Raw genomic sequence first — 144,179 nt, 5'->3', positions numbered from 1 at the left:
TTGAATCTTTGACACTTGGAATACATGGCTTTCATAATATGAGGTTCACTGCCTACCTGTAAGTTTAAGTGGTTTTAACATAGGAAATTTATTGTTCTGTTTTATTTTTGCTATAAAAGACGGTTTAAGGGAAAGCTGAAATCTAGTGAACGTTTGAAGCATGAGCACTTCTGTCGTGGTGAGTAATGTTCCTACAGTGTGGGGCTGTAGCACTGCTCTGTAGAGAGATGTCATGAGGCAGGTGTTAGAGTCTGGAGATCTCTCATCCAATGTGCTTGGAACTAGATGTGTTTTGAATTTTGGATTTGTATGGATTTTTAAATATTTGCATTATACTTACTAGTTCAAAACCCCTTACACTGACAATCTGGATTCTGAAATGCTCCTTTGAGCATGATCTTTGAGCACCATACTGTTACTAAAATATTTTGAATTATAGAACATTTCAGATTTTGATATTTTAGATTAGAGATATTCAATCTATGTCATTCTAAAAGTTGAATTTCTGCTTTCACTTTTCCCAGAGATAATATAATGTTAATAATACACCATGAAATAGGACTGGCCAAAAGTTCTGAGTAATTAAATTCTGCTTTTTAATTTTTTTAATGACTTTATTATGAAAAGCAAAATAATAAGGTCTTTTGAAGTAAGAGCCACATTGGCAAAATGGTTTTCAAGTCCCACATCAATTCTGAAAGGACAAATCAGGTGGGCATGTAGGGTAAATACATTTACAATGCTAAGTGCAAAAAATATCAATAATTCCTGAAAATGCTTATTAGAAACATATGCTTTTACATTTAGTATGAATGTGTGCTTTACAAATAATCATTTTTGTGACTACATTATCACAAAGTTGTATAAAACTATTTACAAGTATATTCATAAAGTGTCAGAAAACAGACTTTATAAACTCGTGAGATTTTAAATATACATATATGTCCCCACATTCTGAAAAATAATATTCTCAGATACAACTCCACAGAAAATATACTTAGTTACTATTGAAGATAATTTATGAAATGAAAAAATTAGATTTAAATGGTATATTTTAAAAGACAGAACTACATAATTATGGATGTCAGATAGGTAAACCACAAAATAGGATGAAAACTTTGGGCTACAGTATTCCTTACAGAGTTTTACATGTGTAGTTTTTTAAAATTGTTCAGACAAAAAGTGTCAAATGCTTTAGAATTAAGTATGAAATAGATGGCCGATTTCAAAGACATGATAGTAGAGCAGTGTTTTTAGAAATTAAAGCTTAAAAGGTAGTTAGAAATGAATTAATGCAAAAAGGATAATAAAGACTCAAACATTCTTAGAACAAAATTAATCTAAATATTAAAAAATACAAAAAAATACAAAAAAACCCCACTTTAAAGAGTATGTGTCCCGGGGGTCTCTGTGCTATCTTTTCTCTTCTCTCTGTCCCAGGATGTCTCTGTGCTGTGTGTTTTCTTCTCTCTGTCCCGGGAGTTTGCTGTGCTGTGTGTTCTCATCTCTCTGTCCCGGGATGTCACTGTGCTGTATCTTTTCTCTTCTCTCTGTCCCGGATGTCTCTGTGCTGTGTGTTCTCATCTCTCTGTCCTGGGAGTTCTCTGTGCTGATTTTCTCTTCTCTCTGTCCTGGGAGGTCTCTGTGCTGATTTTCTCATCTCTCTGTCCCGGGATGTCTCTGTGCTGTGTGTTTTCTTCTCTCTGTCCCGGGAGTTCTCTGTGCTGTGTCTTTTCTCTTCTCTCTGTCCCAGATGTCTCTGTGCTGTGTGTTTTCTTCTCTCTGTCCTGGGAGTTCTCTGTGCTGTGTGTTCTCATCTCTCTGTCCCGGGATGTCTCTGTGCTGTGTGTTCCCATCTCTCTGTCCCAGGAGTTCTCTGTGCTGTGTTCTCATCTCTCTGTCCTGGGAGTTCTCTGTGCTGTGTGTTCCCATCTCTCTGTCTCAGGAGTTCTCTGTGCTGTGTGTTCTCATCTCTCTGTCCCGGGATGTCTCTGTGCTGTGTGTTCCCATCTCTCTGTCCCAGGAGTTCTCTGTGCTGTGTGTTCTCATCTCTCTGTCCCAGGAGTTCTCTGTGCTGTGTGTTCTCATCTCTCTGTCCCGGGATGTCTCTGTGCTGTGTGTTCCCATCTCTCTGTCCCGGGAGTTCTCTGTGCTGTGTGTTCCCATCTCTCTGTCCCAGGAGTTCTCTGTGCTGTGTGTTCTCATCTCTCTGTCTCGGGATGTCTCTGTGCTGTGTGTTCCCATCTCTCTGTCCCAGGAGTTCTCTGTGCTGTGTGTTCTCATCTCTCTGTCCCAGGAGTTCTCTGTGCTGTGTGTTCTCATCTCTCTGTCCCGGGATGTCTCTGTGCTGTGTGTTCTCATCTCTCTGTCCCGGGAGTTCTCTGTGCTGTGTGTTCTCATCTCTCTGTCCCCGGAGTTCTCTGTGCTGTGTGTTCTCATCTCTCTGTCCCGGGATGTCTCTGTGCTGTGTGTTCTCTTTTCTCTGTCCTGAGAGTTCTCTGTGCTGTCTTTTCTCTTTTCTCTGTCCCGGGAGTTCTCTATGCTGTCTTTTCTCTTCTCTCTGTCCCGGGATGTCTCTGTGCTGTGTGTTCTCATCTCTCTGTCCCAGCAGGTCTCTGTGCTGTGTGTTCTCATCTCTCTGTCCCGGGATGTCTCTGTGCTGTGTGTTCTCTTTTCTCTGTCCCGAGAGTTCTCTGTGCTGTCTTTTCTCTTTTCTCTGTCCCGGGAGTTCTCTATGCTGTCTTTTCTCTTCTCTCTGTCCCGGGATGTCTCTGTGCTGTGTGTTCTCATCTCTCTGTCCCGGGATGTCTCTGTGCTGTGTGTTTTCTCTTCTCTCTGTCCAGGATGTCACTGTGCTGTGTGTTTTCTTCTCTCTGTCCCAGGAGTTCTCTGTGCTGTGTGTTCTCATCTCTCTGTCCCAGGATGTCTCTGTGCTGTGTGTTCTCATCTCTCTGTCACAGGAGTTCTCTGTGCTGTGTGTTCTCATCTCTCTGTCCCAGGATGTCTCTGTGCTGTGTGTTCTCATCTCTCTGTCCCAGGATGTCTCTGTGCTGTCTTTTCTCTTCTCTCTGTCCCGGGATGTCTCTGTGCTGTGTGTTTTCTTCTCTCTGTCCCAGCAGGTCTCTGTGCTGTGTGTTCTCATCTCTCTGTCCCGGGATGTCTCTGTGCTGTGTGTTCTCTTTTCTCTGTCCCGAGAGTTCTCTGTGCTGTCTTTTCTCTTTTCTCTGTCCCGGGAGTTCTCTATGCTGTCTTTTCTCTTCTCTCTGTCCCGGGATGTCTCTGTGCTGTGTGTTCTCATCTCTCTGTCCCAGCAGGTCTCTGTGCTGTGTGTTCTCATCTCTCTGTCCCGGGATGTCTCTGTGCTGTGTGTTCTCTTTTCTCTGTCCCGAGAGTTCTCTGTGCTGTCTTTTCTCTTCTCTCTGTCCCGGGATGTCTCTGTGCTGTGTGTTCTCATCTCTCTGTCCCAGGATGTCTCTGTGCTGTGTGTTTTCTCTTCTCTCTGTCCAGGATGTCACTGTGCTGTGTGTTTTCTTCTCTCTGTCCCAGGAGTTCTCTGTGCTGTGTGTTCTCATCTCTCTGTCCCAGGATGTCTCTGTGCTGTGTGTTCTCATCTCTCTGTCACAGGAGTTCTCTGTGCTGTGTGTTCTCATCTCTCTGTCCCAGGATGTCTCTGTGCTGTGTGTTCTCATCTCTCTGTCACAGGAGTTCTCTGTGCTGTGTGTTCTCATCTCTCTGTCCCAGGATGTCTCTGTGCTGTGTGTTCTCATCTCTCTGTCCCAGGATGTCTCTGTGCTGTTTTTCTCTTCTCTCTGTCCCGGGATGTCTCTGTGCTGTGTGTTTTCTTCTCTCTGTCCCAGGAGTTCTCTGTGCTGTGTGTTCTCATCTCTCTGTCCCAGGATGTCTCTGTGCTGTTTTTCTCTTCTCTCTGTCCCGGGATGTCTCTGTGCTGTGTGTTTTCTCTTCTCTCTGTCCAGGATGTCACTGTGCTGTGTGTTTTCTTCTCTCTGTCCCAGGAGTTCTCTGTGCTGTGTGTTCTCATCTCTCTGTCCCAGGATGTCTCTGTGCTGTGTGTTCTCATCTCTCTGTCACAGGAGTTCTCTGTGCTGTGTGTTCTCATCTCTCTGTCCCAGGATGTCTCTGTGCTGTGTGTTCTCATCTCTCTGTCCCAGGATGTCTCTGTGCTGTCTTTTCTCTTCTCTCTGTCCCGGGATGTCTCTGTGCTGTGTGTTTTCTTCTCTCTGTCCCAGCAGGTCTCTGTGCTGTGTGTTCTCATCTCTCTGTCCCGGGATGTCTCTGTGCTGTGTGTTCTCTTTTCTCTGTCCCGAGAGTTCTCTGTGCTGTCTTTTCTCTTTTCTCTGTCCCGGGAGTTCTCTATGCTGTCTTTTCTCTTCTCTCTGTCCCGGGATGTCTCTGTGCTGTGTGTTCTCATCTCTCTGTCCCAGCAGGTCTCTGTGCTGTGTGTTCTCATCTCTCTGTCCCGGGATGTCTCTGTGCTGTGTGTTCTCTTTTCTCTGTCCCGAGAGTTCTCTGTGCTGTCTTTTCTCTTCTCTCTGTCCCGGGATGTCTCTGTGCTGTGTGTTCTCATCTCTCTGTCCCAGGATGTCTCTGTGCTGTGTGTTTTCTCTTCTCTCTGTCCAGGATGTCACTGTGCTGTGTGTTTTCTTCTCTCTGTCCCAGGAGTTCTCTGTGCTGTGTGTTCTCATCTCTCTGTCCCAGGATGTCTCTGTGCTGTGTGTTCTCATCTCTCTGTCACAGGAGTTCTCTGTGCTGTGTGTTCTCATCTCTCTGTCCCAGGATGTCTCTGTGCTGTGTGTTCTCATCTCTCTGTCACAGGAGTTCTCTGTGCTGTGTGTTCTCATCTCTCTGTCCCAGGATGTCTCTGTGCTGTGTGTTCTCATCTCTCTGTCCCAGGATGTCTCTGTGCTGTTTTTCTCTTCTCTCTGTCCCGGGATGTCTCTGTGCTGTGTGTTTTCTTCTCTCTGTCCCAGGAGTTCTCTGTGCTGTGTGTTCTCATCTCTCTGTCCCAGGATGTCTCTGTGCTGTTTTTCTCTTCTCTCTGTCCCGGGATGTCTCTGTGCTGTGTGTTTTCTCTTCTCTCTGTCCAGGATGTCACTGTGCTGTGTGTTTTCTTCTCTCTGTCCCAGGAGTTCTCTGTGCTGTGTGTTCTCATCTCTCTGTCCCAGGATGTCTCTGTGCTGTGTGTTCTCATCTCTCTGTCACAGGAGTTCTCTGTGCTGTGTGTTCTCATCTCTCTGTCCCAGGATGTCTCTGTGCTGTGTGTTCTCATCTCTCTGTCCCAGGATGTCTCTGTGCTGTCTTTTCTCTTCTCTCTGTCCCGGGATGTCTCTGTGCTGTGTGTTTTCTTCTCTCTGTCCCAGCAGGTCTCTGTGCTGTGTGTTCTCATCTCTCTGTCCCGGGATGTCTCTGTGCTGTGTGTTCTCTTTTCTCTGTCCCGAGAGTTCTCTGTGCTGTCTTTTCTCTTTTCTCTGTCCCGGGAGTTCTCTATGCTGTCTTTTCTCTTCTCTCTGTCCCGGGATGTCTCTGTGCTGTGTGTTCTCATCTCTCTGTCCCAGCAGGTCTCTGTGCTGTGTGTTCTCATCTCTCTGTCCCGGGATGTCTCTGTGCTGTGTGTTCTCTTTTCTCTGTCCCGAGAGTTCTCTGTGCTGTCTTTTCTCTTCTCTCTGTCCCGGGATGTCTCTGTGCTGTGTGTTCTCATCTCTCTGTCCCAGGATGTCTCTGTGCTGTGTGTTTTCTCTTCTCTCTGTCCAGGATGTCACTGTGCTGTGTGTTTTCTTCTCTCTGTCCCAGGAGTTCTCTGTGCTGTGTGTTCTCATCTCTCTGTCCCAGGATGTCTCTGTGCTGTGTGTTCTCATCTCTCTGTCACAGGAGTTCTCTGTGCTGTGTGTTCTCATCTCTCTGTCCCAGGATGTCTCTGTGCTGTGTGTTCTCATCTCTCTGTCACAGGAGTTCTCTGTGCTGTGTGTTCTCATCTCTCTGTCCCAGGATGTCTCTGTGCTGTGTGTTCTCATCTCTCTGTCCCAGGATGTCTCTGTGCTGTTTTTCTCTTCTCTCTGTCCCGGGATGTCTCTGTGCTGTGTGTTTTCTTCTCTCTGTCCCAGGAGTTCTCTGTGCTGTGTGTTCTCATCTCTCTGTCCCAGGATGTCTCTGTGCTGTTTTTCTCTTCTCTCTGTCCCGGGATGTCTCTGTGCTGTGTGTTTTCTCTTCTCTCTGTCCAGGATGTCACTGTGCTGTGTGTTTTCTTCTCTCTGTCCCAGGAGTTCTCTGTGCTGTGTGTTCTCATCTCTCTGTCCCAGGATGTCTCTGTGCTGTGTGTTCTCATCTCTCTGTCACAGGAGTTCTCTGTGCTGTGTGTTCTCATCTCTCTGTCCCAGGATGTCTCTGTGCTGTGTGTTCTCATCTCTCTGTCCCAGGATGTCTCTGTGCTGTCTTTTCTCTTCTCTCTGTCCCGGGATGTCTCTGTGCTGTGTGTTTTCTTCTCTCTGTCCCAGCAGGTCTCTGTGCTGTGTGTTCTCATCTCTCTGTCCCGGGATGTCTCTGTGCTGTGTGTTCTCTTTTCTCTGTCCCGAGAGTTCTCTGTGCTGTCTTTTCTCTTTTCTCTGTCCCGGGAGTTCTCTATGCTGTCTTTTCTCTTCTCTCTGTCCCGGGATGTCTCTGTGCTGTGTGTTCTCATCTCTCTGTCCCAGCAGGTCTCTGTGCTGTGTGTTCTCATCTCTCTGTCCCGGGATGTCTCTGTGCTGTGTGTTCTCTTTTCTCTGTCCCGAGATTTCTCTGTGCTGTCTTTTCTCTTCTCTCTGTCCCGGGATGTCTCTGTGCTGTGTGTTCTCATCTCTCTGTCCCAGGATGTCTCTGTGCTGTGTGTTTTCTCTTCTCTCTGTCCAGGATGTCACTGTGCTGTGTGTTTTCTTCTCTCTGTCCCAGGAGTTCTCTGTGCTGTGTGTTCTCATCTCTCTGTCCCAGGATGTCTCTGTGCTGTGTGTTCTCATCTCTCTGTCACAGGAGTTCTCTGTGCTGTGTGTTCTCATCTCTCTGTCCCAGGATGTCTCTGTGCTGTGTGTTCTCATCTCTCTGTCACAGGAGTTCTCTGTGCTGTGTGTTCTCATCTCTCTGTCCCAGGATGTCTCTGTGCTGTGTGTTCTCATCTCTCTGTCCCAGGATGTCTCTGTGCTGTTTTTCTCTTCTCTCTGTCCCGGGATGTCTCTGTGCTGTGTGTTTTCTTCTCTCTGTCCCAGGAGTTCTCTGTGCTGTGTGTTCTCATCTCTCTGTCCCAGGATGTCTCTGTGCTGTTTTTCTCTTCTCTCTGTCCCGGGATGTCTCTGTGCTGTGTGTTTTCTCTTCTCTCTGTCCAGGATGTCACTGTGCTGTGTGTTTTCTTCTCTCTGTCCCAGGAGTTCTCTGTGCTGTGTGTTCTCATCTCTCTGTCCCAGGATGTCTCTGTGCTGTGTGTTCTCATCTCTCTGTCACAGGAGTTCTCTGTGCTGTGTGTTCTCATCTCTCTGTCCCAGGATGTCTCTGTGCTGTGTGTTCTCATCTCTCTGTCCCAGGATGTCTCTGTGCTGTCTTTTCTCTTCTCTCTGTCCCGGGATGTCTCTGTGCTGTGTGTTTTCTTCTCTCTGTCCCAGCAGGTCTCTGTGCTGTGTGTTCTCATCTCTCTGTCCCGGGATGTCTCTGTGCTGTGTGTTCTCTTTTCTCTGTCCCGAGAGTTCTCTGTGCTGTCTTTTCTCTTTTCTCTGTCCCGGGAGTTCTCTATGCTGTCTTTTCTCTTCTCTCTGTCCCGGGATGTCTCTGTGCTGTGTGTTCTCATCTCTCTGTCCCAGCAGGTCTCTGTGCTGTGTGTTCTCATCTCTCTGTCCCGGGATGTCTCTGTGCTGTGTGTTCTCTTTTCTCTGTCCCGAGAGTTCTCTGTGCTGTCTTTTCTCTTCTCTCTGTCCCGGGATGTCTCTGTGCTGTGTGTTCTCATCTCTCTGTCCCAGGATGTCTCTGTGCTGTGTGTTTTCTCTTCTCTCTGTCCAGGATGTCACTGTGCTGTGTGTTTTCTTCTCTCTGTCCCAGGAGTTCTCTGTGCTGTGTGTTCTCATCTCTCTGTCCCAGGATGTCTCTGTGCTGTGTGTTCTCATCTCTCTGTCACAGGAGTTCTCTGTGCTGTGTGTTCTCATCTCTCTGTCCCAGGATGTCTCTGTGCTGTGTGTTCTCATCTCTCTGTCACAGGAGTTCTCTGTGCTGTGTGTTCTCATCTCTCTGTCCCAGGATGTCTCTGTGCTGTGTGTTCTCATCTCTCTGTCCCAGGATGTCTCTGTGCTGTTTTTCTCTTCTCTCTGTCCCGGGATGTCTCTGTGCTGTGTGTTTTCTTCTCTCTGTCCCAGGAGTTCTCTGTGCTGTGTGTTCTCATCTCTCTGTCCCAGGATGTCTCTGTGCTGTGTGTTCTCATCTCTCTGTCACAGGAGTTCTCTGTGCTGTGTGTTCTCATCTCTCTGTCCCAGGATGTCTCTGTGCTGTGTGTTCTCATCTCTCTGTCCCAGGATGTCTCTGTGCTGTCTTTTCTCTTCTCTCTGTCCCGGGATGTCTCTGTGCTGTGTGTTTTCTTCTCTCTGTCCCAGCAGGTCTCTGTGCTGTGTGTTCTCATCTCTCTGTCCCGGGATGTCTCTGTGCTGTGTGTTCTCTTTTCTCTGTCCCGAGAGTTCTCTGTGCTGTCTTTTCTCTTTTCTCTGTCCCGGGAGTTCTCTATGCTGTCTTTTCTCTTCTCTCTGTCCCGGGATGTCTCTGTGCTGTGTGTTCTCATCTCTCTGTCCCAGCAGGTCTCTGTGCTGTGTGTTCTCATCTCTCTGTCCCGGGATGTCTCTGTGCTGTGTGTTCTCTTTTCTCTGTCCCGAGAGTTCTCTGTGCTGTCTTTTCTCTTTTCTCTGTCCCGGGAGTTCTCTATGCTGTCTTTTCTCTTCTCTCTGTCCCGGGATGTCTCTGTGCTGTGTGTTCTCATCTCTCTGTCCCAGGATGTCTCTGTGCTGTGTGTTTTCTCTTCTCTCTGTCCAGGATGTCACTGTGCTGTGTGTTTTCTTCTCTCTGTCCCAGGAGTTCTCTGTGCTGTGTGTTCTCATCTCTCTGTCCCAGGATGTCTCTGTGCTGTGTGTTCTCATCTCTCTGTCACAGGAGTTCTCTGTGCTGTGTGTTCTCATCTCTCTGTCCCAGGATGTCTCTGTGCTGTGTGTTCTCATCTCTCTGTCACAGGAGTTCTCTGTGCTGTGTGTTCTCATCTCTCTGTCCCAGGATGTCTCTGTGCTGTGTGTTCTCATCTCTCTGTCCCAGGATGTCTCTGTGCTGTTTTTCTCTTCTCTCTGTCCCGGGATGTCTCTGTGCTGTGTGTTTTCTTCTCTCTGTCCCAGGAGTTCTCTGTGCTGTGTGTTCTCATCTCTCTGTCCCAGGATGTCTCTGTGCTGTGTGTTCTCATCTCTCTGTCACAGGAGTTCTCTGTGCTGTGTGTTCTCATCTCTCTGTCCCAGGATGTCTCTGTGCTGTGTGTTCTCATCTCTCTGTCACAGGAGTTCTCTGTGCTGTGTGTTCTCATCTCTCTGTCCCAGGATGTCTCTGTGCTGTGTGTTCTCATCTCTCTGTCCCAGGATGTCTCTGTGCTGTCTTTTCTCTTCTCTCTGTCCCGGGATGTCTCTGTGCTGTGTGTTTTCTTCTCTCTGTCCCAGCAAGTCTCTGTGCTGTGTGTTCTCATCTCTCTGTCCCGGGAGTTCTCTGTGCTGTGTGTTCTCATCTCTCTGTCCTGGGAGTTCTCTGTGCTGTCTTTTCTCTGTCCCGGGAGTTCTCTATGCTGTCTTTTCTCTTCTCTCTGTCCCGGGATGTCTCTGTGCTGTGTGTTCTCATCTCTCTGTCCCAGGAGGTCTCTGTGCTGTGTGTTCTCATCTCTCTGACTCTCTGTCCTGAGCTCAGGCGGCAGGACCTCAGTCTAACCAGTGTCTACTTGGACAGCTCTGCTTTTTGCCTCTTCTTCTTGTCATCTTATATTCCCTCTCCAATTCTTCTTTTCTTTATATTATAATATCTTCTCACCTGCTAGGTATATTTCACTCCAATATTTCTATGGCTCTGGAGATTATGTACTTACTCTGGAGAGACCCACCTACCCTTTTTTTTTTTTGCATTTTTTGGCTGGGGCTGGTTTGAAACCACCACCTCCAGTATATGGGGCCGGCACCCTAATCCTTTGAGCCACATGCGCCACTGATACCCACCCCTTTTACAGGCATTCAGCATCACAGAGATTCTCTTGGAAATGTCCCTTGCCCCATACATTGCAAACTTTTTTTTAAAAAAAGGAAAAAACTTTTACTATAAATACTTAACTTCCTTCAAAACGAATATTTTCTACTGATATTGTTTCCTGCTGTCCCCAGGCCTCATTTTTCTTCTAAACATAAAAATAAAAGAGTTGCAATGGTGTTTTGAGTTTGCAAGATTGTTTCTGACATTCCATACTAAGCCTTGGAAATAGGTTTCCAGTATCATCTGTTATATCTATTTAAAATTAGTCTTGAATGTCTCTTTAAAATTAGTATGCAGTTAACGTGGTAATTGGCAAAGTCCACTTGTAGCTTTTAAAATATAGTTTATATACAGTTAATACCTTTTACTTTTGCATAGATTTATATGAAATTATAGGTGTTATATTTGCATTTGTCTCCAAAACCAATTAAAACTTCTTGAAGGAGGACTAATTCTTTAATTAAAACAAATTAGTGTAGTAAAAATCAGCTAACTTGCAGATTCTATAAAAAAATGATAATGAAAACAGTGCATGGAAACTGGAGGTGTATTTTAGGTTAGTTCTTTAATGTCAATTGACAAGAAAAAGTTGAATATCCAGAGTCTGCTTGTTTGTGTCAGATTGGCATGTATCAGGCCATGTCAAGCTGTAAAATAATGAATACGTTTCAAGGAAATATATAAATAATACAGGTTCGCTGCCACTGCACAGAGTTTTTTTTTTAAATCTGTTTCTTCATCATTTTGCAATTAAGAAAAATGTTTCTCAAGCAGGAGAAAGCTCAGTGAAAACAAAAAGTGTTAGAATTGCAATTAATATTTTTTAAATTTGCTCCACTTTTTTAATTAGTAAGGCCAAATAATCACCGATAATATGTGTAGAGCTCTGACATCAAAGTAAATGAGCTTTTTCTTTTTAGATCTGGGATTTAATACCAACCATGTCATTTACTGTCTGGTCCTTGGAGAGTCAAGTACATTCCTTAGCTTATTCTCCTATCTTTAAAAATAAAACAATGATATCTACCTCGCAAAAAGACTGTAAGAATTACACTTAATATAAGAAAAAATATGAGACAGAATAGCCATTTCTAGCAACTCTTGGTGTCATTGTTGTCATTAGGTTAGATTGACAACAGCAAAGAGAACCATTCAGGGCAAGAGCTGGAGGGTACCACCTAGCACTAGGAATGAAGTCACCAGCAGAGTCAGGATGCCAAGTCAGGATGCTCTGGACGCGAGCTCCAACCTCACTCTGCATTAGTGTTATTGATCTAGTTTGACGAAGATTCACTATTACTAGTGTGAACCAGAGTGTGTTCCTATTTTTTCCCAAAGTACATTTCTACTATCAGACTATCAGGAGCACATCCATTTTTGCAAACTGCTATTTGTATACATACAACTATTTTCTAAGTTTTCACCACATTTTTGAAGCATTGTGAATGACAAGGATTTGAAAGTGGTAGTCAATATACATCATCTGAGAACACAGCTGTTAGTTTCATCCCCCAAGGAACTTTGCAAATGGTTGAGTTGTGGCTCTTTCCTAGACAAATGCTAATTTCTTCTTCAGTGAAATCAAGGCGCATACTGATGCTATTCAATAATTTTATCAACCACTAGTCTCCTACCCTCTTGGCGGGTTTAAATGAAACAAATGCATCATAGAGTGAAATTTTTTGGACAGATGTCAGAGTAACCTAAAGGAAAAGCCCTGGCCCACTGTGAAGAAACCCTCAGTTACCAAAGGAGTGCTCAGGAGGTGTGCAGATAAATCCTATTACAGGGTAATGGGATTGCTTCCCATGTCCAGACACCAGTTTGAAAATGTGATTCTGCTCAACACATAAGCAAAAGAGTTCTTATATGGGACAAAATTCTATCTTCGGGAAAGATAGAATATATTTCACTAAAATCAATCTGATTCTCCCTTTAATAAATTGCTTGAAGAAAAAGTCAGTCTTTGCTGACACAGAAAATGCTGAAGCCTCCTGAGCATAGTCCTTTGAAGTACGGTCTACAGCAGGGTGTAGGCACAAGAATAATAGACTCTTGTGAGAGGCCGGCTATGAAACACCAGGGATTTCTGGCTAAGTGGCTCCCCTTATTCTTCCTAAGCAAGGCCTAGAATCTGAATAGTAGAGTATTTTAAAACATATTCTGTTATATACAGATAGTACAATATTTATAAGAAGCAAGGCCAAAATCTATTCATCCTAAGGAAAAGAAAAAGCTACAGTTGAGCATTGACATATTTTTGTCATTACTCAACTGTTTGTCAATAATTGTTTATCTAAAATTGTATTAGCTAGACTTATACTGTATAAGAAAAGGGATTTGCAATTTTTTTTCTGTGAAGAAACAATAAATATTTCAGACTTTGTTGACCATATAATAATCCCTCTCATTACTAGTCTACGTCGCTATGGTTGTGTAAAAGTAAAAATAGCCATCAACAATTCATGAGTGATTGGTCTTTGTTGCATTTGGCCAGAGGCATGTGGTTCACTGATCCCTGACACTAGCCAATCAGCATCTTCATTCCTGGGGCTTGAACATCTATTTACGGTTCCTGGAATGTGTATAGGTTAACAAATACATAAAATATTAAAAAGCCACTTCTATTCCTGGTAGTTTATCCTTTCTATAGAATTGTCTTTTCTACACTACTTCTACAATTCCAGTTGATTCATTCTGAGACCATCTAAACATTCCAGAAAAGCCTAACTTCAAAATATGTAATAGACAATTTTCCCTGGCCTTACTGCCAAAACAAGTCATAACCTGAATCTAATCATGAAGGAGCATCAGAATAGCCCCAAATGTAGGCTTTTCTAGAAAAACATGATGGTCAAGAAAGACAAAGGAGGGCTGAGTTAATGTTCCCAAATAAAAGAAATTAGAGAAAAATAACAAATAATTACAATGAGTAGCTCTGGAGTCAATCTTAGGCAAGGAGGAAAAATAGCTCTAGATGGCATTTCTTGGACAAGTGACAAAAATGGGTATGCTGTGTGGATTAAATAATAGAACTGAATCATTAAATGTCCGTAATGGAGTGATGAAAATGAATGAGCTTGTTCTTAGGTAATACACTATGGAGTAACTTGAGATGGGGGCTGGGAAGTAATGTATCTCTCTTACTCTCAAATGGTTCAGACGAAGTTATATATATCCAGGTAAATTGACAGACAATGATACAGCAAACATGGCAAGCCAGGCTAAATATTACAAAAGAATTCCTTGTAAAAAAGTTATTTAAAAGTACTGCTATCTGATCTCTCCTTTCCCCTAGATTCTTATAGACATAAATATGAAACATTGGTGTTTTTATAAATGAGTTTTAGTTTTTACTAATATCTTCTGCTTTAAACAAATGAATGGATAAAATGGTAGTCACTTGTCAAAGTAAAAGAATGGACTCAGTATTGGGGGGCATTTCTAAAAATGGCTGCATGTCAGGTATTTTTGCTAAGGAATTAATCCTTAAATTCCAATAACTGAAACTATTGTAACTTTTAAACCTTGAAAGACTCAACCAAGGAAATTCTAAATAATTCTCAAAGTACCCAATCAGCAGAAAATACTTAAAATACTTTCTTCAGCTCTTTTTTAATTAGATTATGTTTTGCCTGTAAACAGGATTAACAAGAACAAGAGCAGGAGGTGTTTGAGCTGATGCTGAGTAAGAATGCAACAAAATAATTTAGTTAACCCAGGAATGAAGTTTTCAAATTGAGTTGAAAGGGAGGAGTCTGAAGGAGATGGAGCTTGAAAGAATGAAGAAACAATGGGGCTTTCAAAATTCCTGAGGGGTCCAGGTAAAAGTTGGCTAGAAAGGCAAATGTTTTTCTGGATGGATAATTTGCTGGCTCATAATATCTCTGTGTTATTTTAGAAGAGATTTTAAATGAGCCTTGATTTTAGACAGGTTTAACTTGCCTACTTCTATTTATAATTTGTAAATTATTATAGGACAACAGAAGAAATTTTTAATACTGTTTCATAGGAAGCTCTTCTAATTTAGAACACTGGACAAATATGGAAAGTCTTGAATTATTTTAAGCTGCTTTTTTTTTTTAAAGATTAAGTGTAAGTTTAGGCCACTGAACCGTGTGTGGCGATGGTTCAATCACTGAAACCATGGGTGCCATGTCTGACTCTGCAAAATAGGAAAAATGGAATGAAACTTGAACTACGTCACCCAAGTTTAATAGCAAAATTCGGTAATCTAGAAGAAATAATTTGTGTATGTGTTTAGAACACATTCATGATTATTATTTCTATATTCTCAATGAGGGTCTGACCTGAGACTTAAAATTCATTATGTAATGTTCTGTAAGCAAACCCGAACAGATGGATCCCTCTAGTTATATTTTTAAGGAATCAATACATTGTATTGCTTTGAACATATCTGAAAACAACAAGTAGTAAAGTTATAAGATTAGCTGTATAGATCAAGCAAATCCAAAGTGACTGGCAAAACAATTCCTTAAAAATTAAAGTATCCTCTAAGTTTGATTTTCCAGAAATTGTCTGGATATATTTACTGCTTTGTAGCAGTATTAACTATTTTGATCTGAAATTGGCCAGCTGACTTCCACAAATTGCCATTTATCTTACTCTAGACCTTGCAACATTTCTTCCTCTACAAATTCTTTTCAAATTATAGATATTGTTATCACAGTAGAAGGTCATTTTAAATCTGTTTGTTGGTTCAAATAATGCTTAAAATCAATAGTATTTCCTGCATATCTCCACTCTCTACTTGATTCGATGGGTAAAGTGGCCTCATTCTACAGCACATAGAATTTTTGCAGCTGAAAGTCACCTTCATCAAAAGAAACAGCATTAGGGCCTTGTTCACTTTTGTTTTGAAGCTTTATTTTGATTTATATCATACCAATATCTATTTCTGACTGATGTTTCTTGAATATGAAACATACTAATATAATTATGGATTATAATCTAGTGTAAAGAAGAAAGGATTTTTTGCAGATCTTATTGGACCTTTGAAGTACTTTTTTTTTTTTTTTGAAACAAAGGAAGTAGCTTGAGGAAATTAGAAATGGTCATCTATTTAATGTCAATCATAGATACAGTTTTGTACACATACCCACACACTGTATAAGTGTTTGTAGGAGCCCTATTTTCAATGATTCCTGCTCTCTTTCCCAGCTCCAAAGGCATTTTGATCCTGCCCATGTGAAGTATGCTATTTAGAGCTCCTGTAGTTTAAACCGCTGATTTGTCCTTCTTCACCTGGAGTAGCAGGTATAGAATTACAATGATTATTCTACCTTCATATATCATATCAAATTATTTGTTTTAACCTTTATGTATATTTTCTCTTAAGTCAGAAAGACACATAAATAAATAACATTTCATCATTATAATAATTTCCATGAATTTGTGCTAAAGAATCGATGTGTATTTCTTACCTTTTTTGATCACATCTACTTCTCATCTCAAAAACTTAACAATTTACTTGGATTTACCTTTCAAAATCTTATTGTTTTAAAGAAAAATATTAACAATCATTGAATTTTATAATTACAGATTCCAAATTACATTTCATTTTTGTATAATGAACACAAAACATTTATACAGAAATATTTTTACATTCACCAGAACTATGTGTAGACCTTATATAGTCTTAGGTATAATATTATAATATCCACCATTTGCATCACAATACAAAGTGCATTCTAGTCAGAGTAAAACTGTACTCTTCAAATGAAATCTGCAAATATGCACAGTCCTCTACATCCCTCAGTGCCGACAGCTATGGGGATTTTTTTGCATATGCTTTTTAGTTATCGGAGGAGATGATTTAATCCTACAATTTCCAGTCTGGTAGCTGGGTGGTCCTAGAGTCTGTCTGTGAAGATAAGCCTTTGGGGGCAGGTTGAGATCTTCAAACTCTTCAATTAGCTAGTCTCAGGAGAGCAGTGCAGACGATCAAGATCAAATACCTAATCTAAGGTCTATCAGGTCAAGGAAAAATTCTATGAGATCAGAAATCTATCACCTCTGACACAGACATGAGTTACCCAATAAAGCAGCCAAAAATAAATAAATATATAACATTCAATATGAAGCTGCAAAGTGAATAATTAGGGTCAATTTCTTAATTTAATCATAAACATTTATGAAAAAATTTAGAAAGAAAAATATTCATTCACATCACTGAAAATCCTTGCTACTCCACTTGTCTCTCTCTTTAAAATCTGTGTTTAAGCATGCTTTTGTGCACACCAGACTATGCTGGCATGTGGAAATCAGGTCAGTATTAAGGTGTATTGAAATGCATGAAGACTAAAGACTTAAATGTTTAAACATAAATTTGCTGAAAAAGAAAAACATACATTTGTACAACTACCTCTTCCTTTAAAAATGATATAAAGTGCCTTGCTAGGTTTCATTAACTTTTTTTAAATTAAAATTGCATTATTGTAAGTTGAGAATATTGCATCTTTGCTGATAGTCCCGCTATTACTAAAGAGTCACATCAAATGTTAGTAAATGAGTATAATTTAAAACAAATGGAATAACAAATATTAACATTAAGCAAAACTCTAATAAAGCATGCAATATTTATGTTTCCTATAATGCCTTACACATAAAATGAATTAAGGCTTTGCCTCAAAACTAAATTATCATAAGTTATGTACTCATTTTAAAATAATTCATTTTGTGATTTTATACATTGTATTGATAATGAGCAATGAGTAGTATATAGTTATTTTAGAATATACTGAAAATGCCAGGACCATCTGGAAAAAATAAAAAGTAAACATTTGATTAAATAAAAGGAGTTGTTATTTTCTTACCATATACTTTCATATGAAATTAATTTGAACCCAATAAACAAATGTTTGTTTTATTTAAAAAAAATCCTTTCAAAGTTGTTTTTCCTGCTTTGTTATAGGTAAAGTTGAATGTATTTTAAGATAAGATATATTAAATATTTAAATGGACCATAAAACATATTCAAATAATTGCTTCTGTCCTCTAAATTTAACTTTAAAATCCACTTATTGGATACCATGTGTAAAACTATGAAAGTTATGTTTAACTGCTTCTCTGAATCTTTTTAAACATTGTTGTTTCTTTTTGTTACTATTGGGTACATTAGCTGTAGTTAAAAATACACATAGAAAACTTAGCTAGTTTTAAAATTGAGTAAAAAAATAATTCAGGAAAAAAACATTCAGTTTCGGTTGATCATTTAAACTTCCGAATATATAATGTATCTTTAGGATTAGCATAACAATATTAGCTAAGGGCAATGCAACATAGGAGTTTTCCTTTTAAGTCATTTATTTGAATTTAAATCAGATCACCACTGAGGTATCACTCAGCATTACCAGTAAACTATTACTGGACACAGAAAACAAAATAAAAACTGAGTCCTTTTTCTTTGCTAGCAGTCTCATTAAAATCAGCACAAATAATGCCAGTTGGGATTGAAATCATGACAGTTACAAATTCAAGTAGCAATAGTAGTATAGATGCTATTTACTATTTATTTTATATTAGAAGGATTTAAAATATTTATCTGGTTAAGAATAATTTATTTAGTCTTACCCATAAATCTTCTGGTTCTGGGGGAATACAGTGAGGGAAACAAAGTGCCTCTTCTCAAGGAGACCTCACTCCAGTGAGTGAGGCAACATTCTCCTGTTCACATGGACATTCTCCCTGTGCTGTTAAAGTCGTCTCATTGTGCTCTTAGGATGTATGAGTATAATTAAAACATGACAACATTTGGCTACTCTTAATCAAATAACTTGTTTGATTACAATTAGTTAAGACCAATGAGCTAGGAATAATAAAATCTACTAGAGGGGAAGCAAGAATGAATCTTAAATATAGTGTTTTTTTTTTTTTTTCTTTATTCCTGGAACTTTGGGGAAATGGTATTTGGAGAGTAGGGTCATGCCATAAGGGAAATGGTTACTGAACATCAAAAGACAGAAAACAGAAAACAAACTAAATCAAGCAAAACTATGCTTATTGAGTAATATTCAGAGAAATGGCCTCATATGTTGCTAAGAATAGGAGAGTTCTATCTGTTCATTTGTTTTAAACCAAATGTACTTACATTGACTTCAGTTTTTGTGATTGGTTATTTTTTCTTAAACAAGAACACAATAATTCATTCATTTAATAAGCAATTATTATTTTTTGTCAAGCACATTTCTTTCCTAGATTTAGAAAGCAAAGATAAGACATAATCCCTGCTTTTAAATATACATTGCTTAAAAGTGGCACGGGCAGTAACATTTATTTCATGACCTACTTCTCATGAATGACGAGTAAACACATTTATAGACTACTTTATTCATGAAACACATAACAAAATAACTACATAACCAGGCAGTGACAGAGTTATACCGGAGAAACCAGATAACATTCAATGTTAAAAATAGATCGCAGGAGGTGACCTTAGCTATGTGACAGAACAGGAAGCTCCTGACTCACTCTATCCATGGACATAGTGAATAAAACTCCCATATAAATTTCCCCTGAGAAAAAGTTAGAGACCAGTTAAGAGACTCCTTCCCACTAGGCAAGGATACCTGCGGAGAAACTCCTTCCCACACTTGCACTAGGATACCTGCCTAGTGGGAAGGATTCTCTCAATAAAAACATAAACATCAAGTGAGTTGGAAGAACTAAGTCACACTCAACAGAGACCCCACATAATTAGGAAACAAATTCTCAACACTCAACTTCTCCCTGTGGAGAAACGGGCTTGGACCTCACTTCTATAATTCTAATGTAAGGCTCCCCTAACTGTAAGGCTATTAGTTCACCAACTCTGTGAGCAGAAGTAATTAGAACCACATCAGGCTCTCTAGATCACAGGAAGAAAGTGATGGTTTTATATGGGAACAAGAGGACTTTCAGGGGCTTTCTCTCTCAGTAGTAGTGCAGAGAAAGGACTCACAGCAGTCACCTGCTTCTCCCTGGCACACTTCCAGGTTGAACTGACTTTTTACCAAATTCGCCTTAAGGAGCTAATAGGGAAAACAAACAGTAGCCTTCTAACAGCCTGAACTGGATATTAACACTGCACAAGCCTTCTCTCCATCTCATCCCAGTGATAAATCCAGGTCTACCCATCTTCCTTGAAGGAGTTTGGCCATGAGCTGAGTATCACAAATTCTATAGCTCCCGCCTAAGGGACCATCTCCTTTACAACTTAGCTTTGGGAGATGATGGGGCTTTGTATTTCTGAGTGGCCAGAGACAACAGCAAACAAAGATCTGGACATTTGATGACACCAATTCTAGCAGCTATCTCCCCAGGGTCAGAGGGTGCAGTCTGAATGTAAGTACAGGTATTTGCCACAGATCCTCTCCATAGCTTAGTGCAGAGAGAGTGAGACTTTTATACTGGTGTTCAGCTTCACCATGGGGATCCATATAAAACCTTAACCTTTTCACTTTACATCTAGGGAAACTACCTCTTACCCTACTGGTCTTAGGCCTGACAAGTCATGGCACTTCTTTACCTCCAAGAAGGCATCAAAACTAGAGAAAGCAGTCTGGTCAAAAACAAAGTTATGAGAAGCACCTCAGAATCTTTGGCTTAGTAGACTTCTGAGATCCTTCTTTTAGAGCAGACCAGTCTGACAATCCTGTGAGAGATAATTTTCTTATCTAATGTTAAGACAAAAACATGAAGAAACTAACATGAAGAACAGAAAGAAATGAATAAATAGGAAATTATATTCCAAATAAAATGATAGGATAAATCGTAGACCCAAGTGAAGTGCAGATATGTGATTTATTAGACAGGGGACTCAAAATAATGATCAAAAAGATGTTCACTGAAATCAGATGAGCAATGCATTGAGAATTTCAAGATAAAAATAGAAAGTACAATTTCCCTCCCTAATCATGGGTTCCACATCCATAGATTCAATCAGTTATGTTTCTAAAATATTAAAAATATAATTAAAATAACAGTACAATAACAAAAAATACAAATAAAAATTACGACACTATTATTTCCATAATATTTGCACAATATTATTGTAAGGAATCCAGAGATTATATAAATCTCTGGATAATTTACATAATGTGTGTGTAGGTTATAGGCAAATATTACACCATTTTACATGAAGGCTTAGACCAACTATAAATTTTTGTATTTGCAGATGTTCTTGGAACAAATCCCCTGTTGATGTCAAAGAACAGCTGTGTGAAAAGGTACCAAACAGATATCATAAAGTTGGAGACTACTACAACTGAATAGAAAAATTCAATAGAAAGGTTCAACAATACACTGTATTAAGCAGAAGAATCAGTAAACTTGAAGGGAGTATTGGAAATCATATGAAAAGAAAAATAACAATAAAATATAAGGATAATTTAAAAGACTTAAAGGACACCATCAAAATAACAACTACATTATCAATACACCAGAAAAAAATAAAATTTAACAGATGAATAAAAGATATTCAGAGAAATAATGGTAGAACACTTCCCAAGCTTTGAGAAGGAAATAAAAATTCAGGTCTAGGAAGGCAAAGAGTCACCAAAAAATAAATGCAAAAAGACTCACACCAAGACACAGCATAATCAAATTGACAAAAGTTAAAAAGAAAGTTTTGAAAGCAGCATGGGAAAAGGAAATTGTTATGTACAAGAGAACCTCCAGAATATTATCAGTAGAAACCTTGCCAGAGAGAAGGGAGTTGTACAATATGTTCAAAATTCTAAAAGAAAAAGTCAACCAATAATATTATACCCAGAAAGTCCTGTCTTTGTAATTAAAGGGGTGATAGAAACTTTTAAAGACACTTTAAAAAGCTTACAGACTTTATCCCCACTACACAAAATGATCTGCCTTACAAAAAATATAAAGAAAGTTCTTCAAGCTGGAGGAAGAGGACAGTAATTAGCAACATGAAAACATAAGAAAGTATGAAACTCATGGTTAAAGGAAGTCTTTATCAAATCGAAACACTAATACTATAATGGCAATGGGTAAATTAATTATATGTCTAGTATAAAAGTTAAAAAGAAAAACAATAAAAAACTAAAGCTCCAATAACTTGCTAAGAGACAGAAATTTTTTTAAATGTAAATTATAACATCGAAACCATAAAAATGTATAGTAAAAATTGTAGGGTTTGCATATGTAATCAAAATTAAATTATTATTAGCTTAAAATAGCTCACTATTACCATAGATGCTTTACATAAATGACTAGAATAATCACAAAGCAAACCCCTATAATAAATACAGAAAAAAAAATACAAAGCATACCATTACAGAAAGTCATTGAACCACAAAAAAAGCAACAGAGAAAGAAAGAAAAATAATCTGCTAAATAAGAAAACAATGAAAAAAATAGCAGTAGTAAGTTCTTACCTACCATATATTACTTACAATATAAATGGATTATATTCTCCAGTTAGAGGCACAGAGTGGCTGAATAGATAAAATAAATAAGACCAAACTATATGCTGCCTACAAGAGACTCACATCACCTAAAAAGACAGTCGCAGACTGAAATATAGAAAAAGATATTCCATGCAAAGAGAAACCAAAAGACAGCAGAGGTAGCTATATTTATTTCTGACTAAACAGAATTTAAATGAAAAATTATTAAAACAGTCAAAGAAGGTCACTATAGTGATAAAGTGGTCAATTCATTAAGAGGCTATAACAACGTAAATATATATGCCCCTAACATCAGGGCAAATCCTTGCAGATTTCTTAATGTTTGCTTTATATACTTAAATGCCCTGATGTTAGGGGCATATATATTTATATTGTTATAACCTCTTAATGAATTGAAATCTGAAAGGAGGGCAGTGCCTGTGGCTCAGTGAGTAGGGCACCAGCCCCATATACCAAGGGTGGCGGGTTCAAACCCGGCCCTGGCCAAACTGCAACAAAAAAATAAAGCCAGGCGTTGTGAGCTGCACCTGTAGTCTCAGCTACTCAGGAGGCTGAGGCAACAGAATCGCCTAAGCCCAGGAGTTGGAGATTGCTGTGAGTTGTGTGATGCCACAGCACTCTACCCAGGGCGATAAAGTGAGACTCTGTCTCTACAAAAAAAAAAAAGAAATCTGAAAGATGTAGTCTATAATACAATAGTAGTAGGTAATTTTAATACTCATTTTTAACTACAGACATATCATCCAGACAGAAAATCAAGAAAGAAATATTAGGTTTTGACTATAATTTAGACCAAATGGACCCAACAAACCTATAGAGAATATTTCACCCAATATCAACAGGATAAACTCTTCTCAAGTGCACATGAAACATTCTCCAAAATAAATCATATGTTAGACTACAGAACAAGTCTTTTTTTTTTTTTTCTTCATTCAGAAAACATTTATTGAGTTCAAATAGTCTATACCAGGCCCTGGGGATCCAACATGAGATGAGGCAGGCAGCTTTGTTCTTTCCCTATAGGGCTCCCTGTCTAGTGGGGAAGGCAGTACAAATGTCAGTTCTCAAAGTGTCTGTGGTAGTTATAAAACATAGCCATGGACCTTATGCTACTTTTTCCATTGAGAGGTGGGGTCTGCAACCAACCTTCCATTCCTGCAAGTGACATGACTGTGCGGGGTGTTCCATTGGCTTCTGCCTTGTTTCTAGAATACTCTTCCTTGTAGCCCTGGGCCACTTCCCTGAGGCTGCCATGCTGGAGAAGGCCACGGGTAGCTTCTATGGTTAACAGATGAGCCTAGACTTTGGCCATCACCACCACCACCCAGGCACAGGACATGTGAGTGAGGCCATCTCAGTCCCTCTGGATGAGCTCATCTGCCTTTCCTGATACAGAGAAGAATCATTCAACTGAGCCCCACTCCCATTTCTGCCCACAAAGTAATGACATATTACTTTAGAGTTGTTGTTTAAAGTCTCTAAGAACATTCTCATCTGTTTTTTAGCAGCAACAGATTCTTGACGCTGAAACAGTGTACCTCCTGCGGTTGGACCACCTCTCTGAGCTGTTATCCAGGAGAACGAGGAAGTCTCAAGCATCCCCTGTCATATTCCCAGTGCCTAGGCAGCGGCAGTGGAACACCGCCCGGGCCTCCTGCACCGTTCCCCGCGGGGCCTCCAGCACCGGATGCCAGTAGCCCTTGGGGAAGCAGTGCTTGACCATGGCCGCGGAACACGCGCGCCTCAGCACCCTGCTTCACTAGCTCCAGGCCACTCAAGAAGTGGCTGCTCCGCTCCCGGGACGCGGCCAGAGCCTCCGTTTCTGGCGCGGGGTCCTCGCCTTCCCCAAGAGCAGCAGCAACAGCCACCATGGTGGCACCCTGTGCTGAGAATCGAGCAGATCAGCAATCTCCAGAAGCTGTCCTGAAACTTCCGTTAGCTCCGGAAATCCTTGGCCTTCCTCTGTCACTTGAAAGCTTCCAGCTCCGACACTTCCCGCCTGTGGGAGGAGTTCCGCCCACAAAACAAGTCTTAACAAATTTGAGAAGATTGGACTCATATCAAGTAATATTTTTCTCACCACAGTGGTATGAATCTAGAAATTCAAAACAGGAAGAATCATGAAAAATTAACAAATTTTGAATATGAAACAATTTGCTCCTGAGCAACTACTGAATCAAAGAAGAAATTATTGGCAAAATTAAAAAATATCTTGTGATCTTGTGACAAATAAAAATAGAAATACAGCATATCAAAAGTTATGTAATGCAATAAGAGCAATTCTAAGGAAGATTATAGCAATACATGCCTAAGCCAAAAAAGAAGATCTCAAATAAACAACCTAAGTTATTCCCCAAGGAGCTAGAAAAAAGAATAAACTACTAAACTCATAGTTAGAAGGAAAAAGGAAATAATGAAGATAAGAGAGGCAATAAGTAAAAACTGATGAGAAAAAATGATGGAGAAGATCAATGAAATTCAGAGATGATTTTGAGAAAAAATAAATAAACTTTACCAACCCTTAGCAAGACTAGAGCTTCATGACATTGGTCTTGGCAATGATTTTTCTGGATAACATTTTATAAGCACAGACTAAAAAAGTAAGAACAGTCAAATGAGATTGCATCAAAGTAAAAAGCTGTTTAGTAAAGGAAACAAGCAAGTGAAGACACAACCCAAAGACCAGAAGAAAATATTTGCAAATAATATATCAGACAAAGGACTACTATACAAAATATTCAAGAAACTTAAACTACTCAATAACAAGAAAACAAATACCTTATTGAAAATGGGGAAAAGAACAGACATTTCTCGAACGAAGATAAAAAAATAGTCAAGAAATATGTGAAAATGTCAGTATTTCTAATTATTAGAGAAATTCAAAGTAAAACTACAATGAGTTATCATTTCATACCCATTGGATTGACTATTATCCAAAAGATGAAGTATAACAAGTATTGGAGAGGATATGGAGAAAAGGCAACCCTTGTACACTACTGGTGGTATTGTAAATTAGTACAACCATTTTGGAAAACACTATGAAGTTTCTTCAAAATCTGAAAATATAATTCCCACATAACTCTTCTGCTGGATATATACTCAAAGGAACTGACATCTGTATGTCAAAAAGATGTCTGCACTCCCATGTGCACTGCAGTATCGTTCTCAACATCTATGACATGAAAACAACCTAAGTGTCCAGCAACAGATGAATAGCTGCACCTGTGGCTCAAAGGAGTAGGGTGCTGGCCCTATATGCCAGAAGTAGTGGGTTCAAACCCAGCCCCGGCCAAAAAACTGAAAATAAATAAATAAATAAATAATAAATGTGAAATAGGTACACAATGGAATTCTATTGAAACTCATCATTTGTGACAACATGGATCAACCTTGAGGTCATTAAGCTAAGTGAAATAAGCCAGGCACAGAGAGAAAAATACAGGATTATCTCATACATGGATTATAAAAAAGTGAAACTCATAGGAGTAGAGTAGAATGGTGTTAACAAGGTGCTGGGGGAGGTTAGGGGATAAAGAAAAGGGAGACATTGGACAATTGGTAAAAAGTTTCATTTAAAAATGAGGAATAAATAAAAAGTTTCATTTAAAAATGAGGAATAAATTTGTACAATATGGTGATGACTATAGATAATAATAATGTATTTGTCATTTCAAAATAGCAAAAAGAAAAAAAATTTTAAAGGCACTTGGTACAAAGAAATGAGAAATATTTGAGGTGTTGGATGTGCTAACCTGATTTGATCGTTCCACAATGTATACCCCATAAATGTATGCAATTATTATTTGTCAATGAAACAAAATAAAAACTTATAAAAAGAACATAATCTCTTTTGCTTATCTTCAAATTTCAGGATACTAATGACTAGTTTTAATTGTAATTTATCAAAGATTTATGTTAAAAGTTAACATTGTTTATAGCTGTGAAGAATACTCTTTTAGCCATTTCTGTAGAGGTGACCAGCCCCCACACAGCTTGTGGTATCCCCAGTGCTTGGAGAAGAGAGAATGAAGGAAATAGAGACAAAGTCACAGAGTAGGAGTTAAAAGAGTGGGCCCAGGGGACCTTCGCCACCTTATGAGAGGAACAGGGAGAACCCTTTGCTCTGTTAGCCCAGTATTTATTACACACATTATCACCAAATTAGCAAGTCAATGAGCAAAGCACAAACTGCAGTACACCTCAGCATCCCTGCAGTGTTCCCGATTTTAACTAAGCTACTCTGTAACTAACTTTTGTAACTGCTTACATCCCACTCTTTGTTATCTATAAACTTGAGGAATGAGATGCCATTTAAAGAACAAGGCACTGGACTTAGATGCAGGATACCAGAGCAAACAGGTATGAGCACAGACACAGCAACCAAAAAACAATTAAGTCTCAAGGTCTCTGCAGGCAGATAGGCTGAGGCCATAGCTATATCGGGAGCAGGGAAGGGGATTGCCAAGTTCTCGCCTAATGGGCACACTTAGGAGTATATGGCACACCTCCTGGGTGAAGGGCTCAACTACAACTTGGACTTTACCTAACAAATGCAAACTATGTAACCTAATTGTCTGCACCGTCATATTAATCTGAAATTTAAAAAAAAACAAACAATCTAGTTATCAGCCCTCTGCTGATAACGTCCCCCTTTATGAAGGCTGTCTGTTTGCTTTAGTTGCAGTACTCTTAGCTGTGCAGAAGGTTTGTAGCTTCACCATGTCCCATTTATTTATTTTTGAAGCACTTGACTACAACTTGAACTTTACCTCAGAAATGCAAACAACATAACCTAAACATTTGTACCCTCCTATCAATCTGAAATTTTTTTTTTTTTTTTTTTTTGGCCGGGGCTGGGCTTGAACCTGCCCCTCCGGCATATGGGACCGGCGCCCTACCCGTTGAGCCACAGGAGAAGCTTTCCCTCTAATTAGGTGAAGACACTATTCTCTACCCCGAGTTCCTGCCAGAAGCATGTATTATCAAAAGTAAAGTTTTGGAAAATTAAAATTTGGAAACTTTGGAGATGATTATAAAAGTGTATTTTAAAATGTATCATCCATTTATGGAAGAAAAGTAATTACTCAGGTGGGATTATAAATTCTTTATCTGTGTCAGCTTCACAAATACAAACACATGAATGTAAACTAAATACATATAATTATAACATATACATGTATTTTATATCTATGTTATAATCAAAACATACACATATAATACATATATATGCATATATAGTATATATAATAATATACAACCTTTTATATGTACCCCATTTCCTCGAAAATAAGACATCCTCCGAAAATAAGACCTACTTATAGGAAAGATAAGACGTCCCCTGAAAATAAGACCTAGCACATCTTTGGGAGCACACCTTAAAATAAGACACTGTCTTATTTTCAGGGAAACTGTCTCCTTATTTTATATACAAGGAGAGCTGTGTTATCTCACCATCCATGACAAACCTTACAGTTTATGCATTACCTCATTTAACAGTTATAATGCACTATGAGTTATATAATAATATAATCCTTATTCTACAGATGATATTTGAAAATGAAAATGAGGGACAGAGAAGTTAAATCATTTGCCCATAAATACATAGTTAAAAAGATTAAGAATCAGGATTCTGTTCCATTAGAGCTTATATGTTTACCTTATGCTAAAATGTTTTCTCTATTTATCATCTTTTTTCTATTCAACTAGCGATATAAAATACACATGCAAGGTGTGATGGAGTAGGAGATTTTGCTAAGAAATTATAATATATATTTACACATTAGACAGAAAGATGCATGACTTCCACATTATCACCTATCATGCAAGGAGCACTACCACTGAAAATTATAAATCACTTTATAAATGTTTAAGTGTCTTCAAAAACTCTTTTTTCCCCATAAACACATTGCAGTTTCCTTCCTTCTCTATTTTTGCTTAGTGGTCCCTTAGTGGCCCATTCACCATGGAAACACTGTCTACCTTGGCATTCACAGAAGCGTTAAAGATCCTTCAGTCTCTCTCCTTCACCAGTTCATGCCTTGAACTTCTGTGCTTTTTCTATACTCGCTGCTTTAGGAAGCTTATCACTTCCCTTCAATCTCCTCTGTGTCAAATTGATCTCTAAAACCTTTAAATTCAGCTGTCTGTAGATGACAGCTATATTTATTTATTTGTCATCACTAACAAGTCAAAATGTCCAAGAGAAAATTTGTCTGGCCTCATGATGGAATTCTCTTCTTAACCAGGATCTTCATGTCTATCATGAATATGTAGTACTGCTATTTTCTTGCTCCCTAACCTCTAATCCTTGGGGCTAATTTCCTTTGTTTAGTTTATCCTTCATAAAAGCCGTCCTCTTCATTTTCTCAGTCATTCTTCTTGTATGTCACGCTTAACATGGCTCATGCCCTTCTGCTTCATCCATTTGTCTCCGGATGGTTTTCTGGTCAGTTATTACTGATCTTGCATTTTACTAAATGGATGGATGTTTCCAAAAGCTTTTCATATAACCTTTGATAGGGAATTTGGAGAATTCCTTTTCTAGGTATTTGGGGCTCTATGATTCTTCAGGGAAAATAATTGTTTTTTTCATATGATAATTAAGGTGGCTCCACACTATCACTTTGGTTTCATTGACTCCATTCATGCCCTTCATTTGATCCAAGCCATCTTCAGGGCTGTGCTGCTTTGTGAATTTCTTCATCAGAAATGTTCTCATGTCTATTTTAAGCTGTGCTGCCCAAGTCAGTCAACACACAGGAAGGCTGGTTTGTACTACTACACGGCTGTCATTCTGTTTTCAGTACCTTCAATATTTGGAAAACTTTACTTTTTTTAATATTTAGCTTTGGAATTAAACTTCAAATTTACTATGTGTAAATGTGGCATACAGGATTTTAATGTACACAGAGACTCTAATTTACCTCAGGACTATGACTGTTTTTTCTTTTTCTTGGAAACTTTTCAGGATTTATCAGAGATCTAGGTCACAGAAGGTATTAAAAAATTCAATACAATATAATTATTTCTGATAAGAACCTTACATTTAGATTTCAATTATGTGAAGATCTTTCTCCTCTTGAATTGATGTCATTATCTTGTATTTTTTACTTTTTTTTGTTTGTTTGATATTGTTTTTAATTAATTACTGGCTCATAATTAAAACACAGAGAAAAGGAAGGAAAGGCTGTGAAACTCCACTCCATATCTAATTTGTACTTATTGGGGTTTTCAGTGGAAAGACTCTGACACCCATCAGTACCTTGATAAAATACCTGGTCCATAATGTTTATGGAATTATTTGAAATAAAATTAATTCAGATATTTTCTACTGTATGCTCAATGCCTACAGGCTTTTTTATGCTCACTATTAGATTAAATTCAGGATTTGGATATTTTGTGGATTTCTTTGCTCTATTTTCTCCTTATACCATATACATCTTCTTTATAACAGCAAGCACATACTATGGGGTCTTCCCACAGGACAAATTATGATCCCTTGGCCTTCACAGAGAAGATTCACCTGGTTTGTTGCCACTTACTGATGTTGGAGAGGGAGAAAGATGGTAATTATTCTCTCCATTTACAATGCCTATTTGTTTTCACCATTCCATCTTTTCCCAAGTTTCTCTGCTTACTTTTCAGATACTCGGGAAAGGAAATATGGAGGCATTGTTTCCTAGTATACATGAGTATACATTCCTGAGCTAGTACCACTACTGAAAGAAATTATATAAACACAACTCTACAAATTCAAATTATAATCATTTGTTTTTCAGATTTTTTCAGAGGCAGGAGAAAAATGAAGAATAAATAAATGTATTTTCATATATGATATATATTAGGTATTTATGATATGATGTGGATTTTTTTTATTGTAGGGGAATTATTGAGGGTACAATAAACCAGATTACACTGATTGCATTTGTTAGGTAAAGTCCCTCTTGCAATCCTGTCTTGCCCCCAAAAGGTGTGGCACATACCAAGGCCCCACCCCCCTCCCTCCTTCCCTCTTTCTGCTCTTCCTTTCTTCAACCCTCCTTTCTTCTTTCTCTCTCTGCTCTTCCCTTCCCCAATCCCCACCCCCACAGTGACGTTAATTGTCATTAATTGTCCTCATATCAAAATTGAGTACATAGGATTCATGCTTCTCCATTCTTGTGATGCTTTACTAAGAATGATGACTTCCACTTCCATCCAAGTTAATACAAAGGATGTAAAGTCTCCATTTTTTTAATGGCTGAATAGTATTCCATAGTGTACATATACCACAGCTTGTTAATCCATTCCTGGGTTGGTGGTCATTTAGGCTGTTTCCACATTTTGGCAATTGTAAATTGAGCTGCAATAAACAGTCTAGTACAAGTGTTTTTATGATAGAAGGATTTTTTTCCTTCTGGGTAGATGCCCAGTAATGGGATTGTAGGATCAAATGGGAGGTCTAGCTTGAGTGCTTTGAGGTTTCCCCATACTTCCTTCCAAAAAGGTTGTAGTAGTTTGCAATCCCACCAGCAGTGTAAAAGTGTTCCCTTCTCTCCACATCCATGCCAGGGTCTGCAGTTTTGAGATTTTGTGATGTGGGCCATTCTTGCTGGGGTTAGATGGTATCTCAGGGTGGTTTTGATTTGCAATTCCCTAATAGATAGGGATGATGAACATTTTTTCATGTTTGTTAGCCATTCGTCTGTCTTCATTAGAGAAAGTTCTATTCATGTCTCTTGTCCATTGATATATGAGATTATTAGCTTTTTTTCATGTGGATTAATTTGAGTTCTCTATAGATCTTGGTTATCAAGCTTTTGTCTGATTCAAAATATGCAAATATCCTTTCCCATTGTGTAGGTTGTCTATTTGCTTTGGTTGTTGTCTCCTTAGCTATACAGAAGCTTTTCAGTTTAATGAAGTCCAAATTGTTTATTTTTGTTGTTGTTGCAATTGCCATAGAAGTCTTCCTCATGAAGTCTTTCCCTAGGCCAATATCTTCCAGTGTTTTTCCTATGCTTTCTTTGAGGATTTTTATGGTTTCATGCCTTACATTTAGTTCCTTTATCCATCTTGAATCAATTTTTGTAAGTGGGGAAAGGTGTGGGTCCAGTTTCAGTCTTTTACATGTGGATATCCAGTTCTCCCAAGAATATTGAATAGGGAGTCTTTCCCCCAAGGTATGTTCTTGTTTGGTTTATCAAAGATTAGGTGGTTATAAGATGTTAGTTTCATTTCCTGGTTTTCTATTTGATTCCAAGTGTCTATGTCTCTGTTTTTGTGCCAGTACAATGCTGTCTTGATCACTATGGCATTGTAGTACAGCCTAAAATCTGGTATGGTGATGCCCCCAGCTTTATTTTTATTACTAAGAACTGCCATAGCTATACGTTTTTTTTCTGGTTCCATACAAAATGCAGAATCATTTTTTCCAAATCTTGAAAGTATAATATTGGTATTTTAATAGGAATGCCATTGAATAGGTAGATTGCTTTGGGAAATATGGACATTTTTACAATATTGATTCTTCCAATCCATGAGCATGGTATGTTCTTCCATTTGTTAATATCCTCTGCTGTTTCCTGTCTGAGAATTTCATAATTTTCTTTATAGAGGTCCTTCACCTCCTTCATTACGTACATTCCCAGGTATTTCATTTTCTTTGAAACTATGTGAAGAAAGTTGCGTCCCTAATTAGCTTCTCAAATTGACTGTTATTGGCGTATACTAAGGCTACTCACTTGTGGACATTGATTTTAATATCCTGAGACATTATTGTATTTTTGATGACTTCCAGGAGTCTTATGGTTGAGTCTTTAGGATTCTCTAAGTATAAGATCATGTCGTCAGCAAAGAGGGAGAGTTTGACCTCTGCTCCCATTTGGATTCCCTTTATTTCCTTGTCTTGCCTAATTGTATTGCCTAGAACTTCCAGCATGTTGAATAGTAAAGGTGACAGAGGACAACCTTGCCTGGTTCCAGTTCTAAGAGGAAAAGCTTTCAATTTTACTCCATTCAGTAAAATATTAGCTGTGGGCTTGTCATAGATAACTTTAATCAGTTTCAGAAATGTGCCACCTATGCCTATACTCTGCAGTGTTCTAATTACAAAAAGATGCTAGATTTGATCAAATGCTTTTCTGCATCTATTGAGAGGATCATATGGTCTTTATTTGTGCCTCTGTTAATGTGATGGATAACATTTATGGCCTAGTGTATTTCAACCAGCCTTGGTTTCCCTGGGATGAAACCTACTTGATCATGATGTATGACTTTTTTGATGATAAGCTGTAATCTATTGGCTAGGATTTTGTTGAGATTTTTTGCATCTATATTCATGAGTGAAATTAATCCAAAATTCTCCTTTTTGTTTGGGTCTTTTCCTGGTTTTGGCATCAGGGTGATGTTTGCTTTGTAGAATGTGTTGGGGAAGATTACTTCCTCCTCAATTTTTTGGAATAATTTCTGCAGTACAGGAATAAGGTCTTCCTTGAAGTTTTGATAGAATTCTGGTGTGAAGCCATCTGGACCAGGGCATTTTTTAGTTGGAAGCTTTTTTAATGTTTCTTTAATCTCAGTGCATGAAACTGGTCTGTTCAGGATCTCTGTTTCTTCTTGGCTAAGTCTAAGGAGAGGATATGATTCCAAATATTGATCCATTTCCTTCACATTGTCAAATTTCTGGGCATAGAGTTCCTGATAGTATTCAGAGATGATCTCTTGTATCTCTGTGGGACTAGTTGTTATTTCCCCTTTATCATTTCTGATCGTGGTTACTAGAGATTTTACTTTTCTATTTCTCGTTAGTCTGGCCAATGGTTTATCTATTTTATTTATTTTATCAAAAAACCAACTCCTTGTTTCATTAATTTTCTGAATGATTCTTTTGTTTTCAATTTCATTGATCTCTGATTTGATTTTGGAGATTTCTTTTTTTCAACTGGGTTTAGGCTTAGATTGTTCTTCTTTTTCCAAGTCCATAAGATGGCTTGTGAGTTTGTTGATGCACTCTCTTTCTGTTTTTCAAATGTGGGCATCTAAAGTGATAAATTTTCCTCTCAAAACTGCTTTTGCAGTATCCCACAGGTTTTGGTAGCTTGTGTCTTCATTGTTGTTATACTCAAGGAAGTGAATGGTTTCCTGTTTTATTTCTTCCTGGACCCATCTGTCACTCAACAGAAGGTTGTTTAATTTCCATGCCTTTATGTGTGATTAAATGTTTTTGTTAGAGTTGAATTCCACCTTTAGTGCCTTATGGTCTGAGATGATACAAGGTAAAATTTCAATTCTTTTCATTCTGTTGATTTTTTTTTGTGGCCTAGGATATGCTCAAATCTGGAGAATATTCCATGGGGTGAAGAGAAGAATGTATATTCTTTATCTTTGGGATGGAGTGTTCTATATGCATCTATCAACCACAGTTGTTCTAGAGTCTCATTTAAATCTCTTAATCTTTGTTTAATTTCTGTTTAGAGATCTGTCCAGCTCTGTAAGTCCGCTGTTACTATGGTATTATCAGATATCATATTGCTCAGACTGAGTAAGGTCTGTTTCAAGAATCTGGGAGCATTTAAATTGGGTGCATAAATATTTAGAATTGAAACATCTTCTTGTTGTATTTTTCCCTTGACCAATATAAAGTGACCATTTTTGTCTTTTTTGACTTTAGTTGCTTTAAATCCATATGTATCTGAAAACAAGATTGCAACTCCTCTTTTCTTCTGAATTCCATTTGCCTGAAAAATTGTCTTCCAACCCTTGACTTGGAGCTTTAATTTGTCTTTTGAAGCCAGGTGTGTTTCCTGCTGAAAGCAAATGGATGGCTTGTGTTTTTTAATCCAGTCAGCCAATCTATGCCTCTTCACTGGGGAATTCAAGCCATTAGAATTTATTGAGATAATTGATAAGTGTGGTAGTGTTCTTTTCATCTTATTTTGTGAGAGTTCATTGCTTAGTTTTATCTTTTGCATCAGTGTGGAAGTTAGGTTCTGTTCTTTAATTTCTGAGTTTTTACTTTGCTGCTGATCCATTGTGATGATCAGTGTGCAGAACAGGTTGAATTATTTCCTATAGAGCTGGTCTTGTTGTGGCAAATTTCCTCAATGTTTGTATATCCTTAAATGATTTGATTTCTCCATCAATTTTTTTTTTTTTTATTGTTGGGGATTCATTGAGGGTACAGTAAGCCAGGTTACACTGATTGCAATTGGTAGGTAAAGTCCCTCTTGCAATCATGTCTTGCCCCCATAAAGTGTAACACACACCAAGGCCCCACCCACCTCCCTTCTTCCCTCTTTCTGTTCCCCCCCCATAACCATAATTGTCATTAATTGTCCTCATATCAAAACTGAGTACATAGGATTCATGCTTCTCCATTCCTGTGATACTTTACTAAGAATAATGTCTTCCATGTCCATCCAGGTTAATACGAAGGATGTAAAGTCTCCATTTTTTTTAATGGCTGAATAGTATTCCATGGTATACATATACCACAGCTTGTTAATCCATTCCTGGGTTGGTGGTCATTTAGGCTGTTTCCACATTTTGGCGACTGTAAATTGAGCTGCAATAAACAGTCTAGTACAAGTGTCCTTATGATAAAAGGATTTCTTTCCTTCTGGGTAGATGCCCAGTAATGGGATTGTAGGATGAAATGGGAGGTCTAGCTTGATTGCTTTGAGGATTCTCCATACTTCCTTCCAGAAAGGTTGTACTAGTTTGCAGTCCCACCAGCAGTGTAAAAGTGTTCCCTTCTCTCCACATCCACGCCAGCATCTGCAGTTTTGAGATTTTGTGATGTGGGCCATTCTCACTGGGGTTAGATGATATCTCAGGGCTGTTTTGATTTGCATTTCTCTAATATATAGAGATGATGAACATTTTTTCATGTGTTTGTTAGCCATTCATCTGTCATCTTTAGAGAAAGTTCTATTCATGTCTCTTGCCCATTGATATAAGGGATTGTTGGCTTTTTTCATGTGGATTAATTTGAGTTCTCTATAGATCCTAGTTATCAAGCTTTTGTCTGATTGAAAATATGCAAATATCCTTTCCCATTGTGTAGGTTGTCTCTTTGCTTTGGTTATTGTCTCCTTAGCTGTACAGAAGCTTTTCAGTTTAATGAAGTCCCATTTGTTTATTTTTGTTGTTGTTGCAATTGCCATGGCAGTCTTCTTCATGAAGTCTTTCCCCAGGCCAATATCTTCCAGTGTTTTTCCTATGCTTTCTTGGAGGATCTTTATTGTTTCATGCCTTAAGTTTAAGTCCTTTATCCATCTTGAATCAATTTTTGTGAGTGGGGAAAGCTGTGGGTCCAGTTTCAGTCTTTTACATGTAGACATCCAGTTCTCTGAACACCATTTATTGAATAGGGAGTCTTTCCCCCAAGGTATGTTCTTGTTTGTTTTATCAAAGATTAGGTGGTTGTAAAATGTTTGTTTCATTTATTGGTTTTCAATTCAATTCCAAGTGTCTATGTCTCTGTTTTTGTGCCAGTACCATGCTGTCTTGAGCACTAAGGCTTTGTAGTACAGACTAAAATCTGGTATGCTGATGCCCCCAGCTTTATTTTTGTTACAATTTTAAAGCTTAGCTTAGCAGGGTATACAATTCTGGGCTGGAAATTGTTCTGTTTAAGTAGATTAAAGGTAGATGACCATTGTCTTCTTGCTTGCCAATTTTCATTAGAGAATTCTGCAGTCACTCTGATGGATTTGGCCCTGTAGGTCAACTGGCACTTAATTCTGGCAGCTTGCAGAATCTTTTCTTTTGTCTTGACTTTGGACAGGTTCATCACAATGTGTCTTGGAGAAGCTTGATTAGAGTTGAGGAGATCTGGGGTCCAATATTTCTCTGAAAGCAGTGTGTCAGAATCTTTTGTGATAGTTGGGAATTTTTCATTTATAATATTCTCTAGTATGGCTTCCATTCCTCTGGGTCATTCTTCTTCTCCTTCTGGGATTCCTATAACTCGTATGTTGGAACACTTCATAAAGTCCCATAATTCTGACAGTGAATATTCTGCTTTCTCTCTCTTCTTTTCTGCCTCTTTAACTATCTGAGTTGTCTCAAGAACTTTGTCCTCTACCTCCAAAATTCTTTCTTCTACTTGTTTAACCTGTTGCTGATACTTTCCATTGCATCTTTAATTTCCTTAATTGAGTGCTTCAGTTCCTTTAGCTCTGCTATATCCTTTCTATATTCTTCATATTGTTCATCTCTTATTTGATTCTGTTTTTGGATTTCCTTTTGGTTATTTTCCACTTTATCAGTGGTTTCTTTCATTGTTTCCATCATTTTCTTCATTGTTTTCATCATGTGCATTCTAAATTCCCTTTCTTTCATTCCTAACATTTCTTTATAGGTGAAATCCTCTGCAGTAGCTACCTTGTGGTCCTTTGGAGGGGTTGCTCTGGACTGGTTCTTCATGTTGCCAGGAGTTTTCTGCTGATTCTTCCTCGTGAGTGATTTGTCCTAATTTTCCTTTCTCTTCCTCTTGCCCTTTATGTTGCTGTGCCTGTGAACTGGGGTTTTGATGAGTCTTTTTGGTACAGGACCAGAAGGGTGAGAAGGTTGAAGAGTAAGAATGGATAAAAGGAAGAAAGAAAGAAAAGAAAAAAGAGAAAGGAGAGGGGGTGGGTAAAAAGGAATATCGACAAAGAGAATAGAGGCACAGAAAGAGGGAAACAGAGCAATATAGTTGTACAGTGGGGTACATTGACACAACCTTAAAAGAAACACCAATTCTGAGGGTGCTGGGTTGGGTGGTTCCCTTGAGTTCAGCAGCTCTTTGCTAGCCTGATTGGACACAGTGCCCCACCTCCACTAAGGAGACAGGAAAGACAAAAATGCTATAAATCAAACCAAAACAAGCAAACAGAAAACTTTATAGGATAAAATTGGGTGAAAAAACAAATAACAGGGGTAGAAACACTAGCAAAAATAAAGTTCTAATTATTGTAAAAGGCAACAATGGGAAATTGTATTTAAACTAGAAAAATGGAGAAAGAAAAGAAAGAAACAAAGAAAAGAAAAATCTATAGGGAAAATGTTGAAATGAAAAACAAAACAATAACAACAACAACCACAACAAAAAGTGCAAAAAAACAAAACCAAAAACAAGGCAGTATATATATCTTGTTTAAAATTGTCTGGGCAACAGTAGTCTTCTGGGGTATGAGATGTTATTCACAATGCTGATACAAATGGAGGCATCTGCTGATTTCTCAAACCCCGCAGGGTGGAGACCCTAAATCTCTCCTCAGCCCTCTTAAAAGGTACTTTAAACTTCTAAACTTGGCTAAGCAGAAGCTTTCCCAGAAAAGTGCTTGTCACTGTGATCACTGCTGAAGGGGCTATCTACTTATCCAGTGTGCCAAAACTCTGCCCCTGAGGTTTAAGACTTAAGGTGGCTCAGTCCCTACCTTTAGGCTGCTCAGTCACTAGATTACCAGCTCCTGCCAGATCCTTGCTCAGTGACCCTGAGGGCAGAGCTTGCTAAGGCAGTTCTCTCACAATGGCTCCACACGGCCCACAGCCAAACACTATTAGCTCTGTCCAGCTCAGCGGCTCAGTCTAGGGCCCTAGACAATGCCCAAAGTTCTCCTCACTCCTGTGCAATCTCTTCCAAGGCAGTTCAACTGAGTGCCAAGTCCAATAACACCAAAACAGCTCACAAGTAAGACTTTTCCAGTTTGAAGTCTCAGTGCTGCTGTACTTACAGCTACCGGCAGGATTAGACCGAACGAACACATGCAACCACTTGCTATTTTTCCACTGCTTTTGTTCTCCTCTTGGGGTCCAGAAGTCTCTTGCTGACTCTCTGTGTCCTCAAAAGGATGATTATAGGCAGATCCCACCAGCTAGAGATGCCTGGAATCTTGTCTCCTCAGACTCACAGTGCCCGGTTGGAAGGAAGCTGTTACTCGACCGCCATCTTGCTCCTTTGCCCTCTTTTTTTTTAGGGACAGAGTCTCATTCTGTTACCCATGGTAGAGTGCCATGGCATCACAGCTCACAGCAACCTCTAGCTCTTGCTCTTGGGCCTAGGCAATTCTCTTGCCTCAGCCTCTCGAGTATCTGGGACTACAGACATCTGCCACAACACCCAGCTATTTTCTTTGTTATTGTTGTTGCAGTTTGGCCAGGGCTGGGTTTGAACCCACCACCCTAGGTATATGGGGCTGGCGCACTACTCACTGAGCCACAGGCACTGCCTTGATATGATTTCTTTTAAATGGTCTTAAATCAACAGAGGATGAGAATAATGTCAGTCAAACAATTTGGTTGATATCCTGGTGTTGCCTTTTGCAGTTATGAAGTTTAACTAATTGCTGCCTCTCTTTACTCACTTATATATAGGAATAAAAACAGGAGTTACCACATAGTACTTTTAGAACATTAGATAAAAGGACCTCTATAAAGACTCTAGGACAGTGAGGGGCACATATAACTACAGTTGGTATTATACCGTCATTGTCTTCATTGCTAATAATTTACTAAAAGATTGATGCATGGTGAAATAAAGATTGGTATCATTTTCTCAACTTTTTCCAGCTCATTTACAGGATTTCTTTAAAGTTATAAGATTGAGAACATTTTAAATGAGTACTTAGGATTAGTTCCATTCTACCAAGAAAACAGAACAAAGCTGGTTCAGGCACTGGGAAAATGCATCTCCCAGCTGCCCAGCTGCACTTGTCTATTTCTCTGCTGCAGTATCTGTAAACCTTACTTCCATCCACATATCCTCTCCCCTCGTGTAAGGATGTGCAACTAATGCGAGGCACACACAGCATGCATTCATACGCAGATGTTCAGCTATGCTGATGGCTGTGCCCATATGTTGCCCATTTCACAAGGGATGTACAAGCCCACTTTACTTTGCACAGTGGGAGTAATTGGGTTCAGTGGGAAGCATGGCTTCCGCGATGGTGCATCTTTTCAGGTGAGAATGCAAATGAGCTGTAGCTGAAAAGAAATCACTTTGTCTGATGGCAGAGATGTTAGAGGAAGGAGAAAACTCACTAGTTGCAGTCAGATTGTGTGACAAAAGACAATTAGAAATAAATAAGCCAGACAAAGGCAAGGCTTACGGGCACTTGGGGAAGCCTAAAGGAAACACTTAAATTGCTTCAAAATTAAATAAAATATGGCATCTTGGAAAACTGTTATGAAATGTAACTCATTGATTTACCTGAAAATTAGAGTTTGGAAACAGGGACCATTAGAATCACTAACTACAGTGAGCAGTATTCAAATTACTGATCCTTGTACAGGAATTACAAAAGTCAAACATTAAGGGAGTATACACGGGAAAGAATATTTTAACAGGCGATTGTTAAGGCAGAACTGTGCATCAATAGGTAACTATGGATATCTGCTGACTTCCTTGATGGCAGCTGAATGTTAACAAGGGAGGTCCTTGCCAGGACTCAGCAGCACCATAATTATGCAACACCTTGCCCATTACTTAGTAATTCAGAGGTATCTCTAAGAAATTGGATTTCTGAATGCACATATAGCACATTAATTCTGAGACTTATTTGGTATGTGTGTCTAAAAGAAGTGACCAGATTTATAATGTAGATAGAAAATTATTCAGATTTTCAGAAACTATGGCTAGTCTTCACACCCGTGCATCATTCCTGGCTGAGCATTAGTTAAGGATATTTACAAAGCAAAACACATCACCCTTGTTCTGAAAGAAAGTTGCTGCTTTTATTTCTTTCCTAAAGAGGCTTTTAAAATTTTTCATTTGTGTTTTATTTGACTGATAGCAAGCAAATACAATAAATTTCAAAAGTTAATCCCTGGTTTTTGAAAGTCCCATGATATGCGAGTGTAAATATGCAAAAGACTGAATTTACTTTTCTTTATTTTAGATTATGGTAACAATGCCATTTTGCTTAAATTAAGTTGAATATATTAGCATACATCTTAGCTGTCATTGGCAGTGGAGGTACCAACTTGTGTGCTTGAAAGCTAACAGGATTTTAAAAATTATTTAAAAGGCTGAAAAAGATTGAAGGAATAATTATTTTGTGACAGGTGGAAATTACATAAAATTCACATTTGTGCTTACAAATAAAGTTTTATTATAAAATAGCCATATTCACTGTTTTACATATTGTCTATGAGGCAGCTTCACCACTATAATGACAGTGAATTAGTTATGACAGAAACCATATGTCCTCTCCCAAAAAAGTTTACTGACCCTATAATAAGAAAAAATAGGACAGCAAGCTGTTTTTTTTGTTTGTTTGTTTTTTGTTGGTTTTTTTTTCAGGCTTCGTAGCCCCAAGAGCTGACTCTGGTGGACCCTACGGACATGAGGATTAGACTGGGGCAGCTGGGTGACTGGGCTGTTAGGGAAAGACCAGGCTCCAGAGGAAGGTGGTCATGGCAGCAGCATTTGGGACTACCTCTTCCTGCCTTTGTTTACAGAGGAGTAGCAGAAACTTCTATGATTCACTCTGAGTCCTCTAGGGCCTCTCTTGATTTTATTTTATTTTATTTTTAATTTTTAAATAAAAATTAAGAGTCAAAGGTAAATCTATGTTATTTTCTAGTAGAATGTTTGTTTTTGTTAAAGGATAGGAAAATAAGAGTGTGTCAGCTCCTCTGATGAGCAGAGGTCACCCATCACACTGCTGTTCCATGAAAGTCCATTAGTGCCAGGGTAAGGACACAGGGCAAGGCTACATCATCTTCTAGGTGCCTGCAGTCACTTACCCTTGACCTGTGGCAAAGTTGCTTTGAAAAAAGGGTGGAAGTTCATGGAGAAAGGTTCTATTTACATGCCCCTGGTGCCCAATTAGTGGGGAATGGTGCCGAGATTTAGAAACAATTATAAGAAATAGATGGACTTCCCTATCTCTGAGACCCCTTTGACAAAAAGCACTCATCACAGAAGTCACAAGAAAGGGACGTATCAAAAGATCATAATATGCCTACAGCAGCAACGTTAAGGGAACTCAGAGAATGGGAGACACAATCTTTTGAAATGGAGTTCAGATTTATTTAAGCCTGTGTTCATGAGATTTTTGTTGTTGGTGTTCTTCTGGTTTGAAAGCTTTAAATATCTAACACTTGAGTTGTTCCCAGTTTTGGGAACAATGATCTGAAATGAAAAAGAGGGAAGCAAATTTATTGTACAGCACTCATTCTAAAGTGATGTGCTCATGATGGAGCTCATTAGTAAGGACGCAAGTGGCAGTCATTGTAGTCTGATAGGGAGCCTCTTAAAATTTGTTCAATGGTAAGAGCTTATATAGATTATTTTCTAAAAATCTAAGAGGCTCTTCAAGGTGACAATGAATATCATCTGACCTATCAAGTACTCATTAACTGCTCAGTCACTTGAGTACTTTTGTTGCTATTGAACAAAATGCGTCACTTTTTTCTATGCCATCAGTTACAAGTATTTAAAGGCCTTGTCAGAATTTATAGTCTTTCTTTAAAATCTCTTGATGTAAGTACAGGATAAATGATTTGGCTCTCAGCTGCCCAGCATTTTACTTGATTTTGTCATATTGACAGAAAAGGGCTTATTCTGAAACAAACATAAAACGAACACTGTCTTGTTGAATATATCTTCAATATATATTGAAGTTTAAAAGGAGAGCTCACAACAGATTCCTTTTGAATGGACTACATCGACTACAGTGTTATAATATATTTATCTTCATCAATAGTTCAGTGAGACATCATCTATTATTAGCCAATAGAAATAAAAGTGAAGAAAAATTAAAAGGTAATTACTTAAAATTTAAAATCCTCGAGATGAAGCCTGTCAAATGAGTAAGTACTTGTTTGTCATCTACATTAAGCTAATAATTCATTCCATGAAAGGTAGCTCGCCTTAAAGCATCAATAAAGTAGATAATTACTCATCATGTGGAAATGGGTATAGGGCATTTCTCATATTTTAAGATCTGGACAATTTTATCTAAAAGTGTCTGTACAAATATATTCCATTATTACACCTATAAATTGATATTTGATGCATTTATATAACATTTATACAATGATATTAAGAATAACATAGTGAACTACCAAGAACCCACTGCCCAAGCCACCTGCAAACCCAGCAAGAACTCCGCCAGTGTCTCCTTGCTGTGTGTTTTTCTCCCGTCCCTCACTGTCTCACCAGAGGCACTATCACCCCCAGCAGTGATTCTGATAAATGTATCATATTTATATGCATACTTAACAGCATAATATTATTTTACTTTCCATCTGTTAAAATAATTTTACAACAGGTAGTCTCTGTAAATTGCTTTGCTCTGTCATGTGAGTTTAAGATTCACACATATTGTTTCAAGTAACCTAAGCTTAGTCATTGCTTTTTACATCTGTAAAATAGCCCATTGTTTGTTTATACCACCACTCACCTGCCTACTCCTTGTCAATGTTAGTTTGGTTGTTTCTAGATTTTTGTGTTACAAAATCACTGCCATGGACATAATTTTCTTTGTTCTTTTTTTTGAGACAGAGTCTCACTATGTTGCCCTCAGTAAAGTTCAGTGCTGTCACAGCTCACAGAAACCTCAAACTCTTGGGCTTAAGTGATTCTCTTACCTCAGCCTTCCAAGGAGCTGGGACTATAGGCACCTGCCGTAATGCCTGGCTATTTTTTTGGTGCAGTTGTCATTGCTGTTTAGCTGGCCTGGGCCAGGTTCGAAACCACCAGCCTTGGTGTATGTGGCTGGCGCTTTAACCACTGTGCTACAGGCACCAAGCCATGGACATCATTTTCTATACCTCCTAGAACAAGAGTTTCTCTAAGGCAGATAATTTGTGATAAAAGCACTGAATCTAGGAAAATGTAGATATTAATTTACTGGTGACCACTTTTACATTCCCAGCAGATTCCCTAATCCACACTCTCTTCATTATTTGACATTTCCAGGCCTCTTGAAAGTTGACAATCTGAGGGAAATAAAATAGCATCCTGTGTGGTTTAAATTTGCATTTTCCTGGTTAATAATTATGTGATACGCTTTTCATGTATCTGTTTTTAAAGTATGTCTTTCTTCTTCCATGTAAAACCTACACCTGTGTTCCTCTCCCACTTTGTGCTGCATTGTGTTTTTGGAAACTTTTCCTACCTTGGGGTCTTAAAGTGTGTGTTCTTCCAGGATCTAGTGATACTGCCGGAGGAAGGCCTCTGAGAGAGCCACGCCAGATGCAGCCACAGTAGTTCTGTCTGTGTATGAAGGACAGCAAGGGTAACATGTAAATTCTAAATTAGAATTTTTCTATTTGAACATCCAAACTTTACATATAATAAATGTTAAACCCAAAAGGAGGAAAAAATAGGTACACGGGGGTGCAGGGGGGGTTGGCGGTTATTTGGGATGCGTCTGAGCCAGGACTCAGGCTAGGAATGTATCGTCACAGGTAGCAGGAGAGACAGAAACCGAAAAGTAAAACTGAATCAAAAGCCAAAGGAGAAGCCCAGATCTCAGAAATACAAAAGGGCTTCCAAAGATTAGCAAGTCGGAGGCCACAAAACACATGTACAAAGCCAGGATGTGGACTCCATTGGCAATGGTCACTGCAAGGACACGAGTCAAAGTGTGAACTTGATACAAGGTTCCCTGCTCTGGGCTGAGCAGGAACCCCACATTTGGTAGACCGGGGTGAGCTCAGAGATCATTTCGGCCTCTTCTGAAGCAGAAATCACACCCTGAACCAGAGGCTGCCAGCCAGTGGCAGCGAAGCCATCTCAGGCAGAACCATGTTCCTACACGGGGGCAGTTTTGAAATTAACTTCTGTCTACAGACCTCTGGCACCAAACAGTTGTGACATATTTCAGATTTACATTCCATATCCCCTAAACCCCCTTTCCTCAGGATAGAAAAGCAGTATATAAGCCCCATAAGGCGTGCACAGCTACTTCCCAGGGCACCCCCCTTTGGCTTGCCAAAGGCTCTGACTCCCCCACCCCTTTATCAATAAAATCTGTCCTTTTTGCTTATTGGCATGGTGTGTGAGTTCATTCTTCGAATCTCTGAGATCAAGGACCCAGCAGAGAGGGAGAGAAAGAGAGAGACCAAGAATCCAGCAGAGAGAAAGAGAGAGACCAAGGACCCAGCAGAAAGAGACACATTCTGGCTATAAACCAATCTCAAGTAAGTGGAAAGACACAGGAGGAATGGCCTAGAAATCAATGCTCCTATCAGAGACTTGCTCTTATGCTACTATAAGAATAAGGTAAATAAATTGGACAGCTGAAGCTAAAGGGCCCAACAGATGATAGGCATCATATCATTGATACAGAGCCAAGTGGGAGTCAAAGCAATTAATTATTAGTGTAACATTCTTTGGGCTACAAAACTTAGATTTTGAGAAAGGGGTGCTAGTTTCCAGAGTTTTACATAGTGCTTAACTATAAGTGCAAACGAGGAGGTAGAAAAAGGTTTGAGAACTCTTTAAAGAGACAGAAACGGCGATGACACTCTGCATGAGAATTGGGGAATGGAGGACAGAGATAGGAATGTCCATGGAGAGAACACGTTGACAAAGGAAATAAAAGTTGGTGGGAGTTGCTGGTAGTTGCTGTCTCAACTAAGAAATATGACATATGAACTGAATTCTGGCCCATGTGACAATTGGAGATATTAAAAATACCACAAAGTGCCGCTCATCTTTAAAAAATCTAATTTTGAATCCATCAACCAAAATAAGAAAACATTCCTAGGTTTCTATTTTGGTTCCTATATTTGTCCTGGGAAATATCTTAGCAGATAAACTGGAGGTGCTTCTTTTCTCCTTTGTAGATATGAAACAGAAAGTCCATATATATATAAATAATTCAGCAGCCACAGTGATTTAAATCTGACGATGTCATGCTGTGGCTGATGCTCTCCACTTATCATCCTGGATATTATTGAAAGTGTTTATTAATCTTAATCAGCATGGTCCCTACCCAGGCAAACACAATCACAAAACACTTCATTCTTCCCTACAAGCATTACTGAGGAAACACCCGATGCATTAGGTCTGTTTATTTCTGTACTGCCAAACCCTGTTTATTTACACAAAGCCACTGAATTAGGAAAGGAGATGGAGCTGATTTATGTTTGCAACATAGAATCATTAAGACAGGTACCAATAATTTTTTTTAAAAGAAGATCTATTTAAAATTCATAACCTTTATCTCATTCCACCAACAGGAGAATGAGATGAGATGATGAGATTTTCTAATGCTCCTCCCACATTTAAAATATGATTTTTAAATTTATTTCAATAATAAAAACAGAAAGGAAGAATGAATGAGAGAAGGGAATTAGAAGACAAATTGTTGCTAGTATTGCTTGCTTAACATTGTATTTGTGTTCTTTCTAATTCAATAAAAAATGCTACTTCAAATATCTGTTAGCTTTTTTTTCTAAATTTTACAAAAGATCATTATTAAAAACATAATACTTTTTACTGGATCGTAATTTGTAGGATAAATTGTTTTTAAAACTAGAAGGTATGTATGACACAGTCTTCCCAAGCAACAAAAATCATTTTAACCTTGCTGAGAGGGTCTTGCTAGTTTCTTTGAATGTTCGTTTGTAACTTGCTTTCTTACTGTCTGTACCGAGTCACCTTCTTGCTATTTCGAATTAAGAAAAGAGTAAACTGCTAAGCAAAACCTTGGAAAATCTGTTCTTGTGAGCAAAAAGACTGATGTCTCACTCTTATTCTGTATTATCCCGTGTAAACTCTGATCAAGTTGCTCCGTCCTACATGTTCTCTGTCTCTTTCTGCTCTGATTTTATGTTTAGAACTGCAATTTCTTTGTTCCCCCTTTTTTAGAACAAAAAAGGAAATCTACCAAAATAATAGCATTTATCAAAAAGAACTATTATCTTCCTGGGAGCAAACAAAATTGCATTTACTACTATGAGTCCTGACATGTACTTATTTTTAATGTCTGTGAATATTTTAAGCTTCCCACTGAAATAATTTTTTTCTAAAACAATTCCAAAATGCTCATATAATGTACTTCAACATTTCAAATCCCTTTAAAAGAATTGTTATGTTCCAAAATATATTTCATTTTTATAATCAATTCATACTACATTTATCAAAAATATACATAATTCAATTTTATCAAAGACTACTCTTCAGTTGTAAACTATCTTAAAGGAGGCCGTGGCTACGTTTAAGAAAGGCATGTGTACATGACTGCTTTTCTCATTTTAAAACATCCATGTGTACTTCTATAAAATTGCATTTGGAGAAACAAATATGTAGTCTTCCACTGAAATCAATACCTATCTATGCATTAAAAATACCAGTCTTAAAACAAACCTTTACCAAGTTTATTATCACCAAATATGAGAGAAAGGCCTTTTAAATCTTTCAAAATTACTGCATTTAAGTATTAAGGAATTATGTGATAAAATAAAATATAAATCAAAAACTGTAATCCATGTGACTATAGATTGAAAAGACAAATCCTAAAAGTAAGGTTAACTTTGACCTGGCCTTTCAAAATAAGGATTGAGTACTTTTTTGAATACCTTTCTCCATTATGGACTTAGCTCTTTATTAACCCTCCAATTGCCTTATAATAGTGCTGGTGCTCTGTAGATAGCAGAAACATTTACAAAGGATTTCAAGTAAACTTTGTTAAAATGTTTTCAGGGGAATGGTTTGATAACGTCTTCAAAGGTATAAATAAGAGTTTAATGAGTTATTTTTGAGGCTATGTATTTTTAATTTTTACTTTTTTGTGTCAAGGAAACTATAAATTTTGTATCACTAGTGATACATGTTATTCTAGTGATCAATTAAAGACTTACATACTATATTCATGATGTGGGAAAAAGCATGAAACATACTATACAATCTCAACCCCATAAAACTGGGTTCTGTATATGTACACCCAGGAACTAGAAGGACATGTGGAACCATGAACTGACTTTGTTCTTTGCTACTTATGTTATTCATTTTTCTAGACCACATACACTAACTTTAAAAAACATAAAACTTACTGTAAACACTTGAAAAAAAATCAAGACTTCCTATAATGTACTGCCCTACTGACCTTCCGATATGACGATTATATTACTGGCTCATTTCGCAAGGAAGGGTGGTAAGTTTGAACTGAGATTAATATTCTAGCAAATTAAATCTCACCAAAATGTATGGGCACATAGATTTGGAAAGGTAGAATATGGATTAACTGGCTTTCTTGAAAGAGAAAAACTATATGGATTATATGGAAATGAACCACAGGTTAGTTAAGAGATTTCTTGTAAAATTGGGCCTAACCTTTTGTGAGAAAAGCTTATTGCCATTACATTGGAGCCTGCGTACTAGGGCAAAAAAAATCTCTCATTATTCAAGTAACATTTGAAGATTTGATAGGGAAACTCTATCATCTAGAAAAACTCAAGGTACTAAGTCTAACTGATAGTAGAACTAGCATGTTATGACTCCTTCCTGTAGCCTGATTATTCTTGATATACTATATGCATTTTTTTAGGAGTACTTTTTATTTGAACAGCAAGTGCAAAATTTATAATACTTTATTATCTACCATATATAGTAAGTTAATAGTATGTAAAATTACATAATATCTGTTTAGTGGTCAGTTTCATGTCTTCATAACAATTTTAAAGACATAATGTCAACTTTTGGCCAAGTAATTCAGTTTTGAAAAATATGTATTAGGACTGTACTACTTTGATTTTCAAACTCTTAGCATTTCTACTTGGCTATGAAATTTAAAAAATAAAAGTAAAAATAAAACAAACTCCTTTCTTGAAGTAGCCTCTTCTTTTTCTAACTACCTATTGAATATATCCCCTTGAAACATCTCTAATCATTATACAGTGAATTTGTTTTTGTTTTTGTTGAGACAGAATCTCACTCTGTTGCCCTGGGTAGAGTGCCATGTCATACCTCACAGCAACCTCAAACTCTTAGGCTCAGGCAATCCTCTTTCATCAGCCTCCTGAGTAGCTGGGGCTATAGGCACCTGCCACAACAGCTGGCTAATTTTTCTATTTTTAGCAGAGACAGGGTGTTGTACTATAGTCATAGAAGATGAAATTAGTCCTCAGCTGTTGCGGTCGGGACGCGCTGGGCTGTTGCTAATGGCACCGGGGGAAACGGTGGCAGTGCTGACCTCCAGGGCTGCCAACGGCCTCAGCAATGGGACAGTTGGGACCTCAACGCCTTCCAACAACACGCTGTCCCGCAAGCTGCATGGAGACGAGGCTGGACAAGGAAATGTTGGAAGCGCTCAAGGCACTTGCAACCTTTTTCACTGAAAATGATTTGCGGACTTGAAGAAATTTACATGGAGATACTGAACATAAACATTTAGCCATCGATGAAGCATTTGTAGGCATTTTTAAGTAAGTAAAGGGGGATTGTTTTCAAGGCACGGGAAGAGTAAAACAGATTCATAATGATGTCAAAGTTCTCTTGCGTACAAATCGGCAAACAGCTGGGTGAATGCAGAACACTGAGGCAAGAATCATGCCACATATGTCCAGTATTAACTCAGGCAGTGGAAGCCCTACAGGATAGACCCGCCTTATAAAATAGAGCACTTAGACTTCAGGCGAGTGGAGGGGCAGATGCAGCCGGAAGAGTGGGTCTAGAAGAGCTAGTTCAATGTGCAGCTGGTCAAATGAAGCTTCATGAGAGATCCGACCTTTCTGAGCAAGTTGGGGGAAATCGTGAAATTAAAAATGAACTAGTTGCTGCCTCTACCCAAAAAGGCCACATGAAGAAGAAAAGGCGGAGTGAGCTGGGGATCACACAGGCTGATGACAACCTCACATCACAGGAGATGTTTGTCAGAATTGTGGGAAATCAGGTCAAGTGCAACGGGAAAGGAAGTTTTGGAACATTTCTTTTCTGATCACAATGATGTAAATAGACAGCAAAATACTGCATTTTGCACATGATGCCATGGGAATTATTGCTGCCATTGTAGTCTGCTTCATGTCCTTGATTGGGCTTGAGTGAAATGTAGACATATTGCTATTTGCAGGTGTTGCACACAAAGCACTCCTTTTTTATCAGAAAGAGCATAAAAATCCATAAGGTAGAAAATATTTGGAGATTTCTTATCTGAAAGCCTGGTTTTTTTAACACAGTTCTCTCATATTACACCTTTTAGTAACTTTCTAGTGTAATTACACTTCAGCACTTCAGGGAGGAGGAAGCGAGGCAGAGAATGCAGGCCAGTGCGTGCAAATGCAGCAGGCATTAAACAAGCAGTGTTCCTGTTAGAGTTGTCTGTTCCTCCTGATTACAGCAGGTCTGTTTTCTGTGCTTGTTTGCACAATACTTACCTTAAGTTTTTGTGATTGGGAAGTTATCTGCCTCATCAGACTTCTTATTGAGGATCTGACTGGGATGCATTTGTATGGTGAACTGTGCAATCATTTAAATAGCAATAGAAGGAGTTGTTCAGAGCTGATGTGTATGGAGAGCATTTTCACTATTGCTGAATGTGAATGATCAGAAAGAAGATATTTTTCTATCACTGTAACAGTATTCTGATCTTTCTTTCTTTCTTTCTTTCTTTCTTTCTTTCTTTCTTTCTTTCTTTCTTTCTTTCTTTCTTTCTTTCTTTCTTTCTTTCTTTCTTTCTAGAGACAGAGTCTTACTTTATCACCCTCAGTAGAGTGCTATGGTATCACAGCTCACAGTAACCTCCAACTCCTGGGTTTAGGCGATTTTCTTGCCTCAGCCTCTAGAGTAGCTGGGACTACTGGCACCCACCATGATGCCTGGCTATTTTTTGGTGCAGTTTGGCTGGGGCCGGGTTTGAACCCACCAAGCTCGGTATATGGAGCTGGTGCCCTACCCATTGAGCCACAGGTGCTGCCCAGTATTCTGATATTTCTTACACAATTAAAATGATCACCTATATAACCTATATCAGCTGTGTTTTCTTGGTATGATATTGTAAAACATAGCTTTTAAAAATGTTTATAACAGAGTATATGTGACACTAATATGCCTAACGATTAAAATTTTAATAAAATAATAAAAAAAGAAAATGAAATTAGTACAACTTCTATGGAAACAGCATGGAGATTCCTCAAAGAAATAAAAGTAGCCCTAATATTTGACCTAGAAATCTCACTATTAGGTATCACCCCAAAGAAAATAATTTTATAGAAAAGATACCTATACTCAAATGTTTATCACAGCACAGTTCATACTTACAAAGATAGGGAAACAACATAATGCACACTCACTCACGGGTGCCACACACACACACATGCATAGTAGAACCTCCACAGCTGACCACTGCATCCCTACATTGACCACCTCCTCAAGTTGACCCAGTGCATCACTCTACAACACTGTGATGACTGGGATGTCACTAGGTTACAGGGACCTTTCAGCTCCGTTAGTCTCACTGTGGTATAGAATATCCACTATTGACCAAAACCGGTTGTGTGGTACATGAGTATATTCAAATATAGTTGGAGAAAACTTAATTGAAATTACTATGTCAAAGGAATTTTACATTAACTTGTTTAATTATTACTTCTAAAAAATTGCAAAAGTGATTAGAAGTCCAATTTAAAATTTTTTTGAAATTGTCTGAACATTTGACTTACCACTTTGGTGGTCAGGATATTTTTTCTTTGACAGACTCTTTGTTGCCCAGGCTGAAGTACATGGTACACTACCTTAGAGCTGCAGGGGCAAGTTGCCATGTATAACTAATTATTATCCCAACTTGACCTCCCAAAGCACAGGGATTACACCTGGTCCTGGTTGTTTAGTTTTAAGTAAATCTACATATCCCCAGATAAGAGAGAGCATGCATCCCAAGTACTGCTTGGAAAGAAAGGCAAATAAAGAACAAAAAGAAGATGTAAGGGAAGTTCTAAAGAGTACTTGGGCCATTAGAATAAACCAAATCAACAAGACCTCTAATTCTGTGGGATTTTTAAAAACAAGAGGAAAATACATTTAAAAAACCATCATACTTTAATATGAAAGTACATGATAATCTAAGTTTCATTCCTTTTTTAATTCAAACTAATTTAATAATTTGTAAACATGTAAAAACATGGTTAGAATTCTGATTTTTATCACATATTAGTTGTAGTAAGCTCTTTATGCCTCACTATTCTCATTTGTAAATAAAGTGCTGGAATTTAGAGAAATGTTCTGAAAACTAAATGAACAAGTTTATGGAAATAACTGAACACAATGTCTGCATGTTGGACTCATTTCATATACATTAACTCTTTGTTTACTTGTAAACATGAATAAAACCTAGGCAATATTTGCATCTATCACGCAAAATTTAAGAAAAAGAAAAGAAATGTTACGTTAGTTTGAGAATATATGAAAATTAAATAGGTGTACTTTTCCTACAGTTTAAGAATATTATCACATTACTTTTATTGTATTATTATTATTTTTTTTTTTAGAGACAGACTCTCACTTTGTTGCCCTCAGTAGTGAATTTTTTTTTTTTTTTTTTTGCAGTTTTTGGCTGGGGCCAGGTTTGAACCTATCACATCCAGCATATGTGGCCAGTGCCCTACTCCTTGAGCCACAGGCACCACCCTATTGCCCTCAGTAGAGTGCTGTGATGTCACAGATCACAGCAACCTCCAACTCTTGGGCTTAAGCAATTCTCTTGCCTCAGCCTCCCAAGTATCTGAGACTACAGGCACCCACCACAACGCCCAGCTATTTTTTGTTGCAGTTTGGCTGGGGCCGTCTTTGAACCTGCCATCCTCAGTATATGGGAATGGCGCCCTACCCACTGAGCCACTGGTTCTCTTTTGTATTTTTTTTATTTGCAATATTTTTTTGATATTATATAACCCTTGCCCTATATTACTTTCTAAAATCTCAAAGGACTTAAACTCAGCATATTATTCCAAGGAAATTTTTTCAGTGTTTTTTTTTTCTTCCTACTGTTTTCAAATGCATGTTTATTAGAATATCTAATGGAAAACTATAACGGAATAACTTTCAAACACAATATAAATAATGCATTGTATACTAAAGAAGTATATTATCTTTTCAAAGTTCTATCATTTTGTTTCTATTGACTATTTGTAATAGATAAATTATAAATATATTATATATATAATTTCCACAGAATTATTTTTATCTATAGTCTTATATTGAAATCACAGTGAATGAAAAATAATTAAAATGTCTTTCATAATTAAAATCAGTCTATAAATTCTTTAAATTCAAATTTAGCTTTTCCCAAAGAGAAATGCTAGTGTTGCTTAAAAAAAAAAAAAAAAAAAAAACTCAAGGTGTTTGAATGAAGCAGCTTCATATTAATTTTTAAATATATAACTAGTGTATGCATTCCATTTCAAGTCTTGACAATTATTTCCCTGCTGATTCTAAATCAGGAAATAGATGCCAGTAAGCTGAACTATTGTTATGCTTCCAGCTGCAGCTCTCTGCACAATCTCAGAAATAGTGGTGAAAAATTAAAAACAACACTGGAGAATGGTATTAAAAGGCATGGAAGTCATCTTAGATTTTTTTTTAAGTTTTTTTTTTATTGTTAACTCATAGCTGTGTACATTAGTGCAATCAAGGGGTCATCTTAGATTTTTAAGGACTCTCAGTAAAACCACAAACAACTAGCTTCACAAGAGGCATATTTTTTTCTAGATGACAATAGTATAGTTGAGAGATTTCTGCGTCAAGGTTACATAGAAGTGTGTTTTAGCTAGTTTGTTGTTATTATTTCTGTCTTATCTTTGAAGATAGTAAAGAAAATTACTTATGCCTTTTATTCAATGGTCTTGAGTTCTAAGTTTAAAATTTATGCCTGTGAACATGTGTTTTATAAAAATAATCCTTGTAAAGAATCTATGCTGTAATGGATAGTAGACAAAACATCAAAATGCTTAAGCAAGTTAGAATAAGGAAGAAAGCGACATTTTGCTTCTACATTTACCATTATGAGTCAGTCAATCAAATAACAGATTTTCATTAAATTTCTACTAGATATGAGGCAAATATGAATTAAGCATAGTGTGGAATTCACAAAGGAGTAAAACTCAATAAAAAGGAATAAAGATGTTGCTAGAAGAAGATAACATATGTGTTTTCTAAATAATCCAGTCTAAATAATCCTGGCTAATCCAAATGTTCCTTGCTTTTACAAGAAAAAAAATATTTTTTCCCTCAACATTTTCCTACAAACACACACCACCAAAAGAAAGCACTGACATTTAGATGTTCTAGGATTTTTTAATGCAAGCATAAAAGTGCATTTAAGATTTAAGATATATTAAGTATCTTAAGTATAGTAGCAGTCTCATGACATACATCTCAGAAGCTGAGATGACAAGTTAAGTACTTCAGGTAAGAAGGCCTACAAAGTAAATGTGCAAGTAAATTAAAAGTGAGTAGAACATTAAATTAAAGTTTTATAAAGGAGACTCACAAAGAGGTGAATAAACAGGTGTATATTAAATAAATAATGAAAGTTTTTGATTCCTTTTTTCAAAACAAGAGTTCAACCAGGAACCAGGAGACCGAAGTTCTAATTTTAGCATTGTCCCTAATTGCTCATCTCTGATCTTCTTTCTTTATGTGTATAATGAGCGAATTCTGTAAACTTCTCTCTGGAATATTCTATGATTCTCTCATTGGCCTGCTATGTAAAATAGCACATGGTTTGACTTGTCCTGGATTAGGTGGCCCCATTAATTTTATCACAGATCTTAATGAAGACAGTAGCATTTCTACAGTTGGTAGAAACATCTTTCAATTGTGAATCTTACTAAAATTGGCTTGTAGGTGGACATTGTTTATAGAAGGAATCACATATGAAATTGAAAGCTATAAATTTTTTTTTCCCCCGGGAGTTACTGGTGGTTAATTCCTCACTACCCTCCACACAAACTTCTTTCTTATACATTTCTTTGTTAATCCCTAATTAGTTGAGCTTGAGCCTTCATCTGAGTGAAATAGACAATTTTCACTGTCTCAATAAAGTAATTAGGAATCTCTGTCCTAAATGTAACTTTCTTAGGTTAAAGAGGTTTCTATTTATATTTTAATGTAACTTGTAAAGAAAAATTTCAATGCTGAAATGGTTTTTGTAAACAGTTTTCACAGTAATTAATACCTGTGCACCAGAATTTTGACTGAACTTGAGATGATGGCCCAAGGTATGCATCATATAATAAGGTGAAATTTGTAGCTTAAGATTTTATGTCAAAAACAACATTCAGTAATTAGAACTTTGTGATTTGTCTGGGAAAAAATACCCAAAATTTTCTTTAAATAAGTTCACACAAATGAATTTTTTACTAGTTTGCTTTCTCCAATATGACTTAAAATACTGGATGTCTGCTTTATGTTTGGAATATACACACACACCTCACACACATACACGCTCGTGCACAAACATTCACAGGCGTATGTTTTTACTCACATGACCTTATAGTTTTTCACTGTAAATTGAACACATTTCATTTAAATGCCAACTTCTGAACTGCTTCTGTACGTTCCTCAGAAATAGACAAAGTAGTTTAAACTTCTTTTCACACGAAGAATCACATGATAATTATCAAAACAGATCATTTCTTTCCACGTGTTGCAATACATCCAGTATATCTTTTATATTCTCTTAGCAATCCCAGTGCAGTTATACCATTTTACAGCCAATGCTCTGTATGCTACACTGGTATCTCAGATTTCAGAAACAAGATCATCATTTTTCACTTTATTTATAAAGTATATATGTGAACCATTTTATATTTTAGACCCTTTTTGCACTCTGATATTAAGTTTCCTGTATCATTTTTGTAGCATTTTCTTTAATCTCCAATTGTATGATACTTTTTTAAACAGAATCTCTCTGCCAGATCCTGGGTCTCAGAGATTCAAAGATTGACTCAATGGACCACTATGAGTAAGCAATAGGATAGATTTTATTGCTAAGAGAAAGAAGCTAAAGTCTCTGGCGCAGTGGAGGGGGAATCCCGAGCAGGTAGCCTGTTTTGGATTTCTGTCTAGGGGGTTATACACAGCTTTTCCTACCCTGTGGCCAGGTGGGTTGGAAAAGATGGAATGTATATCTAAAATATTTCACAAGTGCTTAGTGCTGGGACCAGAAGTTAATTTTAAAATTGCACTTGGGTAGGAATATAGTCCTGCTTGAGGGTGTGCACCCTACTCTGCAAGAGGCAACTTCGGTGGAACACGGTCAGACTAGTTCTTGGGCCTGCTTGGGCCCAGAAATTGCAGTCTGTGATGAAGTTGATTATTGAGCTTGCTTAGGTCCAGAAAATGTGGTGCCGATTCGGCCCGAGCAGGGGAACCTGCATCACTTTTGTCCAGGAGAAAGTAGTGTTTAGAACTAAAATGTGTAATATCAAGAAATAATTCATAACATCTATTTACTGCATATATATAAACACACACTTTTTCCAATTTGTGTATCAAAGCTATACACATAAGGAAAAAAAAGAAGGAGATTCGTATTTAGAAAACTTCAAAAGCAAGTTCAAACTGTTCTTTACACCTCAAATCCAAAGGCTGTTTCCACTTGGTCATACTCCCGTTTCAACTGTCTCTAGTTTAGAGACATCTACCTTTATATTGTGCTAAAAATAATGAATAATAATTGTCTTCATGCTCATATTTTTCCCATTTTACAGCACAGAGTTCACAAAAACATTTTTGTATCTTGAGATAAAGCTCTATAATGACTACCTGGACACTCTCTGGGCCTCTGTGGACTGACAAAAAGCAGTTTTTCACACCTAGCCAAAGTCAGTGACAATCAAGAGCCCTTAATTGCCACCTCTTCTTTGATCCTCCCTCCATTTCTCTCTACTATAGGCTAAGACTTGAAAGTCCACCTTCCATCCTAAGGAATGGTTATACTTAATCCCAATATTCCCCTAAATGTATTCATAGGATTCATTCCTAAATATTATGGGAGCTTTGTAAAATAAAAAGTTATACACTGAAACACATTTGGGAAAACATTGGGCTAAATTAAGATAGACAAATTTCCCTGTGGCAGAACTGTCCAATGCCTATAATATGTTAATGTGCACTAAGTTTCTCCAAAAGGAGGAAATAATCAGTAGCTTTTCTCAAGTTTGTTTGACTATTGAAATTTGACTTAGCTAAATACCAGATAATATTATTTGGCAAATACAATTGAGAAACACATCTTTATGTAGTATCAACTATCTGTGCATTAAGGTAAAGGAAGACTTTCAAAGAGGAATATTTGAAAAAGTAAAAGTTGCTTAGTATCTATGAGCTTCCAAATAAACAGTCATGAGTCCTTTAATGATGTGGACGTGTTCTGTGTAATGCTTCCTGTGTAATACCATTCTGTCATTATGTGAACATCAAGGAGTCTACTTACGTAAACAGATGATATGGCCCACCAGGTACCTGGGCTATGTGGTACAGCTTCTTGCTTGCAGGGTACAAACCTATACGTCCAAACCTATACATGACACTGTGCTAAAAACTGTAGCACAATGGCAAGTGTTTATACAAAATGTATCTAAATATAGAAATGGATGGTACAAATACTGCATTATAATCTCCTAGAACAACCATGTATACACAGTCTGTCATCGAAACATCAGTCTGGTGTGCAGAACTACCGTTGCTGGTTTTGGTGACAGTTTTGCCCAGGGCTCTTTCTGAAACAGGCCACATTATGAAGAAACACATGGGCGTGGTAGTGGAAGGATACAGACATCCTCTTCCTTGCACAGTGTGTGCTGACAGTACAAGTGAAATTGTTTATTTTCACCAAAAGATTATAAGGACAGCTAAATAAATACATTTGTCAGCATTACCCTTAATGCAATAGCAGAGTAATAGGTGTCTTTAGTGCAATAGACAGCAAATACTTAATCAGGTGATAGAATAATCTTACCTAAATGTGCTAATAGGCTACTGAAAAAAAAAAAAAGAAAAGAGAAAAGGTCCAGTTGAGCAATTTCGTATTGACCAGTTTGTTTTTAACATCAAAGTCACTTAGAAAATCACTCCCTCTTAGGAAGTCAGGAATTTAGGAAGTTCTCCAGTAGCCTGAGAAAGCTACTTAATTATCCCATTAGCACGTATGTACTCAGTTTCTGTGTCAGTAAAGAGATGTAAAAATGTTAGACTTTATTTCCTTGTGTGTATGTTCGCGGTCCCCAATTAAAGGGTGAACTCCAGGAAATACCTATTTGCCTATGACTTTTGGACTCTTTCATGGCTACGTTGCTTTTTACAATTTGGGCATTTAACACATTTGTCTACTTGACTTTCAGGAAAGTAAGAGATCAGTCTCTCAGAGCCGTATTTAACTACCAGGACCTAACTATTATAAATTGAATACACCTATTTTTAATGTCTGGATTTATTTAAATGATAGTGTAAATACAAGAGATTGCTTTTATTTTCTTCTTCAGGAGAATCATTCATTGTCTTTTGCCTATAACATCCCATTTTCTAAAGAAATTCTCCAGGACAAAAAATCCAGGAGTGATAAAGTGTGCCTTTACATGCAGAAATCGAGATTTTTAATTTTTATATTTCTTATTCTCTGTTACAAGTCTTGCAATATTTAGGTGTGAGACTTCTTTGAAACATCAAAATACATTGTAGAATTATCTAGAAACAAGGAAATCCCAGCAACTGTAAATGTCTCCATGACTTGGTTCATCAGTCAAATACTCCACGGCAAGGGAGGCCATTAGCTGTATGAGATCAATCATTACAGAAAAAAAGCTCATTTTGTCTTTTATGTAGCAAAGGCATACAGTATTTTATGTAATGAAAGTGTCTGTTACAGATGAAGAGTTCGTGTCACCCAAAGTTCCTGTGTCAAAATCCTAACCCGGGTATGTGGTGGCATTAAGAGGTGGGGCCTTTGAAAGGTGCTTACATGTCATATTGGCGGAGCTCTCAGGATGGGGTAAGTGCCCTTATGGAAGGAGCCTCACAGAGCACACTCTTGTCTTACCATCTCTTTTGCTCCCTCTCACATTCTCTCTTTCTTTCTCTCCCCTCTCCTAGACACAGCAGGAGGTTGGCAGACTGCAACCTTTAGATGGCCCTTACCAGAACCTAACCACACTGGCACCCTCATCTCTGACTTCTGCCTCCAAAATAGCTAGAAATAAATTTTGCTGTGGATAAATCCCATGGGCAGTGGCGCTTTGTCACAGCTGCCCACACCGATCAGATGCCTTTCTGAGCCTGGCTCTCCTCCGCCTTTATGGGTGAGTGCAGTCTACCCCCGTCAGGCACTTAATGCTTTTCCTTCTATTCTCTCTTAATAGTACTAATGAATTTGCAGAGATTTGCATTTCCTTAGCTGCATTATTCTGCCTCATTTTCTTAATGCTATCCTGTGGGTTTTGTCAACCTCTCTTTTTATCTCCTCCTTCAGTCTAAATTAAATTCAAACAAGCATACATCATTCTCTATGAATATTATAAAACCTACAAAGCAAACTCTTCCGTGAACACAGTAAATAACACTTCTAAAGGTAATATTTAAGTGCAATTTTGAGCAAAGTCATCCCACTTTGTAATGGAACTAGATAATTAAACAAAATAAACTGCTTAACATAACATTAAGGAGTTGGCCTCAGGAAAACTTGGCAAAGCAAGACAACTGGGCTAAGGCTTTTTCTCCTCATTAGTTCAGGTGAAGTGCCTGGGTGTGCTGTGTTGGGATCCTTTCTCTCCCTCATAAAAACAGCTTTTCTCCAATTAGTTGCTCTTGCCTATGAGGCTGCTTAGTAACCTTGAACATAGGAAACAGACAGGATGGTGGAATGATACCATGACCTATTTCTTCCCAATTTCTCCCACCTGCCATTCAAGTATCCTGAGAATTCTGGCAAAAAGTGAAAAGTTGGCCTCAAGGCTGCTATTACTCCTCTGTATTACCAATTTTCCTCTCAGGAAACTTGACTGCATATATGAAGTCTGTTTGGTAGATAAACAGAGGGAGAGCTAGTTTCTGAACCAAAGCCTGTTTCCTTTGGGTGGCTTCCCCCCGTGGATACACTTGAATTCACTTGCCCTTTGTCCTAAATGGGGAAAAAAGACCTGTGTAACCACGGCAATTGATTCTGACCTAAAGCACAGGAAAAAAAAAAAAAAGAAAAGAAAAAAGAAGTTAATCGTTGTTGCCCCTGAGCTCTCCTTTTGAGCTACTGGCAGGTAACTTGGGCTTCTCACATTTTCCTTCTCTTCTGCAAGGCCATGATTCAACCAGGGAACATTTACATTCCAGCCAGTCTTTCTCTGCCCCTTCTCTCTTATTCTTCATGTATAAACACATGTGACATCGCAGCCCATATTGGCCTTTCCTCACCTTACATCCAAAAGATTTTATTATAAATGAGTCGTAAAAATAAATGCAGGCCTTTCCCACTTATTCTTAGACTCTTAGTATTTTGACTCTTCTTTTTTACCTGCCTGAGAAAGTTAGGCCAGGTGTGTAGAGAGGGGGACTATCTAAAGCCACCGTGGACTCACTGGAATCTTGGCAACTGGAAATCGGGAGAAGGAAGCATTTCAGGATTGGTAGAATGTTCTTTGATATAATGTCCTGTCTTTCATTCAATAAATTTCCTTTCCCTTTTAAGATAAGGTAGCTGATTTTATGCTTTCAACTTTTGTTACCTGTACAGAGAGTTCATAGTCTCAGGAAAAAAGAGGTAAGAATTCTGGTAGACATTAAAGATATGATTGAATTATCCGCCAAACTGAGGGAATGGTTATCCCTTGACAGAACCACCACCTGGGATGAACTTATAAAGCCAACTGCAAGGGTAAATTTAGGAGCCAGTTTTTTCAGTGATATCTTTATCTCTCTAAACTATCTCAAGTATTCTTTGTCAGAAGCCCACACCACCATGTTTATTCTGGGGCTTCCCAACCATCCGTGGTGGCTCTGGACAGAGGGAGGCAGCCAAACCCTAGAGCTGGGGGAAGGGCACCATTCCCTTTCATTGTTACCTTTTCAAAACTTAGATCTTATTTTCTTTCTCTTTTTAGACACTTCTTGGGTAAAGAGGCCTTTAAATCCCCTTTTTAAAGAATCCTACAGTGCATACTTTATAGCTTCTATAACCTTTTTGTTACCCCAACTGCCCCCCAATCTGGGGGATTTTTTAAATCTATTACGATGACAGGGTAGAGAATAAACAAAAACCTTTTCAAATCTTTTCTATCTTTTATGTACGTGAACGCTTTTGAACTTTTCAATAAGGAAATGCAGATTTTGATGGTTGACCTTTGTATTTCTATCAAAACAGTTTTATTTCTTCCTTAAAGCAAACTTTTCAGGGTAAGGAGGGAATGCGGGGAGACAACTTAATATCCTACTGATAGATTCTGCCATTAGTTTGTTAATTACGGCTACTGGTTGATTATGTAATAAAAGTGCTGAGGCAGTGAAGTAAAATATATGGCAATGGTTATAAGCACAGAGAAGCCTTTCCAGAACAAGTTTTTCATCTTAATATTCATGATGGATGTGAGAATTGACATATAATTGGTCATCCCAGTACTTGGCACATAGAAAGGAGATGCAGCAAAGGTAACTTAGTGGCTAGTATTAGTAGAGACATAAGAAATATCAGTTTCAAAATAAAGAATGGCTACTGATGCTGTTTATACTTCAGTTAATCTTGTCTCTTGGAGTAACATAAGCAATTAGCACATGCAGTATTAATAGCTCTCTTTTTAAAACTTTCTTAGTAAGAGGGATTGACCTAGCTAATTGGGTACCCATAATCTCATCATCAGAGTCAATCCTTATATAACACTCCCATGGAGAGATGCTTCTGGGAGCCACTCATGATGAAGAATAAGATTTGATTTTTGAGCACGGGGGGTAAAGTGTACCCAGATTCTCTTCCTATTTTCAATACTCCCTGAGCTTCCTCTATGCTCTCACTGAGTAAAAGCCTGTGTAATTTTCTAGCCAAAGGTGCACTGAATGAGGGCATAGTTAGATATTGAGAGAAGAAGGAGGCTGGGAGTGAGAGAGGAAAGAGAGAATGAACCATCTAGCTAGTGTGTTTTGCAGATGGATGACTGGGGACTGAAGAATTAAAACTTGTGTTTAGTTAGCATCATCTGGGAGAGGCAGAGGAAAATAGTCCATATAATCTTATCACCATAGGAACCTAAGATATTTATACTTAGTCCAATTCAGTCTCTAACCCACTGGGCTTCTAAATTTGATGAAGACCTGGCAGGAAACAGACTTCACTGAGATAAAGCATAACACTTGGGACATGTCTCTTATGCATTAGTAATATTGCTGAAAACCCTAATTTTTGTCTGTTGTATTCATTTTACTTATTAACCTTTTTGCCATTTTGTCTTAAATTAGCCACCTAATTTTAAATATATATATAAATGTACATTTATTTTTATGACATCAACGTATACTCATTAAAAACATACAGATGGCACCACATGGCACACAACCTGGGTGAAGGACTCAGCCCCAGCTTGGACTTACCTGATAAAAGCCAACAATATAACCTAACCATATTTACCCTTACATTTATCCAAATAAATACCCTGTTTCCCCTGTGCTCCCAAAGATGCGCTAGGTCTTATTTTCAGGGGACGTCTTATCTTACCTGTAAGTAGGTCTTATTTTCGGAGGATGTCTTATTTTCGGGGAAACAGGGTAATAAATAAATAAACAAATAAATAGAAAAAAGAACAAAGCTCCCATAATTCTCCTATCTCTCAAATTTTATCTTTGCTTTAAAGCAATCACTTTGCTAACTGTATTTTAAAAGAGATATAATGTGTGAATTTTTAAGTCATGCTTTTCTATGTTTTCCCATTTCTATGTAGTCATAAGGACTGTGGCTTTCATCAAGTCAAAATGTTCTACTGGATAGTCTTTTGTTTGTGCAGCTTCTTGTAGCACATAACGGCTCCCATGTGGGACTACTGGGACTAGCAACGGTGCAAATGTGGGAGGGTTTCTTATCCTCTCATGCTTTGGCTTCCTTAACTTTAAAATAATAGCACCCACATCTCAGGGTATATTGTGAGACTTTAGAAAGTTACTAAATGAAAATTTCTTAAAACAGTGCCTGCTGGCTCGGCACTTATAGCTCAGTGGCTAGGGCACCAACCATGTACACCAGAGGTGGTGTGTTAGAATCCAGCCCGGGCCTGCCAAAGAACAACTACAACCAAAAAATAGCTGGGCAGTGTGGTGGGTGCCTGTAGTCCTAGCTACTTGGGAGGCTGAGGCAAGAGAATGGCTTAAGCCCAAGAATTTGAGGTTGCTGTGAGCTTTGATGCCATGGCATTCTACCCAGGGTGACAGCTTGAGACTCTGTCTCAAAAAAAACAGTGCCTGCCAAACAGTGGCCCCCAAAGCATTACACCTGCAGCTGCATCGGCTTGGATAGTGATGATTTTATGTGATGGCTGGTGGGAGAAAATTTTCCACGACTTATATATTTTAGGTATTATCTTTGGATATTAGAGTTCCTTAGATTTTTATAATTAATGGACTCAAGTTATCATTTATTAATGAAGGGATAAGCCACCTTTAGTATGTGTGTGTGTGTAGGTGTAGTTTTTTAAAATGGTATACCAAACCTCAAAATACCTATTTGAGTTAGAGGCATCTTCACAAGGTTCTATTAATATTTTATTCCATAAATAGAGTCTAAAATGGCCCTCTTTGTTTCATAACAGTTCACTTACCAAGCATTCAATAATTTTCCAAACCATCTTACAGAAATACAGAGAAAACCTACAGAGTAAGGAAGAGGAAAACTTTTAAAGAGTAAAGCTTGAGCGCTTAATCTGCTCAGGTTCTCATTCATAGCTATGGAATCTTGTTTTACATGAATTTTTAACCGCCTTTTCTGGTTGCCAGTAGAATAGAAGCAAAATAAAATAATATTTTAAAAATAACATAAAACTAAATTGAATTAAATTAAATTAAATTGAAATAGATACTAACAGTTTCAATGAAAGCAGTAAAGTATGACAGCCTACAGCTAGGCATCAGAGCAAAGTATGAAAAATATCCACAAAACCAAAGCATCAGAAGTACAGACACAGCACGGACTGAGGTCGTTTATCTTAACAGCAAACAGCCTCTTGCAACTCCACGTGCCCTGGGGCACTGCTGAATTAGATCACAAAACAATAATTTAAATTCTGACTGAATTATCAATGGCAGTTTAAATGGTGTTCAGTGTGTTCCTTGTACATACAGGAGAGTACATAATACATTGCAAAAATGGCAAAATGACTGAGATTTTTAAGTGCTTTTGTTTCGAGTGGGAAACAAATCATAAAACAAATTATTCAAAATGCCTCATTCACTGAACGTTTGTGTTTTGTTTCAGAGATGGCCACAGACTGGTGAAATCCTGTTGTCCTTTGTGGTTCCTTATGGACACACGGACAAGAAAATACTGACAGGAGAATGGACATGACAGTTGTTACATGAACCAAGAGCCCCAGCAACTATCCTCTGTCCTACCCTACAATTGTATAATGAAAGAAATTTACCTGTGAAAATTATGCATGCTATTTTCTCTATGTCCCATGTTTTTACAACATTTTAGAATTAATGGTGCTGGCCAATCTATGTTACTTCTGAAATTTTTTAAAATACAATCTTTAAAAACATAATATTTTCTGATTTTTTTTTTCCTATTGCTCATTCATTGTGGAACATTCCAATTTTACTAAGGCCACATTCTCTTATCTCTGAGCTATCAACCACAGAAACCATAGCAGCTCCTTCAAGAAGAGACCAGAACCATGGCTTTTCTATTCTGCTTTATTAAGCAAGGCAATACTGTAACATCATGAAGAAATGTTCATGTATATAATTTATGCAGTGAAAAGAATATTATGGTTATATTTGTCCATTTTGACAGCCTTACAATTATAATTATTAACTCCTTCCAATGTTTATATTATAAAATTCTTTCATTAAAATATATGTTAATAATACTGCTTATTCATTCCTTTCCAGATATTATAATAGCTTGTTTAAAAATCTAAGTTAATGTTAAATATAAAAAGTTCTTCATTCTTATAAAATTATTTTCATTTAATCAAAGGCAGATGCTAAAGAAAATATTTCAGTAATGAAATAATGACATAAAATTTATTACTTCTAGATGCATATTTATTATTTGTAAATACATGCTTAACAAGTACAAAACTACAAAAATAGAATAAATTTTACCTGTAACTGTTTGATTCTTAAGATAGTGAATAGAGTTTTGATTCCTTTTTTCCTTTTAATGGGATTTCTTAAATTGCCTGAAAATGCTGCCTGACAAAAGTGCTTTGGCTAATACTGTAATTTAGAAGAGCATTGAAATGTGCCCTCAGCTAGGAAAGTCACAGGTTCTTGGTTCTCCTGTTACTTGTGCAATAGGGAGTTTATAATGGAAATGACAACACACCATTAACGACAGCACTGCTTGCAGGCACTGATATAAATATCATTACAGATTAAAGACCTCTGCAAGAATTTAGTCAAGTAGGATTAGCAAATAAACTATTAGAGCTGAAGATTAAATTGTGATGGACCAGATAAAGAAGATTTCCTGCTATATTCTCAATTTCATTTGTTTCCCAGAGTGGCAACAATTCTTCTTAGTTTGCAAAATACCTTGAGTGTGAGTCCTGCAGCTGGAGAGTACAGAGAGCAGGTGTGGAGGAAAACCTGAGTCGACGGTGAAAAATAGGGGATGCTGAAAATGCTTTGGGCTCATTGTGTCTCTGTTGTTGTTCATAGCTGTAAAGGAAGTACAAAAGCTGAAATATGAGAGCCATTAAATACTGTACACATGAACAATCCTGGGCCATCTAAGGTGGGTATTCCAGCCTGTTGACTTCATGACATTATAGAGTCTCACTGCCAATCTCCCTTTGAAATCTACTGTGATAATTACAAGAAGCTCAAAATCACAATTTAAACAGATATTTACCAGAGGTACCTACCTACTTGATATATAAGAATATAGGTGTATGGCGCCTGTGGCTCAAGGAGTAGGGCACTGGTCCCATATGCTGGAGGTGGCAGGTTCAAACCCAGCCCTGGCCAAAAACTACAAAAAAAAAAAGAATATAGGTGTATGCTGTGGTCTGAAGGTTTGCATCTCTCCAAAATTCATATATTGAAACCTAATCACCAAAGTGATAGTATTAGAACATGAGGCCTTTGGGAGGTGGTCAGGTCATGAGGATGGAGTACTCAAGAATAGGGTTAGTCACTCAGGTGGCAACCACCACGGAACAGATCTGGGATGGAAACACAGGTCCCCTGAGACTATAACCCAGAGTAACTGTTTGGACAGAGACCAGCTGAAAACAAGACAGAAACACTTAGCCCCACCACACCAAATGTCCCCAGTTTCTCAGGCCATAGCACTGCACAGGTCCTCAACAAAGCTCCAGGGGAAAAATCAAACGGTGTAAAACAATCATGGGGCGGAATCAGCGGAAAAACTCTGGTAACATGAATAACCAGAATAGATCAACCCCCCCAAGGAAAGATATGGCAGATGTAACTGAAGATCCCATTCATAAACAGCTGACCAAGATATGTCAGAAATCGAATTCAGAATTTGGATTGTAAACAAGATTAATAAAATGAAGGAAATTTTGGAATTAGAAATTCGAGCAGCAATTCAGAAGTCAGAATTAGAAATTCGAGGAGAAATTCAAAAGTTGTCTCAATAATTTAACGAATTTAAAGACAAAACCACCAAAGATTTTGATGCACTGAGGCAAGAATTTGCAGCCCTCAAAGATCTGAAAAATACAGTAGAATCCCTCAGTAACAGAGTGTAACAAGCAGAAGAAAAGATTTCTGACATTGAAGACAAAGCCTTTGGATGCTCCCAAACTCTCAAAGAGGAAGAGAAATGAAGAGCAAAAATGGATCATTCTCTCAGAGACCTCTGGGATAATTCGAAGAAGGCTAATATCCGCGTCATTGGAATCCCTGAAAGTGATGAAGTGGCCTTGCTAGGCACAGAGGCCCTTCTCCATGAAATTATGAAAGAGAATTTTCCAGACATGCCAAGAGATTCTGAAATTCAGATAGCAGACAGTTTCAGAACCCCAGCATGACTCAATCCCAATAAGACATCCCCCAGGCATATCATAATTAACTTCACTAAAGTTAATATGAAGAAGAAAATTCTGAAAGCAGCCAGACGTAAGAAATCCATTACCTACAAAGGGAAGAATATTAGAATGACTGCAGATCTCCCTCCTGAAACTTTTCAAGCCAGAAGAGGGTGGTCATTGACTTTTAATCTCCTAAAACAAAATAACTTTCAACCCCGGATCCTGTATCCATCTAAACTGATTATTCTTTCTGATGGATAAATTAAATACTTTAATGACATTCATATGTTGAAGAAATTTGCCATAACCAAACCAGCTCTTCAGGATATTCTCAGACCCATCCTCCATAATGAAAAGCCCAATCCTCTACCACAAAAGTAAACTCACTCAGAAACTTTTGATCAAACTCCAACTTTCGCAGTGGTGAAAGGATAAAAAATGTCCACTGGACTTTCAAAAAACTCAATACAGAAATTTTACCAGACTTATCAATATTCTCCATTAATGTGAATGGCTTAAACTGTCCTCTAAAAAGGCACAGGTTAGCTGACCAGATACTCAGTTTGCAGCCTTTTGTTACAGCAGCCCAACTAAGATAAGGTGTGGGAGTATTTACCAAGAGGCATGTGTGTCCCTGCAAGGAAATAACATTTCTTAACTTAGATCGGTGTCCCATATTCATTGATTTTGTTTTTATGGAGATCATGACCCAATTAAGCAATGCTATTTTTATCTTAATTTTTGCAGGTAAAAATGGAAATTGCATCTGTGCCCCTTTTGATTTTTAGATGCATTCACTGCATTGGAGATTTTATTGACTTTATATTCCTACTTTGTTTTCATGTACTAATTTTTTTTTTTTTTTTGAGACAGACTTCCACTATGTCACCCTCACAGCAACCTCAAACTCTTGGGCTTAGCCATTCTCTTCCCTCAGCCTCCCAAGTAACTGGGATTACAGGCACCTGCCACAAAGCCCAGGGGCTATTTTTTTGTTGCAGTTGTTGTTTAGCTGGCCTGGGCCAGGTTCCAACCCTCCAGCCTAGGTGTATGTGGCTGGGGCCCTAACCACTGAGCTTGGGCACAGGCTTCATGTACTAAATTTTTACCTACTTCTAAATTATGCTATAATATAGTTATCCCTCTGAACACATCAAATCATTCTACAGAGAAATCATTGTCTATTTGTATATTTATCAATTCTTTTTCTAAATTATTAGTTTGCATACACTACACCACCTATGAAAGAGAGGGCCGGATGGACTGTACTTTCTTTCAAACATCACGGAGTCTGTGAATCAGGAAGGAGCATAGCAAGCGCTTATGGAAGATGATTACAACTTCTCTGGGTGACCCTGTTCAGAGAGGAAATTGGAAGACTGAGGGGAAAGAAAGCGAGGCTCGGGCTGGGCAGCTCGGCGTAGAGAGGCGAACCCACACCCGCAAAGCCCAGCTGAGTTTACGTCTTTGTGTTCTTTTTATTGAAAAGAGAAGAAAGGAAGTAAAATGTTGAGGTCAGTGCCTTTCACCACAAGGCTGCAGTAGTAACAAACAGCAGCAAGTAGGAAGCTCAGAAGGAAAGATGGATATTGTGGTTTTAAAAAGAAACTGGTTTATGGTCGGAGGTGATGGTAGGACCAATTAGAACCACCCAACGAATCCAACCACAAAATGATGTCAGAATTATTGCCTAGGGTCTGGTGAGAACTGGCGGAGACACAAAAGAAAAAATACTGGATGTAAAACTGATGAGCACTGTTCACCCTGGAGCTCCGCGTTCAGAGCAGGTGCCAGAGCGGGGACAAGGGACTCCCCCCGGGCGGAGAGCGGTGGCCCCCGGCAACACTTTCGGAGTGAGCGTGTGTCCTGATTTTACATCGAAACAGACCTTTTAATCAAATGGAATTACATTTTCCTGTGGACTCAAAGAGCATATTTTTGCTAAAATAAATATCTTTAATTGTTGGAGACACTTTTACATGTTAATTTGGTGGAAAAGGCATATTAAGCCTATAATTATTAAATAAAACTTGAGCATTATCTTTATTAAATAAAAAATTACATAGTACTAGTTACGCGCTGGGCATTGTTCTGAGTACTTTGCAAATTATTTTTAATTAATTTAATTCTTCTAAATGATATCAAGTTGGTACTATTAATATCCTCATATTATAAGCAAAGAATATAAAATGCAGCTGCACATTGACGGGCTGCAAGGCTGGGATCAAACCCGGGCAATCTGACTGTGTGTCCCTAGTAGGTCGTTTGCAAGGCTGCTGGCAACAGAGCCCTGGAGGGTACGTCGGTGCGACGGCCCCTATGTTCTCAGGAATGCTCAAGAGCGGAGTTCAGCGTTTTGCAGACCAGTGATGAGCTAGAAGTAAGAGAATTTGTAGTATATTTAATTGTTCTTTAACTTCAGCATCTCATGCATTTATTGATGGAAGGATTTATATCTACTCTGTGCTCTCAAAGTGTATCCCATACATAAGGGTCAGTGACGTGGTGAAAAATTTAATAGCACCTAATTGAAGATGAAGGCAACATAGCTCCTATCTCTAAGAGTTTAGGAAGCTAGTCTGGAAGCACCAATTTTCTAATTGTACTGCGCTATTTTCTTTTTTTTTTTTTCTTTTGTACTGCGCTATTTTCATACACGGCACTGTATGAAAATACAGATTTATAACTGTATCTTTTCTATCTTGGACATAAGTGCAAAAATGTACATAAAGATATATGGACAGGATTGCATGATTATGTGTGTGAGGGCCATTTGCTTCTCGTTGCTATGTTATGCTTTTAACTTTTGGCACTTAATCTTTCACAATGCCATGGAATTATTATAAATGCATACCGAAATATTAAATTTCTATTTTTAAAGTGTTGTTTTGAATTTATGTTGCAACAATTCAAGCTTATTTTGATATCTTAGGAAAAACTGATCTGGCAGAAACCACCTTTTACAGAAAATCATTATAATTAAAATGATCCGGGCGGCACCTGTGGCTCAGCGGGTAGGGCGCCGGTCCCATATGCCGGAGGTGGCGGGTTCAAACCCAGCCCCCGGCCAAAAAAAAAAAAATAAATAAATAAAATAAAATAAAATGATCCATGAACAAAATTGTTTATGATCAAAGAGTTTTGAAAGAAGGTAGACACTGCCAAGTATATGGAGGCTGTACTGGTATATTATGGAGAACAGTCTAGAATATGCAAATGTGACAAATTAGTCCCTGAATCTTATCACTTTAATGCTGTAAAAGTTTGTTGCTCATTCAGATCTCATGAAGTCTCATGATCTTATTTCACCCTGCAGATACACTACCAAGCACACACAGCTTCTGACAGTATTGTGGTCTGAGAATAGAGTAAAAGCACACCATTTCTTAGAGTCCTTTATTTGGAAGAAAAATACACAACTCATGTTCTAAGTCCATTGGCTAGAACTAGTCACAAGACACTAACCTGATTTCAAAATAGTAATTACCAAATAAGTTTGTTGTTGAAATTTTAGGAGATTATGTAAAATCTCTAGCACAGTGCTCAGACACAGAAGGCATTACAAAAAAAAAATAATAATAAATGAATGATCTCTACATAGTAGCCATTACAATAATGAAAATCACCTGCAGGTGAAGTTTACTAAGTGTAGACAATAATTAAGAAAATTCCATGAAGGCTATGTTAACCAGTTTGGTGAAAATATTTCAGACTGTATATGGAACCAGCACATTGTACCTCATGATTGCATTATTGTACACAGCTATGATTTAATAAAAAAAAAAAAAAGAAGAAAGACAATAATGAAAATCAAAGGTTAGACCTTGTAGGAATGCGCATTGGAAGCATACCAGTAACAAATTTCACAGATATCCTCCCCAATTCCTGTAACCATACAACAGGTGTAAAAAACATTTTTTTTTTCCTATGGCAAATACATAATGAGATTATACACAGTAGGGTTGTCCCTGGATAACTCAAGGGGGAAATGACGTCAGAGGGGGCTTTTTTCTCCTCTTTGTTAGTCAGGGTTCTTCAGAGAGACATAATCAATAAGGTACAGACAGATAGATACACTGGATATTGATATGAGAAGGGGTTGATGGGGAAATTGGCTCACACAGTATAGAGACAGATCAATGTCAACTTCATTCACCTGGGAGATGGGTTCCTGCCATGTGGTCCAGCTCCATGCCTTCAAGCCTCGAAACCAGGGATGCTGATGGTGTGATTCTTAGCTCAAGGATGAAAGCAAAGAACCTGGGGGACTGCTGATAAAAGTCCTGGAGTCCAAAGGCCAGAAACCTGGGGTTCTGATGTCTGAGGACAGGAGGAGGTGGATTGGCTCCAGGAGAGGGAGTGAATTCACTTCCCTATGCCTTTTGCTCTGTCTCAGAGCCTGTCTGATTTGATGGGGCTTTCCCACATCAAGGGCAGATCTTCCCCTCTTAGGCCACCAATTCATATACCAATCTCTTCTGGAAACACCCTCATAGACACAGTCATAAATAATACCTACCAGTTTTCTAGGTGTTCCATAATCCACCCAAATTGATACCTAAAATTAGCCTTAACATTATCTCTAGCCTGGAAAAATAGCTCCCCCACAGCTGAAATAGAGAATTAAGTTTGTTAATTAGGTGTTAATTGACCAGTGAAGGAGAATGCACTGAAAGTTCAAAAAGGAAAACACTGATCTGAGCAAAGGAATAGTAAAATGCATCCTTAGATTGAATATATCTTTGTATTGTTTCTACTAATAACATACCAAAAACATTTGGCAATAAGGTTTAAGATGTCCACTGTCCTTGTATTCATAATTTTATTTGAAAATCAATCATATCTATATCAGTTTATTATTGAAAATTGTTGAATTAATGATCATCACTTTATATGATCTGCTTATTTGGGGAGTTCTAATATAAAAATTGTGAGAATAAATTAACATCTAAAATGAGAACATTTATATTGTATCTTTTAAGGTTTAAAATAAAAAAAAATCTCAATAATAATTTGTTCCTAACTCATACAATGATAAGCACTAATATTTAAAATAACTTTTAATTAAAATAATTTGACTTATTGCTTTAAAAAGTTGTATAAAGATCCTGTGACTTAGTTTCTGTGTCAATAGAATACCTATTTCCAGTTGAAGAACTTTTACCAGTGTAAAAACAAATATAATGCTTAAAGTAGCAGCCTGAGCTTTTTTCCCAGTTTCATTTTTACAACTATTCTTTGTGTTAGCAAGGTTCAGCAACTTTGACTCCAAATATTTACACATGGATAAATTGCTAAAGGAATAACCATGGAGCTTCCCCATAGGAATTCTCTAGAAACAGTACAATATTATGTGAGAAAGTCCAGGGCACTTGTAGTTCAGAAAGGGGACATCTTAGAGCTTCCTGAGAATTTAGTTCAAATTTAAGAACAAAAAAAATCTTTTTTTTTTTTCATAAGAAATCACTATAGTCTAGAGATGGTAAGAGAAGTGTTTATTTAAAGTTCTGGGGACTCCTGCATTGACTTGAAAACTCCCCAGCACTGCAGATCTGCTTCAGCACTGAGTCTCCGGATGGGAACAGTCATTGGTAGAAAGAGTTTTCTACATCCTTCGTGCAAGACTATGGTGCCTTCTTAGTAACCAACTCTGTTCAGGCTAAGATTGCATGGGGTAGATATTCAGTAACCAAATGCATTTTCTTTTTAAAACCAGCTTATACTGCTTGAATTGGAAAGCAGTCCCTTCAGTCCTTGACATACCAGACAGGAACGCTGGCAGGGATGGCGTAAAAGAAATTCATAATGTTAAAACTTGACTAACTAGTACCCAGTCATTATTCAAATACTAACTGAGATCGGGCTGTGAAGGTATTTTATAGATATGGTTGACATGGACAAACCACTTTAATAAAGCAGATTCCCCTCCACGAGGTATTCGGGCCTCAGCCAATCAATTGAAGGCCCTCAGAGCAAAAATGGAGGTTTCTTGGGGAATTTTTTCTGCCTCTAGATTATAGCATCAGCTCCAGTCTAATTTTTCAGCTTTCAAGCCTGCTCTACAGATTTCAAAATTACATGCCCCTACAATTGCATGTGCAATTCCTTAAAATCTCTTTATATAAACATATACATATATAATGAATTTATATATTGCTTAGTATTTACATGTTACATATTTTATTCATATTATATACATATGTATTTATTATATACATATGTATTTAAAGACTCCTACTTATTCTTTCTCCAGAGACCTTTGACTACTAGTACAGAAAGTGACTCAAGTAATTATTAAATTATTGAGTGTAGAATGTGTCAGGAATTTTCACATATATAACCTCAATGATAATAGTTCAGTGAAGTATATAATTCATTTTGTAGCCAGAAAATGCCCATATAACATTGCTCTGGAAATGAGCTATTGAACAAATACAGGTTTTTCCTATTTTTTTCTTTTTAAGGAATTTACAGAGTGTTAGGAAATTGGAAGTTATGAACGGTATGGAGAAGTAATAAGAAACATGGTGGTGTGTTCTTTGATAGAAATAAATACACACTACTATTGGAACACACAGGAAAAAAGCCTGGTTTTGTGATTTTACAGTAGGCTCTCCACAGAAGGCTGAGACGTGATCATTGAGGAGAAGCTCCCCAGTGTAAATGAGGAAGAAGCTTCTAGGCTGAGAGAAAATAGAGCAAAGGTCTGGAATACGCTGAACATGAGAAAATGAGACATTTGGTGTAATAATTGGAGTATTGTGAAGATGAGGTCAAGAAGCTTCTTATAATCCAGATTGATGAACTTGAACTTTATTAATCCAATTTTTATCTATGAGAAAATTATAATGCCGAGAAATTAATTAACTTGCTCATAATAGGTAACAGAAGATCAGATTTAAGATGCTAGATTGACCATAATAAAACATGAATTAACACATGAAAAGAGAGTAAGTGTATCAATAGCAATGTTGGGTATGAGAATGGATAAAATCTATGATCAGAGGGAGACATTTCCCAAATAGGGTTAGTGTATGGGTTGTACTGAAGGATAAACTAGAATAAAGATGTTTCACTGAGACCACATATAGCAGGAACCTGAGATAAAGTGGGAGGGGTGGATGAGAAGGGGGAGCTCCCAGGAGCAGGGGCTGGTTTAAGCATTGTGGACTTTTTCTCAATTCCTCTCTTTCTCTCTACTTGGGGGAGGATATTTTTTATTACTCCTATTGATCACATTAATATATGTCTTTAATCCGATTCATTATGTTTTTTTTTAATTATTTCTGCATTTGCATTGTTTTTAGAAAATTATGTTTTAACATTCCAGGACTTCGTTTTTATTACCTTATTTCTTGAATGCCCTATTACCTTTTTGTTTTAAAAAAATTTCCTGGACACCATGCTTTGTTTTGAAACTCTTTGAAGGTATCAATAAGTCATTTTAAACTGGCTATTCTTTTTTTCACCTTGCTCCTTCTTTTTCATGCTTTTATTTTTCTTCAGCTGTGGTACCTGGTTAGTCTAGTCCATCATCATAGCGTACCCCAGCTGCTCTCCTCTGCTAATGTGTCAGCGTTGGGCTCTCAGCTACCTCTTCCCTGCTTTAGTATGTTTTTGGCTACAGGCCCTCAGAATAAATGGAGAATTTTTAACTGGCCAAATTCACCTTGAGAGTCATGAACTATGAGCAACCAGAAAGGGCAGGTTCCTTTCAAACCCTGCATCTTCTATTGCTTATTGAGAAAGTTGGGACCTCAGTGTCATTCTTTTCTGGATATTCCTTTTCTCTCATGGGTTTTCTCTTTCTCCAAAAAAGTTTGGGTTTGCCTCAGTCTCTTCTCTGGTCTTGCCTGAATCCCTTCCTTGGTCTTCTTTTTCTGAGGCCAACATCAATACTTTCTTCCCAGGCAGAAATGTCACTGTCTAGAGTACAAGCCTCAAGGGATAATCAATGGATGAACACTCCCACTGCACGTGCCTCAGTAATAGGGCTGGGGTGTCAGGCCAGAGCAGATATTTTGGCGGATAGTCATGAAATTATTTACCCTGATTACTGACCCAAAGCCCACTCCTAATTTATTAATTACTTACCTTAAATTTAGAGTTTTCCAAGAGCATTCTTAGCTCTGGAATAAGTTTGTTATGCATATTTTATTTTTCCTTTCTGGTTTAGAATGATGTAGACTTACATGGATGCCTATTGAACTATTTATCAGAAATAGACACAGTTTGATTCAAACAGTCCTGATGAGAGTCGGAAATCCGAGAAGACTGGTACAATGAGAGCTTGATACAGACCGTGGTCACCCATGAAGCAGGTGCCTAGGGGGAACATCAGTGTCCTGGTCCATTCGGGAAACTCTGACAGCACACTGTGAACCGAGTGGCTTGTAAACAACGAGCATTTATTTCTCACAATTCTGAAGGCTGAGAAATTCAAGGCCAAAGTGCTGGCAGGCTTGGTCTGGTGAGAGCCTGTTTCCTGGTTCATAAAGAGCACATTCTGGCTGTGTCCTCATGTGGTAATGGGATAAAGCAGCTCTCTGGGGCCTCTGATATAAGGGCACTAATCTCACTCACAAAGGATCTTCCTTTATAATCATCTTCTAAAGGCCCCTCCTCTTAATTCTATCACATGGATGATTAGAATGTCAACATACAAATCTGAGGGGATGTAACTAACTATTCAGACCATAGCAGGCAATTTACTGAAGAACCAACAACTCCAGTCTACATTCTCCAACAGCAACACAGAGGGAAAGGGAAACATGTGCCAAGATAATAACTTCATGAAAAAACAAACAAACAAAATCTCAATAACCTTAGAGAAAAGAGAAAACACTTAACACATGAGATAATAACAGGGCCTTCTGGAAAAATAGACCTTAAAAGAACAAGAAAGCATTATTTAATAAAATATAACTGCTACATTTTAAAAAAGTTTTGAAGATAAATCTGAAAAGTTCTTCCAAAAGTAAAACCAAAAGAAAAAATGACAGAGGAATTGAAAGATTGAACTATTCAAGTATCAGTCAGAAAGTTTAATGTTTTATTAAGAGGAGTTCTAAAAAATGAAAAAAAAAATAAGATGAAGAAAAAATAGTCAAATAAAAGAGAAAAGGAAATTATCAAGGAATTAATAAAGGAAAATTTTACAAAAGAAAAAGGTATTAGGTCCTAAGTGAGCAGAACAATTAATACAAAAGACTTCCAACCAGGCAAGACATTATAACATTTTTAACATGTGGGATAGAATAGACACTAAAGTTTCCAGGAAAAATGTAGTTAGTATGTGAAAGATTAACAGAATGGTATTGCAATGGACTTAATAACAACCTGGGAATCTAGAATAATGGAACAATGATTTCAATATTTTGAAGGAAAATAATTTTCACCTAGAACTTTTCATAAGCCAACTAATCAATTAAGTATAAAAGAATAATTAAAATACTTAAAATATAGAGAGACTTACATCATTATTCTCCCATGTGCCCTGTTATGGGAGTTGTTGAAGTGCTTGAAATGATAAGGACACATGCCTAGGAAGCCCCCCTCGTAACCATCAAACACTTCATTTGATATAAAAATAGAAACATGACAACTTTGTCATAGATTTAGGGAACAAGTCAAATTGGAGCAGGAGGACTGAGGGTCCCAGGACGGAGGTCTGTGGAGAAAAAAGCAGGAAACTCAATAGAATATCTTATGGGTACGTTCTGAAAAAAATATATATGAGAATCTCAAAATATGCAATAAAATATGAAGAAATAGAAAACAATATTTAAATAATAAAAAATGTGATCATAACACACTAATTCACCCTGAAGTGAACTAATTAATGAAATAAAAATGATGACTTAGCTAAAAACAATGGTAGAATGATATAGAGAAAAATGGAAAAGAGGAAAAGAAATTGGTGTAAAGTTCAGTAAAATTTCCAAATGAGAAAGTCATGCAAACAGATTATAGGAATTAATTTTGTACTCACATGCACACACATATAGTAGTAATGCGTATACTGTGTATATGCATATATATACATTCACAGTAATGCAAAACCTCTACATAAATGTTATGCTTTTAGCCTTGATTTCAAAGCACATTTTGCCTTATCTTAGCTGTATGACATTCCTGAGTAAATTACTGATCTTCATTTTCTTCACTGTAAAATGAAAAAATATATAGAATTGACCTCAGAGTATAAAATATATTTAACATAATTAATAAAACATACTGGCATATTCCCTGAAATATGAATCCTTATAAACATTATCTTTTCATTAGTAGTAGTTTTTGAAATTTTCCTTAATTTTATACATTGTATCAATAGGAATGTATTTGTTTCTACCATAAAGATTTTACTCAAACTTTCTACTCAAACTTTCTATGGATCCTTTTGTTCTTACTGCCCAACATAGTATGGTTTTATTTTTGTTATAATTTTGTCATTCCAATGAGACCTTGACAGTAAGAGAGAGAGTTATATATGCTTAATCAGCTAACTAGAATCCAAGCTAAGTGAATACCCTTATACACAGTCTTATACAGTTTGAACTACAGTTATAACATCAGTTGAAGATATAATTTCTCAACAGTGAAATGTGCATAATAGCAGTTGTTACCATATTTAAACTTCTGTATTTTGGAAACTTTATTCAAAGTACCTCACTTAGTCTCTGTAACCCTTCAAAAGTTATTATTTTATTTTCATTTACACAGAAGAAAACTGAAATCAAATGAATTGACCAGAACTATACAGCTTGTCACAATTTGAGCTCAAATTTGTGTATGGATTTATCTGATTTTTAAATGCATCCCTTGAATGTTACATTGGCTTAGAATTTAATATTTAAATGTACAAGAATGAAATCACAGACTTTTTATGAGCAAATGATTTTATTTTAGACTAAAATAATCATAAATATAAAAACATAACATGTGGTAGAGTGAAAATAAGCCTTCTTACCATTACTCTATCAAGAGTGACTATCACATTCCAATGACAGGCTATTCTTGACTATGCATAATAAGGATATGTAGCTCTTGGTCCAGTGCTGAAAGTATTCCAATAGTCAATAAAACTAAACAATTCCAAATTTTTCCCTGGATATATTCAGGATGTCATATTTTCCTAATTATGTATAAACAGACAAAAGCAGAGTATTTAATATAAGTTTTGTGAATAAATTGCTTTTCATTGCCTTCTGTTATTCCAAACAAGAAGAAAAATATGTTTTTGGTAGTGAAGAAAATTAAATATTAAGAAAGTAGGGTCAGTAGCTGATTTTGTGCAATTCGTTTACACATCACTGCACTTTCATGTAATAAGATGTTCTGTTTTTCAATACACTAGTGCACTGCTGTGGAAATAAGCTATCAGCACAAACAAGAGAAAATATTTTTGTTAAATTAAAGTTATTCAGATTTTTAGATTATGTTGCAATCCAATTTTGTATAGAGTGAAAATTTAGGTGAAACTATCCTAACAAAAGTTCACCAAGATAAACTTATTATTTCCTGTTTGATCGAGCTCTTTTCTAAAACATTTGGAGAAGAAAAACGTTTTTAATAAAAACAATGTAAGCCGATATCTGCAAAACCTTCCATTCAAGCTACTGAAATTGTGACTCCACCATAAACACACTACAGAAGAATGATTCAAGAAATAGTTATTTATTCAAAGATATAAATTGCCCTAAAAAGTAATAGCAAACTAAAGTTTCTGCTGCAAATATGCAAAAGTTCTAGGACAAATCATGATGAGTAATTCTAATAAGCAGACTATATGCCAGTACTTAAATCTCCCCAGCACACTCCTCACATTCCAAATTCCATTCCAGTCCTTTCTCCTAATTAATTCCTGCTCAAATCCACTGAAACCAGTTACAATTCCACTGACTTCACTGCATAAGCCAGTCCAATAAATATTCTATCCTTTTCCAAGCAGTACTTGGAGACATTTTGTCTTCACTACTTGGGACATTTAGTATTTTCTGCCTTTGGGGTTGTTTGTGTACGCCTTACACGTAGGTTTGAGTTACTGCTCTGGGAAGACAGGGTTTCCATGCCCAGCACTATGCTGTTCTCTCCCTCCCTCATCCCCCACTCCACAAAAACACATGCACTATTTACCAGAAAACCATGAAGCAATAACCACTTAATAACATTTCTTGAAAGAAAATAATCTAATTGTATTTTTAAGAGGACATTTATGTTTAGTAATAAACATGATAAATGCATTTAGGGACCTATAGGGTGTGGTAGTTTTAGGTACTGGAGTGGTTCTTTTGTTTTCAAATAAAAATTGTAAATTCTAGGAGATACAATAATTAAAAGTCCCTTGGATTCCTATTGCAGTGTTGACTGTGTGTGTTTGTGTGTGTTTGTGTATTTGTGTGCCTGTGTACATCTGTGTGTGTTTGTGTGTTTGTGTATTTGTGTGCCTGTGTACATCTGTGTGTGTTTGTGTGTGTTTGTGTATTTGTGTGCCTGTGTACATCTGTGTGTGTTTGTGTGTGCACATGTATCTTTGTGTGTATGTGTGTGTGCACGTGTTTGTGTGTGTGTGCATGTGTGGGTTTGTGTGTGTTTGTGTGTGCATGTGTGTGTTTGTATGTGTTTGTGTAGGTTTGTGTGTTTGTGTATGCATGTGTGTTTGTGTGTGCATGTGTGTGTGTGCTTGTGTTTGTGTTTGTATGTGTTTGTGTGTTTGTGTGTGTTTGTATGTGCATGTGTTTGTGTGTATGTGCTTGTGTGTGTGCACATGCTCAGGCTATGCATGTTGTGCTCTCTGAAAGGTGAGAATGTACACATACAACAATTAAATATCTTCAAGGAATTTTTTTCTGACAGACATAGTGTGGATAGTGTCAAATTTAGAAAATTGTGGACATAACAGAAACACTCCCAATGTGAGAAGGAATAAACACCTTGAGGAATAAAGAAAATAAATCTACTGTAGTTGCATTAACATCCCTTCACTTAGAGACACGAGTATAGGACACACTGATGGGTCAAAATAAAGGGAAAAGAACATACAGACTCACCAATAGCTATAGTGGGTGGATGGATACAGGAGGCTACACTTTAGGGACTCTAACCTTGCAGGTGCTCCTGCATTATAATTCACAGAGACCACCAAAATAGACAAAAAGGAAAGGCATTGCTAAAGTGAGTTTCAAAGGAAAAGAGTAGATGCCGTCACATCGCCAAGCAAGAATGCCGAGTCAAACGTTGAAGGTAGGGGAAGTCTAGGAGAGAGGACTCCTGATGCTTGTGACATTAATCATCAGGACCTCACTTTATCCTCAAGCTACTGGATGGATATGTGAACCAGATAAGTAAATTTTGCTTCTTAGTTTGGTCTGAAAGACAAGAAAAAATTCATCTCGACTTAAGTATCAGGAAATCAAAATCAAACAAGGACCAAGAAAATAAGAACTCAAGAGTATATGAAAAATACTATATTTTAAAAGAAATAACTCTTTACAGACAATTTTGAGCAGTGTCATCATGAGAAATGACTTTTAGAAAATGTCTTGCTCAAATTCTCAAACGATTCAATGCAAGACTAATGAATTTCTGATTAGGAAATGGAATGACTGCTTAAATAAAAACCACAAAGGACATGAGACCATCAGATTAGACATTACATAAAATGAAAGTAATAAAATAAATAACAATCTTAAAGAAATTATCTCTAAAGTCAGAGAGGGGAAAATGGAATACTAATTAAGATGAAACAACCCCGAAGAAGGAACTTTGAAAGTGACAAAGGTTACATTTTTAAAATCTTCTGTGTTGAAGACATGAATTTACGTATAGGAAGGGTTCATAGAGACAGGCAATATTAATTAGAAGATACCAGAACTTAGACATACTTTTGCCAAAGCGTTGCACTTTTAAAGGCCTTAAGTAGTAATCCCTGTAAACTTCTAATTAAAAACATAAATTAGTACCTTCCAAAGGGCAGAATATCTAACCAACTTCAAACTCCCTGACAAGAATGCCAAAAGACAATGAAGATTATGAAACAGTATTTCTAGATATAGCCAATGTGTTTATCTTTCTTATATATAGGACAAAGAAATAATCAATTTAAAAGTTGCCAGATAACATTTCATCCAAATGTTTTTCTTAGAAAACACAAATACCCAATGACATATATCAAATAACTAAGGGATTAAAGAAAGCCTAAAATGCGAGAATGAGACTTTAATATTGAAAGAAAAGATAATATTCCATGTATAAAGTAAAATGGAGAAAAATATATGTGACTATTTTTATATGATAATAAAACTAGATAATTAGAGTAGAAATTTCTTCTGGAAAATAATATTACTATTCTTGATGATATCAAACTATAATCTCTGTTTATATAGGATGTCCGTGAAGTTCATGTGCAATTCAGAAGAGACAGCTGGTTGTCCATAAAAGGCACGTGAACTTTATGGAAACCCTATTAAGCAATATCTCAACAGAAAATAAAAAAGCACAAAACTGGTGTGAGTGTAAAAAACCCACAACATAAATAAGCATAAAAGATAACATTTAAACCAAGACACAGCATGTGAAATCAAATTTTCGAAATATATTAAAGATGGAGAAAATGCTCAAAATAAGTAAGTGAAAAAAATCAGCTTCTAAAATGGTACAAACTTGTAATTACTAAATGTGTGTGGACACACAGAAGAACAGTTTCAAAATGTTAGCAGCCACTCTGAGTGGTAGGATCACTAGCGTTTAATATTTTCTCTTTAATGCTTTTGTACATTTCACAATTAAAACAATACATATGCCTTTTATAATCAGAAAAGTATGTTCAATTAAAATGTTTAAAGAAATATAGATACAAAAAAAATTCCTTTCATACATATGATGATTTTATCTAAGTCCCTTAAATTAGAAAGTAGATTACTATTCTCAGTCTAACGGATACAAACATTCTATAAATGGTTCTCTAAGAGGATGTGCTAGTGGGGTCTAAGCAGTTTTTGGCCTGGTAGAGCCTGCAATCTGACCCTTATTTGTATTTGCATTTGTGAATATACTGATGGCCTTTAGTCATGTGTGTTTATTTGCTTGATTTGGTTAAAAAAGCATAAGATTGAGCGTAAAGAGCAAATAAAGAAATCCAAAGATGGATCAAAGAAGTCATTATGGTGATTCCTCAGAGACAGAGGGGTGCAGGTAAGCTCCTATGCTTGGTTTGAGGCTTGCTAGATTCAGCATAAATAGCACTGCCTATAAAACAAATCACAGAAATAAAGGAAGGAACAGTAGCTTTGAAAAATTTTCCATTGGTCCTGGAGCAGCTTTGGGACCTGAAGGCTTGGAACAAAGGACAGAAGACCTCTATACTCAGTGTAAAAATAGAGAGAAAAAAAATCCACCTGCAGAGGAACATTTCCGTAAGTGAGAATAACAATGAGAATGGAGAAACAGGTGTTGAGCAGTTTCTTGTGCACATATTCACATAGGACAGGAAAATTATTGAAAAAACCTAGTAATTACTATTTAAATGGGTCATGAGATGTTCTTTGGAACATTCAACAGTTCTTCAATATCTTTTCATTTATTTAGAATAATTGCCCAGCTCTAACAATGACTGACACATTTCTACTTGATGTTGCATCTGTCTTTCTTATCAACTTCATCTGTCATCTATTCAACTGCCCTTTTTTGGATGTATCTTGACCCATCCACTGAAGGTTGTCTGCCCTTGCTGCACCGTATCATTTATTTTCAGCATTCATCTTAAATGTCACCTCATGAGAAATGTCCCTAAATATGCTCACAAAAAAACCCAGCTACCATCCCATACTCCTCCCCTGAATCATTCTTTATAAACTTGCCCTTCTTTTAATTTAATTCACAGCATTTTGATTTCTGAAAATGTATTATTTATGTATTTGTATACTTCATTAGTATTTCAATCTTTTTTTTTTTTTTGTAGAGACAGAGTCTCACCTTATTGCCCTCGGTAGAGTGCCGTGGCATCACACAGCTCACAGCAACCTCCAAATCCTTGGGCTTAGGCAATTCTCTTGACTCAGCCTCCCAAGTAGCTGAGACTACAGTCGCTCGCCACAATGCCCGGCTATTTTTTTTGTTGTTGTTGCAGTTTGGCCAGGGCTGGGTTTGAACCCGCCACCCTCGGCATATGGGGCCGGGGCCCTACCCGCTGAGCCACAGGCACCGCCCTAGTATTTCAATCTTTCACCATGATGAAGACAGTGACATTTTTGCTTGCATTTTGGGGGCTATCTCCAAAAAATCTTTGCTAAAACCAATGTCAAGAATTTTTTTCCTTAGTTTTCTTTTAGTAGCTTTATATTTCCAAGTCTCACGAATGTTTTCATAAATTTTAAGTGAATCTTTGTATATGGACTAAAATAACAATGACTTAGTCTTATTTCTATGGCTTGATAGCATCTTAAATGGTACCAGGAACTTGTCAGTTTTCAATTAAATGCTGAGAAGGGGAGAGAAGGAAGAAGATAGAAGATGAGTCAAAATAAGGAGACAGAAAAGAGTGAATAAAGGGATATTATGGGGCACTGTAAGGGAAGGTTAAAAGGGGCAACACCAATGAAATTGAAATATTGTTATTAATATTTTCTCCTTGTGTCCAGTGATGAGACCTAACTCCGTGTGTGTCAGAGGTTTAAAACTTAAAGGAAATTTAATCATTTTATAAGCTTTATAAGAACTGAATAGTTTACTTAAGATTTATGACCATAATATTGTTCAGAAGCAAAAACATAGTTTAAAAAATTCAGAATATTACAGGGGTATACATGTTTTAGTTATATGAATTGTTTTTGTACATTTCACGTCAAAGTTCTAAGTGTGCCTTTCGCCCAAATGTGTGAAGTACATCCATCAGGTATGAATTAACTGAATGCCTTCCCCATTCCCACCTATTTGATTTCTGTTGAGTTTACTTTCATATGTGCACATAAGTATTGACCAACTAGTTCCAATTTAATATTGAGTACATGTGGTGCTTGTTTTTCCATTCTTGGGATACTTCACTTAGAAGAATGGTCTCTAGTTCCATTCAGGTTGCTATAAAAGATACTGGATCGCCCTTGTTTTTGATGGCTGAGTGGAACTCGAACTCCATGGTATATACATAACAAATTTTCTTAATCCACTCATTAATTGATGGGCACTGTGTTGTTTCCATATCTTTGTAATTACAAATTGTGCTTCTATAAACACTCAAGTGCAAGTGTCTTTTTTATAAAATGTCTTCCCCCCCCCTTTGGGTAAATACCTAGCAGTGATCTCATGGATCAGATGGTAGGACTACTTTTAGTTCTTTAAGGTATCTGTATGCTGCTTTCTACAGAAGTTGTAGTAGCTTGCAGTCCCACCCAAAGTAATTTACAGACTCAATGTAATCCCCATTAAAATATCAATGCCATTTTTGGCAGATCTAGAAAAAATACTTTCATCCTTTTTATAGAATCAGAAAAGAACCCAAATAGCCAAGGCAAACTTACCTAATAAGAAAAAAGTGGAAGACATTACTTTACCACATTTCATTCTCTACTACAAGGCTATAGTAACCAAAACATCATGATACTGGCATAAAAACAGAGACAAAGACTACGGGTCATAATGGAGAACTCAGATATGAAACAATCCCCATATTCCCATCTGATTTTTTACAAAGCAGATAAAAACATACACTGGGGAAAATAGTTCTGGGAAAACTGGAGTATGTGCAGAGTAACGTAAAAGACTGAAAACAGGATCTGTACCTCTCACCACTCACAAAAATTAACTCATGATGGATAAAAAACTTAAACCTAAGGCAAGAAAGCATAAAATTTCTAAAAGAAAATGTTGAAAAAATTCTTATAGATATTAGCCTAGGGAAATAATTAATGAAGATTCTAATCACAGCAACAACAAAAATCAACAAATGGAACTGGATCAAATTAAAAATTTCTGTACAACCAAGGACACGACAATAGAGTAAAGAGATAATCTACAGAGTAGAGGAAAATGTTTGCATGTTACACATCTGATAAAGGGCTGATAATCAGAATCTGTGAAGAACTCAACCAAATCAGCAAGGAAACATCAAACAACCCCACTAAACAGTGGGCTTAAGACCTGAACACAAACTTTTCAAATGAAGACAGTCTAATGGCCAAGAAACACATGAAAAAATGGTCACTGTCTCTAATCATCAGGGAAATGCAAATTAAAATCACAGTGAGATGTCACCTAACTCCAGTGAGAATGGCTTTCACTAAAAAGTCCCAAAGCAAGTACTTGGGTGCATGTGAAGTAGAGCAAAAACATACTTCTGTTCTTGCAAAGTAAAATATGGGATTCTTTCTCAGCTTCAGAAATGATATTTAGTATAACCTCTGCAAGTTGACCATCTAAAGAACTGTAACAAACTAGACAATATATGGAGGTGGTCAACATAAGGAGCTAGTCCCACTGTACTGATAAGCACATGTGGTGTATGCCCAGTCCATGGAAATTAGGTCAACTTAAGGAGGCAGTCAACGTAGGGAGGTGGTAAACTATTGAGGTTCTCATGTGTTAACAATAGAACATTTTATACATTAAGAGAATACTGTTGTTTATTAGAAGCCTTTCAAAATACTGAAGTCTGCTGAATGGCAAGCCCTATTATCACCATTTTATAAGGTAAATTGTCCAGAGCTACAACCAAAATAGATCCTGGCCAGACCAAGCTGGAGTTATTGTTTGCTTGTTTGGCACGGTGCTAAGCCACGCTTTTTCTGGAAAAGAAAAGCGTCTTCACACTACTTTGGTGGTTTCTCTTAGGGATGCTTAAACTAAGGTCAGCATTACTACTTCATCATTATTATATTATAATTTATATAAATTAATGAAGTTATAGAGATATAATATATGGTATATTACTATTCTTCAAATATTTTATAGTATCTGTAGAATATGTAATCTATAGAAAACAACCTATTTTGCTTCTTTGAAAGCATTAACTGCTTGTTTAATTATCACTTTGGATTTCGCCAATTCTTAGTGTGATTTGTATTTAATTATTATAAAGGTTAATAAATAGGAGTTCAAGCCACATCTTTATTGCACAGTTATGCAGAAATGGTTTTTACCTACTTCATGCCAGCAACCCTGGGGAACTCAGTCCAAGAATTTAGATGTTCTTTCATCTTGATTTATCTATAAGGGTAACTAGGTAACAATGATCCGTGCATAAAGCATATTCGTAAAGCTTCCTGTTAAATTAGGTGAAATAGTTCCTAAGAAATACAATATATTCCTAAGAAATTTGTGAAAAATGTATAAGATAGAGGAGACAGAAGCTATCTGAAGGATGTCAAAATAAGAAAGGCGATATGCTTATAGTGAAACAATAGAGGGTTAAAAAGTGAGGGTGTATTGATTACTTCAACTCCTTATATCCTATTTAAAAAAATATACATAGGAATGTTTAAAATGGCCACCTGACATCAAATGAAACCACCATGCTTATGAAAATGAAGCTTTAGAAATATAAAGAAGTTCTATGAAAAAATGGTACTTAATCTTAAGTAATTACAACTTGTACTTCTGATGGTTTGTAACCTTTGGGTACTTCTCCTTTTTGTGGGTAAACCCAGAACAAATATTAAAATAAGAAAATTTTAGCCATCTTTCAATTTGTTTGACTCGTTTTGTACTTTCCCCCACCACTGGCTATTTTAAAAAGCCATTTCAAAACTATTGTGAAGTTTCTCACTTGGAAAGAATAGATGCATTGTAATTTATAAAAAGAAACTTTCTTCCTCCATGAACAATCACATTCTATTGTTCATAACATTTATAATCATGTGTGGTTATGTACAAAAATCTAGAAAAGTACTGCTTTGCTTGTGTTATTTAAAGCTGCCAATTTGCCCAAGCTTATTAAAATCAAGGCCAAATCATTTCAGTGTGCAAAGTCTTAAAGATTTAGTTGCATTGTCACTAAATTAAAATGTAAAACTTGAACTTGAGAAACATTTAAATGATCAAACTAAAGAGTTAATGCAGGATAAACCTAATCTTAGCAGTACAGGAATAAGGCTTTACTAGCAAGCCTCTTTCAAGAATCAATAAATGTTAGTGAATAATATTAAGTGATGTGCTTAACAGCCCAACTATTAATACACTTAACCTGGTTTTCTCAAAAGAGAAGACTTGTCCACCTTGAATTGAAGCAGCCTGATTAAAATGTAAATTAATGTCTCTTTCTATGATATTTTTTTAAACTACATAATCCATTACTATCAAATCTGATTTTCCTAAATTAGAATAAATCATTTTTTGAATACAGTACAATGTCAATAGAAAAATATTAACACTGTAAAATCTGGATAGACCATCCAGACTTAAGCATTCTCCTCATAATAATATCCCTTGGTCAAAATAATCTTTAGTTATAGTTAGTTATTTTCAGGTCACTAACAGACAGGCTTATAGTATACAGAGGAAACTAAAGATAACTCTTTTCTGTGAATTTTCATTCATTTTATTTAAAAACAAAGAGACAATATTGAAGGTGGTCTAAATATACTGTACTTAAAAATTGTAAGAGTTCTAGAAATTTATTATGTTTATTTACAGTTTGAAAATGTTAGTGTACATATACATTGAATTTTTGTTGCAATTATCAGCACTGACAATCCTGTACAATTTAGTTAAAAAAATTTTGCCATATATTACTAATATTTTATTATTTTGCTTGCTTCCTTCATTAGATTGTAATCTCCATAAAGCCAGAACATTAGGCCCACTCTATATCACACACACAAAAAATCAACCAGAGACAATGGAGTTCTCCCCCACCCCCAAGCAATTGCACTGGTCTTAGAACTCACTAAAGTTGCCTTGATTTTTTTGTTCATCTGTTTCTGATGATTCTTGCTTTTAAAGTAAGTTTAATCTTCACTTTTGGTCACATTGCTGTGGGGCCATCTGTAACTTGATTGTTGGACTTCAGCTGCACCGTTGGCTCTTGGTTCTGCTAACCATCCTTGCTCTTTACATCTTCTACACACTGTATCTTTATGTCCATCTATGACTTGGGGTTTGGTTTCTCAGTCCCAGAACCAGGTCACAACTAAAGCCCTTTGCTGAGCCTCCGGGAGAAAAGGAGTCAGAGTGACCCACAGACGGTGCTCTAATAAATACTGCTCACTTACTCATCTTCACTCTTTTTTTTTTTTTGTAGAGGCAGAATCTCACTCTATCATCCACTCTATCATGGCGTCACAGCTCACAGCAACCTCCAACTCCTGGGCTTAGGTGATTCTCTTGCCTCAGCCTCCTGAACAGCTGTGACCACAGGAGCCCACCCAATATGCGGCTATTTTTTGTTGCAGTTTGGCCCCTGCTACCCTCGGTATATGGGGCCAGCGCCCTACCCACTGAGCCACATGCACCACCCTCATCTTCACTCTTAAGAAAATATTTATAAATGGTAGCAGAATTAAGAGAAACACACACACATGCACACACAGTATTTTCCATACACAACTCTTAGTTGGATAAGTCATATAGACTATTTCTTCATATCAAGCCTGGTTGTGTCATTGTACATATCCCCCTTACAGAAATGGAGAGAAGGCAAAAGTTCAAGAGGAACGTGCCACCAACTAATTACATCAGGAATATCAAAGAACTCTGCAAGAAGTAACTTACCAAGACTATATAATGTAAACGTAATAATTATTCTTAATTAATATTTCAACAAATGCTTATTTGATACTTATTACATGGTAAATACTATAATAGCAAGGAATAATACAGAAAAATCCATGCTGTCATGAAATTTATAGTCTAGTGATAGGAGATAAACTACTAAGCAAAATTTTAAAAAGTATGTAAAAGAGTATTTGGATGTTGATTTGAGAACAATGGAGAAGAGACCAGAGGCCAGAGTATGCTGCTAAGAGAGGGAGGACGGGAGGTCGGGGCAATAACGACCCACAGCAGTAGAAGAGAGAGCAGTGCAGATGCACAGCCATCTTTCCAAAGGGAACAACAGCAAATGCAAAAGCTCATGACAGAGGGGGACCTGGTGCGTTCGTTCAGGAGCTTGAAGGCAGCCTCTGTGACTGGCATCCAGCGAATCAGTAAGAAAAGAAGAAGATATGGAGTCAGGGAATGACAAGTGCCAGATTACACTGATTTCTTCATGCACTCGAAGAGATTTTTCTTCTAGTGAGCCAAAGCATCTGACTGACATGGCCCAATTCACATTTTAGTATGAGCACTTGTGTTGCTGTGTTCAGAAAAGTATGGACAGGGCAGGGGAAGGTCTGTAGATGAAATATCAGTTTATAATGATTTTATAGGTTGTTTTACTAATTCTGGCTTGAAAATGATAGCTTAGAGAACAGTCTCGGTAGCAGCCGCAGTGTGAGGTGCAGGGTAAGGTTTCGGGCTGTGGAGTAGGTAAGATTCGCTCATACATGTACTGTATGGGGGCGTAACCTGAGGGAAGAAGTCAAAAAGGACTCCAAGGTTTTTGAGGCAAGAAACTAAAAAGATGGGAAAGCTATGAAGGAAGAAGGCTTGGGGGAGATTTGGGGTTCAGTATTAAATATTGGGTATGAGATTTATATTAGACATCTGAGTGGAGACATCAACCGGGTAATTGACATAGATTTGAAGAATCCAAGGGAGGAACTGATCTAGATAACACATTTTGGAATTGTCCACATCTATGTAATATTTAAAATTACAAGAGTAGATAAAACCAATGTAGCAGTGGGGGTAGAATAAAATAAAACAGAGGGCCTTTCACTGAGCTCTCATAAGAAGCTGGAGTGTTGAAACATTAGGATCAAATGTAAACATTGATGATGTCACAATGCCCCAAAAGAGCGTGTGAAAAGAGCGTGTGAAAATGTGTGTTTATGTAAGCAGGGCAGTCTTCCGAAGAAGAGAGAGCAAGGACAGAGCATTGCCTTGGAGGTTTTACTGTGGTTAGAGGGCAGAATCAGAGTGAAGGTTCCCATATTTGCCAGGTGCTTATGAAATTTTACCTCCATCTCCCACCACCTCCAAGAAAGAGAGCACTGAGCATGTCTTATCAGGTCACTCACGTAAGGCAGGAGAGGAAGATGAGAGATGAGGCTGGACATATGTCAGTGGTCAAATACCAACAGAAAGGACTCAAACTCCTTTTTATAGAAAAGGGAAGGAGTGACCTGTAAGTTGGGAGATATCTCAAAAGTTAAGTACAAAAAAGATGTTTTCAGCAGCAATGCATTACAAGCTGGGCCAAATGATGATGTCAGTCAAGGAACACAAGTTCTATGAATAAGCACAGGTTTTACTGTTCTGGAGGTCTTTCTGTCTTCAGGAAGAAGGGCTTCAGTAGACAGGAAGGGAGAAAGATCTAGTTACAGTCATGTCAAATTAGAATGAGGGGGAGAAATTGGAGGCTGTGCATGTAGATATTTTTTAATCCAAATTTTATCAGGACAAGGAAGGAAAGAAATAAGACACTTTGGAAGTGAATGTGGGGACAGGGTGACATTAAGTGAAGCTTGTAGTTTTAAGTGAATTTCATGCCTAACATTACCACTTTGTTCACCTGTACATGAAACTCAGCCAAACAGACATTAATAATGAGAAGCACTCAAGTTCGGGCACAGTGGCTCATGTCTATAGTCCTAGCATTCTGGTATGCCAAGGTGAGAGGATCAACTGAGCTCAGTAGTTCAAGACCAGCTTGAACAAGAGGGAGACCTCTTCCCTACTAAAAATAGAAAAAAAAATTTTAGCCAAGCTTGTGGCAGATACTGGGGAGGCTGAGAGAGGAGCATCTCTTGAGTCCAGGAGTTTGAAGCTGATGTGAGCTAGACTGATGCCATGGCACTCAAGCCATTTATTTAGAGCATTCAATTCAATATTGTAAATGTAACATGTCTTTTTATCATCTCCCCACATCTCATTTAAGTGATATAAATCAATTATAGTTCTGAGGATGAGAAGACACCCTGCTCATCTTCCATTGTCACTTGATATTCTATTAAGGGATGAGTAAGGGTGGGTGAGGACACAGGCCAGAACATGCTCATTAAAGTGTAAAATAGTAGAAAGTCTCATGGTTTAAGGATAACAAGAAGAGGGCTAGACTGTTAGACAATGATCAAGGTAAGTTCTGGGTAGAGAGTCATGGTGGCCTAGCTCACAGCAACCTCATACTCTTGGCCTCATAAGACCCTCTTGCCTTAGCTTCCCGAGCATCTGGGACTACAGGCGCCTGCCGCAACATCAGCTATTTTTAGAGACAGGCTATCGCTCTTATTCAGGCTGATCTCCAACTCCTGAGCTCAAGCAATCCACCCGCCTCGGCCTCCCAGAGTTGTAGAATTACTTCACAATAGTGGTGAAAATCCACCCTTAAACATTTTTATCTTCCGTATTACAAATGGCAATCTGCTATGTTTTTCCCCACCTTCCCCTTTCCACAGGCAAACTGAAACCGAGCCTCTCTAGTCTAAAAAATAAATGTCTGGGCATAAGTAAGGCATCTGTGGTGGATGGTAGGTTCCAATAGTGAAGCTTTTCTATTTCTGCATCTGTGTGGACTCCAGCAAATCCTATTTTTCATCCTATTATCTGAAAGTGAGTCTTACCAAAAGGAAGCCTTTCTCACATGGATAGTTTGCCCAGTCAACCCTCCAACACTGAGGAAAGGCTTGTGTTGGAAACACAATGGAACAGACTAACCACTTATCATAATGTTTGTCCAAATTCACCATGTGCACAATAATACCCAGGTATCTGAAGAGAATTAATAGTATGAAGGATCAAGTTAAAGAGAAGTTATCCCAAAGTAGCAAAACCTTTTAGATATTAAATACAATTAATGTCTCCAGTTATTAATAGTAGAAAGGATTCAGGCTGGGCTCAGTGGCTCACACCTGTAACCCTAGCACTCTGGGAGACCAAAAGGGTGGATTGCTTGAGCTCAGGAGTTTGAGAGCAGCCTGAGCAAGAACCCATCTCTAATAAAAACAGAAAAAAAGTAGAAGTGTTGTGGTGGGTGCCTATAATTCCAAGTACTCAGAAGGCTGAGACAAGAGGATCTCTTTGAGGCTGCCAGGGCACTCTAGCCAGGACAACTCTGTCTCAAAAAATAAATAAATAGGGATTCAAAAGTAAGAAACCATTTTAGAAAATAAAAATATGATTCTAAAAAATGATTTTTATCTGGAAGACAAAGTTAAACAGAAACGATGATGTCACATACATACCCAGAGGGCATGAGAATGTCTGTGTGTATGTTTCTATAAGTAACGAGGCTGGATGGGGCACCAGGGCAGTCTTCCCAAGCACTCTGTACACAGAATGGCTTGAGAGAGCAAGGAAAGGGCATTGCCGTGGGGTTTTTCTTATGAGTAGAGTCAGAATAAGGGTTTCCATACTCAACAAGGAAAAAAAAAAAAACATACAGGAAAAGAACAAAAATTATAAACTGAATCTATGTATGTTTTCAGAGTTAAGGGCTCAATAAGATGAATGAAAATACTTCCACTCTGACATGTGACTCACAAAGCTTCAGAATATGAGAGAAAATTAGGAAGTACAAGAGCTTAAAGATGGAAAAAATCATTTTATTGTCCAAAAGTATGAAAATTAGACAAGCCTCAGACTTCTTATCAGCCACACTAGATGTTAGGGAAAGATGAAGCAATGGTTTCACTGTTTCTAGGAAAATGGATTCTATCTTTATGTCCAAAGTAGAAAATTATCAAACACAGACATAAAGATACTTTTCAATTATTCGAACATTTTTTCTAAGGTAGAATAAGAGATTTTTAAAAAATGAGAGAAAACTATCTTAAATGATAAAGCCAGTTCCCCATAACAAACTTGATAATTATTCAAACTTGTACCAGGTGGGACAGAATATTGGAAAGACTGAGAACCTGGGCTTTCATGTTCCCGGTGTCACCACTCATTAGTTCTGTGATTTTTGTCAAGTCATTTTACCTTTCTATGCCTCCGTTTCATCATTGTTGAAACAAGCAAAAGTATACCAACCCCACAAAGTAGTTGCGATGATTAAATGACTTAAAATATGGGAAGTACTAAGAATTGTACTTTGGATGTAATTACTTCTTTATAATTTACTCACAGACATCATTGTTGTAGTGATCATCTCAGTAACAATGTGACTACATAATATCAGGTTACACTTTAGACATCAAAAATTGAACTAAATGCAAGTAAAATGTTATCAAGCCTATAAAAATATATATAAGAGAATGAATCAAAGGAAAATGAAACAAAACTTAAAAGTGTAATAAAAACTCACAAATTTAATAATGTGATGAAACAGAAATATCTTTCTGATCTATTTGTAAACTTTCAATAATGTGGAAAATATGTGAACGGATGGAAATGGGGTCTGGGTACTATGGCAGGCTTGACTGATTAGAAATTACAGTGTGGATAAAGAACCAAGATGAAGGAAGGAAGAGGAGGGGTAAGGGAGAGGAGGGGGAGGTTGAATGGAGGAAGGGTAAACGGTGGGACCACACCTATGGTGCATATTGCAAAGGCCCATGTCAAATCTATTAAGAGTAGGGTATAAATGTCTTAACACTAACATTAATGTCTTAATTAAGCAAATCAGGTAGAGGCTAAGTTAACCAGTTTGATGTAAGTATTCCGAACTGTATATAAAATCAGCACATTGTACCCCATAAATGCATAAATGTACACAGTTATGATTTAATAAAAAAATAATAAATGGGATATGTTCCAAAAAGGCCAAATCTAGGGAGCATCTTCGTTTTTCACTCAATGTAGTGTGTCCAATGGGTGTGACAGTAAGACGTGTGGTGGAAGGAGGACGGAGGCGGGGCGGGAGCTTCTTTCCTGGTTTCAAAAGGCTCTGGCGTCAACCTGCACTATCAACACAATTGTCTAAGAAATGAGGCAGCTGAGGCAAGAAGGATTCCCCCTGGGCTGAGAAGTTTCCGTCGCCACCAGGTGAGGCATCTGGCTGTGAGCTTCTGCTCTAAGAAGCCTGGTGCGACCGCTCCCAGTCTCCTTAGAGGCAACACTGAAAGAACAGAAGGCTTCTCCACAACTAAGGGGCAGAGCATAAAAATCTATTGAACGCTATCAGTTTCATTCCTTACGCAACAACAGAAAATTATATTTTCAGGAGTAAATGCAAGTTTTATTAGCACTGAAAATACTATGATGCAGTTTAGAGGTGGAAAGGGCAGTTAGAAAAACAGGGAAGAATTACATTTTCTTTGTACACAAATTTTTGATATATCAAGGAAGGCTATGTTAACCAGTGTGATGAAAATGTGTCAAACGGTCTATAAAACCAGTGTATGGTGCCCCATGATCGCATTAATGTACACAGCTATGATTTAATAATAAAAAAAGAAAAAAAAGAAATAGGAGATGTGTGTGTGTACATATATATATTTTAATTTTCAAGATAGCTAATGGGAGATTTAACAACTAAAATGTAAGTACAATCAATGAAAGTGAGAAGAAATAAGGTTAGTGTGAGTTAATCTATTATTCTCTATAGAAAAGAGTCATCAGATACTGTCGAAAATAGATAAATCAAACTATAGCATATAAGCACGTTATTTAAAATTATAGAGACACCTATGAGAAATAGCGTGAATAAAATTCACTCTGACTACTTTTTGGGAGAGGAAAAACAATGTGTGTGTGTTTGTGAATATGTGTGTCTCTGTGTGTGTGTGTGTGAGAGAGAGAGGGGGAGAGAGGCAATCTTTATTTTAACCAAATAGAATGAACATCTCCATTACGAGGAATCCGCACTGTCTCAATATTTACTCAAGTAGAGCTAGCCAAGTATACAGCAGGGACTACAACCCAAATTACTTGACCATGTTCACCTTATGAAACTCCGGGGGAAGAGGCAAGGAATTAACAACAGAGATAAAACATTAAGCCTCCAAACAACCATTGTTGAGAGAATTTTGTTGCTACCCTGGAGATCTTTACACAGATATGCACAAAACAACCGTTGCTGGCCGACAAACTGAATTAATATTATCAGTTGACTCATCTACAAGCCACCCACACTCAAGAAGTATGTTTATAACTTGCACTATCTATTTTTTCTATTCAAAAGAATAGACCAAGAGGAATCAAATACTCACTATGGTCTTGAGGTAAAATTGCTAGTTAACGAGGTGTACAGTTATAAACTGCTTCAGACATGCTGGCTGCCTCAAATGAGCCTCACAGTGGTGAAATGAAGATAGAAAAAGACACATTTGAATAAGAATTGTGGGACTCTGTTAAGCCACTAAATGACATTATGCAGTTTCTTGATGAGACCATTTCAACATCTCCTAATTTCTACCACAGTTTAACAGTTACAGCAGACCTAGTTTCCTTGAAATTTGTTGTGAAGTTAGTAATGAATTAATTTTACCTGCACTAGCTAGAGGATTAAAGAACCCGTTTTGACTTAAAATAGCTGCAAATACCATTATGTCTATCAACGTTTTTATCTATCCAAGAAATTTTTGTGAACCATTTTCCCACAGAGAATAATAATTTATATCATAGAGCAAAATTAATTCTCAACACAACAAATTTAAAAACAAAAACAAATAAATACCTTGAGGTTCTTAAAATATTTTTAAAAATGATCAGTCACACAGGTCAAAATCTGATGTTTTATGGAATATTGCTGAGTAAAGTACAATATCTATACTCTCATTAATATTTTAATTTATTCCCACACCATTTCAGTAGAGTACTTATATCTTTATTAGACTAGAAAATATTCCATAATTTTAACTATTTCATAAAAAACAAGTATTAGTGTCTAGATAATAAGCTACATTATTTAATATTTTTTAAAAATTACCTTTGCTAGAAATTCCTGAAATGTATGTAGGGATCCTTCAAATTCTATTGTTTCAAAAATATTTGAAAATCAGAGAAATGTAACATGAAGTTTATATACTTGAATTTATTATTCATTACAAATTTACCATTTGCAAATCTTTTCATAAAGTCCTTTTAAACGTGTGCTTCAGTTTACATGGCTACTTTACTTATTCCTTTTAAACAGAGATTATAGAATCTTCGTGGCTATTCTCTGTGATTCCGTTACCGTGAATTTAAACAAGTGCTTCTCAGACACCTTAACAAATCTCTTACAATTTGAGGAGATTAACACTAAAAATTAGTTATATTTGCAACTTAAATTAATAAATTTCACTCCAAGTTAAGCATTTAAGCACATTCTATAATCAATAGCATTGCCTTTGATTAATATTGATTCATTCCTTCTATTTTGGATATACTTCATTATATCTTTTCGATTTTATGCTTAGGAGTTTCATCGATGACTCTGTGACTGACACAATACTCAGAGAATAGTCACTGTTTTCAGTACTTTCTGTGTTTTCATAGATCTTTGAGTTTAAGCTCTTTCACAAAATAATTCATATGCCAGATAAAAATAAGCAATTTTTAAATAATTGCATTTGTAAAGGTAAATAAAATAAGACAAAAATGGCATATATAAAAAATAAATATCCTGTGGCTCAAGGAGTAGGGCGCCAGCCCCATATACCAGAGGTGGCAGGTTTAAACCCGGCCCTGGGCAAAAAAATAAATAAATAACAATAAATAAATAAACATTTTTACACTGTCTTTTGGATGATCACATGCCTTATTATGTACATTCATGTGTTATCCTTCACATTCATTTTGACAGTGAAATGAGGAACTAATAATAACTAACCCTGGACAACAGACTGAAACTGGGACTGTCCGGGGCAAGCCAGCACACAATCATCTTAGGCATCAGGGAACTCATTGTGCCAGGAGTAGAACTTAGCATTGTTATGTCTTGGCAAAATATTTTCTCCAGTAACCACTAGATATAGAATTTCTGTGTGAAAATCCATGGTCTTGGCGAAATTAGAAATGAAAAACAAAAGAAATTCAAATAAGCAAACAGTAGCTTTAAGGTAATTACCTGTTTGCCGGCCCCATATACCGAGGGTGGTGGGTTCAGACCCAGCCCCGGCCAAACTGCAACAAAAAAATAGCCGGGCATTGTGGCGGGCGCCTGTAGTCCCAGCTACTCGGGAGGCTGAGGCAGGAGAATCACATAAGCCCAGGAGCTGGAGGTTGCTGGGAGCCGTGTGACGCCACAGCACTCTACCGAGGGCAGTAAAGTGAGACTCTGTCTCTACAAAAAAAAATAAAAAAAAATAAAAATTAGGGGATTCACAGGTCCCCAAAGAATAAAGAGAACTCAGAGAAAACCTTCATTAGCTGGAGAGGGGTCTGCTAGCCCTACCCTATTTCACCTCAACACAGCAGACCTTGTTGATTTTGAAACCGTAATTCTATCTGGTGCCATAATTACAGAGCAAAGGGCCTTTTAATATTAGTAATTGATCCAAATATTCATGACTTCTGTCTTTTTCTGTATATTTTCTTGTCAATTTTATTATCATTTATCTCTCAAAATTGTACCCATTATGCCACTTCTCATTTGCAGTCTTTCCTGGCTATCCTGGTGGCAGCATCCACTAGAGCTACTAGAACATTGATTTTTCTATACTGAGAGAGGGTGAGAGAGCTTAAATTGCGTTATACAAATACTGACTTATGAGCAAAATAATGGGCCAGTAGCCCTATCTACAAGGGAAATACCACTTTCCTGAGACTCACAGAATAACTCAAACTTTTCTACACAGTTATCTTCCCAATATGTTATTATTTTCTGAGGCCTGAAGACAAAGGGCTTGTTAAGGTTTGGAAAATGTTTATCAGAAAGTCACAATAAACTTCTGTCCAATGCTAACACGTAAAATAATCCAGAGCACGCGTGAGATTTTAGTAGTAATAGTATATCAAGGAAATAATTATCTTAGGGAAAAGATTTTGACTGAAGAGTTTTTCTACGTCCTGAATCTCATCACTGGAAGCATAAAACTTCAGAGTTTGAGTAAACCATAAAACTCATTTTTCCTAGAAGGCCAGCCTCTCCAATCTCTTTATGATGTACTAATTTTCTAGACAATATGCTGGAGAAATGACTGCTCTAATTCACCTTAATATCTCCATAATGGGAACTCATTATCAGTTAAGGAGGGTTCTTCAATTTACAGGCAGTTAATGTGTTCTTGGGATTAATTTGGAAAACTTCAGGAGCATGCATATATATGCACACACATGTATACACACGTATATCTTTGTGTGTATGTAAAATATCACTCTATTCCTTCAAATTTCTTAAGCATGCCATTTCCAAGCTTTCTCCCATTCATATAGCATGAACTGTTTTACATGGGTCATTATCAAAGTTTCAAGATGCACAAAAATCAAGAAATGCAAAATCTGCAGAAACAGAAACAAATGAAGCCCCCTCCTCAGCAAGACTGACAAGCTGTACAAGTTGAAATTTGCACGGACGCTGCCAACTGTGTTTCGTGGAACTGAAATAATGGACCATAACATAGTTTGTCTTAAAATATTTGTAGTGACCCACGTATTGGAACAGCAGAGCTGAATGCAAATAACCAACTTTGACAGGGAATTCAAAACCTTTGTTTTCATGGGTGGGATGGATAGACCCCAGGTTACAGCAATAGCTTTGGAAATGTAAACAAGAGGTGTGTGTGACACTTCTACTCATATTATTATAAAGCCATATTATTATTCCCTGCACTTAGGAAGAGGGAGTTAGAAAGTGAAGAAAGCTCAGAAACCGGTCTCTGAGAAGTACAGGTTGACCCAAGTCCAAGTTTTTGTTAAGAAAGAGAGTTAATGATGTAAGTTCCAAATAATGTTGAAAGATCAAAATACAGAGAAAATAACTGTTTCTCTGTCCCTCATTCCCTTTCCCAGTTAAGGATGATATTTACACAACCAAGAGATCCTCTATAGCTCAGTCTCTTAAAAAAGAGAACCATTTGGAGAAATATAAAGAACGGATTTGGAGAGGTAAAGAGAAAATATCTAACATAAAAATTCAGTAGGATTTATGGACAGGGCTGAGAGCTCACTTGGGGTTTGTGGCTATCAATTCAAAGATTAACCTGTCAGTAAGACTGAAAGTTTTTTTTCCCCTAGCCCCTGCATTTAGCTGTCTTGGTATAGTGGAGAGTAACTGGATAATTTGGGGTTTTGACAGGTTACTACCATAGATAAAAAATAAGCAGAAAAAGAGAGTAAAGAAAATAGGGAGTAGATGTTGTATGTGTGGTATTTATTATATTATTGGCCTGGGATTATTAATTGAGAAAGAAGAAACATTAGCCCTCTCCTCCTCCAAAATAACATAAGGATAATAAGTTTGGAATGCACGCTGGGGATGGAACATTTTAAAATTAGAATACTGGAAAACGTCAATAGAAAAATGATTGAAATTTGATATTTTTTAATAACTTTTTTGAAATTTACTTCTTGGAAATCTGGAGCCCAAATATGACCAGGAGAGTATGTTGGTGATATATTAATACAATGAATTTCAGGATCTTTCTAGAAAAAGTGCTTCCTTCTATTAAAACCCTTTGATTTTTAAAGGAGGATTTATTGGAGAAATTCCTAGTGATATTTTGTCCAGGAGATTTCAAATCATTAAGTAGATCCTGATTTCATATTTATCTTTGATCAGTACAGGGATTGGGGGTATTGACCCTGGCATAGCCAAAAATCTTCATATAGCTTTTTACTCCCTCACACATAACTATGAAGACCCTACTGATGATCAAAAGCCTTACTGATAACATAAAAAGTCAATTAACACATATTTTATGTTTTATTTATTATGTACTATACTCTGAAAGTCAGCTAGAGAAAAAAGTGCTATCATTAAAATTACAAAGAAGAGAAAATATATTTACTATTCATTTCATGATAGTGGATCATCATTAAGGCTTCCATACTTGTCTTCATGTTGAGTAGGCTGAGGAGGAGGAAGAGGATGGATCAGTCTTGCTGTATCAGGGTGGCAAATGTAGAAAAAATCTGTATAGTGGATTCATGTAGTGTAAACCCTGTTGGTGAAGGACCACTGCTCACACAGACACATACACACATATGAGAGAGAGAGAGAGAAAGGAAGAGAGGGAGAGAAAGAGAGAAAATATATCTCCTTATGCGACTCTTAACATGAAACGCTGGTCAACTGATTCTCACACACCAGTGGTGCTGGTTCCTTAGCACAGAGGCGAGGGACTCGCCAGCACCTGAGAGAGTGCAGGGCAAAGAGGAGCTGCTCGGTAACAGAAATTTGTGCATGAAATAAAAGAGATTCTATTAAAATTACTATAAATTCAAGAAATAATGAGAAAGTCATTATGAAAATGTTTGTTTTTATCATTATTATTCGTTTTGAGACATACATTCACATATTTGAAAGGTTTTCTATGTCTTAAAGCTCAAAAATCATTTTCATGTTTCTGCCATATGGATTTATTAATGTCCGTTAAACACTGATTTTCAAAAAATGGAGGTAGGGAGGAGAAGAACTAGGGTAAATTCTCTCCTGACTGGTGCAATGCACGCATTCTGAGTGAAGGGCACACTTCATCTTTGATTTGGTTGTAGCTATGTCCCTCATACAGGACATGTGGTGTGCCTTATACCCTCACATTGTTCCCACTGGGAAGAAACTGGTTTCCCACACCCTTCTTGGATTCAATTGAGTTTTCCTCTCATGTGAGCAACTTCTCTTTAATCTGCAAGTTCCAAATTAGTATTGAGTTTATGTGATGTGTGTCCATCCATTCCTGTGATATTTTACACAGGAGAGTGTTGTCCAAATCAATCCAAGTTATAACGAAGGATACAAAATCCCCATCTTTTTTATGGCTGAATAACATTCCACGGTATACATAGACCACAGCTTATTAATCCACGCATGTGTGTCAAAGGGCATTTGTGTTGTTTCAACATCTTCGCAATTGTTAAATTGGGCTGCTATAAACATTCATATGTCTATATCCTTATGGTAAAGTGACTTTTTTTCTTTGGGGTAGATGCCTTGTAATAGGATTGCAGGATCAAATGGAAGGTCCATTTTAGTTCTTTGTGTAGTCTCCATACTTCTTTTAAATGCAGCAATGTGGCCTAACTGTATATCCCTTCACATTAATTGGAAATTAAGAAAATAAAAAGTTAAAAAAGAATAGATGTTAGGATGAATGAAGTGAAAAGGGAACACTTGCACACTGCTGATAGAAATGTAAATTAGTACAAACTCTATGGAAAACAGAATGGAGATTACTCAAAAAACAAAAAGTAGACTTACCTGTAGATCCAGCAATCCCACTACGGGGTACTACCCAAAGGAAAAGACGTCATTATATTAAAAAGACACCTGTACTCCTATGTTTATTCCAGCATGATTTACAATCACAAACATATTGAATCAATCAGAAATCACAATCACAAAGATATGAAATTAAACTATGGGTACATAGTTTGTATTTGAATTCAGCCAAATAACTGAATACTGTATTTCTCACCTACATCCTTTGGATATGGCCCTCATTCTGTTCCTCAAGATCACTTCTTACCAAGCTTAAAATATCTTGTCAGTTTGAAATAAAATAATGATATCTACCATCTATTAAGTTTTTCAATTGGCCATTTATTGTTTCAAGTTAGATAGAAGATTATACAGTGTGTATACATATTTGATAATTTTCTTGTATTGTGGCATCAAGACTGATATAATCTGATACCTTTCTGACTTATGTTTCTTTCCGTGTGATTATTTTATTTTTATTCTTCGTTCATGCACCTCTGAAAACTTTTATGATCTCTTTGTAACTACTGAAATAAATTTCATAATAAATAAAAAATAAAATAATAAAAAACTTTGACATAAAATGCATAAAACAAATTACATAACCAAAATTGTGTATCTCTGTAATATGCTGAAATTTTAAAAAGATAATAAAAAAAGAATGTTAACAAAAACTAAAAATAACCACAAAAAAGCTCTAGAGAAAAAAACAAAAAGATACCAAATTCTTGCTGTGAGACATATGTCACTTGGTAGGTTTTTAAGTTGAACTTGACATTCTTCAAATGCATAAGAAAATAATAGCCTTAAAAACATAACTTTTTTTACTGCTGGGTTATTCTTTCAGTATTAAGTTTTCCTGTTTTATTTTCCATATGATGGAGAAATCACATCTGCAAGGCACATATTCAATGCACACATTTTGGGTGAAGGGCACACTTATAATTTTGACTTAAAATGTACAAAAGAAAATTATGTAACCAATACACATATATCCTGTAATATTCTGAAAAATAAATAAAATTCTCTTCTACCTAAGCAAAAAAAAAAAAAAAGAAAGAAAGAAAGGAAAGAAAAGAAAAAGAAAATTAGAACAAACTTTTGAGTTAGTAAAAATGTACCAAGCCTTTTTCTTCAGTGCTTTCCTTTCAAACAGTAAATGAAGTTAAGCTATGGTAATATTGACAGTAAAACAACACAAAGTAGGAAGCATCTACGTTCCAAATTGAGCATTCAAAGTTCAAGTTCACTCGTTAACACACTCTATGTGATCTTGGACAAAATATTTGATCCTTACTTGTCTTTACTATGTTGGAATCAACATGTTAATCTTGCAAAATTGTTAGAAGGCATATAAATAGTAATACATATATGCTATGTTACATGGATTTGTGAAGGGTGCATGTTAAAAAGGTGATAGGCTTTGCTGTGCTGATGAAGAAGATAAAATTAAAGTTAATGATAAAAAAATTGGTGAAGACTTATAAAACTCTGACAGTCTTCTAGAATTGAGGAAAATGACTTATACACGTTGAGATAAAATACAACCACACAATCATGGCTTATGATTATAAATGAAGAAATAATACAAGATGAATGGATGACTCTAAAACAAAAAATTAATGCAATGTCTGTCTATGTTTTTTGGCCATTTTTCAAATTGGATAAATTAATTCCCTGATACAATGTTCAACATTATTTGACATCAAGAAAATGTAAAATGAAATTATAATGAGTTACTACTGCATACTCACTAGAATGGCTAAAATTGAAAAGAGTGATCATATCAAGTGTTGACTAGGATATGGTGGAAGTGGAACTTTCATACTCAGCTGCTGGGACTGTAAAATGATATAGCCACTTTGGAAAAACAGTTTGACAATTTAGAGATAAACAGTTTGAGAATTTAAAGATAAACCTTACCTAGCAGTTAAATACTGCTAGGTATTTAACTAAAGGAAATGTAAGCATGTGTCTATACAGAGTTATATACTGATGTTCATAGCAACTTTTATTTGTACGAGCCTGGAAACAATCCAGGTGACTATCAGCAGGTGAGTGGAGAGACCAGACCCTACTGCGGGTCTTCTGTACCAGGCAGTGCTGAGCATCAGTAGGAAGGAAAGAACCACTGGCCTATGTGACAACACAGCCGAATCCTAAAATAATTGTGTTGAGTGTGGAAGCTAGACAAAACGTGTATACTGTGTAATTATATTCATATAAAAGTTGAGAAAATGCAAACATTAATCTAGAATAACAGAAAATGGATTAGTGGTTGCCTTGGGGTGATTGTTTGAGTGGAGATTGGAGAGGGAGTTACAAAGAGCCGCAAAGATGTATTTGTTGGGACAAATATAATCATCATTATGCTTATGAAAATGATTTCATGGGTCATACACCTATAAAACTTCACACTTTAAAACTGATTATTGTATGTCAATTATATTGCATAAAAATTGTAATAATAAATAAATAAATACACATCCCCAAAGCTCATCTGTAAATAACTCTGAGGAAGAAGAAAAGTTACGGACATGTAACTTGTCAACAAGTAAACACAGTAATTTGTACTTACAGACAACCATAAGTAACATCTGAGTAACTAAGAGCACATGTTACAGATGACAGCAAAGAGGAGCATAACAGCAGATATATTACTTGGTGTCGTCAAATTGAGCGTTAGCTGAAGGCGAAGAATATTGCTAATTTCAAGAAGAATACTTTTTTCTTTTTTTAAATCATTCTTTTTTCTGACCAAATAGAAATAAAAAATAAGAATAATCAAATGCAAGCAGCTACCTGCTTTCTAAAGCTCTGTGCACAAACAGACATTTTATAGTAATCTGTATTTTATTTAGACCATGACTATGTCTTCTATAAGTAAAATCAATCTAAAATGTATTAGTATATCATGCAGCACTCTGCACTATTGCTGTACCATTATTTCCTTTTCCACGTTCTCTTTCAGGAAGTGAGCCCTCCCCAGAAAAATTTGCTTCCATGAGCATTCTTGTACATAAATCTTACCATGTTTAATTTGTACACAGATATTTTCAACAAATAGATACATACCGCCTTAATACATGCCACCATCTTCTTTGCCTGATTGTTCTCTACTTTCCGGTCCATCCCTCCCCTGCCTCTGGCCATCATGAATATCACTTTGCAGCCAGACTGATTTTTTAAATACATAAATCAGATCATATCGTTTGCAGGTCAAACTCCAAAGCGCTGTCAGTGTAATTGGAGTAAAACAAAAACACTTTTTCCCTGACCTAAAACACCCTATGCAATCTAATTCCAGCTTGCTTCTCTAACCTGACTGCTCCACACCTTTTCCTCTCCTCCTCCTGTCTTTTCTCTGCAGGAAACCAGGCTTTCATTTTGTTCTTCTCACGAGAGCAGAATGAATGCCAGCTCATATCACTCTAAGACTTTGTACATGCTTTTCCTTATGCTTAGAAAGCTCTTCCTTCAAACTTTTCCAAGTTTGCTCCTTATCATCTTTCAGGTCTCAAGTCAGATATCCGTTTCACTCCCTTGCCCAGAGCTGCTGCAAGTCCAGCACACTGCTCACTCCCATCTTTATCAAGCACTTGTCAACGTGAGCTTGCCTATGTGTTTAGGCCTTAACACAAGCTCCACCACCACCGTCACCACCCACACTGTCATGTAAGCTCTTAAGGTCAAGGATTTGGTCTGATTTTTTTCATTCCTATAATCCTGGCATTTAGAGAAGCGATTGACAAACAGGAAGTTTCCAGAGAATACTGGATAGTTTTTCAACAAGCGTGAACAAATCTGTAATTTTTTTCAGGGCTTTTAAAAATAAATATTATAGTTAAATAACAGTTTCATATAAGTCAGTCTAGCCAAGACATAGAAACATCGTCAGACAATTATAGAGTGCCTTGTGCCAGAATCCTGCCATCTGGGGTTGGCGGTATTGATGAAAAACCACATCCTTCTCCTTTTGTTTTATAACCATTCTGCCACTTTCAAGATCTCGTCTGCTAAAGTGTTGATATTATACATGGAACTTTGGAAATCCAAAATTTTAGAGACATTTCTTTAACCTGAAGTTTGTAAATATAAGCTACAATTATCTTTGATAGGAATAATTGTCGATGGAAGTTCCTGAAAAATATAAATGCACTGTTGAAAATTTCTTGCTTGGCAAAGATAAAGAAAAGAAGATTAAAAGATATTTACATTCAAATAAACAAATAAATAAACAGGGCAACTTAAAAAACAATTGCAAACTGTTTCTAAGAGCACTAGGAAGACAAAAAAGAGACGCTAAGCTATCACAGAAGGAAGCAGCTGGCGCCTCCCAGGTCGGAGGTGTTAAGTTGTGGAAGATTGGAGGGGGATCCTAGGGATCTGAGGCAGATCTCTGAGGAAGGGTGAGGCAACCCTGGTGCTCCTTCCGAGAGTCTGCAAATAGGAAAAGTCTGCAAACCGGAATCAGCTGCTGCTAGAATCAACTCTGAGGTTGCAGGAGTAAAAACGGTTTCCTGGTGCTTGTGCCAGGAATGGGAAGCAGGCAGCAGTAGCGCGTCCTCCTGCCCTTTCATCCTGCTTTGTTATTCCTCGAAAACCCAATAGGAACCAGCTACCAAAGGAGACACGTGGTTTGCAGAGCTCCAGCCCCAGCCTCACAAAGCAGACTACAGAAGTGTCAGTCTGAAGATGAGACTGATAGTTCAATAATTAGAATATCCCCTAATCCAAATATATTTTAATTTTTATTTGGGATTTTCTTAATAAAATTTAAAATGTTAACATTATTTTACATACTTCATGTGTTTAAAGTTTATTATCTTAAAAGTTTTGAAGTTATGTGCTGTTTAAACATTTCCCACAGAAGCCATCTGTTCTATCACACTCATTGAATAATTCTGTCTCTTCTTACTATTTAAAATTGCATCTATATCACACACTATATTCTAATGGAGACAGAGAGAGAAATTGAAAAAGAGGGAGAGAGGAGTCTGGATTAAGTTCTTTACTTTCCTGTTCTGTTTTCCGATAATCCTGAAATCTTCTGTTCTTTCAGAATTTCTATGTTCCTAAATATCACAAATTCCAGCTAAAAACTTGGGTGCCATTTCTGACTGCATCCTTCGTGTTTTTCTTTCTTGTCTTTATTTCCGAGCTCCCTAGAACCTTAGGCCATCTTTAATTTGTTCATTCACTTCAGTCGGGGTAATTTCTACAAAACACAAATGAATCATGTTGGATTTTTCACTTAGGATGTTAGAGTGGGCTCCTCTTATTCTTAATAACACATTCTAGCACGCCTGGCCAGGACTAATACCTGGGCTGCACTCACTATCATGGTTTCACGTGGGCAACGCATTTCTTCTTGTTTTCTGTATTTTAGCCACACAAGATTTTTTCACTTACAAACACGTATTTTTCATCACAGCCAGATTCTTTACCTATGTGTTACCTCTGCCTGAAAAACTGTACTCGGTCCCACCCTCTGCAGCTAGGAAGCTCTTCAACTTACTTTAGCTCTTAGGTATATTGTCTCTTTCTCAAGGTAATTTGCATGATTTTCCCTAACTTGACTACACTCTTCTATATAATAACTTTTAGAGTGTCACATTACTAGTCTCTCTTTGAAACTCAATGCTAAATTCTGTGCAGGCAATGTTTTGGCTCATACATTCTATCAATGGAGTACCTGCCATACACTGATAACTCAATAAATATGCTCAGTGAATTAACAGACAGAATCCATCTATTAGGGTGTGTGTGTATACACATATGTGTGTGTGTGTATGCATACATATCTCCAGTTATTTGTTCAATTTATTTTTCTTCCAAGAAACATTTATAATATATATTTTTATGTTCTACATATTTTGTTTCATTTCTTAATACACGTTTTATAATTTCTGTTGCTACTGTAAGTACAATTATTTCTATTTTATTTTCAAATGAATTGTGATTCTTTTGGACTCTAATAGTATTTAGTTATTTATTTATTTAACACTAGGAAAAAACCCACAGGTCTTTATTATTCCCACCACAAAGAGCAGGCCTTCACAGGACGGGGGAGAAAGCTGTTGGCGGGGAAGAGGGCCCTATTTGCCAGCAATAAGTGGGTTCCACAGGACCACAATGACCAAGTCCTCACTCAGGAACATCTTGGAGATGTAGCAATCTTTGTTGACTGGCTTGGACTTCTTACTTTTGGGGACCTCAGTCCACATCTCCTTCACATTCTCCAGCACCATGTTGCAGTGCCTATCAAAGGCCTTCACCGAGCCCAGGAGTTTCTTATTATTGTGGCAATTAATAAGCACTTGGGTGTTGTTCTTGACTGACTGTGTGAGCACAGAGAGGGGACCAGTGTTAAATTCTTCTTCCTCCCGCTTCTGTAGCTCCTCTGGGGTCATCTCACTCTTGGGCTTGTTGAGGAAGCTCATGGTGGTGGCTGTGCTCTCAAGTCACTTCCTTCTCCACGTTGCTTCTGTTTCTCTCCAATAGTATTTTAAATGAATTTTCTTGGAGAGAGATATTTGTTAAAGCTATAGTAACTTCTGCAAATAATAATGATAATTTCCCTCTTTCTTTCAAATATCTGTTTCACTTATAAGTTTTTTATTGATTGTTGTCTATCACTTCCAGAAAAACATGTAATGATGGGGTGATTGTGGCATTCTTATACCTTTAAATACATTTTTTCAGTAAAGTAAACAAACTTACATCACTCTAATAAGTAATACAAAGAAATGGAACTGTTAAATTTCAATTTTATACTTAGGTTGTCAAAAATCCTGCCCTAACTGGTATACTACCATTTTATCTCAGACTATATTATATATTATTTTCTTCAAATGCGTATATTCATAAATTTCCCTTCCTTTTGTATGGATAATACATGGAATTAGTTGATTGTTTCTTAATCTGTATTTTAGCAAGTTCCAGGATAGCACACAAGATTATAGAGTAAAACTGCTTATATTTGAATCCTTGATTTACTTGTTTTGTCACCTAGGAAAGTCATTTGATTTCTCTTTGACTTATATCCTCATCCATAAAATAGTATAAGAATAAAATGAATTAGTCTACATGAAACATTTAAAAATCTTGCAGATTCACAGTGCTGTCATCTAGGATTCTAAATTTGTACAATCACATACAGAAGTTTAGAATGTTAGATACAAAATTATAATATAAGGAAGTCATCATTTCTATCAGTTAAAATTAAATTATATCTATTAAGTATCTAATAAATACTTTTATTTAATTAGTACTGCCTTAATATATATTAATGCCTATAGTAGATCAAAAGCCATGTTAAAAGGATGTATTTTAGTACAACTTCTGCTTATCTTATGAAAGGACAGTTGTAGGTCAATGAACATTATAAATGGTTGTGATTTACTTTTAGTATCTTGAGGACATGAACAGGCTTACAATTTATCAATCAATAAGAATTTTAAGAGCAAGTTAAAAAGATGTGTTTCTTTAATTTCCATAAAAGCCAACAAAGGAAAACATTTAAAAATCAAGATGGAATAATTCAGAGCAGCCATCTCACATGTACTCTCATCCTGAGATCATCTTGAATATGTGAAAAATCTCCCAAATCCAAACAGGCTGACCAGCGTATCCTCACACAACAATCTTTAAACTTTGAAAATGTTATAACCTGATCGTTGTTACTCCTCATGAAATTTTCTGATTATAATTCAGCACCTCACACATCTGTGCTAGGCTGGGATACCAAGAAGGATGAACGTGAGTATTCCAGTTATTCCAGATCCTTGAAAAACAATCACATAACCTTCAAAGTAAAAGTAATATATTCCCTGTTGGCTTAAATCTAAGTCTTTCTTGTGGTTTTCATTGGAAATTAACTTATAAACCTGACTGATTAATATATTTTTGAAGATTAAAGAAACCAAGCCAAATTTTATAATAGCTATTTTGGGTAAACCTAAAATAAATCACTAGGCCTGAAAATATTAAACCAATATTAAAATGTATGTATATTTGTTTATGAACATATGCATTTATAACCAGTTTTACATAATCTCTGCACTATATCAAAATATGCCTTTTCATTCCTAATATGAATAAGAAAATTCTACCAATAAGGGAGTATCCTCCTTTCATGGAAATCTCAGAAGTTAATTTCTCAGAATTAAAGACATTAATAATATGGTTAGGGGTTTTAGTATGTTATGAACATGAGACACGCTTTTTCAGAAATATTATATGAAAAAAAGAAATATCATATGAACAGAATTTTGAAAAAGGAGTTGTTTTAGAACATTTAATAAAAAATCTTATTTTATCTTCTATTCTATTATAAGAAGATACTACCTATAAGGGTTAGGTTTGATCTATTAGAGAAAATGATTATTAGTCAAAAGAAAAAACAATCCTAAAGTTAGGGGAAATTTTAAATCCTAGATAATGATAGATCTAGTAGGTTAAGCAGTTAAGATTTTGGAATGTTTGAAATATACTATTAATGAAAGGAGCTAACATATTTGTAAATAACACTGCTCTGCTATGCAGAAGACATTGAGAATAAACAGTCTTCAAAGATACATGGGACATTTGCAGACAATTATTGCTGCTGGGCTGCAAAGAAAGTGTCACCAATTATTAAATTTCAATTCCATGTTGAATAACATTCTTTGACCATAATATAAAACTAGTAATTCAATAAAAAGTATATGTTCTTGAACTTATAGAGATAAACCATAAAAATGAATGTTATGAAGAGCGAATGAATAAAATACCTCATCAATGTTTATAAACTAATTATGCTGAATAGCAGCATGATGTGAAATTCAATTAAATTAAATTAAAAATTAAAGGCATATTTACATTTATGAATGTGTCTTGAAAAAAAGCAAATATTAGAAATTAATAAGCATCTTTCTAAACATGGTGAAAATTATATTACCAACCCAAAGTATTGGAGAAAACAAAAATTTAAAAAACCTCAAAGATATAACAATTGTCCATAGAAATAATCAAAATAAAATGCTGAATATTTTTCAAAAAAGGTCTTAGTAAAAGAAAACATCAATGATTATTTAACTGATTTATAATTAATAAATATAAAAGAAATGTAGGAAATTAAAAAGATATTTCACAAGCTTGGACTATACTCAACCACAAAATTTTGCAATTTCAAACATTATGAGTTAAGGAATTTGAAAAATATTCAGCATATATGAAAAAGACAAAGGCAATTCTTACACAAAAATACAAACTGGAGAAATGAATTAAGGACATAAATTATTCACAAAAGGAGATAAAGTTAAAATTAAAAAAATTTTAAATGAAAACAATTTAAACAGCATGTCAGCTCTTTGCATAATAGGCAAAATATATAAGATAGAAATAAATGGTGTGATGCTAAGTGTACTTTCTACAAACATTCTTATACATTTAGGAGTTCAAATTAAAACACAGATTATGAAAATTACTTTAGTAAACTACATTAAGGGCTTAGAAAATTTATTTATTTACTTTTATTATTTTTTATTAAATCATAACTCTTTACATTGATGCATTTATGGTGTTCAGGGTACTGCTTCGATATACAATATGAAATGCTTGTTGTATATGGCAAGCATTATGTGTAAGTAACACATCCATCACAATTATACTCATTTCTTAATAGTTTTGAAATGTACCATTGCATCATGCACATTAAGTGAGGTCCCCCCCAGATAACCTCTCTCCTCCTATATTCTCCCTCCCCTCCCCTCTCTTTCCTCTTCCCTTCTACTTTCTGGACTATAGTTATGTTTTGCCATTCATATGACCGTATAGGTGATTATATATTGATTTCATAGTAGTACTGAGTACATTGGATACTTTCCCCCCCATTCTTGAGATACTTTACTAAGAAGACTATGTTCCAGCTCCATCCAGGTAAACGTAAAAGATGTGAAGTCTCCATCTTTTTATGGCTGCAGAGTATTCCATGAGGTACATATACCACAATTTTTTTTTTTTTTATTGTTGGGGATTCATTGAGGGTACAATAAGCAAGGTTACACTGATTGCATTTGTTAGGTAAAGTCCCTCTTGCCATATACCACAATTTGTTAATCCATTCATGGGTTGATGGGCACTAGGGCTATTTCCATGTCTTGGCTATTATAAATTGGGCTGTAATAAACATTCTGGTGCAAATGTCTTTGTTGTAAAATAATTTTTGATCATTTGGGTATATAACTAGTAGAGGAATTGCAGGATAGAACAGTAGGTCTACTTTTAGTTCCTTGAGTGTTCTCCAAACTTTTTTCCAAAAAGGTTGTATTAGCTTGCATTCCCACCAGCAGTGTAGAAGCATTCCCTTCTCTCTGTATCCACGTCAACATCTGTAGTTTTGGGATTTTGTAATGTGGGCTAATATTATTGGAGTTAGATGATATATCAAAGTGGTTTTGATTTGCATTTCTCTGATGATTAAGGACGATGAGCATTTTTTCATGTGTTTGTAGGCCATGTGCCTGTCTTCATCAGAGAAGTTTCTGTTCAAGTCTCTTGCCCACACAGAAATGGGGTTATTTGTTCTTTTCTTATTGATTAGTTTGAGTTCTCTGTAGATTGTAGTTATAAGACCTTTGTTGGAAGCATAAACAACAAAAATCTTTTCCCATTCTGAAGGTTGTCTGTTTGCTTTACTTACTGTGCTCTTGGCTGTGCAAAAGTTTTTCAGTTTGATCAGATCCCAGTAATGTATTTTTGGTGTTGCTTCAATTGCCCTGTGGGGACCTCCTCATAAAATCTTCTCCCAGGTTAATTTCTTCAAGTGTTTTCCCCCACACTCTTTCCTAGTATTTTTATAGTTTCATGTCTTAAGTTTAAATCTTTTATCCAGTGAGAATCAATTTTTGTTAATGGTGAAAGATGGGGGTCCAGTTCTGTCTTCTACAGGCTGCCAGCCAGTTCCCCCAGCACCATTTATTCAATAGGGAGTCTTTCCCCCACAGAATATTTTTGATAGGCTTGTCAAAGATCAAATAATGATAAGTAGTTGTGTTCATCTCTTGGTTCTCTATTCTGTTCCATAATCTACCACTCTGTTTTAGTGCCAGTACCATGCTGTTTTCATCACTATAGATTTAGAGTATAGCCTGAAGTCTGGTAATGTGATACCTCCTGATTTTTTCTAATTTCTGAGTAATGTATTTGCTATTTGAGTTTTTTTCTGATTCCATATAAAATGAAGTTCTTTAAGGTATGACAATGGTGCTTTAATAGGGATTGCATTAAATCTGTAGATTGCTTTGGATAGTATGGACATTTTAACAATGTTGAATCTTCCCAGCCATGAGCATGGTATGTTTTTCCATTTTTTAACATCTTCAGCTATTTCTTTTCTCAGACTTTCATAGTTTTCTTTATAGAGATCTTTCATGTCCTCTGCTAGGTAAATTCTCAGATATTTCATCTTCTTGGCACTATTGTAAAAGGAGTAGATTCCTTGACTGTTTTTTCAGCTTGACTACTGTTGGCATATATAAAAGCTACTGACTGGTAAGTATTGATTTTGTATCCTGAAATGCTGCTGTATTCCTTGCTCATTTCTAAGAGTTTTGAAGTTTGAGTCCCTGGGATTTTCCAGGTATAGAATCATATCATCAGCAAAGAGTGAGAGTTTGATCTCCTCTAATTCTATTTGGATACACTTGATGACCTTTTCTTGCCTGATTGCAATGGCTAAGACTTCCATTACTATGTTGAATAGCAGTGGAGACAGTGGGCATCCTTGCCTTCTTCCTGATCTGAGTAGAAATGTTTTCAATTTTATACCATTCAATATGATATTGGCTGTGGGTTTGCTATAGATGGCATCTATCAGTTTAAGAAATGTCTCTTCTATGCCTATTTTCTTAAGTGTTCTGGTCATAAAAAGGATGCTGTATATTATCAAAGGGTTTTTCTGCATCAATTGAGAAAATCATATGATCTTTGTTTTTATTTTATTCATGTGATGCATCATATTTATAGATTTTCATATGTTGAGCCAACCCTGTAACCCTGGAATAAAACCAACTTGATCATGGTGTATAATTTTTTTGATGTGTTGTTGAATTCTGTTTGCTAAGATCTTATTGAATATTTTAGCATTGATATTTATTAATGATATTTGTCTATAATTTTCTTTCGTTGTTGGATCCTTTCCTGGTTTGGGTATCAGGGTGATATTTGCTTTATAGAATGTGTTGGGAAGTATTCCTTCCTTTTCTATACTTTGAAAAAGGTTGTATAATATAGGTACTAGTTCCTCTTGAAAGGTTGGGTAGAATTCAGATGTGAAGCCATCTGGTCCTGGACTTTTTTTTTTTTTTTTTTTGGTGGTTGGGGGAAGTGTATTTTTGATGCTATTTCAGTGATTGATATAGGTCTATTCAAGATTTCTAATTCTTTCTGGTTGAGTCTAGGAAGGTCACCTGCTTCCAGGTATTGGTCCATTTCCTTCAGATTTTCATATTTCTGGGAATGAAGATTTTTGTAGTAATCATTGAGGATTTTTTTAATTTCTGAAGTGTCTGTTGTTATTTCTTCTTTATTGTTTCTGATAGACAATATTAGAGATTTTACTTTTCTATTTCTGGTTAGGTTGGCCAAAGGTTTATCAATTTTGTTAATCTTTTCAAAAAACCAACTTTTTGTTTCATTGATCTTCTGAATGATTCTTTTGTTTTCAATTTCATTTAATTCTACCCTGATTTTGGTTATTTCTTTTCTTCTGCTGGTTTTAGGGTTGCAATGTTCTTCCTTTTCCAATTGCTTGAGATGATCCATTAAGTTGTTGGCTTCCTCTCTTTCTATTTTCTTAATGAAGGCTTACAAAGCTATAAATGTCCCTCTTAGGACTGCCTTTGCAGTATCCCACAGGTTTTGATAATTTGTGTGTTCCCTATCATTTTTTGTTTTTTACAAAAATTGGTGATTTCCTTCTTAATCTCGTCTATGACCCAGCTATCATTCAGCCTAAGATTATTTAGTTTCCATGACTTTGTTTGAGTATGAGAATTCCTATTGCTGTTGAGTTCAAGTTTTATTCCATGGTGATCTGAGAAGATACAAGGAATAATTTCTATACTTTTAAATTTGCTGAGATTAGACTTGTGTCCTAGGATATGATTTATTTTGGAGGATGACCCATGGGCTGATGAGAAAAATATATATTCAGTTTTATTAGGGTGAAATGTTCTGTAGAAGTCTGTAAAGTCCATTTGTTTTAAGGTCATAGTCTAATATTACTTTGTGTAGTTTCTTCTTGAAGGCTCTATCCAAAATTGTCAAATGGTTGTTAAAATCTCCAACTATTATAGAGCAGGAAGATATCAAGTTGTTCGTATCCATCATTAGGGTCTGCTTTATGAATTGAGGAGCATTTTGGTAGGGTGCATAAATGTTCATTATCAAAATCTCTTCATGTTGGGTGTTTCCCTTAACAAATATGTAGTGACCTTCCTTATCTTTCTTTATCTTTGTTGATTTAAAGTCAATTGTATGTGCTACTAAAATGGCAACCCCTACTTTTTTCTAGTTTCCATTTGCCTGTATTATACAACTCCATCCCTTCACCCTGAGTCTATGTTTATCCTTTAAGGTAAGGTGAAATTCTTGTATACAGCATATATCTGGTCTGAGTTTATATACCCAGTCAGCCAGCCTATACCTCCTTAGAGGACAATTTAAACCATTCACATCAATTAAGATAATTGATAAGTCTGTTTGTGTTTGAGGTGTCATGATTTTCAGATATCCAGTGGATATTTTTAATCCTTTCACCACTGTGGAAGTTGGTTTTTGTTCAAAAATTTCTGAGTGAGTTTACTTTGGAGGTAAAGCATTGCACTGGTTTTGTGGAGGATGGGTCTGAGAATATCCTGAAAAGCTGGTTTAGTTATGGAAAATTTTTTCAACATGTTTATGTCATTAAAGTATTTGATTTCTCCATCACAAATGAAACTCAGTTTAGCTAGATACAGGATCCTGGGCTGGAAATTGTTTTGTTTTAGGAGATTGAAGGTTGATGACCATCTTCTTCTGGCTTGAAATGTTTTGGCTGAGAGATCTGCAGTCATTCTGATACTTCTCCCTTCTCCCTTGTAGTTGATGCTTTTTCTTATGTCTGGGTGCTTACAGAATTTTCTCCTTTGTCTTAACTTTGTCAATGTTAATCACAATGTTTCTAAGAGATGCTTTATTTGTATTGAGTCTTGCTGGGGTTCTGAAACAGTCTGCTATCTGAAGTTCTATATATCTTGCAATGCTTGGGAAATTCTCCTCCAAAATCTCTTGAAGTAGAGCATCTGTATCTTTAGTGCCATCCTCTTCTCCTTTGGGAGTTCCTATAAGACAAATGTTTGATCTTTTAGAGTGATCCCACAACTCTCTCAGGGAATGATCAGTTTGTTCTCCATTTGTCTGCCTCTTTAAGAGTTTGGGAGCATTCAAAAGCTTTTTCTTCAGTTTCAGAGATCCTTTCTTCTGCCTGGTCAAATCTATTATTGAGGGATTCTACTGTATATTGGAGTTCCTCAACTAACTTTCTTGTTTCCTTGAGCTCTGCTATCTGTTTTCTTATTATGTCCATATCTTTGGTGACTTGGGCTCTGAATTAATTAATTTCTTGATACAATTTTAGAAGTACTCTGTGTAATAAAATTTCTATCTTTTCTTACATTCTATTTATTTTATTTACAATCCATATTCTGAATTCGATTTCTGACATTGCTGCCATTTGTCTATGCATGGCATCTTCACTTGCATCTCCTTTGTCATTACTTGGGGGAGTTGATCTACTCTAGTTATTCATGTTGCCAGAGTTATTCTGTTGTGTCTGCAGCATTATTATTTTCCACTACTTGGTTATTAGAACTGGTAGGGTGAGATTGAATTGGGGTTCCAGGTAGTAGAGATAGTCCCATACCAAAGCTGTAGGTTTTGTAATTGTGGCTTATCTCCTACAACCTTACAAGGCCCCTTTCAGAGTTTTGGCCAGAGACTCTGAGGACCTACTTGGTGAGAAAGTGCAAACTAGCTCTGTTTTGATATCAGCCAACCTCTACCCTATCCTAAGAAGCCACAGTATTAGGTTTAAATCTCGACTGTGAAGAGATACAAACAGCTGTGGCACCCTGCCCACCAGTTCTTTTCTGCTACAGAACTTCAGTTCTTCTCCACTACAGAACCTCGGAGGTCAACCTCAGAATGTCCCCGAGTGGACAGCCCCAGACACAGGTTCCAATTAAATTGTCTCAGGCAGTGCAAACCCTGCTCAACAGAGAAGGGTTCAAGGGTCTCCAACAGCACAATTGGAGTCAGGGATCCACACTCTCACCCACCAGACTCAGTTCACTGTTGCCTGCTTCTCTGCTCACAGGCCAAGTTGGAGCCAGGGGCCACACTCCCCTACTCTGGTCTCAGTCCACACCCTTATTGGAATCAGGAGACAACACCCTTGTAATAAGGTCTCAGTCCACAACTAGCAAACCTGTGCTTACAGGCCCAGCAGGGGCTGGGAACCAGCCCTGTCTGCCAAATTCAGTTCACTCCGGGCAGCCATTCTCCCACTGTAGGTGCTGTCGGAGCCAAGGGCTCTGCACCGCATCCCGCCAGACATAGCCCAAACCAAGGGTCAGCACCACTGCTGGCTTGGCATACTCATAACCAGGGGACTACTCCTACTCCCTCTCTTCCCACACCCACTTTCTTCCCACATCCTCTTTCTTTAGTCACAGATTCCATCCTGATGGTTGGCAGTCCACACAATGCCCAGATCTGTCAGGACAAGACCAAACACTCTGTGCTCTGCACAGAACTTCAGATCACCATGCAAGGGGAAAAGGGTGGACTAGGAGTTTGGACTTGTGGGGGAAAATATCTGTTCAATTTTATGCCTGGCAGGGTGATGTTTAGGTTCACAAGTGGGACCGCCCTGGAGAAAGAGACCTGGAGTTTAGTGGCTCTCTCCAGCAAGATAAAATGGGAGGTCTTTTGTTCCTTGCTCATTCCCAGATAGCCTGTGGTAGGCCTCCCGCTTGGAGGAGGGGTCTCCCATCTTCTAGTTGATAGGCTTTGTACCTGAAATTTGTTTTCTTGAATGTTCTTCCTTGGAGTTACAGCTTGTAGAACTTCTTTCTTGGCTCAGTTCCCCACCTTTGGCTTCGTAGAATCTGATTCTGTCCAATTTTTCTTCCTTTCCTCAGGAGCCTCTGCTGAAAGTTGCTACCAGTCGGCCATCTTCCCAGAATTCTCTGTTTTAGGAAATTTAATTACATGTGATTTATACTGGAATTACTTTTGTATTAATCTATTTAACAAAAAAACCCAGAAACTCTTTCTTTTTCTTTTCCTTATTTTCTTTCTTTCTTTTTTTTTTTTTTTTGTTGTTGTTGTTGTTGTTGCTGGGGTCTTGCTGTGTTGCCCAGAGGGAAGCCCAGTGGCTATTCACAGGTGCTATCCTAGCCTAATACAGCCTCCAATTCCTGGCTTCAAGGTAATCCTGCCATTTCAGCCTCTGGACAGAAACTCTTTTAATGATTTATCTACAAAGGAATTTAATTAGATGTTGCTTACAATAATAAGAAGAAAAATTTTAAGTTTAAATATTATCATATTAATAATAGTAAAATTGTTATGATAATAAAGATAATTTTAAGAAATAATAATGAATAATAAAGAGAAATGTTAAATGTTATTAACTCATCAAAATAAGTTATGGGACATGGGTATTATAGCAGACATATGTAAAGAACTATTCATTAATCATCTTTTCTTTCCTCCTTAGAGAGGACCTAGAATTTCCCCCCTTTTCTAGCATTTATATGGTTTCTGTGTCATGGGCATTGATTGGGCTGATTTCCAAATGTATCTAGATGTACAAAAATTAATACAGTGACACCCAGTAGAACAGATAAAAGCCAATCAGTTTCTATACCCTACTCTATAAATGGAAGAGAAGGCATCCTTTGAGGCCAAAATTACAGACGGGAAGAACAGCAACATTAACAAACCTCAGGTACTTGGTGACATGTTTTGCCGATTAAGTCCTAAAAATACTGAATCATCGTGTACTTGATCATTTAACATCTTGTGAAAAAATAGATTTCCTTCTCTTTGAAATAATTATCATTGAAATTCTGATTATTTAATACTATGTCTATCTTAAGTTGTTCAAATAAAGATTTCATTAAGATTTCATTAAAAATCAAATATTCAACTCCCATTGTGATGGGAAAAAATTTAATATATTTTATACACAATTTGATTTCTATACTTACATTAATAGATAAAAAACATTTTTCTAGGAGGTACAAGAACCGAGCAAACACTAATGAGCTTTACTATAGGGGAAATGTTTTTTCAGAACAGAATTTTGCAAAATGGAATCCTGGTATGGAATATTTATTATTATTGATAATTCTCTAGGTGCAATTAAACTTCACCATAGATCAAGGCCAAAAATTATTTTAAAAAATAACACAATTTTTAATGTACACAAATCATATGTTCAATGTTAATTGCACTAAAATTGTACAGTCTTTGTAAAGTAGAAATGTAAATGTAATTTTTGTATGAATCAAATAATGGTTAGTCAGTATCTATAATCAATGTTCAACATATTCTTAATTTGCTGATTTTACTGATAGAAAATAGGAGAGTAAAATTGAACATTCTGTGGGAATAATTTGTGCTCTTATAGAAATAAATAACACAAAATTCTCCTTTAAATGACAACTCATGCAAGTTATTGATGAGTTCAAAAAAAAAAACTTGCCATCAATATGTTTATACAATTTATTTTAGAAAGTTAAATATACCACAAGTATATATGCCAGTATCTGATAATCAGTTTCCTCATCTATAAAATAGAAGTAATTATACTCAGAAGACATTGATGAGGATTAAAGAACAGAATAATTGAGAAGCATTTAAAATACTATCCATTTCTGCACATTTTTAAACTTCACCCTTTACCTTCACTTCATTTTCCATTCTGTTCAATTATAAAGCACAGTGCTGAATTACTCGTGTAATTAATGCAACATCTTGTAATCTTGGTTGCATACAGGTATACATCGTAATGAAATTTTATTTCACTTATAATTAAGAAACTCTCTGGTACCATTTTCTGGGCAGAAACAAGTGGAAAAGCCAGCCCTAGGCACAGGTATGAAAGTCCGGGAAGGTTCTCACCAAGCATATGGACTGGTGGTGCTTCAGTGCCTGAAGTGGTGAGATCAAAAGCACCGTGGATGGCCAATCTCTGGATGACTTCCCCAGATGCTTAAGGTTCTTGAAACAGCTGTTTCAGCACAGGCACAGCAGGCCTCCCATTCCACCCTCTCAAACTGTGGATGTTTTGCAATGTCCCCAGTGGACTTTTTCCCTTTACAAATTGGCCTAGAGATTAGACATGACAATTAGCACTGGAATAAAGACTTAGAGAAAGAAAGAAATTAGCCTGCAACTGAAGGAAAACATGCTGTGCACTAGTAAAACATATGATGTGAATTAAGTCAGAGGATTATAAATAATGAAGCTGGAAGTGATTTTTTGGTTCATATGGCCCATCATCCTAATTACAGATGAGAAATCTGATGATGTATTTTGGTAGGCTGCTCCTGGTCAGCATCTTTAAAATTGCTAAATATGAGTGGTGGGAGAGAAGCACAGACAATTCTGCAGGCTCATTTTGTATATGACCATATTTTGAATCACAATTATCTACTCATAAGATAGAGATTTATATATTCTATCAAAACACAGAAATCATTCCAAACTTCATATCTAAAAAAGAATTCTCTCAAATTTTTATATATTCTATTTTTAATTTATGAATATTTTGATTATAATATAGTGCTTATTAATATTTTATGTGCAGATTCTTGCTAACGTTCTGACCAAATCTCATTTTAATACAAATGTACTGTATCAAAGTAAAAGGTGCTTGATTGAAATATATATCAATTAATTAATTCATCATTCATTTGTTCATATAATCATCAACTGAATATTTCCAAAAAGTTTATTTCTGCTCTGGTGTTGTACATTGAAGATGTAGAAACAGGAAGGTGGCTCCTTAAAGGAGAGCACATGAAACAACTACCAAGAAAACTGGCTCTGGAACCACCTTGTCTAAGGTAGAATTTTTACTTCATTACCATATAGCTAAGAGACCTTCAGCAAGTTATTTAACCTTTGTGACCCTTAGTTTCCTCATCTGTAAAATGTTCATAACATTATCTACTTCATAGGAATTTATGAGGATTAAATGAGGTAAACCATGCATAATTTCAGCACATTGCCTGGAAATTAATAATCATTGGATAAATACTTCATTATACATGACATTAAAATAAACCCTCCTTGTTTAGTGAGAGACACAGAAAATTAACCCACTGCTCAAAAATCATAAGGTAAGGTGTGGAAAAGGTGTGCACCTGTTCTTAAGGGATCTCAGAAATTTAGCACCAAATTTATGATTTGAGGAGAAAGCCATCATTTCTTGAGAGGTTAATTCTTGAGTTAATTATTATAGATTATTTTATCTATACTTACTTGGTGGTGAGTTAAGAATATATGGAGTAGATATCCTAGGTATAATAGTGTATTTGGATTTTAGAATAATTGCTTTAGCAATGACATGGAAGATGGCTTGACCTTACCCTGAAAGCAGATGTCACAAAGATAGTATATTGATGGGTATCAATATATCAAAAACGAAGGACTCTGAATTCCCTTTACCTGGCCCACTCCTTTGGTTATATTTGCAGTGAGCAGCCATGAGGGATGAGGGAATCTCTCCCCCTGGACAATGAGCAGGCATCCCTTCCTGTACTGTGAATATGGTGAACGCTGCGAGCTCAGGGTCCCTCTGAATTAGTACAAACCATCGCATGCGCAGGCATCCGTCACAGGCACTGTCACCCTCAGGGAACTCGAGGGACAGAGGTGGGTGGGGGGAAGCAATGTGAACATTATGCTGACATTCTGGTTACTGCTTTTGGCATAAATAACAAAATCCTTTGCCTCTGACCCAGGAGTCTGATACCTTTTTCACTATTTATGATAACCTATAGATTAGCTTTTCGCCTTGTCTTTATATATTCAACTCCCACTGAGACAAACAGAATACATAACACTCATTTTAATAATCTTGAAACAAAGGACATGCTAAAAATATCGTATGCTCTCATTAAACAAAAGAGCATAGATAGAAGAACGCTGTTTTGAGGCAATGTATAACATAGTTATATAGTCAAATATCACTTAGTTACAACTGATTCCTATCGGTTTTTATCAATTATTTTTACAATTCTGCAAAACTCAAATCTTCTGAAGTGATGATTATTGTTTTATTCTACTTGTCTGAAAAATTTAGTTTGTCTTAAAACTCATATAAGATATAGTTAACTTCAATGAAATGATTATGAATATCTAGGCATGTTAAACTAAAATGTTTTCTATGTCGTTGTTGTTGCAGTTTGGCCAGGGCCAGGCTTGAACCTGCCACCTTCAGTATATAGAACCGGCACCCTACTCACTGAGCCACAGGCGCTGCCCACTAAAATGTTTTCTTACCATATATAAAAGTAAATTAAAGCTGTAATTATATGTGTACATTTTCTAGAAAAGTATTTGGAAGTAAAATAAGTTGAATCTTATTACCTTTTGGAGTACAATAAAATAATATCATTCTAAAGAAGCCAATGCATAGTATTTTAATAAAAATTTGTTCATAAATAACACATTTCTGTAATGCAAGGATCCTGATAATGAAGAGTTAAATGGAAAAACCTAACAAAAGCCTCGACTATATTTTATACAATTGAAAGTATAATTTTTTAATCTTGATTTTATAATTATTAAATCTAAAAAATAAGCCCATTAAATATATAGAAAATTTCATCAGCTGTATAGAATTTAGAAAAGACATTTTAATTTTTTAATTTATGATCACTTTGGTCTTTATAGAAACTGATCAATTTCAATTTTCTTCATATAAATTCCTTTGTCTCTATCCTTGGATAGATCTTAATAAATAAATATTAAGAGCATTTTTGACAAAATTATGTTTGCATTTTTTTAAAAAATTATGTTTTCTTTTGTAGAAACAAAAGAAACCAGCAACTACGCATTACCTCCTGAAGCTATACAGCGGTATATTTCTTTAAAATGAATGTACCAACCTGATTTGCACTGATTTTTTTTCCTTTGATTTTTTTTTACCTGATGCTTTATAAGGTCTAAAAACCACAAAGCTTTGGCTTGAATGGTGCCCAAGCGTAAAGCAGAAAGCACTGAGTTTGATGTGAATCCTACAAAATCAAAAGTCTGCCTGGCCACAAATCCTACATTTTACTGTCTAACTGTGAATTGTAATGGGGACTACTTTCATTCCTTTCATCCAGCGTTTTGAAGGACGTTTGAGGACTTGATTTATAGCTTTGAGGAAGTGAGTCTGGGTGTTAACAAGCAAAGAAGAATTTAAACAACCAATTGCATCTGTTCCTTCAAAGACCTACCTTTGGTACCCAGCGCCCTTACTGAACTCTTTGATTATATGGTTCTACCTAGATTGTATGACCTATGGAAGAAAACTCATCTCAGTCTAGAGTTTTCACCAATGTGGCTTTAGCAGACTTGCTCTATCTTCTAGCATTCTTACATTTTCCAAATATTATGTTATCTAAAGACTGGATTGAAGTTATAATTGAAGCAACTCTCAAATTGTGAGTAAATCATTTAACATGCCCATGCTTAAGATGAAGAGAATATACAAACAGACCTGCGAAGGCTTTCCTCCAGCAGGCAGATTGCGTTGCAAATTTGAGATGGAAGACAGGAATTCATTGTATATACCAGGCGTTTCAGAAATAATCTTACGATTGAGAGTAGAACAGTGACCCTGTCCACTTTGACCCTATGTAATTTGACTTACTAACCTCACATGCCAGTGTCCAGTGTGTGCTAATTACTGGAAAATAGTTTTGAAAACATCTCTTTTGTAAATATCTCCAGAAATGTCTTGCCACTCTGACCAAGGCGCTTGAAACTCTGGTATCCCCACCTCGATTGTCTTATTCTTTCTTCGCCATTCAGTCAATTGTGAACAATTCCCTCCTGAAGTAAAGTAGCAGGAATAAAGCTGGCAAAAGCTCCCACTGCGCTGGGAGAAGAGGTGTGTGCGACGGAGGCAGAGTTAAGGGGCCGCACTGCAGCCCTGAACTCTCCAGCAAAAATTGTCCCGCATGACACACAGGCATCTGTGTGCTGCCAGGTGTCTGTCACTGCCCCAGATTGACAGCATGGGTAGACCTGGCTAAGAGATAAATATTTAAATTGCCAGAGATTGAATTCCAGAAAATAGCAAAGTGCTTGTGTTTAATTTTTTCAATAACAATTTTTCAAACTTCCTCACTGCGGTGAATATAAGAAAGTCCCTCACTTTCTTACATTTTAGAACAAAATATTTGCATCTAGTTGCTTGCAATGTGAATTAACGCTAAGTATTCAATAGGAAAAGTGGTGTGACATTCATTTTTAAATTTCACGCTTCATGTCACTTCACCTCTCTCCTTACTAAATTACATTTGGTCACACTTTCCCCACACAAGATGCTGCAGCAGCTTTACATCTGAAAGAGGGGCGAGTAGCTGGAGAGGTGCAGAGGTGGAGTGCGAAAAAGATTAAAATTTTGTTTACAGTTCTCTAGTTAAAAATATAAAACTGTGGTCCACAAGCCATGATATTTTTAAGAATAATGAGGCTCACGTCTTTAAGAATAGTATCCTGAAAATAGGAATACAAATTCTTGTAATCTTGTGTATATTTCTATTTACACGGAGGATTAGGTCATTCCTTTCGGTTCATTCACATGTAGTCATTAAAATATTTTATACATGAAAAGATTAAACTTATTGCACTATCATTACTCCGCACAATATAAAAAAATACAATGTTATATTCGGTAAGATCTTAAAGAAGAGTGGAGGTTAAAATAGATTAGGAGCCTTCTTTGAATCATTAAATACCATTGATTCAATAAATAATTATTTAGTGTGTGCAAGACTCTTTAACACGCTGCAATGTAAATATTGTAATCCTTATTTGACAGATAAGAAAACTATCAGAGAGAAACCGTTGTTTTCAGGTTACATTACTAGTCAGTAGAAATCTGGGATTCTTTTTTTTCTCAAACATATCTGGCTTCAGTGATCATGCTTCTTACCATATATCCCACTTCTTACCTAATTATTTCCTTTCAGAATCTTAAAGTCAGAGATGTAAAGAAACAAGTATAACGGAATTAGAATGAAAGAACTAGACATGATGCAATATACTTCTTTGCTAGTGAGAAAATAATTTAACCTGTTAATAAAGTCAGATAAGGTTTTCAGGAGCAGAAGGTACTTTTCTAATCAAAGTCATTTTTTTTATTTTTTTTATTGTTAAATCATAGCTGTGTACATTAGTGCAATCGCCTGTACCCATTCTAAGATGCACCATAGATGTGGCCCCACCCATTACGCTCCCTCCACCAAACCTCCCCCCTCCCTTCTCCTTCCTTGGCCCTTTCCCCACAGTCTTGTGCTATAGTTGGGTTATAGTCTTCATGTGAGAGCTATAATTTAGCTTCATAGTAGGACTGAGTACATTGGATACTTTTTCTTCCATTCCTGAGATACTTTGCTAAGAAGAATATGTTCCAGCTCCATCCATGTAAACATGAAAGAGGTAAAGTCTCCATCTTTCTTTAAGGCTGCATAGTATTCCATGGTATACATGTACCACAATTTGCTAGTCCATTCGTGGGTCGATGGGCACTTGGGCTTCTTCCATGACTTAGCAATTATGAATTGGGCTGCAATAAACATTCTGGTACAGATGTCTTTGTTATATTGTGACTTTTGGTCTTCTGGGTATAAACCTAGTAAAGGAATTATAGGATCGAATGGCAAGTCTATTTTTAGGTCTCTAAGTGTTCTCCAAACATCCTTCCAGAAGGAACGTATTAGTGGGCATTCCCACCAGCAGTGTAGAAGTGTGTCATTTAAAAATACATTTAGAATTAAATGCAGTATACAAACAATTATAACTCTGTATAGCGGTTACATAAGTGAGTAACCACTGACCATGTGAAGAGACCCACAGTCTGTAGGAGCACACTCTATAGGCAACATCTGCTTTGATTCAGAATCTAATTTCTACTACTTCGATTCTACAGAGCATCACAAAGCCAGCTTTTTCATTAATAAAATAAACTGTATATTACCTATTTCATAATACTTTTATGAGGCATAAATGTGATAATCCATGGAAGAATACACCGTGCCTGGAAAATAGTAAAGAATCCCGCAAATTGCTACACACGTATTTGTGGTGTACACATGTCTAGAGAGAAGAGATGAAAACACTCGCCTGGCCGAGGGGATGGTGTTGCAAGTATTTGGTGTCACAAAGAAAACGATTTGCTTGGGGATGATGGTTTGGCCAGAATGCTGAGTGCAGTCCTGGGAATGGACAGAGGATGACACTGAAACTCACTGGACTTTCGTGTCTTCCTTCCATGAATAGCGTGTCCATAAACTTTGTGTGCAATTTAAAGTAGTTGTTTTTTTAATTGCACATGAACTTTATGAACACCCTATATATCTTTGCTATTATGAAATTTTAGTATACATTTAATGCCATACCTTGAAAAAATGCACTAATTTCCCTGAACCAATGCAGATTTGGTATCTGATTCCAGGAGTTGAAGCTGTGGAAACTGACCAAGAGATCCAGGAGACATCAAGTTCAGTCTCTTCAGAGTAACAGTGATGGTTTACTGGTAAGGCTTCAAAAAATAAAAATAAAAACAAAACTCTCAAGAAGTGAGAGGACAGAGAAGGCACCAGTCTGGATGTAAAAGGTATTAATTTCACTTGTTTTAAAGCAACAGAAATCAACTCTCAGTAATACAAAACAGAAGGGAATCAATGGAAAGCTTTAGTAGGACTCACAAAAAGAAGCCCTAAGTATAGGAAAGCAGTTTGGTAGAATCAGTAATTATAGCCACCACAGACCTAAGTTAAAACCAACCAAACCAAACAAACAATAAAACTGGTTTCCAGTTTCTTCACAGCTGGAGGTAAGTTCCAAACAGTTGGGGGTTTGGCTTTCATGCTCAAGATCCAGTTTCTAGGGAGAAAGAGCAATCACTCAGCCTAGATTAGTCCTTTCCAGCCCTCTATGATCAAGCACCTTGTTTAATATTCCAGCACCATTAGGATTAAAGTCTGGGGGATAATTCCCCCCAAAGAAACTGGGCTTTATTGCCAAAAGTGGGGGACGTGGAAGATGTTAAGTATAAAGAAAATGTGTTTTGTTTTTTTTTAAATCCACATTTTTAGAGTTTATAATCAGGATAGGAAATCAAAATAGGAGAAGAAGAACAGGTGTTCTGACCGAGGAGAGCCACTGTAGGCAGCTTGCTTCTGCATTGTGAAGGTGTTTTGTTTTTCTTCAGGGAGAAATGGAGTCGAAAGCGTGTTTGTTTTCGTGACCTGACAAGTTCAAAATGGATAGAAGGTTCACGATCATCTTGGCATCCCAAAACATAGGACATACTTAAATCTTGGATGAAAGAATAAATTAGTATGTAAATAACATTTGTACTTTTTACGTATTTTATATAAAATCCTTGGGAGAGATTCCAAGGAAAATGACAGTTTATAAACATTTTCAAACACTGTACATAATCACAAAATATTCCACAATGGGAAGTTTATTTTAAAAAACACCTCTGTACACACCTTAAGTGTATTTCTGAATTGTTTAAAGTCAATTTGCTTTGTTATCAGGAATGTGGCTAACTCTAACCTCAAAACAAACACAAACTAATTAGCAGGCAAACAAAACACTATCCCTGTGTAAGCCAACATAAGATAGATTTTTCTCCCTGCAGTAAAAAAGTGTATGTGTGCGTGTATGTGTGTGTTACCTGCCAGAATAGGGACCACACTTTGATAATAGAAACACAATAACTGCTCTTTGACAGCTACAGTGAAAAAAGTGAACATACTTTCACTTTGAGAATATGGTCACTTATTGGAAGATTTAACCAACATAACTATATAGAATGTTTGAGTGAAGTTTTTCTGATACATAATAGCTTCTTAATATTATCAAATATCTTAAAGAGAAAATAGCATCATAAAGATTTATGAGAACTTGGGTGGCGCCTGTGGCTCAGGGAGTAGGGCTGGCCCCATGTACTGAGGGTGGCAGGTTTGAACCTGGCTCCGGCTAAATTGCAACAAAAAATAGCCGGGCACTGTGGTGGGCACCTTTAGTCCCAGCTACTGGGGAGGCTGAAGCAAGAGAATCGCCTAAGCCCAAGAAATGGAGGTTGCTGTGAGCTGTGACACCACAGCACTCTACCAAGGGCAACAAAGTGAGACTCTGTCTTTAAATAAAAAAAAAAAGATTTTTGAGAACTTAATTTTATTTATTATCTTTTAAATGCCAGCAATGGGACTTACAAAAAACTATTATTCTATTTCCATCCTTACAGAAACCCTTTAAAATAGACATTATTATATTTATTGTACACATAAAAACTGCTTCAGTGAAGCTAAACAATATTCACAAACACATGTCCTTTGTAGGAATACAACTGGGCTTCCACGGTGGTCTTTTCCAGGTAGTATATAAAATGCAACATTATATACTTTCTAAAAGACACCTTATTAAACAGATCTCAACACCTTTATTTTGGTCTATCATCCTATATAAACAGTAAAAAAATAAAAATAAAAGTCACCATGGGACCAGCAGACATTCTAAAATTGAAATATTCTCATTCATCTTCAGAGGCTTTAGTAAAAGGCACTTGTAGACAAAAAAATCAGAAAAAGATTTTCAGATCTTCAGACCTTACCTGAATCAGCTCAGCTGATGAATGTGATGTGTAGAGACCAGTGACAAAACTGGCAAATGGTAATAGCCAGGACCTAACAAATAAACAATAATCTGTGCCATCTATTGAATTTAATCCATTACCTAAGGGTCCTGTGAGTTAGTTAAATTATTATTTCAAAAACACTCCAAAAAAACAAAATGATGTCTTCATGAATTAAATCCAATGGAAAATACAACTCTAATTAATGAATCCTAAAGGCATTTATAATAATTCTTAAGCCACATTTCTTTCTCAAATAACTCCTTATAGACAGTTTTATTAATTAAATTAATCTAAAATTGTGGTTCATTTAGTTAACTTGAGAAAAGCACTGGAAAAGACTTTCCAACAAAAAAGATAAAAGTTCACAGTCATGCTATGGAGGAGACAGCTATGGTCTGGTTAAGATAAAAGTACACACACACGCTGAAGTTTAAAGGACCTACGTTCGACTTAGCTGATTTCCATGGAAAAAAATATTAGCTTTAAAAACTTCATTTCCCAGGCAGCACCTGTGGCTCAATGAGCAGGGCACTGGCCCCATATACCGAGGGTGGTGGGTTCAAACCTGGCCCCAGCCAAACTGCAGCAAAAAAAAAAAAAAAAAAAAATAGCCAGACGTTGTGGTGGGTGCCTATAGTCACAGCTACTCAGGAGGCTGAGGCAAAAGAATTGCCTAAGCCCAGGAGCCGGAAGTTGCTGTGAGCTGTGACACCACAGAGCTTTACCGAGGGCAATAGAGTAAGACTCTGTCTCCACAAAAACAAAACAAAAAAAAGAAACCCCTTCATTTCCTTCTATGAAAAATGGAGACAATAATATATCCTTTAAATGAAGGTACTTTAACCAGTAGGATGTTTATATGTCTGAGCATATTTTTAGTGGTGGTATATTCTCTAAGTTTTTACACATCTTTCTTAAAGATGTCAAGATGTCTCTAGGAATTTGAAATTACCAAATTGGAACGTTTCAAAAAAATTATTTGAAATAGACTATAATAAAATAACCAAATTATAGTTCAATAAATAATTGATTTTTAATCATGAATCTGAATTCAGAGCAGGGGATATTACTCTCCCAGGACTGTGTGTATCCTAATGATCAGGTATGCATGTCTGATGTAGCCTCATGCAGCCCTGTGCCTCATTTTCTTATTTTGTCTCAAGTATTTTGTCTCAAGTACGTCTACCTGGTATGCGACTCCTTATTTATCTGTACGATCTGACACAGAGGTGGTAACTGCTTATAAGAATAGACAGAAAAGAGCCAGTTGCTACATATATTATGATGCAGCTAAGAGAGCATTTCCTAAACTGATGTTTTGCGAAACAACAAGGTAGCTTTCTATGGAAAGAAATTATGAACAAATAAGCATGAAAATGGGGTTAAAATAAGACTGTGTCGATAAACTCAGTCTGAGGGAGAGAGCAAGATGGTGGCCAAGTAACAGCTTTCTTACATCTGGGCACTGTGAGTCTAGAGAGATAGGACTCCAGGCACCTCTGGCTGGTAGGATCTGCCTATCATCACCCCTGTGAGGATACAGGGAGTCAGCGAGAGACTTCTGGACCCCAAGAGGAGGACTAAAACAGTGGAAAAACGGCAACTGGTCGCGTGTGTTAAATGGGTCTAAATCTGCCCGCAACTGTAAGTTCAGTAGCAGCAAGACTACAAACTGGAAAGACCTTACCTGTGAACTGTTTTGGTGTCTTTGGACTTGGCACTCAGTTGAACTGCCTTGGGGAGAGCCAAAGCGGGAGTGCAGAGAACTTTGGCCATTGTCTAGGGCCCCAGTCTGAGTTGCTGAGCCAGATGGAGCTAATAGTATTTGGCTATGGGCCACAGGGAGCCATTGTGAGTAATCTGCCCCAGCAAGCTCCGCCCTCAGGGTCACAGAGCTAGAACCCGGGTGGGAGCTGGTAACCTAGTGGACTGAGTAGCCTAAGAGTGGGTTCTGAGCCACCTTGCAGCCCTAACCCTCAGGGGCAGAGTGAGACCGGTATTGGCACACTGGATAGCCACTTCAGCAGTGATTCCAGTGACAAGCACTTTCCTGGGAAAGTTACTGCTCAGCAAGTGAACAAGTTCCAAGTGCCTTTTAAGTGGGCTGAAGAGAGATTTAGGGTGTATACCTGCTGGGGTTTCAGAAATCAGCAGCCTCCAGTCGTATCAGAACTGTGATTAACATCTCATACCCCAGAAGACCACGTGTTGCCCAGACAATATTCAACAACATATACATACTGCTTTGTTTTTGGTTGTGTGTTTTTTTGTTTTTTCTTTTTGGTTTGATTTTTTTTTCTTTATTTTGATGTTGTTTGTTTTTTAATTTTAACCTTCTCCATACAGATGTTTTTTTCTTTCTCAATTTTTCTAGTTTAATTATAATTTCCCATTGCTGCCTTTTTCAGTAACTAGAACTTAATTTTTGCTCGTGTTTCTACCACTAATATTAGTTTTTTCACCGAACTGTATCCCGTAAAGTTTTCTGTTTGCTTGTTTCGGTTTGATTTCTAGCATTTTTGTCTTTCCTTTCTAATTGGTGGAGGTGGGGTACTGTGTTTGATCAGGTTAGCAAAGAGCTGCTGACCTCAAGGGAACCACAAACTGGGCACCCACAGAAGGTGGGTTTTTTTTAAGGTTGTGTCAAAGTACCCTACTGTACACCTATATTGCTCTGTCTCCCTCTTTCTGTGCCTCTCTTCTTTTTGTCAATACTCCTTTTACCAACCCCCTCTCTTCTCTCTATTTTTTTTTCCTTTTCACTCAGTCCTCCTTTCTTTCATCCCTTTCTTGCTCTTCAACTTTCTCATCCTTCTGGTCCTGTACCAAAAGGACTCACCGAACCCTTAGTCCACAGGCATGAGAACTTAAAGAGCAAGAGGAAGTGAAAGGAAAATTAGGGCAGAAAACAGATAAAAGAAATCACTCATGAGGAAAAATCAGCAGAAAACTCCAGGCAACATGAAGAACCAGTCCAGAACAACCCAGACAAGGGACCATGAGGTAGCTACGGCAGAGGATTCCACCTATAAAGAAATGTTAGGAATGACAGAAAGGGAATTTAGAATACACATGATGAAAACAATGAAAGAAATGATTGAAACAATGAAGGAAACTGCTAATAAAGTGGAAAATAACCAAAAGGAAATCCAAAAACAGAATCAAATAAGAGATGAACCATATGAAGAATATAAAAAGGATATAGCAGAGCTGAAGGAACTGAAACAGTCAATTAGGGAACTTAAAGATGTAATGGAAAGTATCAGCAACAGCTTAGACTATGCAGAAGAAAGAATTTCACAGGTAGAAGACAAAGTTCTTGAGATAACTCAGATAGTAAAAGAGGCAGAAAAGAAGAGAGAGAAAGCAGAACGTTCACTGTCAGAATTATGGGACTTTATGAAGCGTTCCAACATACGAGTTATAGGAATCCCAGAAGGGGAAGAAGAATGCACCAGAGGAATAGAAGCCATACTAGAGAATACAATAAAAGAAAATTTCCCAAATATCACCAAAGATTCTCACACACTGCTTTCAGAGGGATATCGGACCCCGGGTTGCCTCAACTCTAACTGAGCTTCTCCAAGACACATTGTGATGAACCTTGCCAAAGTCAAGACAAATGAAAAGATTCTGTAAGCTGCCAGGAGTAAGCACCAGTTGACCTACAGGGGCAAATCCATCATAGTGACCGCAGACTTCTCTAATGAAACTTTCCAAGCAAGAAGACAAAGGTCATCTACCTTTAATCTACTTAAACAGAACAATTTCCAGCCTAGAATTCTGTACCCTGCTAAGCTAAGCTTAAAAATTGATGGAGAAATCAAATAATTTACGGATATACAAACATTGAGGAAATTTGCCACAACAAGACCAGCTCTACAGGAAATACTTCAACCTGTTCTGCACACGGACCACCACAATGGATCAGCAGCAAAGAAAGAACTCAGAAATTAAACGACAGAACCTAACCTCCACCTAACCTCCGCTGATGCAAAAGATAAAACTAAGCAATGGACTCTCACAAAATAAGACGAATAGAATACTCTCACACTTATCAATTATCTCAATAAATGTTAATGGTTTGAATTCCCCACTGAAGAGACATAGATTGGCTGACTGGATTAAAAAACACAAGCCATCCATTTGCTGTCTGCAAGAAACACACCTGGCTTCAAAAGACAAATTAAAGCTCTGAGCAAGGGATGGAAGACAATTTTTCAGGCAAATGGAATTCAGAAGAAAAGAGGAGTTGCAATCTTATTTTCAGATACATGTGGATTTAAAGCAACTAAAGTCAAAAAAGACAAAGATGGTCACTTTATATTGGTCAAGGGAAAAATACAACAAGAAGATGTTTCAATTCTAAATATTTATGCACCCAATTTAAATGCTCCCAGATCCTTGAAACAGACCTTACTCAGTCTGAGCAATATGATATCTGATAATACCATCATAACAGGGGACTTTAACAATCCTCTTACAGAGCTGCACAGATCCTCTAAACAGAAATTAAACAAAGATATAAGAGATTTAAAAGAGACCCTAGAACAACTGTGCTTGATAGACGCATATAGAACACTCCACCCCAAAGATAAAGAATATACATTCTTCTCATCACCCCATGGAACATTCTCCAAAATTGATCATATCCTGGGACACAAAACAAATATCAACAGAATCAAAAGAATTGAAATTTTACCTTGTATCTTCTCAGACCATAAGGCACAAAAGGTGGAACTCAACTCTAACAAAAAAACTCCACCCCACACAAAAGCATGGAAATTAAACAATCTTCTGTTGAATAACAGATGGGTGCAGAAAGAAATAAAACAGGAAATCATTAACTTCCTTGGCCATAACAACAATGAAGACAAAAGCTACAAAAACCTGTGGGATACTGCAAAAGCAGTTTTGAGAGGAAAATTTATCACTTTAGATGCCTACATTCGAAAAACAGAAAGAGAGTGCACCAACAATCTCACAAACCATCTTATGGAATTGGAAAAAGAAGAACAATCTAAGCCTAAACTCAGTAGAAGAAAAGAAATCTCCAAAATCAAATCAGAGATCAATGAAATTGAAAACAAAAGAATCATTCAGAAAATTAATGAAACAAGGAGTTGGTTTTTTGAAAAAATAAATAAAATAGATAAACCATTGGCCAGACTAATGAGAAATAGAAAAGTAAAATCTCTAGTAACCTCAATCAGAAATGATAAAGGGGAAATAACAACTGATCCCACAGAGATACAAGAGATCATCTCTGAATACTACCAGAAACTCTATGCCCAGAAATTTCACAATGTGAAGGAAATGGATCAATATTTGGAATCAGACCATCTCCCTAGACTCAGCCCAGAAGAAATAGAGCTCCTGAACAGACCAATTTCAAGTACTGAGATCAAAAAAACAATAAAAAATCTTCCAACCAAAAAATGCCGTGGTCCAGAAGGCTTCACACCAGAATTCTATCAAACCTTAAAGGAAGAGCTTATTCCTGTACTGCAGAAATTATTCCAAAAAATTGAGGAAGAAGGAATCTGCCCCAACACATTCTATGAAGCAAACTTAACCCTGATACCAAAACCAGGAAAAGACCAAACGAAAAGGAGAATTACATACCAATCTCACTCATGAATATAGATGCAAAAATTCTCAACAAAATCCTAGAAAATAGATTACAGCTTATCATCAAAAAAGTCATTCATCATGATCAAGTAGGCTTCATCCCAGGGATGCAAGGCTGCTTTAACATACGCAAGTCGATAAAAGTTATACACCATATTAACAGAGGCAAAAATAAAGATCACGTGATCCTCTCAATAGATCCAGAAAAAGCATTTGATAAAATCCAGCATCCTTTTCTAATTAGAACACTGAAGTGTATAGGCATAGGTGGCACATTTCTAAAACTGATTGAAGCTATCTATGACAAACCCACAGCTAATATTTTACTGAATGGAGTAAAACCGAAAGCTTTTCCTCTTAGAACTGGGAACAGACAAGGTTGTTCTCTGTCACTTTTACTATTCGACATAGTGCTGGAACTAGTAGCCAATACAATTAGGCAAGACAAGGAAATAAAGGGAATCCAAATAGGAGCAGAGGAGGTCAAACTCTCCCTCTTTGCTGATGATATGATCTTATATTTAGAGAACCCCAAAGTCTCAACCACAAGACTCCTAGAAGTCATCAGACAATACAGTAATGTTTCAGGATATAAAATCAATGTCCACAAGTCAGTAGCCTTTGTATACACCAATAACAGTCAAGATGAGAAGCTAATTAAGGACACAACTCCCTTCACCATAGTTTCAAAGAAAATGAAATACCTTGGAATATACCTAACGAAGGAGGTGAAGGACCTCTATAAAGAAAATTATGAAATCCTCAGAAAGGAAATAGCAGAGGATATTAACAAATGGAAGAACATACCATGTTCATGGATGGGAAGAACCAACATTGTTAAAATGTCTATACTTCCCAAAGCAATCTACCTATTCAATGCCATTCCTATCAAAATACCAACATCGTACTTTCAAGATTTGGGGAAAATGATTCTGCATTTTGTATGGAACCAGAAAAAACCCTGTATAGCTAAGGCAGTTCTTAGTAATAAAAATAAAGCTGGGGGCATCAGCATACCAGATTTTAGTCTGTACTACAAAGCCATAGTGTTCAAGATAGCACAGTACTGGCACAAAAACAGAGACATAGACACTTGGAATCGAATAGAAAACGAAGAAATGAAACTAACATCTTACAACCACCTAATCTTCAATAAACCAAATAATAACATACCTTGGGGGAAAGACTCCCTATTCAATAAATGGTATTGGGAGAACTGGATATCTACATGTAAAAGACTGAAACTGGACCCACACCTTTCCCCACTCACAAAAATTGATTCAAGATGGATAAAGGACTTAAATTTAAGGCATGAAACAATAAAAATCCTCAAAGAAAGCATAGGAAAAACACTGGAAGATATTGGCCTGGGGAAAGACTTCATGAAGAAGACTGCCATGGCAACTGCAACAACAACAAAAATAAACAAATGGGACTTCATTAAACTGAAAAGCTTCTGTACAGCTAAGGAGACAATAACCAAAGCAAACAACCTACACAGTGGGAAAGGATATTTGCATATTTTCAATCAGACAAAAGCTTGATAACTAGGATCTATAGAGAACTCATATTAAGAAAAAAGCCAACAATCCCATATATCAATGGGCAAGAGACATGGATAGAACCTTCTCTAAAGATGACAGATGAATGGCTAACAAACACATGAAAAAATGTTCATCATCTCTATATATTTGAGAAATGCAAATCAAAACAACCCTGAGATATCATCTAACCCCAGTGAGAATGGCCCACATCACAAAATCTCAAAACTGCAGATGCTGGCGTGGATGTGGAGAGAAGGGAACACTTTTACACTGCTGGTGGGACTGCAAACTAGTACAACCTTTCTGGAAGGAAGTATGGAGAAACCTCAAATCACTTAAACTAGAGCTCCCATTTGATCCTGAAATCCCATTACTGGGCATCTACCCAGGAGGAAAAAAATCCTTTTATCATAAGGACACTTGTACTAGACTGTTTATTGTAGCTCAATTTACAATCGCCAAAATGTGGAATCAGCCTAAATGCCCACCAACCCAGGAATGGATTAACAAGCTATGGTATATGTATACCATGGAATACTATTCAGCTATTTAAAAAAACGGAGACTTTACATCCTTCATATTAACCTGGATGGAAGTGGAAGACATTATTCTTAGTAAAGCATCACAAGAATGGAGAAGCATGAATCCTATGTACTCAATTTTGATATGAGGACAATTAATGACAATTAAGGTTATTGGTGGGGGGAGGAAAAGCAGAAAGAGGGATGGAGGGAGGGGTGTGGGGCCTTGGTGTGTGTCACACTTTATGGGCGCAAGAATGACTGCAAGAGGGACTTTACCTAACAATTGCAATCATTGTAACGTAGCTTATTTTACCCTTAATGAATCCCCAACATAAAAAAAAAAAAATAACTCAGTCTGAAATAGTCAATCTAGAAGGAAATGGACTCCATAGGTGTGGTACCCCTACTATCCCCTAGTATCTCTCCCCTCCCCTCTCTCTCCCCTTCCCTCCTTGGATCTATCATGTGTAGAACACAAATGTCCTAATGTTATATATTTGGGTAAATGAGGTGAAAGCAATGTTGATTAGTATGATGTAAGCACTCCAATTTGTACAAATAATCAACACATTGAAAATGGCATAAATGTATTTATGATCTATGTACAAAAGACTTAATAAAAAAAATTAGAAGGAAAAAAAATAAGACTGTGCCTTAAGTTCAGGGTCACTGAACACTTCAGTAAGTTAAAATGTCATGTGACTATCAAAACAACAGTGAAAACTTTTCTTTATTGCTGACATGAATTTTATGTTATGTTTTGGGGGGAGAAATCTATTATTATTCATCACAACTAGAATGCATGCAACAGAATTTGCAAACTATTTAAGAAGTTAATCGTCTTGGTCTTAAATATCTATCATTGAAATTTCCCCATAACTAGTGCATGCTCTATGGGTAGTTTTTTTAAAGAGAAAATTGTGTTTTTTTAAACTTCTTTTCAAATAAATATGTTTTGGTACCTAGAAAGTGACAGATACAGTTGTAGGTATTGGACATATACCCATATCAATAAATCACACTTGAGCTAATAAATCTTACCGACTAACATGTAGCACAGATAGAGACAAAAACTGAGCAGTGGTTAAGTGCAGAAGAAGACAGGGTTGGGCATCCTAGGGGAGTGATGAACTTGGTCAGAGAAGGGAGCTCTGGGAGGATTTCAGTAGTCAGTGGAATCCTCGTTGGCCAAGCCGTGAACCCTTGTATGCCATGGAAATTGGAAGAGCTTCACTTTATTTTGTGGTTGACATTGTTATTGATTATGAAGCATTTTGGTTTCATGATTCTCTGTGATAATGATCGGAAGGGGTTGCCTAAATTGCTTTGATTCACAGGTAATTAAATGACTCTCTACCTCACTTTGTGCTGTGAAAGAAGTTTACACAATTTATCTTGTCTAATAAGGCAGAAAAACAGTAGTAATGTGCTATTACAGAGTTTCATTTTTTTTAATCACATGGCTTAGTTTTTAGAAATGAGCTTGAAAGAAAAATATTTGAAGGCACAATACACACTCTAAAGGCACTTCCGTCACGTGTCAGTCCATCAGGCATTCTCCCACACCCCACTGTGGACACCAGTGAGGGCCTGGCCGAGGACATCTGTATTGTTTATAACAGGTAAAATGATTAGTTTGAGACACTCTCTTTTTCTTAAGCAATAAAGTAGCTGAAGGCTTTAGTCGTTTCAACAAGCACTCTACTTTGCCTTTGTAATATTTTTTCTTCAACACTGAGAAAGTGAAAGTATAACAATCCTTTGCATTAAACAAATAGAAAGCTTCATTGCTGTAATAAAGTTAACTATTCCACTGCTGTATGTCAAAAACGTCCTTATAAAATTGCTCATCACATTTCAGTAAAAAATGTACTTTCAGATGGATGGAAATTCTGATATCCAAGTTCTAGTATTTAAAAATTGTGTATCCTAAATATAGAAGTTTTTTGAATATTTCTTTCACAGTTAATAGCATAAACTTGCTAATGGAAGAATTTTCCTACAATTGTTATCATTGATTTCTAATCTAAATTGATGTTATGCTGCTTACAAAATAAGTCAAAAATTCTGACAGCAGGTCAACATTTAGGCAGCCTGTTTAAATGAGCCTCCGTCTCCACCTCTAAATAGAATTGGGTGAGTAAAACGTTACATGTCTAAAAAGGGAGACTCCTGTATTAACAAATACATGTTAATTAGAACTAGATACTGGTTAGAGATTCAGTAGCCATCTAAGATTACAGGATGATCTTACGATGGAAACGTCCTATGAAGAGTGAGACAGAGGAGCCAGATCCATGACCCTAGGAAGCATGTGGTATGGTTTGTAAACTCAATCCTTCCAGTTAGAAAAAATTTCAGAGACATGGAAGCAGCCTGAGTGCCCCTCGACCCATAAATGGATCAACAAATTGTGGTATTTGTACACCATGGAATACTATGCAGCCATAAAAAAGAAGGAGACTTCACATCTTTTATGTTTACTTGAATGGAGCTGGAACATGTTATTCTTAGTAAAGTATCTCAAGAATGAAAAAAAAGTATCCAATGTACTCAATACTACTATGAAATCAAAATATAATCATCTACACCTATAATCACCTACCATTCATACAAATGGTAAAACATAACTATAATCCAGAAAGTAGAAGGGAAGAGGCAAGAGAGAGAGGAGAGGAGGGGGGAGGCAGAAGGAGGGAGGATATTTTGGGGGACCTCACTTAATGTGCATGATGCAATGGTACATTTCAAAACTATTAAGAAAGGAGTATAATTGTGATGGATGTGTTAGTTCAGTGTAAGCATTTCACATTCTATATCAAAGCAATACACTGAAACCCATAGATGCATCAATGTACACAGTTATAATTTAATAAAAATAAAAAAATAATTTTAGTCTTGATGAGCTTTTGGTTGCAGTTGCTATACTCAGCGAAACCTAAAATCCAATCATTCAGGAAATGCTTACAGTAAATGGTATATGGAAAAAAAGAGGATATAAATAGCATAATGCTAATTGTGAAGAAAGCGTACAATAAGAAGAAAGAGAATCATGAGTAGAAGGAGAAGTAAAGGGAATAGAAGAAGACTTGAAATTAATACAGAATGTGTTCACCTTTATGTTTCAATTGTTCAATTTTTCACTGTAAGCGATTGAATTACTAGATGTGTATATTCTACGTTTCCTCTAGGAAGTACATTTTTAATTCCCTCATATTCAGAAAATTACTCTTACTAAAAGTTTGAAAGATTAACCATACCCAGGAAAAGTGAGGAAAATTAGTTTATATTTTACCAGCCATGTCCTGTCAGGTACATTAGCTTCCTGGTTTTATTTTATTTTATTTTATTTTATTTTATTTTATTTTATTTATTTTATTTTATTTTATTTTATCATAGCTGTTTACATTAATGCGATCATGGGGCACCATACATTGGTTTTATAGACCATTTGACATATTTTCATCGCATTGGTTAACATAGCCTTCCTGGCATTTCCTTAGTTATTGTGTTAAAACATTTTATATTCTACATTTACTAAATTTCACATGTACGCTTGTAAGATGCACCATAGGTGTAATCCCACCAATTACCCTCCCTCTGCCCATGGCGTCCTGGTTTCCTGTCAACTCTGTTGGTAATGAAACACAACCTATTCTTCAGTGATTATAAAAAAAAAGATAGTTCAAAAGGTAAACCAAGGGTCATTATAAACATTGAGATGGAGTCAGGTAAATTTATACTTTGATAACATAGAGTTGTCACTATCGATATTAAAGATTCTTAAAGGAAGTGAGTAATAGATTTAGTAATTCAGAGTTATGCTGACTTTAGCAGAGCAAATTCAAGTGCAGAAAGCAAAATAAACTACAAAGTGAAAACGTGCCTATCGTAGAAGCAAAATCTATATTGTAACAGTATGAATGATCACAAGAGTACACAAAAAGTTTGTCTAGATACAAACGTGGGAAACTGAAAGAACATTTCAGGAAAGAAGGTACAGGCTGCCAGTGTTCCTCTGTTATGGGTTGAATTGTGCTCCCCGCCCAAAATCATACATTGAAATCCTAATGCCAGCACCTCGGAATGTGACCATATTTGTTGAAAATGTAATTACTTAAGATGAGGTCACCCTGGAGTTGAGTGGACTCCTAATTCAGCACGATTGCTGTCTTTTTTTTATTATATTAAATCATAGCTGTGTACATTAATGCGATCATGGGGCACCATACACTGGTTTTATAGACCGTTTGACACATTTTCATCACACTGGTTAACATAGCCTTCCTGGCATTTCCTTAGTTATTGTGTCAAGACATTTACATTCTACATTTACTAAGTTTCACATGTACCCTTGTAAGACGCACCGCAGGTGTAATCCCACCAATCACCCTCCCTCTGCCCATCCTCTCTCCACTCTCTCCTCCCTCTCCCCCTTCTCCATATTCTTAGATTGTAACTGGGTTATAGCTTTCATATGAAAGCCATAAATTAGTTTCATAGTAGGGCTGAGTACATTGGATACTTTTTCTTCCATTTTTCAGATACTTTACTAAGAAGAATATGTTCCACCTCCATCCATGTAAACATGAAAGAGGTTAAAGTCTCCATCTTTCTTTAAGGCTGCATAATATTCCATGGTGTACATATACCACAATTTATTAATCCATTCATGGATCGATGAACCCAAGTGCCCAATGAGTGCTGTCTTTACAAAAACGTGGACACACGGAGGCTGACACACACAGGAGGAAGATGTGAAGAAGTTATGTGAAGATAAAGGCAGAGTCAAGGTGACGCTCCTGTATGCTAATGCCAAAGATTGCAAATAAACCACCAGCAACGAAGGGAGAACAGGAGAACAGACTCTTCCTCCTAGCTTGCTGAAGGAGCCAGCCCTCCTGACAAGTGGGTCTCACTCAGGCGTTAAGCCTCCAGAACTGTGAGGCAACAAAGTTCTTTTGTTTATGTCACTCAGTTTTTGGTGTAGCAGCCCTAAGAGACTAGTACATTCTCTAACTTGAATTATATGTCCCATACCACATACTTTCTTGTTCATTCTCTGTGCTCACCTCTCTTTCTCACACACATATTCTGGCACATGAATGGCCCCTAGTCTTCTATGGCATAACCCAATCAATGTTACTTTATTTTAGTTCAACACAATTCCCTCTCATAAGTTCATCTCCACATTCTAGTAGTGTACCAACCAACTCTCCTCAGTTCTGTAATAATTTTTTGGAAAGAAATTTTATATAAATGTGTATTAGTAAGATTAGGCTGCCATGACAGAATACCATAGACTGGACAGCTTAAATAGACTATTAATTTTTAAATTAATTTTAAAAAATAGAAATTAATTTACTAACATTTCTGGAAACTGGATGTGCAAGATCAAGATGATGGCAAGGTTGATTTCTGGTGAGGCCTCTCTTCCTGTATTGCAGACAGCCACCTTCTTACTGTATCTTGTATGGACTTTCTTCTGTATGTGCATGGAGAGAGTGAGCTCTCTGGTATCCCTTCCTCTTCTTATAAGGACACCAATCTTATTGGGTTAGGGTCCCACCCTTATTATCTCGTCTAGCTTTCAATACTTTCTTAGAGTCTCTTTCTCCAAATGTAGTCATGCTGAGGGTAAGGACTCTTAACACATGATTTTGGGGGAACTTAAAACAATATATATTGATATATGAGTGCTCAATGGAGTGAGGCCAGATCCTTCATGGCAACCGGGCACTTTTTATTGGATCAAGTTATTCTTACTTGGCTGATCCAAGTGCAGCGGTGTTTACAACTAATTGATCACAACCAGTTACAGATTCCTTTGTTCCTTCTTCACTCCCACTGCTTCACTTGATTAGCCTAAATAAATAAACAAATAAGTTATTCTTACTAAAAAAAAGTCATTATTTATGCAGAGGATTTAAAAGAGCTATTGATATTATGTAAGGGTACTAAGTTTTTCTAAGTAAAAGTCTAATATAAGTAAAAGTCTAATATATGCTTCAAAATATTTATATATCTTATAATAATATTGATCTGTATTAATATAGATATTAATATATTAGTGATCTGTAAACATTTATAGTATATGGCAGAATGTTTCTTCAGTGATTTGATATTGGTAAGATTTAAACACTATTTGCATGATGGCAACAATAAACTAATATGCATAAAAGCATTTTGAAAACCAAAAAGCTCTTTGTAAATCTTGTTTACTAACAGAATGTTCTCTTATACTATGATACTAATTAATAACTTTGTCTGGAGACCTATGGAAGTATCAATGAATATGGCTCCTAAAATGTTGAGCATAAGTCTAAGAACACTCTAGATGGTCCTCTAAGCCACAATAAAAATCTTTAAAGTTTTCTCCAAATAAAATTCAGGAGGAAAAGAATTTGATTAGAATTCAGCAAACATTTGCTCTAATCTTTGTTATCACTAGCTATGGGCTCACCCAACCTTTCAGAACCTGTTTCTTTATGTGCATAAGGGGGAAAACGTGTGCTACACCCATTTTATGGATGATTATGGAAAATGAATGCAATAATGCAAGTAGAAAGCGTGATGAATGAAGCCACACACAAATAAAAGAGACTACTGTATTGATGCTATTGGGAGGAGAAGTATCGTGTAGATAGATTCTCTTAGGACAAATAAAACACTATGGGAACAGAGAATAGAAATTTAACTAACGATTTAGAGGAGTAAAAATGTATGATTTCCTTTTTATGGAAAAGAAACATTATGGCAACATTAGCAATGTTCAAAATTTTTAAAATATTTCAATATTCTACAGTTTATAAAATAAGTCCATGTTTTTATTTTCTCATAATTGGTGCTAAAATCTTTTTATAACCTCAAAATATGTACTGTATATATTCTACTCATGTGCATGCTTTGGAGCTCGCCATAATTCCACCAAGAGATAGACATATAAATTACATATGTTTCATAAGCAACTAAAGTAATGCTCAAAGGGGTTGAGATACAGTTAGAGACTCATGAAAAAGAAACCCATGGATAAAACTAAAATTTTGATCTTTTGGTTTTGTGTCCTATGTTCTTTTTTTGTAAAATCTATTGCCTCTTTTATAAAAAGGCAAGAATTACTGCATAGTGAGATCAGATGGCTCAGTGGACTCAGAGCTCAAGAGCACAAGGAACAGTCTGGCTGAGGATTACACGTCTCAAGACGTATACCAGCACATTGTACCCCATGATTGCATTAATGTACACAGCTGTGATTTAATTTAAAAAAAAAAAAAAAGAAAGAAAGAATGAAATACTTTACTGGGAAGAAGGTGTTTCAACTCCATCCAGGTAAATATAAAAGATGTAAAGTCTCCATCCTTTCTTATGTCTGAATCATACTCCATAGTATACATACACCACAGTTTGTTTAATCCATTATGGGTTGATGGGCATTTGAGTTGCTTTCACAACTTGACAATTGTGAATTGAGCTGCAATAAAATCTTAAAAAAAGAAAAAAAATAAAAGATGTATACCGGAGGTCACACCTGTATCTTTGGGGATAAGACTCCTGGATGCTTATATGTAAAAATGTAAACCAGTTGTCCATGTCTTACTGTCTTTATACTTTCCTGAGTGAAATTTGAGCAAGATATTGGAAATCACATAGCTTACAGAATGTCAGGTCTTTAATTTTACAAGGCAGATAAAGAAGTGAGATAGGGGTGGGGAGAGGCAGGGAAGTACCTTAACTCATGGCCCCAAAGCATCATCTGAGTTATTCTTTACTTCAAGAAGTATCTTAAGATCAATATTTTGTGTGCTAAAAGCAGAAAACTATAACATTTTAAGTGTTACTGTCTTTCAGTTTTGATTGAAGAAACCGTCAGCTAGCACATTCTCTCCAAGGTCTACTGATTGATCCTCAGAGGTGGAATTAAAGTCAAGTCCTGTATTTGGAAGAGGAATGGCATAGTTGCAATAACCTCAGAACCTGAGAATAGTGTTTCCTGGAGCTTGTCAACCATCTGCCTGCTCACCCTGGGCCTTCTGAAACAGCTTCTCTGGGATGGAAATTGAGCACCTGCATTCAAAGCTCCCCTAGGTATTACTGATGCCGACTATCGCTTTAGAAACACTGGCCGGGAGGGAAAGAGCAGCCCACTTTGACCTTTTCCAAATGATTTCCATTAGGATTATTTCAACAAGATTTTAAGGTTTCTTCTAGTTTTCTTCATACTATGTTGATCAATGGTTTTCAGTTTCTCCTTCTAATTGCTCTTAATATCCAGCCAAATTTCTGATTAGGTAACATCTTCCTGGTATATACAAATCTTTCTTTTTTTCTTCACAATGCTGCTTGAGAACATACTGAAAATAATATTTTTTGCATGAACTTCTTAATTATACACAATCTAATATAGGACTACCCTTTATAAAAAATGATTCTTTCTCCTTTGTGATTAACATATTTTTTCTCTTAAAAAAGAGATTACAATAGCAAAGTTGCATGCTCACTCAGGGTCAAGGGTGTCTCCAAAGTGATGTGTTCTTGCTTAGATAATAACAGATTTATGTGTATGGACATAAGAATTGTTACTCATTTCAGATACAATGCTTTTGCATTATTATACTATATTGTAGCAGAGGCTTTTGCCTTAAATTAAACTCATTAATTTAGATCGTGTTGCATTCTAATTTCATTTTTCCTTTTTGGCGTAAAATATTGAAGTCCCATAGGATGCTCTTCAAGAGAGGAAGCTGATATCTTCATTTGGAATGTATGTTCACATTTGATCCATCCAGAAAAGACCAAAAAGAAAGACAAGACCCATGAGGAACATCAGTTACAGCCTACACTGCTACCCACAGACACCCGCGCTCTCCACTCTCAGAAACAAAAGGTAAAAGAGAAGAAGATGAAAAAGCCTTCCCTTCAGTCATATCTGATAATTCCTAGACCAGATATTTCTAGAGAAAGCCTCTTTTGGCTCTTGCCAAACTTGAAAGTTTATAATTATTGAATCTCCTACCTAGAGAATTTGTAAGCAATACATGGAAAACTTCAAAGGGATGTGAGTAGGAAATGTGTATTAATAAACCTATCAACAATGCTTCAGTTCATTATCTTACCTTAAACATTCCTTCCAAAATATTGCTTTTCGGCTTCACAACCATAATATCTCCCAGCATGCATGCTGTGAAATAGCTAATGCCTTCCTGGTGTTATATTCCTGCTTTCCAGCTATCCTCCAGACTCTCCCTTTCCCATCCACTCCCAGGGCAGAGCCCTACACCTCTCTTTAAGATTCTACTTCCTCACTTAAATAACATCACCAGTTCATTATTTAATGAAGTCTTCTAATATAAAGATTTCATCCATGTGTAACAAATGAATTTTCCT

General features: G+C 36.8%; 1 protein-coding gene across 1 annotated transcript; it reads right to left on the bottom strand.

Moving 5' to 3' along the window:
• Positions 1-106,223: 106,223 nt before the first annotated feature.
• On the bottom strand, positions 106,224-106,597 carry LOC128586331 (small nuclear ribonucleoprotein Sm D2-like). The gene has a single exon (XM_053592050.1). It carries the CDS (start codon positions 106,566-106,568, stop codon positions 106,224-106,226), a length of 345 nt encoding a protein of 114 aa, XP_053448025.1. The 5' UTR covers positions 106,569-106,597.
• Between the last annotated feature and the right edge of the window lie 37,582 nt (positions 106,598-144,179).

This window comes from Nycticebus coucang, chromosome 5, assembly GCF_027406575.1.
Source record: "Nycticebus coucang isolate mNycCou1 chromosome 5, mNycCou1.pri, whole genome shotgun sequence".
NCBI classification, from domain to species: domain Eukaryota; kingdom Metazoa; phylum Chordata; class Mammalia; order Primates; family Lorisidae; genus Nycticebus; species Nycticebus coucang.
This window is presented reverse-complemented; position numbering and strand designations above follow the sequence as displayed.

Coding starts and splice junctions, on each gene's coding strand:
- LOC128586331 (XM_053592050.1), bottom strand. CDS start 106,568: ATGAGCTTCCTCAACAAGCCCAAGAGTGAGATGACCCCAGAGGAGCTA.